Source organism: Microplitis mediator, chromosome 2, assembly GCF_029852145.1.
Source record: "Microplitis mediator isolate UGA2020A chromosome 2, iyMicMedi2.1, whole genome shotgun sequence".
Lineage (NCBI taxonomy): Eukaryota > Metazoa > Arthropoda > Insecta > Hymenoptera > Braconidae > Microplitis > Microplitis mediator.
The window spans coordinates 16,195,671-16,339,849 of NC_079970.1; the positions used below are offsets into that span (position 1 = coordinate 16,195,671).

The 144,179-nt window shown below is 33.0% G+C and overlaps 5 protein-coding genes across 8 annotated transcripts; 2 read left to right on the plus strand and 3 right to left on the minus strand.

Annotated features, from left to right (window-relative positions):
• Window positions 1-261: 261 nt before the first annotated feature.
• LOC130678770 (homeobox protein orthopedia-like) lies at window positions 262-104,971 on the minus strand. 3 transcript variants are annotated; one of them, XM_057486225.1, is made up of 6 exons: window positions 104,781-104,971; window positions 44,471-44,608; window positions 44,203-44,384; window positions 10,798-10,978; window positions 9,742-9,921; window positions 262-2,163 (listed from the first exon to the last, which is right to left on the minus strand). In XM_057486225.1, the coding sequence occupies exons 1-6, from the start codon at window positions 104,827-104,829 to the stop codon at window positions 1,829-1,831; spliced, it is 1,065 nt and encodes a 354-aa protein (XP_057342208.1). In that variant the 5' UTR covers window positions 104,830-104,971; the 3' UTR covers window positions 262-1,828. The 3 variants fall into 3 exon arrangements, with proteins under 3 accessions (XP_057342208.1, XP_057342209.1, XP_057342210.1); XM_057486226.1 differs by lacking the exon at window positions 104,781-104,971 and adding an exon at window positions 63,442-63,635; XM_057486227.1 differs by lacking the exons at window positions 44,203-44,384; window positions 44,471-44,608; window positions 104,781-104,971 and adding an exon at window positions 63,442-63,886.
• On the minus strand, window positions 95,295-97,726 carry LOC130678769 (uncharacterized). 2 transcript variants are annotated; one of them, XM_057486223.1, is made up of 3 exons: window positions 96,161-97,726; window positions 95,868-96,060; window positions 95,295-95,503 (listed from the first exon to the last, which is right to left on the minus strand). In XM_057486223.1, the coding sequence occupies exons 1-2, from the start codon at window positions 97,616-97,618 to the stop codon at window positions 95,995-95,997; spliced, it is 1,524 nt and encodes a 507-aa protein (XP_057342206.1). In that variant the 5' UTR covers window positions 97,619-97,726; the 3' UTR covers window positions 95,295-95,503; window positions 95,868-95,994. The 2 variants fall into 2 exon arrangements, with proteins under 2 accessions (XP_057342206.1, XP_057342207.1); XM_057486224.1 differs by having other exon boundaries at window positions 95,296-95,503; window positions 95,868-96,078.
• Window positions 104,972-124,650: 19,679 nt separating the features above from the next.
• LOC130663190 (uncharacterized) lies at window positions 124,651-125,163 on the plus strand. The gene has a single exon (XM_057462307.1). It carries the CDS (start codon window positions 124,651-124,653, stop codon window positions 125,161-125,163), a length of 513 nt encoding a protein of 170 aa, XP_057318290.1.
• Window positions 125,164-133,712: 8,549 nt separating this feature from the next.
• Window positions 133,713-134,261, minus strand: LOC130663191 (uncharacterized). The gene has a single exon (XM_057462308.1). The coding sequence runs from the start codon at window positions 134,259-134,261 to the stop codon at window positions 133,713-133,715; it is 549 nt and encodes a 182-aa protein (XP_057318291.1).
• Window positions 134,262-142,065: 7,804 nt separating this feature from the next.
• On the plus strand, window positions 142,066-143,765 carry LOC130663345 (uncharacterized). Its single transcript, XM_057462516.1, has 4 exons — window positions 142,066-142,221; window positions 143,112-143,242; window positions 143,317-143,487; window positions 143,554-143,765. The coding sequence occupies exons 1-4, from the start codon at window positions 142,111-142,113 to the stop codon at window positions 143,687-143,689; spliced, it is 549 nt and encodes a 182-aa protein (XP_057318499.1). The 5' UTR covers window positions 142,066-142,110; the 3' UTR covers window positions 143,690-143,765.
• Window positions 143,766-144,179: the final 414 nt, after the last annotated feature.

Below are 144,179 nucleotides of genomic sequence, written 5' to 3' on the forward strand. Positions count from 1 at the left end.
TTAAACACTCATTAAATATACACAAACTCCAATAGGACAATGTCAAAAAATTTAATTGTTAATTATAATATACTTACTTACTAGTACTCTATACACAATATACAACCATAAAAATTATTATTTATTTATTTAATTATCTTCTCAGCAGTTATAAACGAAATGAAAAAAGTATTCATTATATTTTAATAAAAGTTTTTCAAAATTGGATACATTAAAATAAAAATAACAATTATTATTTAATGATTGCACATATCAACAGTGATTTTTTAATTATTAATTTTGAAATACCCTGATGGTGATTGATAAGTACATAAATTATACATTTTACTAAATATAACAAATAATATGATTATTAATTTGGTAAATTAAAAAACATTTCACCTTTCTACCATTCATTTTGTACATTAAAAATCGTATACATTCGTAATGATACATCGACAACCACTTAAATTAATAATAATAATTAAAAAAAAAATAACAACCATAATAATAATAATAATAATAATAATAATAATTGATTATTTTTATGTAAATATATCAGTAAATTCGTAACTAGAATAATCAATCTTCAATGACGGTATCGATTATTAATATCAATCGCTCAATTTATTCGTCTTGTATTACTTGTTTTTTCTTTGTTCACTTTGTTAACTCTTATAAATTGTAATACCGCAACGTAATATTGGCTGATTAAAAAAAAAATATCAGCCCGCCTTTAATATCACAATGTCGAAGTATACTCGCGTTTTTTTTTTTATTTATTATTTTTTATTTTTATTTATATTACTTAATAATTTGTTATTAATGTTGCTTAATAATTAATATTAATATTATGTTTATAAGTAAATGTATATTTTTATTTACAAAATTTATTTGTTTATATCAAACAACAACTGAACATTCTATCCTTAAAGTTATAATACGTGCTTGTGATACTAGAATATATGTAGTTTGATTAAGAATGTAACAGGGAACGAAGGATTCTAACTCTCAGTTAACATTATAATTTTGGTTTTTTTTTCTTATTTATTTTTTTTTTAACTATAAAGCCGCTATCCTTTATATCCGTTATAGTACTCGATAATAGTCGTAATCTCTATTTCTCTGTGATAATTACTCTCGATTTACAACATTACTTTCAAGACGAATAAAGAAATGAAAAAAAAAAAATAATAGTAAATAAATTAAACGATTAAAATACAATTTATTTGAAATAGTAATGAAAATAATATTTAAAAATAGCTAATTTAAAAAATAATATATAATATCTATCAATATAATAAATGCGATATTGTCGCATTGACGTTTGACTATTTATTTACATGATTTCTCTTAATACAAATATGTATAGCACTAATATAACTTTTTCGTATACAACAGTGAAAATAAAATTGCTTTAGTATTTCGCGATTAAATTTTATTTTTTTTTCTCTATTTTTATTGGTGTTAAAAATTTTATAACCATCAATTTTGATATAAAACATAAAATTTCGCAGAAATAAATGATAAGTACATATTTGAAATTATTAAACTATAATTGAAATAAAAAATTTTTCATTGGTAATATATAGTATTCGAATTGCGTATCCCATTGCGTCAAGAGTTATTGTAATAAATTGAATTTAAAAATGGATAAAATAAATTTAATAACAAGAGACGAAGAATTTGAGTGCATTTAAATGAAATATTCAGTTGTAAATTGCAAGTAAATTGAGTCTATTTATTATTTATTTATTTTTTCTCTCCGTAGCACATAGTTAGCTTGAGAATAAATTTAAAGTGGTCTTTCTTCGGTTGTCTGCAAGTCTTGCAGAAATAATATATATCATTAATACACTGAACTGTATTCGAGATCGTGAGATGAGTATTGTGGTGGACCAGAGGGTGGTGGAGGCTGCGGGCTGTATTGCTGGGAGGCGTCGGAAGCACGACGCCTGAGCGCCGCGATGCTGTGTGCGCCTCTCCAATCGGTAGTCTCACCGGCACTCCCATCCGCACTTCCAACACAGGAAACACCACCACCACTACCGGATGCAGCTCCAGGCGAACCCTGTCCACAATTCATTCCACTCCCAAGACCACCACCGCTACCCTGGCCACCGCCCGTGCCCACAGACGAAGCACCCGGTGGTGAACCGCGGGACGCTGTCACGTGAACTCCACCTGGAAAAAAAAACCTTTTCAATTTTTCATATACAATGATCTTCTTTTTGTCTATTATAAGCTCGAGAAAAAAAAATTGAATAAGAAGTATTGAGCTTTTCACTGCAGTCTTTTTTAGGTTCTTTTTAATGTGGATTTTTTTTTTTTTTTTACAAGCATTTAATTTTTTATTATCTCCAATAAAATACTTGAAAAAGGACATAAATTTCAGAGGGTTCAACTTCCTCAATAGGTAAATTTAAATCGTGTTAATTAACAGTTCATAGAGTTTTGTTCAGTAGCCATCGGGTATGTGAGTACATAAAGTACTTATGATGGTCTTGGCATATGATCTCGCGCCTCTCAAGTGCTAATCATTATTGAAAACCGAAAACGAGAAAAAAAAAATAGAGCTTCTTTGTAAAAGCTATTTACTTAAATCATTATCAGTTTTGAAATATTTTACGATGACAGTTGACGGGTGCTACTACATTCAATATTGAAAATTATTATTACTTCCTTTTTTTTTATTTTATATTTATACTCACAAAAATCTTTTTGGCGAAAATCACTCGAAAATTTTAGATAATGGTAAGACAATATTTTATTTTTAAAAAATATTACTTGATTAAGTAATTTTTAATAGAATAAATTTGAACTTTACTCTAAAAGGTAAGTATTTTCATTATACTGCATCGTAATATTCAGGTTAGTTCAAAAAATCTATTAATTCATTTTAAGGACATTCTCAGACAGCGTTCCCCACTTTTTAAAGATTTTCAATGACTTTCAATTGTGATAAGTGTACCGAAATTTCATTAATTAATTAAAAAAAGAATTAAAGCATTCATTGAAAAAAGGGCAACGTAGAAGTAACTTCGCCGAGATATAGAATTAAAAAAAAAAATTACTTGCAGTTGTTATCAATTAGAAGTTAAACAAAATTTATAAAATAAATTTCAGTAAAATCTTCATGTCAATTTTATAATTCGAATTTTCAAATTTTGTAGGCTAAAATTTGCTCAACAAATTTCGTTCAACTCCTACTTGATAACAAAACTGTGAGTGATTTTTTTTTAAATTCTATATCTCGGCGAAATTACTTCTACGTTGTCATTTTTTCAATGAAAGCTTTAAGGTAGTTCACTCGGTTCTGTAACAGTTCAACCGCGGACAGTTCAACCGCGACAGTTCAACCGTAGACAATTCAACCTTACCAAATACAGTGTATAAATGATTGCACAGTAACGGAAAAAATTATTTACTCAAAAATAAGCCGATACATAAGCTTGTTATCGTGTTGTGCCCTTTTTTCATGGGTTTTGTGTGTGTTGAGTCATAAGGTTGAATTGTCTACGGTTGAACTGTCGCGGTTGAACTGTCCGCGGTTGAGTGGTCGTGGCACCGTTCACACTCGCAAACCGACTTTTGATAGGAATTTCGTGCAATTGAAATATGATATCAAGGTAGATGTCCTGCATGTAATTTAAAAAAATCAGAATTTTTGACCGTTTGTAAAGCGAGATATTGATAATCAAAGTGCACACAGTTAACATGTATTAGCTCAGACAAATCTAAAAAAAAATCATATTTTCACGTATATTTCAAATTATTTTGCTGAAGAATCTTTCCAAAAACTAACAGATTATAGAAAAAAAAATTAAAAATTTAAAAATATATAAAAATGATTATACTACCGATTAGTAAAAAGGTTATAAACATTCAATGAAGTCTGTCTCACAATTTCAAATGAGAAAAAGCGAGTAAGCGATATCAAGTAAAAGAGGAAGCAATAGCGAGTAAGAGTAAGCAATAGCACACACTCCCGACTAGAAATTTTTAGGTGCGACCACTTGGGCCCACGTTGGGATTCCCAATTGGGGCCGTACATAGGGACGTCACGCAAAGACCTATTGGGCCCCAATGGGGAAATCCCATTTTTGCCCCAACAGGGAAATCCCACTTGTGCCCCAATAGGGAAATCCCACTTGTACCCCAATGGGGAAATCCTACTTGTGCCCCAATGGGGAAATCCCCAAGAGATCCCACTAGGGCATCCCTGTTGGAAAAAATATTAAAATGCAAAAAAAGAAAGATAATTGTAATTAAATCCGAATTGTAATTTAATGTACTAGGAGCATTATTTAGAAGAAGTGTACATGATTTAAATTAATGAAAAAATCCCGGCGACTGTTGGGCTCGAACCTGCTTCCTTCCGATTCAAAGTCTTTGATGTTATCCACTGCGCTGACCCACGTATGTGATCGCGTGAGTGTGAATAGTATATTTATTATGATACCAAAGAATAACCGACGAAAAAACCAAAAAATGGTATTCGGAGTGTATAGAAGAGTTTTCAGCTGCCGTTAAAAAAAATATTTTTATTTTAAACGGCCAAAATGGGATATCCCCTAAAAAAGGTGAAAAAAATTTTTTTATTTTAACGTTGGGATTTCCCACCTGGGTCCCACACAGAACCCAATTGGGAAAAATGACAATATTTTTTCAAATTTTACGTTGGTATATCCCATTTGGGTCCCACACAGAACCCAATAGGGAAAAATTACATTAATTTTTTTTATTTTCACGTTGGGATTTCTCACTTGGGTCCCACACAGAACCCAATTGGGAAAAATTACAATATTTTTTTAAAGTTTCCGTTGGGATTTCCCACTTAGGTCCCGCTCAGGCCTCAATTGGGAAATGTCGACCATAAATTATTTTTTGTTTGTTTGGGATTTCCCGATTGGGTTCTGATTGGGCCCCAATTGGGGCCAGATACATACAGTGGGCATTCCCACAGTAATTTCTAATCGGAATATAGGTCCCGAGTGAACTACCTTAATATTTTCTCTTAGTTAATAAAATTTTGATACACTTATGACAATTGAAAGTCACTGAAAATTTTTTAAAAATAGAGGGCACTGTCTGAGAATTGCCTTAATAACAATCCCTGATTGAGAAATCCAATTTAAAACGATTTGAGATTATGTAACTCTTAATCATTTTGAATCATTCCAAATTGTCTGAATTATTTTGCTTTCGAGTATAAATTTTAGAATGAATCATTTTGAATCATATTGAATTAAAAAATAACAAAATATTATTTTATGATTTAAAATTATTTGAAATGATTTAAACTCGAATCATTTCAAATTAAATTGGATTAGAAAATGATATCGCAATTTCTGGTTCCTCAGACAATTCAGAACTATTTAAAACATTTTGAACGTTCGAATCAGAATTTGTGAAAAAAAGAAAAAAGGAAGGTTCATAAAATATATTAATCATGGGATGAAATATATCAATCAAATTTTAAAATTTTTAAAAATCAATTAAAAATTCTTAAAATAAGATCGATTCTTAATCGCTAGCTGCTAAAGAAAAAATCGCTAGCACCTAGCGAAATAATCGCTTGCAGCTAACGATTAAAAATCGCTAGCTGCTAAAGAAAAAAATCGCTAGCAGCTAGCGATTATTTTTTCAGTGTACTAATCTTAAAATATCCTGAAATTTTCAAGAGGGTGTTTTTTTTTTTCAAAGACATAAGTTTTTGAATTTTTGAAAATAAATTTTTTTTTTTTTTTAAACTTCGGATGGTGTTAAATTAAATAATTATTCAATTTTGTTATTCTTAATAATAAAAAATAAAAATCACGATGTGATAATGAAAAAATAATTACAAAATTGAAATTGCTTTTTTATTGTTCGTAGTAAATTTCAAAATGGTGTTATTGAGAAAGTTAATTGTAACTTTAGGTTTCACTATATTTAAAAATTGGTGTATTACTGTACGATAGACGGTGTGGCTTGATAAGTTATAGATCAAATTATACGGAATATAGTATAGGACTAGATAGCTCAACTGGTAGAGCACTCGGCGCGATACCGATATGGTCTGGGTTCGATTCCCAGTTCGGACTATCTATATTTTTCTCAATTTATCTATAAATTGTCTTATTGAGAAGGTTAATACCCAATATAACAGGGTATTTTAAACCTTGCCAAGTTTGGCCCCTTTATTAATTGTTGTTAATATGGGCGCCACTGGAAAATAAGAGTCGGCCTTCCAGAACCGGAGATGTTAAATAAAATTTTAGGGTCGTTGAATTTTATCATAGTGAGGAAAGTTGAAGAGTTAAATTTATTTACACACAAGATTTAATTAATATATTTATCAAATTTTATTTATCGAATAACAATTTTTTTAAATATACTGAAACCTAAACTTACAATTAACTTTCTCAATAAGACAATTTAATAGATAAATTGAAAAAAATATAGATAGCCCGCACTGGAAATCAAACCCAGACCATGTCGGTATCGCGCCGAGTGCTCCCACCATCATCCGAAGTTTAAAAATAAAAAAAAAAATTTATTTTCCAAAATTCAAAAATTTATATCTTCGAAAAAAAAAAAAAACACCCTCTTGAAAATTTCAGGATATTTAAAGATTAGTAAGAGGTACTCTGTAAAAAAAAATGAACCAAAAATTTCACAGCGGGCTTTGATTTTTACGATTTTTTAAATTTAAAAATTTTCCCACTTTTTGATTTTGCAAAAATTTTACCCGAATAAAAATTCTTTTTATAGTCCTAAGTATCCCCTTAAAAATGAACTTTGGTCCATATTTGTAACTATAATAGTTTTCGAGATATTACAAAAATAAATTTGAAAAACATGAAAATTGTGAAATTTCGAATTTTCCATAACTTTTCGAAAAAAAATTTTTTAATTTTTCCTTTGACACAACTTTATTTTATGATAAAAACATATGAAAAAAACTTGTGACCAAATTTCATCCAAATCGGAAGGGGTCGATTCCAACTATTGGTCGATTTGACATGGACTGACCCATATATGTATATGGGATATAACCCGGCTTGTGGACGCGATGTCTACAATTCCAAACGTATTTGAATGAAATCCCGAGTCGAAATTTCAGGCCTGTTTTGATCGTAATTTTTTTCTATACATTTCAGACACATATTTGACTATTAAAACGGATCTCTACTGTATTAGTATCTATACGATAGCACGCCTAGTTCTATCGTAAGTAGTGGAGTTTTCTCCACTTTTGACTGTTTTACGATCAAACCAGGCTTGAAATAATAATAATAATAATAATAATAATAATAATAATAATAATAATAATAATAATAATAATAATAATAATAATAATAATAATAATAATAATAATAATAATAATAATAATAATAATAATAATAATAATAATAATAATAATAATAATAATAATAATAATAATAATAATAATAATAACCATCTTTAAAAGTATCTAGCAAGCGTGGGTTCGAATCCCACATAGATTTAAAAATTTTTTTTGTTTCTTTCATTTTATAACAACCCGAGGAAAAAATATTTTATAATTCAAGATTTCATAACTTCCAAAGAAATTTCATAGAATTCCCTAAAATTTTACGGACAGTAATTATTTTTGAAATTAATTTTAAATCGCAAAAAAAAAATTTCATTTAGACAATTGCACGACTCATGATCGACCTACGTGCGTGATCGCAATGAAGTAAATGGTATATTTATTGAAATTTAAAAAAATAACTTATAAAAAAACTTTAGGATCATGATATCATGGTCGACTCCATAATTCATACTCGGAGTAAAATATATTATTTAATAAACTACTTTTAGGGAGATTTATAAATAGAATAAATTAAAAATATTTTTTAAGTTCAAATGTTGTTATCATAATTGATATGATTTTTTAATAGTTGAGCAAATTTTATAAAATTTCATACTTATGGATAAAAGTTTGATTTTCACAACGATTTTTTTTGCTGGCCGTTCAAAATTTTCGAAAATTTCGTACTATTTAGGGAACTATTATGAAAATCAATCAAATTTTACGCTTAAATGAAATTGAGATCACCATGAAAAAAATAGTATGAAGTTTATTAAAAAAAAAAAACAAAAAAATGTAAAATTCGCGGATAAAAAATAGCATTAATTTTAATAAAGAAAACAAAAATGTAAAATGTGGATAAGAAATGTCATAAAATTTTTAAATATTTTATGACATTGTGTAAAAATTTATAAAAAAATTAAAATTCTCTGAAATTTTATTTAATTTTAGAAGTTCATTTTCTTAAAGATTATTAAAGAGATATTTTAAAACGAATAAAAAATTAAAAAAAAAAAAAGAATTAATCTAAGTGGGATTCGTACCCATGCTCGCTAGGTACTTTTAAAGATAGTTTTTACTATTATTATTATTTCAGGCCTGGTTTGATCGTACTTATTCTTATGTTTTATCTTGCACGGTCAAAACAGGCGTCTTTTTAGGCGATAAATGAAACATCAAAGTGATTGGAAACTGTTACGATTAAATCGGTTCTTGAATTTCTACTTGGGCGAAGAGTTGACAAGATCTATGGATAAATTTAAAGAGATCTGCACAATTTTGAATGAAATTTTTTTTCAGATGTGACGACATTTATCCCGATCTGACGTTGAATGCCGAGAAATAATTATATTTTTTCATATCTGTTTCGATACATTGAAATCTGATCAGATAAAATTATATATGATTATTCTCTTCAAATGAATCAGTGAAAAGTATTGCAAATCAGTAAATATTTACTAGACACTTAAAAACATGAAACTTGAAGCTACAATGTGCTGTTTTTGTTTTTACTGTAAGACCATTTCCCTCCGAGTTACAGCATGTTGAAAATCACTTAAAAGTTGGGAAGTTTTTTAATATCCCCTAACTTTTGTGACTAGTGCATAAAAAATTTTTATGATTGGTAATTTTCATCATTATTCAATATTCCTATGTGTAGTTAATGTGAGTGTAGTTAATACCATAATATCCCGATGACTGTAATTACTATGGTCATAATAGTTTGAGGACCGATTTTTTGAGTAACGTGTTGCTTCCTTCTGGCGATAAATTGTGATAATTGACACTTGGTTACGTATATCACACCGATATATATACATACATTTGTATAGTAGAAGATAAGAAATTATTTAAGAAATTTAAATTTTTTACTTGATAAATTTAAATGACTTAAAAAAAAAATTACGTTAAAAAATATTTTTTTTAAATATTTCACAGGAATGAAAAATAAAAAAGTCAAAAAAAAAAAAAAAAAAAAGAAATGTGTGATAAAAACTTTAGTAAGAATTCTTAAGAATTGTGAATAATTTTGGAAAGTTCATCAACTTTAAAACATGTCTTTCGGTGAATAATTTTTTTTTTAGAAGTATAATAATATGAAATGGTTATTTATACTGTTTGAACGGTATACAAATATATATAGATGTTTAAAGCAAAAACAGGTTGCATCGGGATGTTATGGTAAACATATAGCGAAAGATCTCACACCTAGGTGCGACCACCTTGAAGTCTTACTGTGCAAACACAACTCGATGGACTTTATGTTTCTGTCTCAAATTCTTTACGCGCAGCCCCATTTCGCAGATGATTTCTGGAATTTATATTTCCAACGCTCGTATTAAAATTATAACTAAATAATAATAATATTAGTTATATAAAAATAGAAGTAAATAATTAAATTCATTGAATAAATTTGATGATTAAATTAATAAAACAATTACCAAGAGAATTAAGTCCATAGGTCGCTTGGTAAACTGTTTGCGACGGGCTACTGATTGGTAGGGTAGAATTACCAAGTCCTAAACTTGAACCAAGACTCCCAGAAGTCTGTTGACTTAATTGGCCTAAACTTTGGCCAAAACTAGCCATTCCCATGCTACTTTGACTCAATTGTCCTAATCCTGAAAAAAATAACCGACAACTTTAATTAATTAAATTTAGTATAAAATACACATACATCATCATAAAATGTATGTGACGATCTGATGATATTCTTTAAGGGGAGGGTAGCGTTAATTCGTATAAAAAAAGACATCTTTTTGAGAATTTTTTGTAACGACACCGTTAAAATCGCTTTATTCGAACCAACGGTACATTAAAGTATGGTGTTCGATGAATATTTTGTGAAATTTTCACGAAGAAATATTGAAAAATACGGCAATGGCAGCAATTACTCGGACGCGCCTCAGAAAAAAGTAGGATCGCGATAACCATCATCTTATAGTGCTGGATCATCCGAAATCAAGGGTTCAAAGTTTTTTCATTAGATAATAGTTTTCCCCAGGTAACGCTGGGAGGGTTTTTCAAAATTGAAATTTTTCACTTTTTTGGAACACTTAAGGGGAAAAACACGATTTTTTAGGGAAAAAGTTGACTTATTTTGTTATTAAAAAATACGAATTATTAATAAATTTTAAAAAAGCTCTCCAGCGTTACCTCGTAAATTATGTACAGAAATAGTGTTCAAAATTTCAAAAGGATCGGTGCCGTAGTTTTTAAGTTATGATGGTCACCGGACTTTGAAAACTTGAGTTGTGGGAAAATCGCCACTTAACAAGCTTGCCGCTAGCGGTCGAGTCGGGTCGGTATAAAAATCCGACAGGTATAAAAATACTGATAACTTCGTCAATTTTGCTCCAATCAACTTGAAATTTTGACACAATATTCTTGAGATATTATACATTCAGTTAAAAAAATTTAAAAAAAAAACCAAAATAAACAAAATTTAATACTGTACCCCCCCCCCCCCCGCCCCCTTAAATTCAATGATTACAAACCTGGACCCATTGCCCACCGATCTGTCGGAGTGTGAAACATCCCAGCAGCTCCACAAAGATCCGAACCCATTGCTCCAAAGGGCGGAAGCCCATGAGATGGTAGTAAAGCTCCTGGTGTTCTGAACACATTTGTTGTCTTCTTACGTTTCTTCCATTTCGCTCGACGATTTTGAAACCACACCTGTCACATACGTAGTATTCAAAATAGTAAACACCAATAATTTAAACATTTTATTTAATAATTACGTACTAATCTTTTTGATTATTCAAAATTATACATCTATTATTGAACTTCATGTAAGTAAAAAATATATAAAGCAGAAAAAAAAGAATAAATTTTAGAGACAATAAATGTTTTTTTTTTGAGATTTGTAGAAGCGATCTACACATTAATATCGTGTCTTAAAAAGAGTAGGGGAATATTATTACATAGCATTCTTGATGGTTAGTACATAAGGTATCACGTGGAACGATAAGGTGTCCCTCGACGTTACTACAATATCTTCAACCCCCACACCCGCCGCTAGCTATTAGCCGACGTTATGAGCTGTTGATTCTGGCCACGTAGTGGCTCCCTAAGCTGCCGGGGTCCCGGAAACTTGATTTATTGATATCGCATGCAAAGCCCTTCTCTCTCTCTCTCTCTCTCTCTTCCTCCAATCTCTACCCTCTTTCTCACTATAGTCTCAACAATATACCCTATTGCCAGTGCATTGTTTGTAATATATATATATATATATAATTCTCCAACACTCGGACACTGGCGTTCCCTTTCCGGGTTTAGCTTTACTTGCTATATGTACACTCGACACTATACTCACAGAGCCATTTCATATGTGCGCTGTACCTATAAATTAGTACTTTGGCATTAGCACGCGAACAGATTCGCAGTCAAGAGCTGTGTAGGTAAACATTATAATGTACTATCGTGTACGGATTATTTCAGTCTAATTGGATTTATACGATTTATCTTTGGTATACTCTGAGTGCCAGTTTCATTTACAAGAAAAATAATCAGATCGTTTTCAAAGTTAACTTTTATTCAATTAATAACATTTATTATTATATATTTATAAATCATTGAGATAATGGGCGGTACAAATTTTGAAATTTGTACAGAACGTTAATTAAAAGAAGAAAAAAAGATAGAACCCTCTAAAAACAAATTGAAAAAAATCACTATTTTGCAGTGAATATTCACTTATTGCTGATGAAAAGTATACCACTATTTGAATTAGTGATATACTTCTCACGAGTAAATAGTGAATAGTCACTACTATTTTCACTATTTTAAATTTAAGAGAGAAGGAGATTATTTTCGGGAGATTTGGTATTTTGTTGACTTGGTAACGTTATATTTTGTATGATTATTTTCTTTTTTCACCCCATGTCTCAGTCTGCTGGGTGCGGTCCTGTTGATTTCACGCTAGAGCAAAGGTTTAAAAGCCCATAGATAATTCGAAGCTGCTGCTGCACGACGCTGTTTATGATTCGCTTCGAAGAAGATGTAGTTTGAGGGTGTGGAACAATTTACACCCTCACTTCGTACTTTTTTATCACGATTTTTATTACTTTATTTTTAGGTATTAGTTTTCCTACGAAAATTTATTTAACATTTTATGTTTTACTTTTATCTATTAATTTTAAATTTATTAATTATACTGTGAATAAATTTTACCTATTTGATAGTCTTAAGTGGATACATTAAAAAATTGGTTCACATTCATCATTTCATGACTAATAAGTTGATGATGCGCTAGTTAAATGCTTGTTAAAAATTACTTAATGACTTATTGGCAGATGTTTTACAATTCGAACACCTGGATTCCATTAAATCTCGGAGATTAACTATAAACTTTAAATAACCATAATCATTGTCGATTGAATGAGTCATAAGTTTTTTTTACTAAAATTTCACTTTAAACAAAGTACAAGCTGTTATAAAAAACAGCTGGTTGATTTTTTCTTTTTTTTTTTTACTTTTTCATATTCTAGGTGAATGGAAAGCCTCGTAAAAGGGGTTCAGTCTACTCTCTGTGATATAAATTGAGCTCACTATCAAAGTAAACGGCAGGATCTTCAAAATGCTTGAAGATATATCGTAGAAGATTTCACCTTACTATTGAACGATTGTCGAATTTACTTGAAAAAACAAAAAAGTAATAGCATTTGAACATAAAAATCCCGGCTAGAATTTTTTCTTGATTTGCCTGAAGTACCATAAGGATCTTGTCAGGTTAATATAAGGTTTGCCTTATCAAGACCTCGTCAGGATATCCTTATTAAAAAAAAAGTTATAGGCTATTAAGTCAACCTGACGTGTTCCTTATCAGGACCACATTTGGATATCCTTATTCAAAAAAAAGTTATTTGTCATCGGGTCGACCTGACAAGTTCCTTGTCAGGACCTCATCAGGATATCCTTATTAATAAAAAAAGTTATCCAATCCCTTTAAATATTTTATTTACAGGCTAAAAATTGAACAAAGTACACAACAATATTATATAAAAATCACGTCAATCATTGCAGCACGGATTTTTTACTTCTTCATCAGTTATTCTTTGATATCATAATGAATATAATATTTACACTTACAAGATCACATATTTGTGTCAGCGCAGTGGATAGCATCAAGGACTTTGAATCGGAAGGATGCAGGTTCGAGCCCAGCAGTCATCGGGCTCTTTTTTTATCAATAAAAAATATGTTCACTTCCTCTAATTAATGCTCTTAATACAAAAGATAACATTCCGGATCGAATTAAAATTTTCTTATTTTTTTACGCAATTTAATATTTTTTTTTCAATAATTACTAATAAGGCAACCCTGATAAGGGTTTGATAAGGATATCCTGGTAAGGTCCTGATAAGGTAATCCTGATAATAACCTCATGGGTCTTAAGCTTTACATCCATATCAGTTCCTCGTCAGGATATCCTGAACTGGACCTTATTTGAAATAAGGTTAACCTGATAAGGACCTCGTCAGGCCCTTATGAAAAATTCTAGTCGGGATGTCACGAAAATTCATGAGACTTTATTAAATAGTTTAAATAAAATGTGAAAACAATTGCAATGATCGCACATCACATTGATAAAATAAAATATTTATACAGATTAAGATATAGAAAAGATAAAGATAAATAATTAAAAGTGTAAAACTTGTCCACAGTTTTTGTTATGTTTGGTAGACGACGTGGTGAAGTTAATGAGAATAAATATTGTATAAACTTAGTAGGAGGAGAAGGGGAGAGAAAAGGATGACATCTGATTGATGATAGCGGTCGTAGAATCTCGTTGGAGGGTGGCAAGACGCATTACTTCTTAGACCACCTACTGCTCTCTTATTTCATCTCTTTTCCTCAACATCTCCTGAAGTTACTTTTGTCTCTTTTATACGTTATCCAGGTTGTAGACAAAAAAAAATAGTGGTGGAGCCATTAGCGCATGGACAACCCCCGATAATCGATTAGACTACGTAGAAAATAAGAGATAGAGTATTACATAAAATGTATATATAGAAAATGTGAGATAAAGATGACAAATGTTTATGAATTAATGGATTTTAAAATGACTACATCCAGTGAATATATGCAGGGATTATATGATGCAAGTTATGACTTATAAAGTAACATCTCTTTTAGGATCAATAGAATATCTTGAACAACACAGTAATATTTTTTTAAAAATAATCTCTTAAACAAATACTAAATAAAATAGCCCCATTTGATGTTTACAGTGAAAATGCATTGCAGCTAAAAAGATGAAGGAAAAAAAGTTATAGAAGATCGTAAATGTAAACTATAAAAAACTATAGTCAAGTTGTAGTTACGCGTGCAATGTCTATCGTAAAGTTGATCCATTTATATTTTATTATTATTTCACAACCGGCAATATCGTTGTCTATATCTATTATAAGCCCATCGTTAAATTAACTAAAATTACAACCAGATAAAACTGTCATACATATTTTTTTTAACGATTTTGTATGGAAAGATTTTAACTAAATATCAAATTAATATAAATTTATTTATTATTAAGATTTTTATATTATTTCTATCGTATTTTTAGTCAATGAAAAAATTTTGCAGTGCTTTAGTTGGAATTTTTAAGTAAAAAAAAATTTTCGAATCGGAAAAAAAACAATTATAAATAATCCCTTAATTTCGAAATATTTAAAGTTCCACAATATTTGAGCTCCTAATCACGACGAAAAAGTTAGTGTCAAAAAATTTAAGGATTGATTATTGAAAAAATTTAACAATTTATTTTAATCTTGTATTAATTATATCTGAAGTTTATATAATAATGTAATTAATGTTGTACAATTCCATTGCGAAGCAGTGGCATGCGTTATGCTAACGCTGATTCGGTCCCTGGTGATTTCTCGGATAAAAAACAAACTTTTTTTTAACAATCATACACGGCTCAATCATTTTTGTACAATTCGGAGGGTCCCAAAATTTACTTTATTTTTTTCCAGAAATTTCTCATTGGACTCAATGTATAGTTTGCCACAAAAAATATGTACGGTGTTTTCTTTGCTATATTTAAAGTTGTTAAATTTTACTAAAGTTATTTATCTTCAATAATTTTGTTTTCGCGGCATCTTTATTTTTATTACTTGGCATCTTCATTATTTATTAATAGTATTGCAAATCTCTTTTTTCACTTACAATAGATATAAAAATTTGAAATTTTCTTTTTTTCGTTTTTGCAAACAGAATACACGTGTCGATAATTTATAAAACTAAGTTGATTACTCAAAATCTTACATGAGCGTTTAAAGTGTACACCTTTAGATTTTCCAAGCATTTGTAATGAATATTATTGGAACGAATTTTGTATTGGGAATAAACCCAACTAAAAAGTACTGTGGAATCGCCCAGAATATACATGTGGACCTCATTGGGATCCAATAAGGCATGCCCAATAGGGAAATCTATATGAGGACCCAATAAAAACCCAATTGGGAAATCCGAATCGAAAAGAAATTAAATTATTGTAAGTTCTATCCTATTGGGGCTTATGGGGGGCCTTAATGGGAAAACCCAACGTGAAAATAAAAAAATTATTATCATTTTTTTTCATTGGGTTCTGTGTGGGATCAACGTGGGAAAACCCAATGTGAAAATAAAAAATAATAGTCATTTTTTACCAGTAGGTTTTGTATAGGACCTAAGTGGGAAAACCCAACTTAAAAAAAAATTATATATATATAGGACCCAATAGGTCTCACATAAAAATTTCTAGTCGGGAAATAAATTTTATTTTCTAATCCAATTTAAATTTAGAACGTTTTAAAATAATTAAATAAACTATAAATATACTATTAGATGATTATAATTATAAGGCTAATATTTTTTATTGGTGCTTATAAACGTGATTTCTTATCTGGTGGCTTTGAACTAGGGGATAGATATGTGATTTAATGTAGGGGAGTAGGTGCGACATCATAACCAAATGGGCGTCGAATGACGTTCCCTTGGGTGACCGCGACGACACAGTTTATCCATTGAGAAGCTTCATATCGTATACAACCCTCTGTACCATTTTCATACCACACATTTCTATCTCTATTTATCTTTCACCTCTTTTTATTTCTCACTTTCTTTTATACATTTTGAGTATATTATTCCCCTGTCTGGGGCAACCCTATATATACATTATACACGTTATATTTTTCAAGCGTCGAAACGTAAGAGCTAATATCACGACCTATGCATATTTATACCGCATTAAAAGTCATCCTCCCTTAAAATGCATGGGACATTGTATATCCAAGACGTTTTTATACTTTTTTTTTTGCTTCGTCCTTAGTCATACATATATTTTTTATGTGTATGAATACGTGATATACTAAGTAAAATAAATTATTCTTAATAAATTTCTAATAAAATCTTAAATTTTTCGTAAAATATTTATAAATTTGTTTAAAGCTAATGATTTAATATTGTTAAGTCAAAATAAATGATGATCATAAACTGAAAGTATCCTAATGATATTTTTCTGGTTGAATTCGTAATAACAAAACACACATTTGATTTTGCAATGAAATAGTAGCTTTTCCCTGAGGAATTTGGAATGACACTACCATCAACTCAGTTCTCTAGGGAATACTTTAAGAGCAATAATGCATACCTACCACCCCATATGTGACTATAGATTAATCCCTATCCCAGATATTTACTCTCTAGTGCAAAAGTCAAGTTTTATTTTTATTCGTAAACCACCAGCTTTATTTTACTTTTCTCTCTTTTATCTATATTAATAGGTATTACATTTAGTTAGGAAAATTGTGAATAAAAAATAATCAAAAATAGTTATTTAATAGGTAAATGAGCACAATAAGCATTGAAGAGGATAAGAGAAGACCGGTGGCGGATTGAGGATGTGAGATCGTATGCTATAAAATTGGAGGCAGTAGTAATCGAAAGAGAACCCTTCAGCCTAGAAACGACGCAGTTAGTAGCTCTCGGAGCAGTTAACTTAAATGCCCTGTTAGCAGACGTTAACTGCCAAGCGCTACAAGTTCTATTTCGCTGGACGATTGCAATTTTAATCGACACTTCATTGCGATTAAATTTAAATCGGGTGCATGCAGTTGTAATAAAGTTTTGCCGGGCAGTTGTACCTCGTGAAGCATCTTTTTTTTTATGTATTGGAAGTATACATGTCTCTATATCATATACATACACATTAGGGTGATCCAAAAAATAACAAATTTTTTTTAATCTTAGAAACAGGTTCAAATGTTTCATTTAGATAAAAAAAGACGCCTGTGAAAATTAGAGCTCCTAATATTAACATTAAGAGGTTTCTCATCGCACTTTTCTATTTTCCATAAGAATAACATGGAAAAAATTTTTTTTGCGTCTTCTGATTTTTATAAGTAGCTAACAATGCGTCATAGGAATGATTGGCAGACATATTTTTGTAGGTAATTGAATGTTCTACAAAAAAAGTTTCTTATTATTTTTTTATAAATCGATTTGTTCAAAAGTTATTTGAGGTTGAAGTCGAATTTATATTAAATTTTGAGATCTTTTTACTTTTCCGGCGAAGCTATCAGACCTATTACAAAATATCATGGGACCTTTTTTGTAGACAATTTTATTTCCTAGACGTTTTTTTAAATAAAGTTTTTTCAAATTCCGCATTGCTTTCTAGTTATTTTCATTTTAATGTCATGCTCATGAAAAAAAATAGTCTTCTGATCGATTTTAAGAGCTTGACATTAAAATAAAAATAACTAGAAAGCAATGTGGAATTCAAAAAAACTTTATTGGGGATAACTTCTAGGGAATAAAATTGTCTACAAAAAAGGTCTCATAATATTTTGTAATAGGTCCGATAGTTTCGTCGGAAAAGTAAAAAGATAAGTAAACCTCAAATAACTTTTGAACGAATCGATTTTTAAAAAAATGATAAGAAACTGTTTTCATAGAACATTCATTTTCCTACAAAATTATGCTCGCTAATTATTCCTATGACGCATCGTTAGCTACTTATAAAAATTAGAAGACGTAAAAAAATTTTTTCAATGTTATTCTTATGGAAAATAGAAAAGTGCGATGAGAAACCTCTTAATGTTAATATTAGGAGCTCTAATTTTCACAGGCGTCTTTTCTTATCTAAATGAAACTTTTGAACCTGTTTCTGAGAAAAAAAAAAAAATTGTTTTTTTTTAGATCACCCTAATATACATACACGTTCACCCACAGACACACACACACTCACTTATATATTAGGGGGACCCAAAAAAGCCAACCATTATTTTTTCGAGTCTCATATGAAAATTTATTAGTTTAATATGTTTGAAGAACCTTCTCCAACAATCAGTCCGATAAAAAATTTTTAAGGGATCGGTCAAGAATTTCGAATGTTTCCAAGTATTGTCTTTTGGACGTTTTCGAGCGACCCTGAAATATCAATGTTAAGGCTTCTCGATTTTTTTTACCATCAATTTGTCTCATATACTGAATGAAAACACGATCCGAGACATAGAAAAATTTAGTTATTCACTCATTTTCCCTTTTTTAATTCAATTATTTGAATTTCCTTTCAGTTATCATTGTGATACATATTGTTATTCAGTATCATTGGTATGTTAGCTCGAGATGACATATCGGAGAATAGTCTGGATTAAAAAGTACTAAATTTATTACAAAGAAAATTGATGAATTAAAATCTAATAAATAATAAGATGTAACGAAGAAATATGTTTAAATATGAAATTTAATAAAATTTTGGAGATACTCGTTTTGTTTTCTTCATTATTTGCAGATAATATTTCCAATTTCATTGGGGAAGGAGAGAAGGAGTCCATTCCTAATCTTTCAAGGAGAAGAGGAAGGAGTTCCTGTTCCCTTTCCCATTAAAGATCCATTTAATCAAGAGGAGGGTTACACTTTTAATTTTATTTATTTTGATTCGATAAATAGCAAATAGAGTCACGTACAATAATTAACTTCTTAGCAAAATATTTTTTTTTATCAATTATTAGCTCAATTATCCCGACTAAAAACGTTGTTGAGGCTTGCCGAAAAATTAGTTTGGCCCGAACTAGGCTTGCCTAACTACGGCAAGCCTAATTCGTATCTTATCAGATCTTTATGAGGCAAAGCGAACATTGGCATGCCGAAAAAATTCCAGATTCGATTGTGATCACGAAACCCTGTGGCATTGCCGAAGTACAGCATACTATTAGAATTCCTGAGTGGTAGGTAGCAATAGCTATCTAAGGTTTTCTAAAGTTTGGTATCCCAAAATTAGATGAAACTAGGAAGGTCTATAGCAAGTTGCACTCAGGATTAACATTGGAATTCTTGACTCGTAGGTAGCAATGGTAACCTAAGGTTTGCCGATGTTTGGTATGCCAAAGTCAGGCGAAACTAGGAACGTCTGTGGCGAGGTCGCACTCAGTCCTAATATTGGAATTCCTGACTGGTAGGCAGCAATGATAACTATACTATATATATATATACCCGACTGGAATTCCAGTGCGGCATGCCGAAATACCGATTCGGGAAGAATAAGGCTTTCCGAAATACGGCAAGCCTAATTTGAACCTTGTTCGGTCCTTATGAGAACAATCTAAACTTGATATACCAACACTTTTCAAAACTTGTTCCTTTAATTGTTTTGTAAAACTTTGAGCAATCGACCCGGACAAACGGTTCAATGGATCAATCTGAAAATTTTCAGGGTTTTTGAGGGTACATTAAGCTGTAAAATCACCTGGCAACATTAACCTTTCCATCAATATTTGCAAAGTAGTAATGAATTGACTAAAAAACCATAAAATGTCGATTTTTTGTGGGTTTTTCAAATTGATATTAAGGATGAAAAAAAATTTTTTTTTTTAAATCGAAAATCGAGCTTGTGGGGAGTTTATTCAAGTTTCTTAAACTGCCCTTTAAATTACTGTGCGACCATTAGTTGCTGAGATATCGATAATCAAAGACAAAAGAATCCTTTTTCATTTGAAGGCTGATATCTCAGCAGCAAATTGTCGTACAGAGAAACCCCCCATGGAAATAAAATATATAACAAATATATTTCACGATGTATGTGAAATATATGTGGCATATAAATAAAGTATATAAAATATATAATTAAAATATATGTGAAATATATGCACATATATTTTACATATAAAATAAATATATTTCAAATACATAACTTTTGGCCGTTTTTCGTATATAAAAAATGTATTTTTTATATAGTCAAAATGTATATCACCTATATTTTTTTTGTACAGCAAATATATATGATGAAATGTAATCGACATACATGTAGAAAATTAAGGGGGAAGGGGAGGTTGGAGCCAAAAAATTATAACTATATAATCCAACCGGTTCAGGCTGGAGTACCAATAGGTCTAGCTATCAAATTGTTCGATGATGGACAAGCTCAAATGTCTTTTTGCTCCGTCCCTCTCCCCCTCACTCACAAAAATATCTGAGAACTTCCATCACCGAACAGTCTGACAGATAGAGTCCTTGGTACTCCAGCGTGAACCAGTTGGATTTTATGGCCTTTTTTTTGCTCCCCCTTTACCCTATCAAAAGATCTGTGGCCTTCCATCATCGAACAATCTGACAGCTAGATCCCTCGGTACTCCAGCCTGAACCATTTGGATTTTTTAGTCATTATTTGTTTGCTCCAATCCCCCCCCCCCCCCCCTCGCCCCAAAAATATCTGAGCCCTTCCATCATCGAACAATCTGAAATCCCTCGGTACTTCAGTCTGAACCATTTGGATTTTTCAGTCATTATTTGTTTGTTCCGACCCCCCCCCCCCCCCCCCAACACCAAAGATCTGCCTAAATAACGAAAATATATTTAATATTTATTCTACATATATGTCGATTACATTTCATCATATATATTTGCTGTACAAAAAAAATATATATGATATACATTTTAACGGCCAAAACTAATGTATTTGAAATATATTTATTTTATATGTAAAATATATGTGCATATATTTCACATATATTTCAATTATATATTTCATATACTTTATTTATATGCCTCATATATTTCCCATACATCATGAACTATATTTTTTATCGGCTCTTAAACCAAAATCGATTTATTTCACCGTGTAATTCAACTTTACTTGACGATCAAATACGTCTAACTTTCATAGGTGCCCAATCTCTATGAAAAACTTAAATAGATAATAGAAAGTCGTATCTTGATACACTTACTGATGAAGCTGAAAAAGCATTTCATCTATTTAAAACTCGTTTTCATCGTTAATTTATAAATTCGACTCTTATGTCACGACTAACTCCAAACAAAAAAAGCCTAACCAGACTCTTGTCAAGGAAGGTGATATTCTTCATTTTGTTTTTTAAATTAACAAATAATCACAAAAATTATATTTATATGCATGGAAAAAAAGGAACTGTAATAAATAAAGTTTGATGTATAATAATTATAATATATTTAGCAATTGATACTCATTCAAATAGTAATATCGTGATTTCAATATTTAATAAATAATAATTATACATCGAATGATAAAATATACAGTTCATTTAGATAAAATTATTATTTAAAACGATAAAAAGACAAAGTAAATACAAAAAAAATTAAACTTGAAAGATTAACAGCCAAAACATAAATTTCTATCGTTTGTAAAATAAGAAATTAAAGTCTCAAAGAATGAAAATATAATGGATACAAAATAATAAATTTAGTTAGAACGTTATTTTGTAAAGTCCTTTAACTAAGAAACTTTACTAGGAGTTGTTTTTCAATTTTAATATTAGTCAACAGTCAAATTTAATGATATAAACGGGAATAAATAAATTTTTACGGATATTTATTATTAAAGCAAATATCAAATATTCCTACTGATATCAATGGAAATTGACTATGTGAATTTGAATATTATACTTCGTCAATTTGTCAAAGGTACGTGTTAGCCTCAGCAAATTTTATTGTTTGATGCAGAAAAATTTCATGCGCTACCGTCATCCATTTAAGTACGACAATAACTTTCGATTCTTTTTTTTTTTTTTTAAAGAAGTTTATTTGCCTTATTTAAATACATGTATTAGAATAAAAGAAAAATATATTGTTTAATTGGCTGCAAATAACTTAAGAAGTAGCCATTATTTGTATCTATGAAATATATGCGGGTTGTTGGGCTCTTTGAGAGCAGCTGACATTTCTTGAAATCGTGTTAAAGATGTTTCTTCGATGGTTTTTTTTTGTCTCTAGGTGCTAGTGTCATTTAAGCTGATGATGTCGTTTTCGCTTTGTTTTAGTGCCATGATGTAAAAATATAATAAATTTTACAGAAACTCATCTGAGATTTTGGTCTTATTATTAATTTATATTACTCTTATTCACAATATTTACATTATGTACAGTGATGAGAAACCTAGTTGGTTTCCCAACTTGCGGTCCAGCCATTAGCTTTTCTTTTTCTCAGAGCTTTTCTGTGTGGTGTTTCTTGTGAGAGCCACCAATATTTACCGCTCAGTCTGTGAAAATCTAGTTGATCTTTTTGGGGGAGTAAAGTTGAGTAGCTGAAGTTGAAATTTTCTATTTGAAAGCTATTAGAATTATAGTTTATTTTGTTATTGTGTCTGGAGCGTTGAAAATGGTAAATTACTGGAATATTCTTGCTATTTTGGATGAGATCTTTTGTATCAAAGTATGTGAACATGTGAGGTAGAATGTATCCTATTGAGTTGTATTTCTCAGCTATCTCGTCTTCGATTTTGCTAATATTGTTTATTTCTTCATTATTGATTTTAGTAGTTTTCTGAAAGTAATCTCTGTTTAATTTAGTGATAAAGTTGTCAATTCTCGGTATATTGGTTCGGTTGTAGATCTCCGTGTTGCTAATGCAATGTTTGTAATTTGTGTATGAAGATCTATAGCTCCTTAAACAAGTACGTAGGCATTTGCGTTCAAATGCTCTAAGTTTCTCTATTATGGCTGCACAGGTGTTCCACCAGAGAGGTGAGGCATATGTCATGATGGGCATAATCAATAGCTGGTAGCATATTACTATGGCTTTTAGGTATAAGTGTTTGCAGTAAAAAAGTTTTTTATTCGCATAAAAGGCTTTTTTAGCTTTTTCTAGCTGATATTCTACGTGGTTGTTTAGTTTCATCATTTGGTCTAGGTATATTCCTAAATATTTTACTACACTTTTATGAGGTATTGCAATGATTGTTTTGGTGTCTGGGTGCTCTGTGCTTAACTTGAAATTTTGAATTAGTTCTCTGCGGTTTAGGTTGTAATGAGACAGTGGTTTTCTAAAGAGTATTGTTTCGCATTTCTTAGGATTAATTCGCAGATTCCATTGCTGGTATAATTTATTTATATTGTTTATTAGTTTATTTAGTTTTTCTCTTAGCAGGCGGACATTGCTACCAGACACGTAGACAGTAAGGTCGTCAGCGAATGCAGCACTGTATACGTCAAATTCAGAGTTCATACCATATAATCTTAGTAGTTTACTAGTGAAAATGTTAAAAAGTATTGGTGAGTTCAACGTCTCTTGTTGCAGTCCTTCGTATATGTTAAAGGTTGAGGATGAGAAATTCAGCCCGTCCCAGATCTTGAAAGTTTTTCCCTGGATCATGTCATATGTTAATAGAATAAGCCAAAAGTTAAAGTCGCATTTTATCATAGTGAATATAAGCCCTGCGAGCCATACAGAGTCGAAGGCTTTTTCTAGATCTATGAGGACAGCAGCTGTGAAGTCATCAAAATGTAGTCCTTTTAGTATATCCGTGATAACCTTCTGTGCAGCATGACAAGTTGAGTGTTGTCTTTCGAACCCGTATTGTTGGTCTGGGATAATTTTTTTTTCTTCGCAGACCGCAACTATCAGTTTGTTTATTACAATTTCATATACCTTGCTGAGATTGGAGGTTAAGCTAATGGGTCGATAGCTTGCTGGTTTAGAAGCGTCTTTTTTTTCTTGAGTATTGGGAGTACCTTCGCTTCTTTCCAGCAACGTGGGTAGTAGCAATTATTTAAAGCGTTGTTAATGACTATTGTTAGTGCTAGTATCATGGAGACCGGTAGATGCTTTAACACAATAGCTGGTATCTCGTCTGAGCCACTCGACAGCTTGTTTGGTAGACATTTTAGTATTTTTGTGAGTGAGTAAAAGTTGCAGAATTTGAGTTGATGTTCATCGTCATTTGAAGGTGAAGATGCTTTATTGTTGAGATCAAATGTTGTGAACGTAGTGTTGCTATTTCGCTTTTGTTCTAGCTTTGCTTTGATTTTTTCAGCTGCTGCATTGACTATTTTTTGTAAAGGAGTTCCAGTATTTAGATACCGTGGGGAGTTGATGGCTTGGTAATGTTCGCCGATAATGTTGAGTTTATCAGCAGGCTCTGTTATTAATATTTTGTTGTTTGTTATAACTGCTCTTGTCAAATCAATTGGATTATTCGTTAATAGCTTTGAGTTAGGCTCGATTTCTTGAGTTTCTATTTCTAGAGTTCCTCTAGGATGTAGGAGTTTGTTTATTTTGGGAAAGAATTCGCTTGATTTTCGATGGTTAATTTGCTTTAGTAAGTTTTCCCAGTGGCTGGTTACCGCTTTGCTAAACTCTTTTTTAATTTCTTCTTTGACAAGCTTGATGGCCTCTTTAGTGTAGTTAATCTGCCGTTGATTGTTAGCTGTATGTTTTAGCTTATGTAGACATTTAATTAACTCCGATTTATTTTTATGTAACTTTTTGATTCTTGAGTTTACGTATTTGTGTACGCTGTCTTGTTTTTGAAAAGTTGGTACTGTTTGGGATATCGCTGTTTTTATCGTAGTGGTGATATTGGTGATGTTTTGCTCGATTTCACTTATGCTGAGGTTTTTGTCGTCCGGTGGGATGTCTTGGGAATTGTTGTCAAGAACTTTTGTGAACTTACTCCATTTGGTTGCTTTATAATTGTATTTTTTGAGTATTTTATCTTGGGTTACTGTATTGGCTAGTATTGAGAATGTAAGGGCTTGGTGATCGCTATCGTAGTCCATAGTAGTTATTTTGTTATTGTCTAGGTTGATTAGATTTTGATCTGTAATGCAACAATCTAAGTATGACTGTCCTGGAGTATACGTTGGATTGTTGGCGCTGTATATTTTGGCTCTGTAGAGTAATGACGAGCTTTTTTCCCAGTCACTTAAGTGTTGTCCACGCACATTATCTTGAGTCACCCCAGATTTGTCTTTTTGCATTGATATCTCCTGCAATAACATAACTGTGGTTTTGATTATTTAGGCCTAGACTGTTGCAAAGCTCATTAAGTTCATTGGTGAAGTGGCTTTTGTTGTTTCCTTGGGTTGCGTAAATGCTAATTATGTAGAACTTTTTCAGGGAATTATTGTCGCTATTAATATTAATAATTGTGTATTCTATTGATTTATTTTTAGAAGATGATGGGTGAGTTACCTTATGGTATTTTATGCAATTTTTTATTATAATTGCTGTACCACCTCCTTGCTTGTGAGGACGGTCTGTTCTAATGATATCATAGTTTTTAAGAGAGAACATATGAGATTTTCTAAGCTTGGTTTCACTAATTAACACCAGATCAGGATTGTGCTGCGTAATTTTTGTTGTTAATTCATGTCTTTTGTTGTTCGAAATTAGAGAGTTAACGTTTATTGATATAATTTTAAGTAGTTGTTGAATTTGGTTGCTATCTTGAGTGATGTTTGTGTCTTGACATTTGGTATTATTGCTTTGTTGTGCCATTATGGAAGGCCGAGGAATTGATATAGAAAGTCTAGTCGCTGTGAATTAAATTCAATATTTTACATTCTCAAATTGATGTTCCGCATTTCTTAGGTAAGGGATGCGAATTCGTGAAACCAGTCTTTAGCCCATTGAGGTGGCTCTAATAGGATTGGTTCAGTATTATAATAATTTGGTTGGTTTTGATTTTGGAGTGGTTGGGTCTTGGAGTTATGTTGTTTAGCTTGATAGGACGTGGTGTGGTCACTTGTTGCTTGGCTGTAAGAAATATTTGGTTGTGTTAGGCGGTTCAGCACTTCATCCCTTCTTTGTAATCTTGTCCTTATAGACTCCTGTTTTTCAACGATTAATTTTTTTCTGAGCTCATTGGCTTGTTTTAAATACGGGCATCCAAGGTAGGATGCTGGGTGTCCTGATTGCTTGCAGTTGGCGCATGTGAGCTTGGCTTTATCATCATTTTCAGTAATTGTGCAGGAATCTTTTGGAAGATTTAACCCACATTTTACGCATCTGTATAGCATATTACAGGTACACGGAGAAAAAAATATTGTTCTCAGAAGTATACTGCATAGTTACAGTAACAATACGCAATAGTTATCTACTAGATTGTTACTGCAACGATCTACTGTATAGTTCTGACAACAATACGGTAGATAGCTCTGAGACCTATATCGTGTCGTTCTGAGAGCTAAACCGTATCGTTCTGAGCCCTATCTGACGTCGCGCGCGTGGCAAATGATATGAGACGTTTAAAAATCTTTACCATTAATAAATGAATGATAAATAAATAATTTTGATTAAATAAAATAATTTATTTATTAAGCGTCTGCTAGCAACAATTATACCCGATACACAAAATAGGCGTGAAAATGGATGTTTAAATAGGTTAGAATGTGGCGTGTGAGGCGACGACTACGGAAAGTCGTATGGGGCTTACAGCTATCTAATAAACAGTTACAGGAACGATACGGTATTGTTACCATAAGTATACATATTGTTGTGGTAACGATCTACGAGTTGCTATACTTTAGATCGTTCGAGGAACAATATTTTTTTTCCGTGTAGATGCAGAGTGACCAACACGTTGGCATCTTTTGCACTGTAACATTTTATTTTTATGGAGTTTCTCCCACTTTATTTTTTGATATGCTAGAGTCTTGATTTGAATTAGGTTATTTTTTCTCCTGTTGTGTGAGATTGGACTATTAAATGTTTTTTGGTATTGTTTTTATTTTTAATCGGGAGAGCTTTGACTTTAATAATTTCGACGTCTTGTACATTTAATTCAACTAGCTCTTTTTGAATTTCGTTTTCAGTAAAGTCACCACAAATGTTTTTGACTAGCAGCGAATGAGGATTATTGTCTTTTCGAGTTTATGAGTAGAATTCAACCTCATCTTGAAGGCCCTTTATAATTTGGTCATATGTATCGTGCTCAGTGGTAGTAATTGTTTGTTTTTTATTACTGATTTGTATAGAGAATAGATTTTTGTCAACGTTTAATTTATTCAGCTTGCTAATCGTGTCATTGATATTTTGTCCTGGTATAAAGATTGGTGGAGGTTTATGTTTATAATTTCTTTTTTGGTGCTGACTTGATGGGTCTACATCCTGGGTATTGTTGTTCATTTGGTTACTCTGGTTGTCAGAGCCCATGTCTTCTAGTGCATTGAACTGGTTGTCAGTAACCATAGTATCTTGTGTATCAGCTGGCGTTGGTTGTTTTACCGGATGTTTCGGTAATTGCCATTCCTGGCTTTCAGAGGTAGATGCAGGCTCAGGATTATCGTCTTTGCTGGCAGCGTGAGGTCTAGCTTCCTTTAAATTCGGCATAGGATTGAGTCTGTTGTTTTTTGATGTTGAAAATTTTTTCAAATTCAAAAGTTTCTAGTCTGCTATTTATTCTTACGTTACTTTTGACCGTCACTTTGCCAGGTTTTGAACTACCCGGCTCATCAGCTGCTTTCCGCTTGTTGTTAAGTGCCGCCATCTTTGGCGCTGCACTTTCCTTGTCGGAGGTTAAGCTTGTTAGGCTTAAATTAATTTTTCCTTATTAATAAAGAACTATTCAGCCTTGATTTAGTACACAATCACTGTGTCACTCACACTAGCTCCCTAATAAATGCTTTATGCGCAAATGTTGCTTGCAATAATCTTGTTTTGACTACGAGCGATCTCTACTTCGGCACACGATGTGCATCGTGCGGCGTCAGAACGAGAACTGTGTCTAACTTTCGATTCTCATACGCATGCGGTGGCCAAGCGCTCTAAGTGTCAGAGACTGGACTCTGTTCGCGAAAGGTCGGCGGTTCGAGCCGATGATGATTTTCTTTCATTTTTGCATTAGTTATTCAGTAAATGTAGGGTAAAGAGAAAAAAAAAAAAAAATTTCCGAAAAACGAGATAAAACAAGAAAATTCGAAAAAAATTGATTTCTTTACTTTGGTAATGATTACACAAATTAAGGAACAAAACTTGTTCCTTTAATTGTTTTGTAAAACTTTGAGCAATCGGCCCGGACAAAATATTTTGCTGGAAGATCTTTAAACTAGAGATTTCAAGCTTCAATTTGCTTTTTTCGTTTTTTCGATACGTTTTTTTTTCACGAAAATACAGCCTTCCAAAAATCACTTAAAAATCTATAAAATTTTTTTGTTCCTTTAATTTTTTGGATAAGTGTATTTTAACCTTATACTTTATAATAAACAACAAAATCACACCCGGGCGCCGCATTACTATTAGAAACAATAAAAAGTATTGACAATTCGAGTAAATTTTAACATTTTTTTTTCCGTGTGTACATTATATTATTAAAGTAGAATTTAAATCTACGAGTGTAGGTAAACTACTGATGAGAAAAGAGGTATATTTTATTGAAGGATATAATAAAATTATTATTATTTATTTTATAATTTATTATTATTATCATGAATACTTATATATTACAACATAAACGTATATATCATTGTGAGAACGTGGTGTAATGCTTTCATTTGTAGAGGTTATACTTTTTTCATATATTTAATTATAGATGTCATATTTTATAGAGATATTCAAAAACAGTCGATTTATAGATATTTTATTTATAGAGATGTTCATTTTTTTTACATCATTTTTTTGTATGCATGTTTAGTTTTGCAAATGTTTATTTGTGGAATTTTTTTAACTTCCTGCTAGAAAAATCGATAATTTTCGAAAAATTTGGGAAGTTATTGTTTCCACCCCGATTTTCGAAAATCGAATTTTCATCAGATGTCGACGTTTTGAGGTCCTAGGAAGCTATTTTGACTATTTTCAAAATGATGTCCACGTGTCTGCATGTGCGTGTGTGTGTGTGTATGTGTGTGTGTGTGTGTGTGTGTGTGTGTGTGTGTGTGTGTGTGTGTGTGTGTGTGTGTGTGTGTGTGTGTGTGTGTGTGTGTTTGGATAGGAACGCACTGTAACTTTTTAACTAATGAACCGATTTCGATGGTCAAGGTGGCAATCGAAAGAGCTTGTTGGCCATCAACTTTCCTAAAAATTTCAGATCATTCGATCAAATAGTCTTAAAAATATTTGCGAATTATGAAAAAAAAAAATTTTTTTTTTTTAGCTTTTTTTTTATTTCTTAGAAATGACTTGAACGATCGACATAAAAATCTAATCAGCTCTAGAACTTCATAAAACGCATCGATCGCTGCCTCAACCATCTCAATTTGTTAATGGGCTCGAGCGATATCGTTGGGAAAGGAATGGTAAAAAACGGTTTTTTCGAAATATTTTCGAAACGACTGACCCGATCGATTTCGAATCTCAATGAGCTCTAGAATTCAATCGAACGCGTCGATTGCTACCTCAAACGTCAAAATCGGTTAATTAGTTCTAAAGATATCAGCGTTGAAAAGTAAGAAAAAAACATTTTATGTTATTTTTTCCGGATAAATTATAATATAATGTACTAAAATGTGTCTGAAATCATACAAACTTTTCCTCTTTATGGTCTCTTTTGATCATCATATAATGTTATCTAATTTGTTCTTTAGTTTAAATCATATTACCAACAAAAAAAAATTGAAAAAACAAAGTTTTCAATATTTTTCTCGGATATTTAATTTATTATTGTTCTGACCTAAGTCAAAACTCGTTTAAATCTTGATTTTGGTCACTGAAATTGATTTCTGCCTCAATACATTTATTTTATTAAACATAATCGGGAATTAAAATTTAAAAACCGCTTGTTCATTAATAATTTTCGATTCTTAAATTTTCAAACTTTAGTATAAAACGTAACTTGTTAGAATTAGAAAAGCTCATAAAAAAACAATTGCATGCAATAGGATTTTTGAGCTCGAAAATATATTCACACTAATATTTTCGAGCTCCTTGAAATCGAAAACGGCGGGACGTTTTGGGGCTGGCTCGCAGGGCCAACTGACGCCTAGATTTTTTTAGTGATTCATAAATAAATCTAGAGATTCTTTTATAGGGACTTTTTTGAATCCACTTATTTATAATTTTACATTTTATTAATATACGTAAATTATTAAATATTGAATTTTTATTTTACGATTTTTGATTTTCATATCTTTACGTTTGTAGAAAACTACGTAGACATGTTTTTATTTTGAGAAAAATCTGTTTTCCCGATAATATACTACCGCGCAAGAATTAATGGCCGATATTGTACATGGTAAGTTAGCTTACTCATTATCAATATCTTTTTTTACAAATCTATTGACAGATGTCAACAGATTAGTTTGTGACAGATTCAAATTAACGTAATTAAAATTGTTGGTCAGGTTTGCTGAATATAGATTCTACAATATTTTGGTATTTTTTATATTGGATGAAAGAATAAACTAAATATATATATATCTATATATATATTGATTGCAATTCAGTTTTAGCTTATAATTAATTAGATAGACGAATTAGTTCGTATTTTACTGTCAATCAAAATTTTTCATATAAATAAATAACAATTTCAATCGTCCTGGTAAGTTAATGGCAGTTTATTTTCTCGTCAATTGAACTTTCATTAAGTACTTTCTTGCTATAAATTGAATGGTTTACTGTGTACATGAAAATAAAATTGATTCACATGTATCAATTTAAACAGTTAAAGTGATTAATGCAATAAAAACAATTTTAATCATTTTTGAGACCAACCTAGAGAGGAAAGTACAACGGACCCAGGCTTGGCCCAAGTATGTTAAACCTTGGGCCAAGCTTGTAAGCCAGCCTTGGTAGAAGTCTGGAATGATAAAATAGGGTCAGTCCTGGTTGCTAGACCTGGCCCATGCTTTGTTGCCAGGCCTGGCCCATGTTATGTTGTCCGTCCTGGCCCAGGCTTCGTTGCCAGATCTGGCCCATATATCAACGCAAAAAATATATTTAATCAAAAAAAATTTTGTTCTTATTAACCTCGTAGAGTTCATGATCATTAACGTTCAAACTATCTAAGGAAGGTAAATAATGTGAAAAAAACTCGGTAAAAATTCTGCTGGACTCTGGGAGCGATCTGCCGTCCTTCTGATTTCTGGGTCCAAACGGTAGCTACTGGACGAACCTACTAATATTGAACTGATACATTTATATTGATATTTTATATGATCTACTTATTAAACCATAGGTATAGCCAAACTTGGATAATCCTACCATGATCCATTGGACAGCCAAGGCAGGGGCACCCAGTCTTGGCCTAAGCTCGGGTAATTATTGTAATGGCTAGGACTGAGTACCCAATCTTGAGCCAAGCATGGGCCAATATAGGTGTGCCAAAGCTAGGTTCCCCAGTGCTGGGCCAAGTAGGGCCCATCGTTGAACTTAACCGAGATAATCATTCATAGAATAAGTGTACCAACATCCATTCAGATACGTTTAGAATTGAGGGGCATCCCATGCAGGAGCTGCCAGAGTTGAACGACAGGGTGCTACTTGGCCCAGCACTGGGGAAACTAGCTTCGGCGGACCTATATTAGCCCATGCTTGGCTCAAGATTGGGTACTCAGTCCTAGCCGTTGCAATGATTATCCGGGCTTGGGCCAAGACTGGGTAACCTAGCCTTGACCATTTAATGTCAACCGAGGCTTGGGCCAGGACTGGGTAAGCTAGCTTTTGCCGTTACAAGGATTACCTGAGCTTGGACCAAGACTGGGTGCCCTTGCCTTGGCTGTCCAATGGCAACCCAGACTTGGGCCACGTAGGATTACCCAAGTTTGGCCATACCTATGGTTTAATAAGTAGATCATATAAATGTATCAGTTCAATATTAATAGGTTCGTCCAGTAGCTACCGTTCGGACCCAGAAATCAAAAAGACGGCAGATTGCGCCCAGAGCCCAGCAGAATTTTAACTGAGTTTTTTCACATTGTTTACCTTCCTTAGATAGTTTGAACGTTAATGATCATGAACTCTACGAGGTTGATAATAACAAAAATGTTTTTTGATCAAATATATTTGTTGTGTTGATGTATGGGCCAGATCTGGCAACGACGCCTGGGCCAGGATGGACAACGAAACATGGGCCAGGTCTACAACCAGGACTGGTCGTGTGTTTTCATTCCAGACTTTTACCAAGGCTGGCTTATAAGCCTGGCCCAAGGTTCTACATACTTTGGCCAAGTCTATGCTCGTCGTACTTTCCTCTCTGGGGCTTATATATATGGGACAGTCCACGCCAAATCAGACACCACTCTGCTTTTGCATCCCGGGAAAAAATTATCAGGGCTGATCATGCTTGATCATGCATGAATCATATATGATCGTGCATGATTCAGGTATGATCTTGCATGATCCAGGCATGACTTTGCACGATCATGCAAAGACATGTTCAATCGTGCATGTCCATGCATGACAAGACAAGAATAGTCATGCATGGTCCATGCAATATCATGCATGACCAAGCTTAATCATGAATGATCATGTCAGAATTTGCATGATTCATGCAACGTCATGCACGACCATGTAAAATCATGTTCAATCGTGCATGATCATGCACGACGAGGAAAGAATAGTCACACATCATTTGTGTAACGTCATACATGACCAAGCTTAGTCGTGGATGATCATTCATGACACTGCACGAATTATGCAACGTCATACATGATCATGTAAAATCATGCTCAACTATGCATGACTATATGTAACGGGAACTTAATCATCGTGCATGAGATTGCATGACTGAGTATGACTTTGCATGAGCGTACATGACTATGCCTGATTCATACAACGTGATATTCAATCATGTATGATCATGGATGAGAATGTACAATTCGAAATGTATAATAATAATTATAATTAAAAAATTTTGTTGCTTAAAATTTATTTTTTAATAATTTAAAATCATTACGTATATAATGTCCTACACGCAATACATAGCGCATTGTTTTAATTTGATTTGTTGTTAGAAATAATAGTTTTCCACTTTCGCGGATAGGCATTATATGAGTTATATTCACCTGATATTCAACATTACAGAAAAATTTTGTATGTTCAATAACAAATTCTTCTAAAACAAAACATGTTATTTTCTTTAACTCTACGAAAAATTGTATTGATCCATAAATAATTAAATCATTATCAGCCAAAGTTATCTGTACGGTGAAACTGTTAGTTTTTATTATTTTATAGGCCTTGAGGCTTAGACAAGACTACGCATCGTCATGTATGAATCATGCACGATTAAGCATGGTTCATGCAAAGTCATGTCTGAACATGCAAAAAAATACAATCGAAATCCGATCGAGCTTGAACCAGATTCAATCGAAGTTTTTAATCAGGAATAATCAAATATTTTCGATGAAAAAATTTTAATAATTGAACATTTATTTTTATTTTGAAGTTAGTAGTTAAAATTATTTCGTTATTTTTTTATCGATGATTAAAATAAATTTAATTTATAATTTATAATTCAACTAATAATTAAAATTAATCTTTATTCCAAAAAATAATTACAATAGATTTAATTACAAATTTTTTTTTATTAATTGAAGAATTGAATTAATAAATTCTTGCGAAATTGATAATGATAGTCAATACAATTGCATATTTTTTTTTTTCAATGAATAATTAAGATTAATTTAATTGCTAAATTTGCTTGTAATTTATAACTAAAATTGGTTTCACTCATTATTAAAAAAATATGCAATAACCTAATCAAGATTGGATTCAAATGATATTTAATTATTTACAACCGTAGTTTTTAAAAGATGTTAAGAATCGTGGTAAACTGAACGAGACAAGTCAGCCTAGTGGACAGCGGACGTGCTTTATAACACGACGGTCGTGGGTTCGAAACCCGTCACGGGTTAAATTTCAATGACAATTTTCAGCCAGTAAACATTATCCATACATCAATACTTACAAAATAAGTTAATTAAAAATTGAATTATCATTATTTTTATTTTTTTTTTTAATAATTCTAGGGATTGTGCCTGATCAGGACTGGTCATGCTTGGTCAAACATATTTATGCTTGCTCAAGCATGATCATGCCTGAATATTTGCCAGCCATGAACATGCGTGATCATGCATGAGAGAGCATAATCATGCTTGACCGAGCATGATCACGCATGCTCATGGCTAGCAAATATTCAGACATGATCATGCGTGAGATTAACGCATGATCAGGTTTGATGATTTTTTCCCGGGATCTCCAATGTTCTTGATAATTTTTCATTCTATAGTACCCAGTGAGAAAGGCCTCCATAATTTTTTTCGATTTTGTTTGTCAAGCCGTTATCGAGATATTGATTTTTGAAAGAAATAATTCTTCTCCATTAAAAATTTTTAAAAAACACAAAGTGATCGATTTTCTTGAAGATTTTTTCTAAAAAACTTTCACTTACCCCGCAACTTTTAAGCCTAGTCCCTTGATGGGCATATGATGGAATTTATTTTATTTCAGATTTTTCAATATTTCATGTACACGGAGAGGAATGAAGCTCAACATAAACGAAATAATACTGTCTTAATATCAATTTCTATTAGATTTTTTTTTAAAATCATAAATTATGATAATTTTTATGAAAAATTGGTAAAAAGTAATATTAGGTATGCAAAAAAAAATTATAGAGTAGCATAATGATATTCGAAGTCTTTGATTTTTAATAACCAACAAATATAAAATATGTTATGCTATTAAAGTAATATTAAAATAAACCTTGAAATTTTATGAATTGGGAGTAAAGTTTTGATAAACGATCGCAATTAATTGAAATGTAAACAAAAATTATTATGTGTTTCATATTATAGTTTTTCAATGATGGATTTATATATTTCTTATAATTTTGTTTAAAAAATTAAAGTCAGCATAAAAACAATCATTTTAAACAGTATTAAATTCGAAATAAAATCATTATATTTTAAATTCCTTTGTAAAACTTTTTCTAAAAAAAATGTTTTTTTTTGTTTTATATTATATTGCGTTATTAAAGCCAAAAAAAAACGTATCTAAGAATATATGCCATTTTGGCTCTGTAGAAAAAATAGGCCTATAAAAAAATTTTTTTTTCTCCAATCAACTTGGAAATGTTAAAACAGATATATATTAGGGTGGCCCAAAAAAAACCGTCTATTTTTTATTTTTCGAGTCTCTTATGAAAATTTGTTGGTTTAAGATGTTTTAAGTGGCCTCTTCAAAAATGAGCTCGATAAAAAATTTTCAAGAAGTCGCTCACGAATTTTGAAAATATCACAAATGATTGGAATTCGGATTTTTTGTTTCTAAATTTTTTCTTTCTCGTGGCAGCAGTATTTTCTATCTGTAAAATGATGACTATGCTGAAAATTTCAGCCCAATATTTAAATATTCAAACGGCGCTCAAGAATTTCAATTATTAACTGCCCAGGAAGGAATCGCCAACGATCCTCTGACTCAAATTCTTATTATAAAGTTAAAAAACAAAGATATTTGGAAAATGTAACATCTGACTCTGAGTGGGAGATACAACAAGTAGCAGTAATGTGAGTGAAAAAATAATTGGAAATTATAATAATCTAACAACAATAACAATAATCACAATAATAACAGTGAGCCTGAAATTTCTTTCAGTAAGTTACATCAATTATTAATATTAATATATACTATAATTTAATATTAATAAATGGTTTATAATGGTATATTTTATTTAAGGCAACTCAATTAGTTACGAAATAACGTTTTCGTCAGGTAGTTTCCATGTTGAGCCCTTCAATGAAACGGTAAATAATGAAAATGTGAATGGTGATGTCCAAGAAAAAAATGTTTCAGATTCAAAATTTTGTTACTTAAGTAATTTCTATTTTTATAAGTTTCTATTCAAGATACATAACATTTTTTTAATAATTACTTTACTACTGTAATAATTACTTTACTATAAAAATAAAATTCATAATGGAGCATTGAACGTTTAAAAAATAGTATTAGTAAATCAATATCAAATTTTTTGTACATTTCATAAATATTGTACATCTAGTCTTCATCCATTGTATTTCGAGGATTGATCTGAGCACGTTGTTTGGTTTTCTAAGGCTCGGTTCAGATCTGAATCTGAAGTTTCTGACGACTCGACCCAAGCCTGGTTCTTTTTTTCCCGAGGCTCGGCTCAAGCCTAGATTTTTGGTTTCCCGGGGCTAGGAACATGGCCATCATCCAAGGCTTGAACCAAAGCTCGCCCAACGGTTCGACCCAGGCTCGAGCCAAAGCTTGGTAGCATTGGCTGACGACTGGCCAAGGTCTGGTCCAAGTCTTGCCCAATGGTTCCTTCCTACCAGGAATATTTTAAAATACGCCCTATCGGCATTAGTAACGTGATATAAATTTTATAATCTTTGTTTACACAAAAATTAATTAGAACTAAAAATGATCACTACGATAACAGAATAACGAAATTTACAGATTTTGTCATGATATTTATATTTACTTCAGTTTTTATTATTATTGTCTGGGTATAATCTTTCGAACATTGATTCAATTTGAAAATACTAAAGCTAGCATAATAAAAATTCTTAAATTTTAAAAGTTTTAGTTTTGTGAGTTGATAATTCTCATTATACCCGATAAAAAATGTTTAGATCTACACTGAGAAAAAAAAATACTATTGTCCAAACAAGAATTTCTTGGTTCAAGAAATCCGTTCAAAATATTTATTTTATTATTATTAATTATCAAATTCTTGAGAAAAGAGCATCAAATTTATTTTTGTTATTATATGAATTTGATATAATATTATGAGTAAACAAAAGAATAGCTTTACTTGAATTAAATAAAAATTATTTCCTTCAATTCTACGAATTCTTGAGACAAAATTATGTATTCTTGAAAATTATCAAGAATATATGTTCTTGTATCAAGTAAATGTTCTTGATAGAAGTATTTTTTTTTCTCAGTGTAAGCATATATGATTGGATCCAAACAGTCAGATATGCTTGGATCCAAACAGTCAGATATGCTTGGATCCAAATTTTGGCGCGATCCAAGCGGATCCAAACAGATCTGACAATATCCAAAGAGATCTCACTATATCTAAGTATATCCAAATAGATCTTCAAATATCAAAAGAGATCCAAACAGATCTCGAAATGTCCAAAGAAATCCAAATAGATCTCACTATATCCACGAATACCTAAGTGTATCCAAGCAGATCTGCATAGATGTCGATCTTTAAAGAGATCTACGTAGATTTAAGCACATGTATCTAAAGAAGTTTCACTATATTCTAATGAATGCATGTATAAATATATTATACTTTAGACCATTCTAAAAACAATATCTACTCACATCTTGGATCTTATCGCTATTACCTCTTAATTCTTTTGATGAACCTATGTATAACATATTTCAAAAGTCAATTGATATTTAAGTAAAAAAAATAGATGAATACTTTAGAAACATTGATCAAACCGATTTATTTTATTTATTCATTACAATATCAAGTATATGATTTAAATAACGTATATATCAAAATCAGTAAGAAAAAAAAAGTAGAAAATGTTTGATTTTTGTTTGTTTATTAAATAAAATAAATTAAATAAAATAACTAAATAATTTAAAAAAAAAAATTAAATAAATAAATACACCAATTTAAATATTATTGGATCTGACCAAATATGACTACATATAGACACACATTTTTGGATATAGTCATAAATTCTTAGATATAGGGGAAGGGGGGGGGGGCAAAAGGGGGTAGGGTAGGCAAAACGGGGTACCCCCAAAATTTGATAAAAAAATTTTATATTCTAAATGGTTTTTAAACATTCCAAAATCACTTCTGTAAATATAATTAAGCGTTATTTTGAATTTTTTTTGATAAACTTTTTCGAAAATCAATTGTCAGTTGAAAAATATTAATGACGTTTGTTTTATGATAAAAACTATTAAAAATTTTTTTTCTTCTTTTGTATCCAATAAACATGTAAAATATAATTTTTCTTCATGTAAATTACTTAAAAAAAATTCAACTTAATCAAATTTTTTAGGGGGTACCCCGCTTTGCCCGTAGAAATGAAAAATTTTTTTATTCAACGGTAACTGAAAATTTCTTCTATTTACTTTGAATATCATTAAAAAAAAAAAAGATTTAGCGTATTTGAGTCCTCGAAAACTTGGTATTCCCTTAAGTACCCCCTTTTGCCCCTCCCTCCCCTACGTATATCTGCTTGGATACGAATTATTTTTGCATCTACATACCCACATACATACAGTTGGGTCTGAGCAGATATAACTATATATACTTGTATATGCTTGGATATAAGCATATCTGCATGGATATCAATTTTTATATCTGCTTATATATAGTCGGATCTGAACAGATATACTTGTATATGCTTGGGTATGCGTATATCTACTTGGATATCAATCTTGATACATCTCTATATCTGCTTATATATGATTAGATCTGAGCAGATATAGTTATATATGCTTATATCTCGCAAGATCAAATATTTGGATGCATTTGGATAGAAACATATAACGAGATCCAGACATATCTAGTTGGATCTAAACGTTTTTTATCGGGCAGATCTTGAGCAAGCTATGCGTAAGTATCTGCCATAAGTTACTGGTTTAATTTTAAACTGATCAAATGATAATGTAATGGGTCCCACTTATTTTATTAACAAAACTTGGTCGTAATAAAATAAGGGCCTACACATGTATAGAACTTGAGGTGTTCTATGTACCTTGTCTAGCTAACTCAGTGAACCTCAGAACGAGGATAACCCCGTATTGGACCACACAGTAGAAAATTAGAGAGAGAGAGAGAGAGAGAGAGAGAGATCTTATACATAACTTATCAGAAAGGCTGTTCAATTATTAATTAAATGTGTTAAATTGAAATAAAAAAACTATGGCATTTACTAGAGACGAAGTCGCTTTATAAATAAATAATTAAATGATGAACAATAAAATTGTGTATGACGGATGAAACTGACTTGATTGAATTAATTAAGCTGACTCAACTGAATTAATTAAACTGACTCGACTAGACTGACCTAATCAATCATAATAAAATTTTCACAATTAAATAACCCGACAATAAATAACGACTCAACTTACTCCAACAAATTCACCAGCCTTTCATTCCGGCGAGACTCCTTCCTTAGACCTAAAACCTCCAGTCCTTCCAAATCACACGTCCTCCAAAATTCAACTCCAAAAAAATTCATTCCAGTCCAATATCCACAAGAATTATTTAATTATATTTGAATGTCTAATAAGCTTCCACCTGAAGCGGGCTTATATGTTCTTGGCCCTTAACAAGAATGACAATAGCTAGCAGCACGTGTGTAGATATGAGTAGTTGTAGATGTAGAAATAGTGGTAGTAGTAGTAGTGGCAGAAAAACACGTCCGTCCACGGCGGTTGCTGCGAACCAAGAGAGCGATCACTCGTCGTCTCTGGGCTTCGTACCTCTCTTGACTCAGGCTGGCCAACCCCTAAAACCAAATGTCGACGAATTCGACCACAGTGACCCCGGCGCATAAGTAACTATACTTTCTTCAATATTGGCAGTTGTTGAAGAAAGAGGCCGGATCTTTTGGCGCGAGCCGAAATCAAATTTAAAGGGAGTTCTAAAGCATCCCACCCCGTTACAATAACATTATATAAAAACCTGCCAAGACTATCCCAATTAGACTCCGATGAGACCTTTCTAGTTGTTTTATGTTATAAGTTCTAAGTTTTATAAGTTCCTCCTCAAGCTAATATTTATAAGGCTCACATAGGAGGTAGTGTCCAAGTATATGCAAATCCGATAAGGATCTTATGAAATTTTGTCGTCCGGGCCCTGATCGAAAATTCTGATTGAAAGTCAATCGAAATCAATCGGACCAATAGAAATGCTTATGAAGGGATCTTAAATTCTAATTGTAATCAATCGGAGTTATTGATTAGAGAATTGCAACGAATAAAAAAGTTTTACGACCTGGATTCGACCGAATATTGAGATCGATATGGGTTGAGTGGTTTTTGAGTAATCTAAGCAATTGAATTTCAAAAATATTTCCTTTGTTTATGTTCTGAAACTCATTCAATTTTTGAGCTCGAGAAATATAAAATGTCTTCAAGTATTGTGGAGCTCAAAACTAACGGGATGTTTTGGCATCGGTCTTCAGAGCAAACTTTTCAGATCTTTATTTAACGAATGCTTATTTTTTTACAACACTTTTGCTTAAACCTTTTATATTATTAATTTAAAATACAAATAAAAAATAATGATACAATTATTTCGACTGGTATTTAATCACGGTATAAAAACAACTTTTCTTTTTATAGAATGTATACTGAATACATCGTAGTTAGGTAATGATACATTATTAAATTGTGATGGTTATTCCGGTATAAAATTTTTTAAGTATATTAATTGAATTTAAATTTCAATTACTTGAAGTATCTCTTGTAGACTTTTTTCGGTTATTTTCACTGGATTTAATAAATTTATCAGCGTATTTAAAAATTAGAGGGTCTAAAAAAAAACTTCATAATATCCATAATAAATAATAAAGTATGTAATGTATATATTTACAATATATATGTATTCATCAGATGAATTTTGTTTTATTTTTTTTGTCGTCTGCGTTCATATAAGCTGCAATATAATTTAAAAATGGACTTTCGTTTCATTTAATTGACTTTGACTACTGTCATAAAGAGAACAAAATCAAAATCATTAAAGTTTTATGGATAAGATATGGTTCACTATCCCAGTATATATCATTAAATATGAATTACTCTTGAAGCTGCTGTCTCAGTCACAGAAAATATACAGTATGACCGAGTAATACCAAATGTCATATATTATATTTTATCTGACATCTCAGTTAAATTTTTTATATTATTCTATAAATAAATCATTACTTCAGTACTGTATTAAGGTAAATAATTAAATAAATGAATAATGTTTTTATCACTTATTTTTAAAAACATTTTTCATTCAAATAACTATATCTTTCTAACTCATATCATTATAAATAGAAATGAGTTATTTGCTAGTATCTCTGTACATCTCTTTAAAATATATTTAATTGTACTAAATTTAATTTAAAGAAGTAAAAAGTCACAGTAATTGAATAAGCGAAGCCATATAAAACACTCTATATTGAAAAAAAAATTAAGATAATTTTGTTCTTGTGCTTACTTTAGAAAACATTCTACTCTGAATATTTAAATATTTTGACAATAATTAATCAACCCTTTTGTTTAGTAAAAAATATATTTCACGAATCGCCATAGTAAGTCAAGAAATCTTTGATAGCCGACGCTCAATAGAGCCTCGGTTGTGAGCGCCGGCGCTCTTCCTCGCAGCCGGATTGGTGCCTCCAACCCTCTGTACACGGCAAGTAGAGAATACTCGCGGCACGTTCCCTTGGAAACGTTTCGTTCGCTCTAATATCTAACTCTCTCGCGGATGGAAGGCCTCTTTCAATTACACTCCCTTTACCACTCATCCTTTTCCTCTCTTCTATACCAAGCTCTTCGATCCTCTTGTTGACGACTTCTCTCTATAACTGAACTATGCGACTTTCTTTGTCGGCGTCAAACAACCATCCGTTTCGTCTCGAGGTCTCTTTGTTCTTATAAATTGTTTTCTCAATCGTTTTTATTTTATTTTCACGATTTATTTTTATTCTTACATATATTTTCGTCATTCAATAAAATAATTTCAATGTTTTAATTTTCATATATCCTTGACATTATAAAAAAAAAAAAGGAAAAGATAAAAATGAAAAGAGAAATGTTAATAAAAACCTACCCAGTTGTGAAAACAGTGAAAATGAATCAGTGATTTTATATGTAATATATAGATATGGTAAATAGAAAAAAATTCTATGTAAGCTTTTGTCTCATTATGCGTTCATGGATAAATTTTTCTTTGAAATATATATATATATATATGTATATATATAAACTAAAGTATGTGAATATGTTGAAAAATGTGTGAAAGAGAAACTGCTTGATATGCAGGCAGCGCTTGGCTTGACTGACGCTTCGAGATTTACGAATAAAAATTTCATGAATTTCTATTATCACCACGTTTTCTCGACATACCCTAGAGAGTTAAATAAAAAATAAGGAAAAAAAATCTGTTGATAATAGATGTGCATTTATTTTTGAGATCTTGAATGTAGAGAAAACGAAGAAAAAAACTTTAAATTAATTCCTTTAAATAGGCAGCTTATAATTAATAAACATGCAATTTATTTTATACAAATATATATTATATTTTATCTTCAATTCAAAATTTTAATTGAACCTTGAAATTAATTATAGCTCTTCACATGCATCGTAAAAAAGAGATGTAAGTCCACGCTATTCCAGTGTTAAATTTGAACCCGAAGACCGTGTCAACAAAAAAAGTCGTTATTATTTTTAAGTATCAGAAACGAAGACAAAAAGAAAAAATTTGACATTGTTTCAAAAATTAATGATACGATAGAAAACCAATTTATGGAGAAATCCAAACAATATTTGTCCATAGTGGTATGTTAATGTTATTGTACTAAATGTGGGAGACAGATTTTTATGATTCAAGTCACTTCGGAAACTAATTCAGCGAGAAAAATAAAATTTAATTATCTATGGTTGTATTATCATCTTTAAATCAGTTATTACATCATAAAAATTGTCAGAGCTATAATAAAATTATTTACTTAATTTTTCCTAAACACTTAATTTGATAAGAGATAAAAAATTTATGCAATTAGTTCAGTTGCATAAAATTGCTTATTTTGTTTGTGTTTGAAGTACTATTTTACTACTGATACTCGAAAAATAAACTAAATTTTTTTTTAATACCGTTTTCAGGGTTAAATTGAACACCGATATAACCTTAAAGCCGGGATAGTGTGGACTTACATCGGTTTTTTAACGAAACATTCTTATCATTATCGTTGTTATTATTTTTGTTTTCTGTTTTGTAGATTCTCAAAAACTTATACTCACGTCCTTTTACTCTCTAAATCTGAAACAGTGACTATTCACTCTTTCACAGCTATAAGTATACCAAGTGGTATACTTATAGTTGTGAAATAGTGTATACACACTATTTTTCAGTGGTTTTCACTGTTTCCGATTAAGAGAGTATACTCCGATCAGAGTTAATTTACTACACGTGTACATCGTTTCAAAACCGATTGAATAACACCGCTTCACTGGTGTGAGATCATTTTTACACTGTTTTTTTACTGCGTGTACTTTAAAATAAATTCATTTCAATTTCCGATACTTTGAATAATTATTAAAAATTCACTTTCCAAATACTTGAAATAGGACTAGTATTTAATTTGAATATATTTCGAATGAATTTAATTAATTTTTCATGTAATAATAATTATCGAAGACAGTAAACTGTATCTTTTTTAATTAAATAGTTACATAACGAAAGTAGATACTAAACAATTATCATAAACATGACAAAGATTAAAAATAGAAACTGATGATAGATTTTAATATGGAGCCTATGGTATATAACCAAGAGTAAGATATGAGCTTAACAACTTCAAGTTTCACTTTAATCCACAAAATCTGCGGTAGGCCGTGACAATTGATTCAAAGACTTAGTTACAAAGACATTGAGTTAAGACCCTTACACAAGAATAATTATTACACTTATAAGTACATTATATTTTATCTATTATTAAAGCAAATATTTATTTATAATTAAAAAAGTTGATTAGAAAATAAATAATAAAATTACACAAACCTGAACTCTACTTTCAGTCAGCCCGATTCGCATAGCAATTTCTTCTCTTAAAAAAATGTCTGGGTAATGAGTTTTACCAAAACATCTTTCTAGTTCATTTAATTGGGCTGGAGTAAATCGCGTCCGGTGTCGTTTCTGCTTTGTTGGTTTGTCGTCATTCTGGCCAATACCTCCTGCGCCTCCTGAAAGTAAATATTTCTTTAAATTACTCAAGTTATTGATGATAGAAAATAATAAAAATTAAAAAAAAGTTTAAGTACTCTCTTACCTCCTCCAGGCATGCCCATTATTAATTCTTGATGAAGCGTAAGCCCTCCACCAGCAGACAGACCTCCCCCCAGATTTGTCCCCAGGACACCGTCCAATTTTTCGTGTTTCAGCTCTTGCGCATGAAGATCTTTCGCTCCTACAGTAAAGGCATAATTATTTTATACTCTAGGATTCATTAATTTTTTTTTTTTTTTTTTTTTATTTTCAATTATTTTTTTCTAGACTTTATCGTGTAATTCTTTCTTTTTTTGAATTTCTATATAATATCCCTAGATAATTCTTTCCAGAATGTCGGCAGTCAACGCAACCCCGTTAGGCTTGTATTTAAAATTTGTATAGGAGCAGAAGCCGACCGACCAGTGGCGAGGGACGTACAGGTCACTTAGCACGAAGGTGTGAGAATCGTCACTGGCCTCTGCTTCTAGGCGAACAAATATACGCGGTCACAATATCACTACAGGGCTCACATGTTTCATCTCATAAAAGTAACCGACAGCGAAAAAACTTAAGGAAAGACTGGTGTATAGTAAGTAATACAAGTGTTGAAAGATTGCTCATATAAGAGTTACCATATGTGGTTTGTTTGAGTGTTACTTTTGTGCTTTGTCGGGCGTTATGTTGCGTAATGAACTAGTTTAGTCTTTATTGATTACTATTAATATTTTTAGAAAATTTTTTTTCAAATTATTTTACTCAAATTACACTTGTGGCGAATTTTCTTACATATGAGGAAAACGGGAACAAAATGTAAAAGTATTTTTAAAACTAAAATAAAAAATTTTTTTCAACAAAATATGAATAGTTACAGTTAGTCGTAAAGAGTAGGGACAAGTTAATCAGTGTGTGCAATATATACTTAAAAATATTTATTTTTTGTTTCTAAGTTATCTGGATTATCTGAATTATTTCACGGTAAATTGTAAAAAGCTGCAACTGAGGAAAAATTGGCCACTATTGAAATAAAACATCTAGGCAACGGTTGGCCCGGCGGGCCAGCCCCAAAACTTCCCGCTGTTTTCGAGCTCAACAATACCTTTGCTTCCCTTTTTATATGATCTTTTCAAGCTCAAAAGAGTTACATTTTATGTTATAGTTTGAAATTTTAGAACCGAAGGTAATTAAGGAATGAGCGTTTTTTAAATAGTTATTCACAAGTATGTTTAATAAAAAACTGCTCTGACTCATATCAGAGCATTAATACAGGAAATATCCAAGAAAAATATTGAAAACGATGTTTTTTCAATTTTTTTGTCGATACACTGTAAAACATCGGGAGTAAATCCGGATTTAATTTCAATCCGAATTCACTCCGCATTCACTCCACCACTCGGAGTTCCTGAGTTTAAAAAAAAAATCAGTCCGCATGCGGAGTGAATTGGGAGCTTTTTTTTAGCGGAGTGATCTCGGAGTAAATGCGGCGTGCGTGCGGGTGTCTGTGTGTGCGTGTCTATGGATGAGTGCGCGAGTGTGTGTGTTCGGGTGTGTGTACGTGTGTGTGTGTCCGAATATGTGTGTGTGTATGTGTGCGTATCAGTTGATCAGTAATGTAATACGCGAGTTTTTACTTCGTTTTCATTTAGGTGGAATTATTTTTGATTAATAATATTTTCAAAACTCCTCTTCGGAGTAAATTTCACTCCAGGGAGATTAAATTAATTAAAAATTATCTACTCCGCAAAAACTCCCCTGCGAAGTGAATTTCACTCCGAGGGAGTGAATAATTAAAAATTCATTCACTCCGAATTCACTCCGGATTTAATCCGCATTCACTCCGCGAATTTTTTACAGTGTAACATTATTTAAACTGAAGAATGAGTTACATTATATTACATGGTGGTTAATGGAAACCATACAGTCGAAGAGTTAGTATGATTTCAAATACATTTTAGTACATTATATAGGAGAGCCTAGGGTACGAAAGCCCCTCTGGGGTACGAAGGCCACCCTCAAAATTAGGTAAAATTTTTTTTTTTATTTTCCGTCAAGATTATTTTTTCGTTCCAATTTTTTTTTTTTAGTGGTCCATATTACGCCACAAATCACATATTGGCCTAAAATATGATAAAAACATTGTAGAGGTCATAACTTGATGGAAAATAAAAAAAAAATTTTTTTTATAATTTTTTGGGGAGGGGGCCCTCGTGCCACAAAAAAAAATTTTTCGATTTTTTGCAAAATTTCGACTGATTTTTCCGAAGTAGACGGAAAGTAAACGAATTTGATGGTTAAAAGCCACAAAAAGAAAAAAACCGGCTTAAGGGGACCTTCGTGCCCCAGGCTCCCCTAGTAATTTACTTGGGAAAAATTACATAAAATGTTGCTTTTTTAATTTTTCGACGCCGATATCTTTTGAGCTAATAAATCAATTTTGATGTTCATTGTGACAATCGACGCGTTTCATTGAGTTCTAAAGCTGATTCAAATTTTAAATTGATCGGTTCAACCGTTTCGGAGATATTTGTAAAAACTGTTTGTTAGCATTTCTTTCTCCCACGACATCTCTCGAACGAATCAATCGATTTTAATGGTTGAGGCGGCAATCGACGCATTTTGTTGAGTTCTAGAGCTGATTAGATTTTGGAATCGATCCCCGACTATAACTTTTTATGTGAGATCTATTGGGTCCTTATGGGGTTGCCCTATAGGGACCACACATGGGGATGTAACGCAAAGATCTATTGGGCACTTATTAGGCAGTCCCAGCTATGCCCCCATAGGGGAATCCCCAAGAGATCCCACTAGCGCATTCCTAGTAAAAAAATTCTGGGCGTCGGTTGGCCCTGCAGGCCAGCCCCAAAACTTCCCGCTGTTTTCGAGCTCAAGACATCACTGCAAATATATTTTCGAGCTTTTCGAGCTCGAAAATGCTATCAAATACAATTATTTTTTTTATGAGCTTTTTAAGATCTAACAAGTTACGTTTTATGCTAGAATTTGAAAGGTTAAGAATCGAAAATCATGAATGAAGAAGCGGCTTTTAAATTTTGATTCCCGATTATGTTCTATGAAATAAATGTATTGAGGTAGAAATTAATGTCAGTGATCAAAATCAAGATTTGAGTGAGTTTTGACTTAGGTCAGAACAATAATATATGAAATTTCCGAGAAAAAAATTAAAAACTGGGTTTTTTCAATTTTTTGCTGATAATATGATTTAAACTAAAGAGCAAATTATATGAAATTATATATAATCGAAAGAGACTATAAAGACAAAGAGTTAGGATGATTTCAGACATTTTAGCACATTATATTTTGATTTATCCGGAAAAATAACATTTTATGTTATTTTTTTAACTTTTCAGCGCCGATATCTTTTGAACTAATTATCCGATTCTGACGTTTGAGGTGGCAATCGACGCGTTTTATTAAGTTCTAGAGCTGATTAGATTTTCAAACTGATCGGATAAGTCACTTCAAAGATAATCGAAAAAAACTGTTTTTTTACCATTTCTTTCGCCAACGATATCTCTCGAACAAATTAACCGATTGAGATTGTTGAGGTCACATTCGACGCGGCTTATAAAGTTCTAGACTTAATTAGATTTTGAAGTTGATCGTTCAAGTCGTTTCTGAGAAATCACTAAAAAACTAAAAAAAAAAATGTTTTTTTTTCGTAATTCGCCCATATTTTCGAGTCTACATGCGCAAATAATCTGAAATTTTCAGGAAAGTTGATGGCCAACAAGCTTCTTCGATTGCTGCTTTAACCATCCAAATCGATTCATCAGTTAAAAAGTTACAAAGAGTTTACACACACACACACACACACACACACACACACACACACACACACACACACACACACACACACACACACACACACACATACATACATACACTCGGACATCATTCTAAAAATAGTCAGAATAGCTTCCTCGGACCTTAAAACGTCGACATCTGATGAAAACTCGATTTTCGGAAATCGGGGTGAAAACAATAACTTCCCGAATTTTCGAAAATTTACAATTTTCTTAGCGGGAAGTTAAAAAATATTAATTTGGAAAAGAAACTTTTCAATTTAATCCGAAATGTGATATAATGTATAAGGGACATTACTTAGAGGAAGTATACATGGATATAATTAATGAAAAAATCCTGGTGACTGCTTGGCTCGAACCTGCATCCTTCCGATTCAAAGTCTTTGATGCCATCTACTGTGCTGACCCACGTATGTGATCGCGTTGGTGTAAATAGTATATTTGTCATGCCACCAAAGAATAACTGATGAAGTTAGAAAAAATCCATGATGCAATGATCGACGTACTCTTTGTATAAATATAGGGGGCAAAACGGGGTACTTAAGTAATTACTAAGTTTTTGGGGACTCAAATACGTTGAATCTTTTTTTTTATGATATTCGAAGAGTATAGAAAAAAGTAAAAGCAGCTACACTTAAAATCAAGTAAACGGATCCTTACATACAAAATTGATTATACAACTTCTAATTTCACTGAAATTATGAATCATTCTATCCAGACATTATTTGCAATAAATTGTCATGTAAAATCGTAAATAGAGTGAACACAATCATTTTCTTTTTCAAATTGGATTTTCCCTTTATAGTCCCACATGAAACCCGATGGGGAAAAACTGAGTATATAATTTTTTTTCAAGTCGGGTTTTCCCACTTAAGTCCTATACAAAACCTAATGGGAAAAAATGACATTAGTTTTTTTTTATTATCACGTTGAGTTTTCCTACGTAGGTCCCACATAGAACCCAATGGAAACAAAAGACTATTATTTTTTATTTTCACGTTGGGCTCTCCCACTTTGATCCTACACAGAACCTAATGAAGAAAATTGATAACAATTTTTTATTTTCACGTTGGGGTTTCCCACGTAGGTCCCACACAGAACCTAATGGGAAAAAAGACTATTATTATTTAATTTTCACGGTGGGCTATCTCACTTTGATCCCACACAGAACTCAATGAGGGAAAACGATAGTAATTTTTTTATTTTTACGTTAGGTTTTCCCACTTAGGTCCCATCCAGAACCCAATGGGAAAAAACGGCTATTATTTTTCATTTTCAAGGTGGGTTCTCCTACTAAGATCCCCCACAAGCCTCAATAGGATAAAACTTACAATAAGTTAATTTCTTTTCGATTCGTATTTTCCAATTGGGTTTTTATTGGGTCCTCATCTGGATTTCCCTATTGGGCATGCCTTATTGGAACCGAATGAGGTCCACATGTATTCTCAGGGCGATCCCACAGTACTTTCTAGTCGGGTCGATCATAGGTGTGCCAAAGCTAGGTTCCCCAGTGCTGGACCAAGGAGGGCCCCTTTGTTCAATTTTGGCAATTCCTGCATGAGATGCTCAGCATAATCTTCCCATACAAAGTCGCCGTTAACGGGAAAAATGGCGTAGGTTGGCCGATGTCTGACTGCCATAACTCGGCCAAGCAATGGCAATTCGTAATGGGCCAAACCTGGTTAATTACCAGCAGCCATTTAATTTTTTATCAAGATAGCGTAGTCAAATCGAAATGAATTTTTATTAAAATTTTTTAATGTATATATAATGGCATTGCTGGTTTCATATCAGAATATGACTTCCCGTACTTCCTTTAAAGGAAACGCCAGTCATACGACGCTGCCGATGGCTGGCCAATAAATGTCTACTTATGACTGGTCGATTATCGGTTTGCAACGTTGGGTTACTGTTGGTGAATCAGTGGTCCATGATTGATTCTTGTTAAATGAAAAAATCTACTAATCAATTAATAATTATTCAAATAACTTGTTATTATAGTTTTCTTTAATTAATAATTATTTATTATTAAAGTAAACTAAGTTTTAATCAATAAATATTTTAATTTTTCGATTACAGTTATTTACAACTAACAATTAATGTATTTTTTAGTTCGTTATCATTTGCAATCAACAACCGCAATTTTATAACTTTACTTATAAAAATTAATTTAATTAGAAAATAAAAATAGTAAATTTTTAAATTAAATGCCATTTTTATTAATAAATAATCAATTAAATTTGATAAGTTTTATTTTTAAAAATTATGTAATTATAATCAAAGTAGTACGAAATAATTTTTTTTTTTTTCTAAATAATTGAAAATATTAATTTAATTACTCTGTATATTTTATAAAACCAAGTGGTTGTAGTAGAATGAATAACTAGATCATATAAAAGTATCAGTTCAACATAAGTAGAGGTTCGTTCAGTAGCTACCATTCAGATCCATCAATCAGAAGGACGGCAGTTCACGCCCGGATTCCAGTAGAATTTTCACCGAGTTTTTTTTACATCATTTACCTTACCTAAATAGTTTAAACGTTGATGATCACACAAACTCTATTAGGTTAATAATAACAAATTGTTTTTTTAACTAAATTTATTTGCTTGCTTGGCCGATTGCTGGCTGCCATTAATCGGCCGATAGTCGAGCGCCACTAATGGGCCGAAGTTATCATTCCGGCTATGAGCCGTTTATCGGCCAATAAAAATTGCCATTGCTGAGCCATTATTCGACATTCTTGGCTTAGTAATGGCCCGATCTAGGGCCGATTTCCAAACTTTGCATGGGTTGTCCCAATACATAAATTGGGTCCCAATTGGGAATCGCTCTGGCATGTCCAGTAGGTCTACCCCAGTCGGAACCCGATCGGGAACTTGTTGGGATATCCCAATGTCATAATTAGTTTCCCGACATCGATTTTTTCTGGGTGGGACCTAACTGGGAACTCATTGAGATTGCCCAATGCAAAAATAAATAACTTATATTGGTTTTGCCGCATTGGGATCCAATCAGGAACTTGTTGGGGTAGCCCAATGCAAAAATTAATATTATTTTTATAACTTTTATGATTCTTATACAATCTAAAAAGCTCAGAATTTGTTATTGAAAATTTTTTTTTTCAAAAATTTTATAATAAAACAAATTTGTTTTTTACGCTCGTACACAATATTTATGTTAAAATTACTTTTTTATTTATCTAAATTGTTTATAAACAATTTGAGTTTATCAAATTTATTTAATTTGTAAATCAAATTATTTTTCACTTCTTCTGAACAGGATATTCTGTTTTGTGTCCCACCCTCCTCTCTTTTCTATTTTTTCTAGTATAATTTTGATCGACTAAAATTTTGATTAAAGTAGGGAAGGGAGGGGCAAAAGGGGGTACTTAAAGAAATACCAAGTTTTCGAGGACTCAAATACGCTAAATACTTTTTTTTAATGATATTCAAGGTAATGTTACGTCCAGAAAGTGGGTTGCACTGTGATCTGGACAGTAATTATTATTATTTATTTTCGGCCCTAGTCTTTCGACCAATAGACCGGGATCACACTGAATAATTATCTGGAAGGTTTGTTTGAAATGAAAGATGTTGAATTTACAAATTAAACTACTATATATTATACCATTTACAATTTTGATGATGTGAATACAATAAATCTGATATTTAAAACATTAGGTGGCTAGTCAGCCGACTCTAATTTACAATAAAATGGTTACGATAAAATTTGTTTTAAATACTAGAGAGAGAGCTATAGAATCCTGAATACAATACAGCTTTTACAATATTTCCGTGTGTTGGAAATGTTTTGTTTTAATACAATATAAACTTAAAAATTACAATACCTGAATTTGTAGCAACTTAGTTAGTTGTAATTGTTGATACACTGAATCTGATATATTACTCGCGTTATACAATTTCAATTTACCGTCAAATTTATTTTTAAAAACAATCACTGAATGGACAAAATACTCGTAAAATAATTAAACTATTTAAGCGTGAGGACACTTGTTTAGTAATTAATAAATTTAAGTGTGAGGACACTTGTAAATGAAAACTAGTACGGAACTAGTGTAAGTGTGAGAACACTTGTACTTGAATTTTCTCATCCTTCCTGATCCAGGACTGAGAACTGAGTATTGAGAATTGAGCTGCCGAACTGAGTACTGATAATTGAGAGAGTGATTGATGTGTGACAACACTTTTTATAATTTTCCCTCGGGTCCTATTTGGTGTATATTTTGGGGGAAAACGGTGTCCAATCGGAGCACAGTTCCTATGGGTCCGTTCCCTTTCCCTAGGATTTTCCGCTAGGGAAGTGGTAAAGGGCACACCCCGATGCAGGCCTATGTGCGTGCGCACCCACACATCCATCCACATGTACAATATTTTACTTATAACAATATTTAAATTTAAATGTTTAAATTTATTTATAATTCTTTGTAGCATTATGATTTGTTAACTTAAAATATTAATTTTAATTAACATTATATTTTTTGATTGGCGTTGAGCTTATATTATTTATTTGTCTTTTAAATTTATTTATAATTATCGTTTTTAAATTTGTTTATTATACTTTGTAATAAATTTGTTTCTTATTCTTTGTAATATTATGATTGGTTAACTCTAAAATATCAATTTTAGTTAACATTATATTTTTTTTGATTGGCGTTGAGCCTATATTATTTATTTATTGTTATAAATTTTCTACTATTTTTGTTAGTCAAAATTATTTTAAATAGTAATTTTTTTATTAAATTCCCTTAATGACTATTTCGTCATTTTCGTCTAGACACCTAAATTTGTTTCCTTAATGGCTATTTCGTTATCGATAAAAAAAAATTATTTTGTCTATTTGTTCTATGATCCCGAGATGTCTCGACAAAAGTGCACTCAAAGAGAAAGTGAGGGATTAAGATTATTTTTATTTATAACTAAAAATATATTCCACGTACACTTTTTTGATAAAAATATTTTTGGGTTTCGACGAAAAATGTTTCAGCTGGCCTTTGGGCCTTTATAATTACTTGAGGGGTCATTAAAACTGCATTTGGTTGTTTGCTCTGTTATTTCGACGTGCGTCAGAGCAAACAAATTTACTAATTCTAAAAGCATTTTTACAACTACATTATGTCTTATCAGTATAAATTTGCTTGAATGTAAAATTTGGTCGCCTATTAAATTCTTATAAGAGAAATAAAATTGAATATAATAAAACAAAAAATATAAAGTTCAGCGTCTGAGCTGGACGTAACAGTAAATAGAAGAAATTTTCAGTTACCGTTGAAAAAAAAAATTTTTCATTTCTGCGGGCAAAGTGGGGGACCCCCTAAAATAGGTGAGAAAAAAAAATTTTCTGGATTTTAAACGAATTTGATTAAGTTGAATTTTTTTTTAAGTAATTTACATGAAGAAAAATTATATTTTACATGTTTATTGGATACAAAAGAAGAAAAAAAATTTTTAATAGTTTTTATCATAAAACAAACGTCATTAATATTTTTCAACTGACAATTGATTTTCGAAAAAGTTTATCAAAAAAAATTCAAAATGACGCTTAATTATATTTACAGAAGTGATTTTGGAATGTTTAAAAACGATTTAAAATATAAAATTTTTTTTATAAAATTTTGGGGGTACCCTGTTTTGCCTACCCTACCCCCTTTTGCCCCCCCTTCCCCTAATTTTTTCTTGATTTACTTCAAGTATCCTTAGGTTTTAATTTGGTAATCCATTTGATTGTAAAATTTTTTAACTTTTTTAAATATTTTGTTTACTGGCTACAAATTAAACAAAGTACAGAATAATAATATATTTATACAAAGAGTACGTGGATCATTGCATCACAGATTTTTTATTTCTCCAAGTTATTCTTTGGTATTATGATAAATATACTATTTACATAAGGAAGGATGCAGGTTCGAGCCCAGCAATCATCGGGATTTTTCAATCAATCAAAATCGTATATAAATCCTCTTAGTAATGCTTCTAATGCAATAAATTGCATTTCGGATCTAATTAAAATTATTTTATTTTTTTTTTCGCAATTTAATATTTTTAACTTCCCGCTAAAAAAATCGACGATATTCGAAAAATTGGGAAGTTATTTTTTTCACCCCGATTTGCGAAAATCGAAATTTCATCAGATGTCGACGTTTTGAGGTCCTAGGAAGCTATTCTGACTATTTTCAGAATGATGTCCGAGTATCTGTATGTATGTGTGTATGTGTGTATGTATGTGTGTGACCGGTCTATAACTTTTTAACTAATGAACCGATTTGGATGGTTAAAGCAGCAATCGAAAGAGCTTGTTGGCCATCAAATTTTCTAAAAATTTCAGATCATTTGATCAAGTAGACTCGAAAATATTGGCGAATTACGAAAAAAAAAAATTTTTTTTTTTTAGTTTTCTATTGATTTCTCAGAAACGACTTGAACGATCGACTCCAAAATTTAATCAGCTCTAGAACCCAATAAAACACGTCGATTGCCGCCTCAACCATCAAAATCGGTCAATTTGTTCGTGAGATATCATGGGAGAAAGAAATGCTAAAAAACGGTTTTTTTCGAAAACAATGGGATACAAAAGTATTTTCGAGCTCGAAGAGCTCAAGGAGCTCGAAAACAGCGGGAAGTTTTGGGGCTGGCCCGCAGGGTCAACCGATAGACAGATTTTTTTTAATAGGAATCGTACGTTTGGGAATACGTAGGTTTTACCCAATTGGGAACCTGTAGGGATTGCTCAATCGGGGTCCAAGTTCGTTTCTGCGTTACATCCCAATGTAGGGTCCCCATTGGGCAACCCAATTGGTTCCGAAGAGAGTGCACCAAAAAATGTCTAGTCGGGGGCTGGCTTACAAGCTTGGCCCAGAGTTCTACATAGTTGAACCAAGCCTAGACCCGTCGTACTTTCCTGTAGGATTCGAACAGCGTCGGCTGAGCTCTTTCAAAGTGAATTAGCGAAATCCACTAGCAAATAATACCGGACCAGAAAAAAAAAAAGTGGTCTGTACTTTTGACCGGACCTACCTATATTTATTTGTTTTGACGCGCGGAATCCGATACTGAAGTCAGTTATATTGAGTAAATTGCAAAAAACCATAAAAATCGCCAAAAATTAGCAGTTTTGGTAAAAAAAAAATTTATGAAACTATAGACAAAGTATGATTTCTATGTATTTTGGTCTGCTGAATCAAAATCTGAAGTTAATTCAACCATAAGCCATTTTAAATCTAAGTAAATTGCAAAAAACCCCTGAAAACTGCAAAAAATAGCAAACAATTGAAGAATTGTTGGACAATTACGATACTATGGGTTGCTTAATGAATCATCAATTGCATTTCATACATTCTCATCTTCAACACTTTCCTGGAAATCTTGGCGAATACAGTGAAAAGCGAGGCAAAAGATTCCACCAAGACATAAGTGAAATGGAGAGTCGATATCAGGGAAAGTGGAATGTCAATATGATGGGAAATCATTGCTGGACACTGGAGAGAGATGTACCCAATGAAAACAGAAAACGAAAAAGAAACCTTTAGCGTAGGTCATTCGAAGACAACAGGGTTCGACACAAGCGAAGAACAGCTTGAAATCAGAAAGGTCGTTCCTTATCTTCGTATGGTTTTTAAAAAGATTTTTTGATAGAAATAAATTTAATTAAGTTCAATCAATTTTTTTCATTACTATATGTGCAATTTTCCGCATCAACTTAATTTTTTTGAGGGCTAACGGGCCAAATAAACTTTAAATTTATATTTATTTACAAATTGTTAAAATTTAAAATTAATAAAGAACTACAAGACTGGAAACCCATCAAAATTTGAAAAATAAATTTAAATTTATATTTCGCGAATCAAATAACGTAATATATATTTTGTTTTGATTTAAAAAATGACTTTCATTACAACAACATCAATTTTTTGAAATTTTTTGCTATTCACTTATATTTTTGAAGATATATAAGCCAAATAGGCTCAAGATTTAGATTCAACGGATCGAACTACATAAAAATCATGATTCATCTATTAATATAGCTCTATAGAATTTATTTTATCACAATAACTGTGATTTTTTGTTACTTTTCGCAATTTTCAGGAGTTTTTTTGCAATTTACTTAGATTTTAAATGGCTTATGCTTGAATTAACTTCAGATTTGGATTTAGCGGACCAAAATACATAAAAATCATACGCAGCCTATAGTTCCATAAATTTTTTTTCTTACCAAAACTGCTAATTGTTGGCGATTTTTATGTTTTTTTACAATTTACTTAAAATTTTGAGGGTGTACGGGCAAAACTGACTTCAGATTCGGATTCAGCGCGTCAAAATACATAAAGATAGGTAGGTCCGGTCAAAAGTACAGACCACTTTTTTGTTTTTGTGGGCCGGTATAATTAATATTTATTAATTTAGAGAGATAGTCGTATCAGTTTTCGGAATAAGTGCTACGAATGTCACTCTAAATTAGTTAGTATTTACTAATGGTCACTAATTCAGTTTTAAAGAGTAGACGAGCATCGGTCCAAGTCTTCGATGGTAATAATGGCCCGACCATTGGACATCAAAAAAACAAACCTGGATCAAGCTTTGGGAAACGGATAATCTAAGGCTCACGCAATGCTCGACCCAAAACTTCATTGTTTAAATTAATAAATATAATTAAAAAAAATTTGGATATACCAAATTAAATTGATAAGGTATTGTTGAGGCTTGAACTAAAATTCTTCTGATTACTAGGTCGGAGTACTATCTACTGTGCTGTGAGATATTTAGATATTGATAATTTTTTAAAACTCTAGTTGTTAATCATGTAAGTACCAGTGAATTTAGAAATATTATAAAATAAAGATTTAAATAGGATATAGGCTTATTTAATCAATTTTTTATCACTTAAAGTAGATGATAAATTCAAAGTAATTTCGTATGTAACACTACTAATATCCTGAAATTTTGACCTGACACTAATTAAAACCCTACCCGGTTTTCCTGCTTCGTCGTACCCAACCCGGCGTGTAACGGAGATGAGAATTTTTAGGATCCGATCCGACACTCCTGCTCCTGACACTGTTCGACGTACTTGCAATGAAACTGTTTCGATGTCTGACATAAAATTTTCGAAATTTTTTCGATAAAAACATTATCTCTACACCGAGAAAAAAAATACATTTCCGATCAAATGAATTAATTTATTGTGAATTTCCAATAAAGTCTTTTTTCTGGCCGAAAGAATATACGTATATATTGAAGCATATCAGAATTATAAGTTGATTAAATTTTTGCACATTTGAGCAATTTAATGAAAATCATTCCATTAAGTGATTATTGTTTCAACTTTCCGCTATAAAAATTGAAAATTTCCAAAAAAAAGGAAGCTATTGGTTTCGGTCCGATTTTCGAAAATCGATTTTTTATTAAATCGACGTGTTGAGGTCCTATGACTATTTCCTAAATGAACCATCGAGCCAAACCCAGGTCAAGACGTGATCGTATCTTCAATCACCAAAACTGAGCTTAACAAAAAGCAGACCATTAGGCCAAGCCTCGGCTGAGGTTTGGACAAGCGGCCAGTTGCCGAGCCTCCCTGAGTCAAAATTAAAAAAGTAGTTTGAACCTCAAAAGCCTCAGTTATTTTGATGTTAGACTTGCCACTAAATGTAATATGTTATTTAAGTCCTCGATGTCCTAAAAGTAGCGTATGAAGGAGTAAACCACCTTTTTAAAATAGTATTTTAACCCTCCATGGCCTACCATATATTTTAAAATGCTATTCAAGTCCTCAATGCCCTAAACGAAGCGCATGAAGGACTAAATCACCTTTTTAAAAAGATGTTTTAATTCTCCAAGGCCTACCATGCTTTTAATCTTTAACTCCGAATGAGCTCGATTCTTTAGCATAATATTATAGTTATAATAATAGCTGCGTTTTAAGAAGATAAAGATATTTCCAACTAATCGTGAGCGTCCGAGTAGCAGTGCGGCAGTGGTTATGCTTCATATTCGTTAGGTCTTGGTTTCGAATCCCGGCGGCAGCAGATTATTTTTCAGCAGTTTTTTTCAAATTCTTTAGCAGTTTCCGTTTTCCAATACATCATTTGTATTTATTGTTCATATAAGATAATTGATTAATCATATACTAATAAGTCAAAGGCTCTAATTATTCAATTCAAATTTCGAAAAACTTATAGTACTATTCTATTCGAACGTTTACTCGTATAACTTTTGCTATTATTATCAATATTTTAGATTTCTTTATTCTCATCTTACAACAAAACATTTATTACTAAGAAATTATTTGTGGAATTTTTAAATTTCGAATTTACTTTGATCATGGCGGCCATTTCTAATTAGTGGCCCCTTTTTCACTTTTGGTTCTTTACGAATTGTACGTGATCCGATGACAGTCATTCTTGATCCATAAATTTAGGCTCTGGAGGCTTACTTTACCTTTTTAAAAAGATGATTTGAACCTAAACTTGGTAAAAGTGGACAAAGTTACTACGTTTAGGTTCAAATCACCTTTTTGATGTATGGATCTTCATATTCTAAAAAGATGATTTGAACCTCCTTATCCTCGTGTAGGATTTGGAAGCTTAAATCACCTTTTTAATTTTGACTCGGGGATCGGCAAGTGATGAAAGGGTCAAGGCTCGGCTTATAGTCAGCGTTAACGATTCTTACTAAATATAAACGCTTTAAAAAAAAAAAGTTTTATTATTTTTATTGATAATTCAAAAATTTCTGCCTCAGAAATAATACTGAATTCGTTCTGTCCCGGATACATACAAATAATATAGTGTCTCATTTTCCACAGGTCTTCCTTATATATAAATTACAATCTATAGTAGTTTTATAAAGTCGTCAAATATATACTACGTCAATTGATTTTACTAGTGATTATAAATTTAAATCGTTTTCGGAATGTTTTAGTCAAAATTAAATTATTGATCATATTTTTTTATCCTATTCTCCGAAAAATTTCATAAAATAGAAAATCATTACTGGATAAGACAATTTGCAAAGTTATACAGTCAGCAATAGGTCATCGGACTTTTATAACTCAATAAAATTATAACGATTGATTTCTAGTGAAACTAGTAAAGTTATCTAAAGCGTAACTTTGCGAATCACCTAAAAATTTGATGACTTTAAATAAGTAGACTAATAATTTTAGTGTATAAAATAATTAAAAATAGAAAGAAATATAGAATCCGGTTGACCCTGCGGGCCAGCCCCGGAACTTTCCACTGTTTTTGAGCTCGTGAGCTCGAAAACATTCTTAACAATATATGTTCGAGATTTTGAGTTTGACAATATCTTCGGGTCTTTTTATATTTTCGAGCGCTGAAAACTCGATTTTTGGAAATCGGGGTTAAACCAATAATTTCTCGAATTTTTCGGAAATCGTCGATTTTCTTGACGGGAAATTAAAAATATTATACACAGAAAAAAAATCAACTTGAATCGAGAAGAATTTACTTTAATCAAGAATATCATTATAACGAAAAGTATCTTTCCGTTTAAATATATATTTAACCTCTCGCTAAGAGAATCGAAAAAATTTCAAAAATAGGGAAGTTATTAGTTTCGGTCCGATTTTCGAAAAACGAATTTTTAAATGATCTTGATATTTTGAGGTTCAAAAAGCAATTCTGACTATTTTCAGAATGTCCGAGTATATGTATGTATGTATGTATGTATGTATGTATGTATGTATGTATGTATGTATGTATGTATGTATGTATGTATGCATGTATGTATGCATGAATGCATGTATGTATGAATTAACTCAACGAGCCATCTTGTGACAAAATTTATCATCATATTTTTAAATGATCTTGATATTTTGAGGTTCAAAAAGCAATTCTGACTATTTTCAGAATGTCCGAGTATATGTATGTATGTATGTATGTATGTATGTATGTATGTATGTATGTATGTATGTATGTATGTATGTATGTATGCATGTATGTATGCATGAATGCATGTATGTATGAATTAACTCAACGAGCCATCTTGTGACAAAATTTATCATCATATTAATTAATAGACTTAACGACTTCTCTCTCATTTTCAACAAATAATCAAAACAATCTTACCAAATAAGTAAATGCGGGATATAACCTGCCATTATAGGCACTAAATGTAATACATTTCAAGTATCTGTTACAAAAACTAATGTATTTCTCTAGTACAATCGAGTCTAAGACACGCTTGTGTGTTGGTACCCTCGCTTTCGGCTCGGGCACCAATCTTCACACCTCGCGTCTTAAACACGATCGCACTCGATAGATCAACTACTATTATAGTTATTTCAAATTATTTTTATTATTTTCAACATATAGGATACTCAGCAAAATAACTAGAGTTTTAAGTTAAGATCATATAGTGAATTGAACATTATAATTGAATAAGATGATTTTCTATAGTCTGGCACTTTCCGTTGTTCTAACTGTTCATTGGGTTTTCTGTTGGATCGTTTAGTGACTAATAAACAGTATATATATATATAATATATATGGGTTCCTATAATCAACATTTCAAAAAAACCGGTTACCATGCATTATGGGAACCATTCCCATAATATATTGTAATTATTACCATAAATTTCTCTCCGTGTAATTACATCATTTTTAAAAATGAAATTCCTCGAATTTAATTGATTATTCATCAAGAATCCAGTTAAATTATCTTGCTCTATCACCATTATTAAAAGTAACATTTATTGTGAAAATTTATGAGTTTTTTCTTAATCAAATTAATTTTGATCAGTAAAATTATAAAATTACGGTTGCTGATTGCAAATAATAACGAACTAAAAAATATTATTATTATTAGTTGTAAATAATCTTAATCGGAATTTTAAAATATTCAATAATTAAAACTTATTTCAATTCAAAAATAAATAATTATTAATTTAAAAAAACATAATAATAAGTTAAGTAAATAATTAATAAAACACCTGGGTTAGCCAGTTCTGGCCCAAGGATAGGTAACCATAGGTATAGCCGAACTTGGATAATCCTACCTTGGCCTAAGTCTGAGTTGCCATTGAATAACCAAGACAGGGGAACCCCTGCCCAGAATTTTCACCGAGTTTTTTCACGTCATTTGCCTCACTTAAATAGTTTAAACGTTAATTATCACAAACTCTATTAGGATAATAATAATAAAATTTTTTTTAAATTAAATTTATTTGTTTTGTCGATGCATGGGCCAAGTCTGGCAAGCAAGCATGGGCCAGGTCTGGCAAACAAGCATGGCTCAGATCTGGCCACCACGCATGGGCCAGCCTTGGTAATGATGCCCGGGCCAATGGTAACAACCAAGCCTGGCACCCTGTTATCATCCCAGACTTTTGCTAAAGCTGGGCCAAAGCGGGTTTACAAGCATGGGCCAGAGATCGACAGCATTGCGCCAAGCGTGGCCCAAATCTGGTCCCGTCATATTTTCCTGTATGGGTATGTTGAGCTATAATGAATGTAACTAACCTTTTTTTCAGTTTTCTTTCAATTACAATTATTTTTTTAATTCGTTACTTTTATTTTATACTTTACTAAATACTCTAATTTAGCATAATCAATTACGATGCAGCTAGCAAAAATTTCTAGAATAAAATTGAAGTATATTACGTTGTCAAAACCACAATGCGCATTGTAAATTTTGTTCGATGTATTTGGTAATTTTCCATGTAATCGGTCAATTTCAACGTAATTTCATACTGTCCTCATGCTATTACACTGTAAAAAATCACCAGGGTAAGTCCAAGCGGTGTAGGTGTTAAAATTATCGGTGTTAAATTTACCCCCGAAAGCGGTGTAAAAATGACGCCGCTGCCGGTGTAAATATTCTGTACCGGTGTTAAAAAAAATTCTCCGGTGTTAAAATAACACCGCTGCCGGTGTAAATATTCTAAACCGGTGTTAAAATAACGCCGCCGCCGGTGTAGATATTCTTTACTGATGTTAAAATATTTTACTTTGTGAATATTTTTACTTACTCGATCACTGTACTTGTTAATAAATAATATTCTTTATTAATTTTCATAGAGAACTGTCATTTTTTTGTGTTTTATAATCTTTAAAGTTAATACTCCAAGCGGACGCAGTTTACCCAGCTTTTACACCGGTTACCCCGCTTTTACACCTGTTACCCTGCTTTTACACCGATATTACTCCGTTTTTACGCCGGTTACCCCGTTTTTACACCGATTTTACTCCGCTTTTACACCGGTTACCCTGATTTAACACCGGTATTTTTAACACCGGTGAATTACTCCTCCTACACCGGTGTAATTTTATTTTAACACCGGGCGGAGTTAAAATGAGTTCATTTTTAACACCGCTCTTTTTACAGTGTATAACTATGATAATTTTTTTATAAATTTTTTATATAAAAAATACAGTAACATTCTCTGAGTGTAAAAAAAGGGGAGAATAAAAAAATTTTACATAGAGAACGAAATTTTTGTACTCGGAGCGCGTGTACAAAAATTACAATAAAAGTACAGCTAGTATAAAAATAGAGTTTCACTTATTTTTTAATTAATTCAATGATTGATATGTAATTCTGTCATGCAGTAGCATATAAAATATAAAAGACGAGAGACCACCATGTACGCGAGAATTTAACGTCAATGAAGACATATAATCTGAAAAACTTTTTTAGCATGAATGAACGTTTACGACCGTGGGTTTTACTTCACCTTTTATTTTCCACCAGTTTTTGTGATGGTTTTATTTCGATTTTATTGGCTGTCAGAAGGTTCGGGCTCTGCGAGAAACGTTTTATCTACAAGATACAAGACTAAATTCATCGTTATTATTCTCTTTGATCTACCGTCGCATTTGTACATCTCATACTTGTGTATATATTTTTACATATACAAATATTAAAAAGAATTAGTTTTTTCTATACCCACAATATTTTTATCACAAATTTATCAATAAAACATTGTCCTCATTCACTAAACTCATCAGTTATTATCATTTTTTTTTATCTAAAAGTCCGTTAATTAAATACACCTAAGCTTTCAATAAGCGTATTATAAGTTAGTATTGAGATTTTAAACTTTAAATAAAAAAATAAAAGTGCTATTGTAAAATTGAAACAAATGTAAATTGATTATTAGTTATTAGTAATAGTTTATATTGATTAATATTGATGATGTTATAATTATTGTTGTTAATGTAATATAATAAACTTACCGGTGATGCCATGAATGGAAGTTCCAGCAGAAATATTGTTGAGCATCCCTCCCCAGGAGCAATACTCCTGCACTCCCCGCGGCAATCTTCGTTCAATCGTAACCACTTTATTAACAACAAGATCCGTAAGAAACGAAATCGAGTACCGATTAAATCGAGACCCGATATAATAGACAATACAATGACCGAGCGGCCCGAACCTTCGGAAGGCAAACGACAAACTGCTTGGCTGCCATATCCCAACTCCCCACTTCTCATTCTATCATCCTTGTCTCTTACACCCGCACTCTGTCTGACTTGCAACCGGACTATCTACTCGCGCGCGGATATTCTCTCTCACTTATTCTCATATTAAATCAACCGGGTGTTTCTTTCTATTCAACGAAGGTACTTGTTCGTGGGCGTGATATTAAATCGTAGCTATCCTTCGACTTCGACGCTTTATCAGGAACGTACATAAACCAAATGTACCCTTTACAAATAACAATTATTTATTTATGAAAAAAAATATATATAAATAATAAAATAATTAAAATTTTTAATCAACAATAATTAATTTACTAAACAAATAATTAAATTTATAAACAAAATAAATTTATTTCGAAATATTAATTTTTTTAGTATCAAAAATAAAATTTACTTTATTTTTGTCATTTAATTAGTTGATTAAAAAATTTTTAATTATTATTGAAATAATATATGATTCAAATATATTTTAAAGTAGTTAGGTATACGTTTGATGAAATGTATACCTCTGATTTAATAAAATGAACAAATATAAACAAAAAATTAAAATAAGTGTAAGTGTATTGCGTGGGCGCGAGAAGAAACCAACATAAGCCACGTTTGTTATCTACACCAGCTTTATCAGTCTATACATGTGTACACTGTAGGCGTAACCGTCGCAAACCACCCTCCAATGAGAAGGCAGCCCGCCCTCCAGATGCCCCACTGGGTTCGCAAAGCAGAGATTTATTGAAATTTTATTTTTATGGACGGCGAGCGTACCGCGCGTGAATTCACCGACGGTACACACAGCGTGTACTGTACCAAAGTGTCAGATAAAGAGAGACAACTCAACTGTATATACATATAGAGATACAGCCCATTCCATCAGGGGATGGTAGTAGGGGATGAATAGCCCAGCCAAAGAAGAGATTGCTCCTCTACCATGCCTTTGTTTTCTCTCATTTTTTTATTACTATTATTATTCTTTTTTTGTTACTTCTTGGTACACTATATCTTTGTTTCTATCTTTCTTCTTTTATTTATTGTATATATACTCTTTCTTAGCTTTCGCTCCTTTTGTTTTATTGCAAACTACTTAGCTTTTCACTATATATTGTAAATTTATAAACAATTTTTTTTTTTTTTTTGCGTTCTAACAGTATAAGTATATTTATATTATCTTATTGCATTCAGTGTTTTCGGTACACAGTTTGAAGAGTAATAAAAGAAAATATTTATAGACACATGTGAATCGTTTATTTGAGAAACCCCATAAGTCAAGAAAACAAAATTTTTCAGGAAACACAAAAAACATCTTTTTGGAAAAACTTGACATTAAAATAATAAATAAATAATTAAATACAATAATATCAGCGTCTCTGAAAAAGATTCTAACAAGAAAAATTTAATTTTTTAACTGAAACTACTTAAAAAAATTATTTAAAGTACTTATTGAAAGTACTAATTCAACCAGTGGTATACTTACAGCTAATTCCCAGTGAATATTCACTTACTCGAAGTGAATTTCACTGATTCATTTTTCGAGAGCATATATTTATTTTTTGAGTATAAATACAACACACGATAGACGAGTTAGTAGTCTTTTTAAAAAGGGAGTGGATAAGAAAACAAAAATATATTAAGCGACTGTGTCTGTATGTGATCGATTTTAAACAAACGACTGGGACGAGCAATACCGAATTGACAATGTGTCTAACACAGTTTGTATATATGTTATCGCCTCTAGTCAAAAGCTACCCTTTTGAACCAAATGAAAATTTTTTAAATTTTGATCTATTTATTAATTAAAAATTATTTTACAATTAAATTATTTATTTATTTATTTTTTTTTTTCTATAAAAAATCAAATTATTTTGATAAATTATTATGTGTAATTGCATTATATTATTTGTGATAATTTACGCTGTAAAGGGTATCAAAGGATTGATCGAAATGTACAGGTCATGATAATACTTGAATAGTAACGAATACTCTATTTACTAAAGAGAATATGGATGCATTTATAAACACATATAGACATGGAAAATATTAAATGTATAGCTATATATATATGTTGCTGTTGGAATACATTGCAAAGGCATACCGTTTTCAATGGTAGACGAGTGTGTACAACTGAAACTTCGTGGAATCACAACGAGCAACACAGGTAGGAATTTCTGATATTACATACCTGAATCTGGAATGCTCTCTCTCGTTCGAAACAACCCCCACAGTATACGAGCTGTTCTCTCCACCACATGTATATAAATATATACATGGATACTATATATATTTACCCTCGACTATGTATTATTTCACTAGTAGTTGCTTCGTATGCCAATTTATTCCTCGTCTCTTCTGGATTGCTTCCAAGTTATTTTTCATTTCGTTGAATTTTTTTTTTATTAATTTATTAATTTTTTTATAAATAATATGATACATTTTCATTTAAGTATTTTCAATGCTGAAGGAACTTTTTTTAAAAAAATATCGGAATTTGCAAAAAATAAGTCACAACATAATTGACATTGTTTGTCAAGTTCTTGTCATGGAAAATAGACTTAATGTTGAGATAGGTCGTTTCACAAGGATTTAGTGCCTTCGTTAAGCTTCGAGCTTCATTCAATTTTCTTCAATTTACGGCAATTTGTGCTTACAGCAACCACATACTCTGACGCGTTTTCTATATAAACTCTTCAGTATAAAGCACTTGTGTTGAAACAATTTATTAACTTTTTACTTTTAATTGTAAGTATACTTTATACTTCATTTCATAATAATAATAACTTAATACACAAGAGTAATCTTTAAAATTTCTATTTATTTGATGTCTAACTTTCTTATACTTTTTTAATGAAACTAAATTATTATAAAAATTGGAAGTTTTATTTTTAATAAACAAAAGCTCAAGTGTTAATATAGCTAATTAAATAGTAAAACAAAATATAATAGTAACTATTATTGTATTATTATTACTATTATTATTAGACATATTTAATTAATCTGCACTAAGAGAAAAAATTTTAGCAAGCATATTAAAAAATTTTTGGTAAATACAGTGGATATGATTGAGTATACACTGTAAAATATTTGAGAATGAACGCGTTGTAAGCCCGGAAAAAACTTGGAGCGAATGATTTTTATTATTTATTAACCCAACTAGAAATTTTTATGCGAGACCTATTGGGTCCTTATTAGGCAGTTCCAGCTATGCCCTAATAGGGTAATCCCCAAGAGATCCCACTATAGGGCATCTCTATTAAAAAAATCGGTCTGTCAGTTGACCCTGCGGGCCAGCCCCAAAACTTCCCGCTGTTTTCGAGCTCGTTGAGCTCGAAAACATTATTGTGAATAAATTTTCGAGCTCTTCGAGCTCGCAAATACTTTTGTATGCCATTGTTTTGTAAGAAACCATTTTTTAGCATTTCCTTCTCCCACGATATCTCGCGAACGAATGAACCGATTTTGATGGTTGAGGTGGCAATCGACGCGTTTTATCAAGTTCTGAAGCTGATCAAATTTTGAAATTGATTTATTTAGCCGTTTTTAAGAAATTTCAAAAAAACCAAGAAAAAAAATTTTTTTTGAATTCTTTCGTCAACGGTTTCTCTTGAACGAATGAACCGATTTTGATGGTTGAGGTGGCATTCGACGCGGCTTATAGAGTTTTAGAGCTGATTAGATTTTGGAATCAATCCATCGAGCAAATTAAAAGTTATCCAAATAAAACATTTTCGAAAAAATTTTATTTTTGAAATATCTCTGAACGCACCCTACCGATTAAGTTCAAATTTTTACGGCTCCAAGACATTAACAAGCCGCGTCGAATGACACCTCAACGATCAAAATCGGTTCACCCGTTCAAGAGTTATGAATATTTACATACATACATACGTACGTACGTACACACATACATACACTCGGACATCATCGTGAAATTAGTCAGGATAGCTTCCTAGGACCTCGAAACGTCGACATCTGATGGAAATTCGATTTTCGTAAATCGGACCGAAACCAATAACTTCCCGAATTTTTGAAAATTTACAATTTTCTTAGCGGGAAGTTAAAAATCTGTCTATCGGTTGACCCTGCGGGCCAGCCCTAAAACTTCCCGCTGTTTTTGAGCTCGAGGAGCTCACAAACATTGTTGTGGTAACATTTTCGAGCTCGAAGAGCTCGAAAATACTTTTGTATGCTATTGTTTTCGCAAAAAACCGTTTTTTAGTATTTTTTCCTCCCGTGATATCTCGCAAACGAATTAACAGATTTTGATGGTTGAGGCGGCAATCAACGCGTTTTAATCAATTCTGAAGCTGATCAGATTTATGAGTTGTTTAGTTAAGTTGTTTTGAAGATATTCGCAAAAAACCGTTTTTTAGCATTTCTTTATCCCACGATAACTCTCGAACGAATTATCCGATTTGGATGGTTGAGGTGGCAATCGACGTGATTTATTAAGTTCCAGAGCTGATTAGATTTTTGAATTGATCGATTCGATAGTTTCCGAAATATTCACGAAAAACGAAAAAAAAAGATTTTTTTTCATTCTTTCGTTGACGATATCTCTTGAACGGATTATCCGATTGAGTCGGTTAAGGTGGCAATCAGCGCGTTTTATTGAGTTCTAGAGCTGATAGAATTTTGAGAATGATTGGTTTAGTCGTTTCGACGATATTTGCAAAAAACCGTTTTCTACTGTTTCTTTCGTCGACGATATCTTTTGATCGGATTATCTGATTGAGACGTTCTTGGTGGCAATCGAAAGCTTTTATCGAGTTCTAGAGCTGATTAGATTTTGAAATTGATCGATCCAATAGTTTTCACAATATCCAAAAAAAACGAATAAAAATTTGTTTTTTTTTTCGTATTTCTGAAATATCTCAGAGTTTATTTGAGTAAATGGACTAAAATTTTTTTGAAAATCTAAGTTCAGAAGATATCTTTCGAATGCTGCAAGAACCATCTAAATCGGTTCATTCATCTAAAAGATATGAGAGGTTTACATCCACACACACACACACACACACACACACACACACACACACACACACACACACACACACACACACACACACACACACACACACACACACACACACACACACACACACACACACACACATACACACACACACACACACACATACACAAACACACACACACACACACACACACACACACACACACACACACACACACACACACACACAAACACACACACACACACACACACACACACACACACACACACATACATACATACATACATACATACATACAGACATCGCTCTGAAAATGTCAGAATAGCATCCTAGCACCTTTAAATGTCGACATATGATGAAAACCCGGTTTTTGAAAATCGGGGTGAAACCAATAACTTCCCGAATTTTTTGAAAATCGTCGATTTTCTCAGCGGGAAGTTAAAAAAATATTAAATTGCGAAAAAAAAATAAGACAATTTTAATTTGATCCGAAATGTGATCTAATGTATTAGGAGCATTACTTAGAGGAAGTATACATGATTTTAATTGATCAAAAAATCCCGATGGCTGTTGGGCTCGAACCTGTGTCCTTCCGATTCAAAGTCTTTGATGCTATCCCATGCAGGAGCTGCCAGAGTTGAACGACGGGGCCCTACTTGTCCCAGCACTGGGGAACCTAGCTTTGGCACACCTATATTGGCCCATGCTTGGCTCAAGATTGGGTTCTCAGTTCTGGCCATCCCAATTATTACCCGAGCTTGGGCTAAGACTAGGTTCCCCTGTATTGGCCATTCAATGCCCATACAAAAAATGAGGATCGGCCCATTAATGGACCAAGCGAGGCAGCCGATTTAAAAGTATCGGCCAAGTATCCGAATATGTCGTCGGCCCAAGACTTGGCGAGTATCGGATTGTAACGCCATCCCGATATCGGATCCTGTGATCGGCCGAGCATAGGCTCCAAGCAGTGGCCGAGCATAGGATCCAAGCATCGGCTGAGCGTAATATTAATGTCGGCCAAGCATTGCATACAAACCTCTGTCGAACGTATTATTATTATGATTAATTATTTTTAATTTAGTAATAAAAAAAAATTTTATTTAGAAACATTTATATTTATTTGATAAATACATTAATTTATAATATTAAATTGTTTTATCTTAAGTATTTTAAAAGAATATTGCACCGCAATAATAAGTATAAATAATGCAAAAGTAATTAAGTTTTTAAAAACGAAAATAAGTAATTTTAATATAATAATTAATTATTGGTTGTTATTGTTGTCCTTGTTATTATTATTATTATTATTATTATTATTATTATTATTATTATTATTATTATTATTATTATTATTATTATTATTATTATTATTATTATTATTATTATTATTATTATTATTATTATTATTATTATTATTATTATTATTATTATTATTATTATTATTATTATTATTATTATTATTATTATTATTATTATTATTATTATTATTATTATTATTATTATTATTATTATTATTATTATTATCATTATTATTTTTATTAGGTAGATTTTATAAAAATCTAGGTATTGTATTTGTCCTCATGGTCGATTTTTCAAGGAATTTTGTCACAACCTATCATAATTAGTTGAGTAGAGTTCGAAAATACCATTCGTTGAAAAATTTATATATGTATGTATATATATATATATATATATATATATATATATATATATATATATATATATATATATATATATATATATATATGTAATAGAACCAAGTTTTGAGAACACGATTGCGCCTAGAATCCTTATCGGATCCTAATGAAAATTTTTACACTTATTCTATGGGCGATTACCACGGTTAAGTTCGAAGATGGGCTAAATCGTTCGATTAGTTTAGAAGATATGGCTGTTTCAAATTCCCACGATTTTTCAAAAAAAAAAAATTTTATCCACTTTCAAGTTCATATAACTTTAAAACTAAAACTCATAGATAATCTCCGTAAAAAGTATTTGAAAGCTTGTCTAATAAGCTTTAATTTATGACCTTAAACTTGATGTTTTGACCATTTCTTCAAATAATTTGATAGCCTTGAAAATTTTAATGGAATCAAAAAATGTTGAAAATATGGTTTTCATTCAACATCATTTATGCATTTCCCATTATAATCAAATTTCGTCAGTTGTATTTTATTGTGCACAAAATAACCTGTAAATTTCACAGCTATTTTATATTTTAAAAGTATTTCTTTTATTACTTATGATGTATCAAATGTACCTCTACGACGTATGATTATAGCTGGTCTTGTCATTACGATAGCACCTACAGTTCTTATCGGATCTTAATGAAATTTTCCACACTTATTCTATAGGCGATTATCTTGATCAAGTTCAAAGATGGGCTGAATCGTTCAAATAGTTGTGAAGTTATGGCTGTTTGAAATTTCCACGAGTTTTCGAAAAAATCAGTTTTTATTCACTGTTGAAGTTCATATAACATTAAAACTAAAACTGATAGACAATTCCAGTAAAAAGTATTTAAAAGCTTTTCTAATAAGCTTTAATTAAAGACCTTCAACTTAATGTTTTGACCATTTCTTCCAATAATTTGATAGCCTTAAAAATTTTAATGGAATCAAAAAATGTTGAAAATATGGTTTTCATTTCACATAACTTATGCATTTCCCATTATAATACAATTTTGTCAGTTGTATTATAGTCTGAACAAAATAACCTGTAAATTTCACTGCTATTTTATATTTTAAAAGTATTTTTTTTATTATTAATGCTGTTTCAATCGTACCTGTACGTCCTATAATTATAACTGATCTTGCCGTCGTAATAGTAATTACAATTATGATCTCATACTAATTAAAATTTCTATACTTTGTTTACGTGAAGGTTAGTTTAGTACATTACCTATATAATGTTTTGTCAAATCAACTATCTGAAGTTCTCTATCGAAAATAGTCGTTGTCTTTTTTTACTCTCACTCTTAGAAAACGAGCCTAATTTCATATCATGACTATACACTAACATGTATCACAAGATATGTATGTATGAAACTTTTTATACAGATTAATTGGAAAATCTACCTTCCATTTCGGCTGCCGAATGGCCTTTTATTATTATTATTATTAATATTGTTGTCATTGTTGATAGCTCGTTGACGGCGACCTCCATCTCTGTCCCCTGCATTGGCAAGAAATCTGCCGAGCTTTACTCTTAATGATTTAGACTGATCAGAGTCCCCAAACTTTTCTTCAACAACCTCTGAAATTAAAAATATTTTTGGTTGAAACATAAATTTATTCAAATCTAAATTTTAAACATATACATCATACCTTTTGAATAATTGTAAGTGTGAGTAGCACTAACATTTTGTTTGCCAATGCCATATGTACTTTTCTCCTAGTGCCAGAATAATTTAATGTCTTACACTTTTTCACAAAATCTGACAGATATTGTTTAACATTGGCGGGTTTAGAATCACCACCATCAATTGCCGCAACAATTGGATGCGTTGTGTAATTGGGATTGAAAACTTTAACAGAGATGGGCCACAATTGTACTTGTGAATTTTTATAAACTTGTATTCCGTCAATATGTATCAGGACTTCAATAGTGTCCTCAAGAAATATTTTTGGTAAAATCATCTTTTGCAGACCTTCAGCTACGCCGAGATATTTATAATCACTGTCTGTTTCTCTTAAGGATAGTATAGACTCTACGACTTGTTGAAGTTTAGTTTTTAATCATGTTTGTGCCGTTTTAGGGAGGGTTGGATGAACTTCTTCCTCCAATAAAACAAGTAATTCTGAAATGGTATTTGATTGAAGGCTAGCTCTATTATTCAAAGCCCATTGACGAAGTCTTTTTTGCAGTCTGTCTGAATTTTCACCGTTTTTCAGAGTCACATTTTCATTTTCACAAGAGTCATCATCGGTTTTTTCCATTTCACCAGTCACTATAACCTCACTTTCCAACGCATTTTCAGATGCGACATCGTTCTCAACAAAAATATCACTTGATGAACTATTTCCATCAGTAACATCATTATGAACTATACAATAATTATTTTCACTGTTCAGAGAAGTATCAACTGTTTTTTTATTATTTACACTATTATCACTGTCACCATGACTCACGTTATTTACAATTCTCATATAAGATAAAATTCTACTTTTTAATTGATTTTTCAAAAAATTTTCAAAAAATGCCGATGCTTGGCCGAGCGTTAGTAGCCGTACTTTGGACGATCATCGGAGAATAGTAGACCATCGGCAATTTGGTATGGGTGGCAAGCCCAACTTGGGCCAAGACTGGGTGTCCCTGCCTTTTCCGTTACAATGATTACCCGAGCTTGGGTCAAGGTCGGATAACCCAAGTTTGGCTATACCTATGGTTTAATAAGTAGATCATATAAATGTATCAGTTCAACATTAGTAGGTTCGTCCAGTAGCTACCGTTCAGACCCAGCAATCAGAAGGACGGCAGTTCACGCCCAGAGCCCAGCGGAATTTTCACCGGGTTTTTTTCACATCATTTACCTTCTTTAGATAGTTTGAACCTTAATGATCATGAACTCTACGAAGTTAATAATAATAAAATTTTTTTTTAATTAAATTTATTTGTTCCGTCGACGTATGAGCCAGGCTGGGCAACGAAGCATGGGCCAGATCTGGTAACGAAGCATGGGTCAGGTCTAGCAACCAGGACTGGCCCACTGTTATCATTCCAGACTTCTAACAAGGCTGGGCCAAGGCTGGCTGACAAGCTTGGCCCAAGGTTCTACATACTTGGGCCAAGCCTGGGCCCGTCGTACTTTCCTCTCCGGGATTTACTGCGCTGACCCACGTATTTTATCGCGTGAGTGTAAATAGTATATTTATTATTGTTGGTGTATTACAACGATACACATACATTATACACTCACACTATATACAGACACCCACACAGTTACATGTATATATACAGTTTCCGAAAAAGTGTGTACCTAGAAAAGGGAAACTTTACAGCCCTTGGGTACTCTCTGTACCTCTTTTGTGAATAGATTCAGTGTCCATCTAAGCCTCGTATCGGTCAGTTCAGGTCATACTTACAGTGTACCGTATACATATAGACATTCATAAGGACATTAAGTTTTGTCATTATTCAAGTTCATTTTGCTCTTAAAGTGTATTCATTTATTATTAGTTTCTGTATCAATAAGGTATCAGTATTGTATTTATTATCAACCTTATTTAAACAATTCCAGTATACTGTACATTCTCTATATAAGCCTATTCCATAGCATCCTTCTCCAATCCCAACAATTATGATACCAAAGAATAACTGATGAAGAAATAAAAAATCCGTGATGCAATGATCGACGTATTCTTTGTTTAATTTTATTAGAGGGAGGGGGGGGGGCAAGCAGGATAATTAAGGAAATACTAAATTTTTGGAGACACAAATACGTTGATACTTTTCAGGTGGATTTTTTTAAAAATCTAGGTATTGTATTTGTCCTCATGGTCGATTTTTCAAAGAATTTTGTCAAAACCTATCATAATTGGTTGAGTAGAGTTCGGAAATATCATTCGTTGAAAAATTTATACATGTATGTATGTATGTATTATAACTCAAAAATCACCTCTGATTTGTGGTTATAACTTCGTTCTCTGTTTTTAATCTTCCAGTCTTAATAATAGTTGGACGCCAGGTAATTTTTATCACTGGAATCACCAAACCAGTAAAATCGAAGTTAGATCATTTTTGATCTGTGGCATTATCTGAAACCCATGCATATCTTATAACTTGATGAGTTTTGATCAGTGGACTCATCACTAAAACCACCTAAAATTATACTTAATACGTAAACAAAAATGTTCAAAACTCATAAGCAAAAATAAAACAGGGACTGGAAAACCAAAAACAGAGTTACGGTATGCCATGGTGTCGCTCAGTGTGTAGGTTTATGAGAGAGGGAGTGTTCCGGGTCAAATCATCCCAAACTCGTGTAAACTATCAGCAGATTTGCAATTTTTATTTAACAACAATAAGATATGTAGCATAATACAAATAATCTTACTCTATAACAAAATACTGAATCGAAAAATACAACAAATAGATAAATTTTGACGGAAGGCAACTTGGCATCTATATGATGCGCGTCAAGACCTTATAAATAAATTAATTAAATTAATTAGGTAACTGGAGCCAACCGATACTCAAATAGTATTCGGTGAGCTAGAACAATAATCATAAAGTCGATATTCTAGATATTTTCTTTAGCAAAACCGTACGACTAACGTACGTGGGTCTCATTTTGACGTTAATTAGGCAATAATTAGCTCAACATATTCCTTATAATTATTTATAAAAAAAAAATAATATAAACAAACAATCGTGAACGTAATTCTAAACTGTAACTATTTTCTCATAATTCTCACAGATCTTCAATTTTTTCTTTAACTAAAACCGTAGCATCATACCTTAAGACTCTAACTCGAACCCGATTAATTATTGATAATAATAATAATGATTTCATACCTGATTACTGATGAATAAATGATCAAGTAACGATTTACACTGTTTAAATAATACTTCTGTAACCATAATTCCACCCTGTAGCTTTCTGCAACGTCAAGAACTGTAGCGTCACTCCTGAACACGTCTGCTTGCTTCGAGCGACCAGAGTCGAATCTCCACCATACTTCCCAAACTAAAAACATTATCGCCATTTATACCGGCTCTATACTCTACTCCATAACTCCAACTCGATATCAAAGACTCAATGGCAATAATTAAGTCACATCCTATTGATTATGGATATCCCAATGTGTTTACTCTCCTGGAATTGGCTTCGGTTGGAATCGCAGACCAAATTCCTAAATTTCAGTGACCTGCGGTTACCCTCAGCAGCACACTGGTCAAAGCTGTCCACTGATGCCTACCAACAAAACCTAAAACTCCAAAAATGACCAGAAATAGAGGCTTCCACAGCGATAGTGGTCACTAAATTATCGCTGAATCCTGCCAATCATAATACAAAAAATCAGTCAATCGGTTGACCCTGCGGGCCAGCCCCAAAACATCCCGCGTATTGATTGTTTTCGAAAAAAACCGTTTTTTAGCATTTATTTCTCCCACGATATCTCGCGAACGAATTAACCGATTGAGATGGCTAAGGCGTAGAGATGCGGAATGACCGTCATTTTTATTTTCGGTCAGGAAACGGTCATAGGGACCGTCTTGAGACCGTCACATAATTTGAAAAAAATTCGGTGATGCTAGAATGACCGTCACGTTTCAAATGGTCACAAATGTCATCATTTGCATCTATATAGACGTTTTTGACAGAATTTTTTAATAAAGCATTTTTGGAGAATTGATGCAAAATTTACGGTCACATTAAAAACCGTCATGAATTTAGTCATTTGCATCTATATAAGCGTTTGTGGCGAAAATTTTCTATTATAATTTATTCTCAAATAAAAACTATAGAAGAAATCGATCATTGTATCACCGAAATTTACCGAGATGTTTCAGTTGTAGATAGTACAGGTAATCATTTTAAAGTCGGATAAAAATAATTTTTCCATGTACCATTTTAAAATTGTCTTTTAAAATAACTTTCAACCATTAAATGATGCAATAAATATGAAATGAAATAAATTATATTATTATTATCACAAAAGTTTCTTTATTTAATAGTTATTATTACATCTTTATCTTTAAGATTTCCTATAGCTTCATATTTAAAGTTAATAACGATACCTTTTTTTTTAAATAAATAATATTTTGTATCTTTTAGAGAATATTCATATTAATTTTAATTATTTAAACCATTGCATAAAATATATTTTAATTCATAGCTTTTAAGCATTAAATATTAGTATTTATATGCTAAGATATCTGTGAGATATATGCTGAGACATATGCTGAGATAAGTTGTTAGAAATTCACTAGATGGCAGCATTGTCGCTTGCTTGGTCCGTCATTTAACAAACGATCATGTGACGGTCCTGTGACCGTCCGGTGACCAAAAAAAATGTCAATGACCGGACCACTTGCATCTCTAGGCTTGCCCCATCAATACCCAATGGGGTCCCAATGTATGCTTGGGGATCATTTCTAGTCGTTGAGCCGTCGAGCTCTTGTGTTGTTAAGCCGTCGAGCTCTGGTGGTGTGGTCCAACAGCTGAACGCTCGCCCTTACCGAGGAACCGGGCCTTCAAGGCTCGTCCTGTTCAAGGGAGGATTCAAGGGAGAAGCCGGCCTTCTGGACCGGCATCAGCAAGGGTCGGCAGTTGTTTCCGGTGGACGTCCCACCCGTCCATCGACCTAGTGGGAGCATCCCGTTCCAAGATCCTCGTTACGGGTACTACTCAGAAGCCTACTTCAAGGCCACCGGCAGAGACGAGTACGCACCAGCGGAGGCGAAGAAGCTGCGTAAGAAAGGGATTATTTGAGCCGACTTATGGGGCCCATAATCTCCACCATGGTAAGTAAATAAATTTTTTTGCATAAAATAAAAGAAGGTCAACAGCTGATGCACCTGGGGTCTGTCGACACCCTAACGACGTCAACCTGGTCAATTTAAAAATATTCTATCTAATAAATGGAGAAGCCAGAATGTAACAATACTATAAAATTCTCTGCGTGTAAAGAACAAGTTAGATGTCATTATATGATGTTCGAAAGAGACTATAAAGAGGAAGAGTTGGTATGATTTCACACACATTTTAGTACGTCATATTTTGTTTTATCTGGAAAAAATAACAAAAAAAGTAATTTTTCAACGCCGATATCTTTTGAAATAATTAACCGATTTTGACGTTTGAGGAGGCAATCGGCAAGTTTTAACGAATTCTAGAGCTGATTAAAATTTGAAATCGATCGGTTTAGCCGTTTCGAAAATATTTGGAAAAACCCGTTTTTTACCATTTCTTTCTCTAACGATATCTCTCGAATGCATTAACCGATGGCGATGGTTGAAGCGGCGATTGACGCGTTTTGTTACCCAGGAAGGAATCGCTAATGCTATCAATTGGCCGAGTCTTGAGAAGTGACCATAGGGCCAGATCAGGTCCGAGCCTAGGCCCTATGGTTTGATTTTATTACTCCCAAGCCTTGCGGGTAACCATAGGGCCAGACCAGGTCCGTGCCTAGGTCTTATGGTTTGATTTTACTACAAAAAGGGTCCTCTAATAAAATTATGTAAAGTTAATAGTTACCGAGATAATTGCAATTTTGCTGTAAAAAATGAAATTTTCCAAGATATTATCACTTTTTCGGGGTAACATATGAATTTTATCATAAAAATTTCATAGGAAATTCAATTTTCTACAAAACAGACCTGATAAAAATTTATTTAAAGTTGATAGTTACAAAGATAATAGTGATTCTTGGTGAAAGCCACCAAATAACGAGAAATGCGACTATCTAAACATAAAACTGCCAGTTTCTGAATAACTATAAATTTCAAGTTTTTACCAGTAGGCTAACTTTGTATGAAATTTAATTTCCCATGAAATTTATATGACAAAATTCATATTTTACCATGAAAAAATGATAATATCTTGAAAAATTTCATTTTTTAGAACAAAATTGCAATTATCTCAGTAACTATCAACTTCCCGTAATTTTATTATAGGACTTTTTTTTGTAGAGAATTAAATTTTCGATCAAAATAAGTTGGAAAAAAAATTTTAAACAACTTCTAACTTTAGCGGGATTTGGCGAGCCTAAGATATCGACCTAAAATTTTTTTGTTTTTCGAAAAATATTTTTTTTGTACAAAGAAAAATATTTTTGGTATTAATAATGAAAATTCAAAAAAAGCGGATTTTCGGCCCACCCTAGTTACCATGGGGCCAGACCAGGTCCGTGCCTAGGCCTTATGGCTTGATTTTATTACTTTCAAGCCTCGGGGGTAACCATGGGGCCAAAGCTGGTCCGAGCCTTGGTCTACTCGTTTCATTACTTTACACCAAGCTTCAGGAATAATCCGCCAGAGCGTGTACTGTCTACTTCGATAAACGGTAAACATAACCTGCAAAAATATTTTAATTTATCACCATGTCTCGTAAACGTTCCTCTGACTCAAAGTCTTATTATAAAGTTAAAAAACAAAGATATTTGGAAAATGTAACATCTGACTCTGAGTGGGAGATACAACAAGTAGCAGTAATGTGAGTGAAAAAATAATTGGAAATTATAATAATCTAACAACAATAACAATAATCACAATAATAACAGTGGGCCTGAAATTTCTTACAGTAAGTTACGTCAATTATTAATATTAATATACACTATAATTTAATATTAATAAATGGTTTATGATGGTATATTTTATTTTAGGCAACTCAATCAGTTACAAAATAACGTTTTCGTCGGGTAGTTTCCATGTTGAGCCCTTCAATGAAACAGTAAATAATGAAAATGTGAATGGTGATGTCCAAGAAAAAAATGTTTCAGATTCAAAATTTTGTTGCTTAAGTTATTTCTATTTTTATAAGTTTCTATTTAAGATACATGATGTTTTTTTAATAATTACTTTACTACTGTAATAATTACTATACTATAAAAATAAAATTCATAATGGAAAATTAAACGTTTAAAAAATAGTATTAGTCAATCAACAACAAATTTTTTGTACATTTCATAAATATTGTATATCTAGTCTTCATCCATTGAATATCGAGGATTGATCCGAGCACTTTTGACTTTTCTGAAGACTTGACCCAAGCCTGATTTTTTTGTTTCCCGAGACTGGGAACATGGCCATCATTCAAGGCTCGCCTAACGGTTCGACTCAGGCTCGAGCCAAAGCTTGGTAGCATTGGCTGACGACTGGCCGAGATCTGGTCCAAGTCTTCCCAGTGGTTCCTTCCTACCAGGGTAAGTTCTAGAGCTGATTAGATTTTGAAGTCGATTGTTCGAGCCGTTTCTGAGAAATAAAAAAAAACTAAAAAAAAATTATTTTTTTTCATAATTCGCAAATATTTTCGAGTCTACTTGATCAAATAATCTAAAATTTTCAGGAAAGTTGATGACCAAGAAGTTCTTTCGATTGTCACCTTAACCATTCAAATCGGTTCATTACCCAGTGAACACATGACCTTATATTGACGTCATACATAGGTCATAGAAATGTCACGGCATCTTATGTAAATTTGCTGTCAATCTAACGTTCTACACGACTTTAATGTGAAGTAAAAACTTGTGAAATCATATTAATGTAAGCATGACTCTTGTATGACGTCACAATTATGTATTACGTACTTTTGACATAAAATCTATATCACATTGTTACGTAGTAATTAAGTCATTATCGTATATCATAATGACGTAATTTTAAAATCATGCATTTATGTCAGTAGCAAAGTCACGGTTGTACGTAATATGGATGTCACTCTAAAATCATATATTTACATCAGTGGCAAGTCAGTATTTCACGCAATGCTGATGTTATTTCCGAATTATAGTTTTTTTATCATCTATTTATTAAAATAAAACAATCATAGAATGAATTCTGAAAAATGTGAAAATGTGCAAAAATAACAACTAAACATCGAACATTTTTAGGGCTAAAGTAATCGATAAACTCAATAATAGATTATTCAGAAGTTTTAGATTAAAACATTAGGGTGAGCTTAAAAAAACGAGAGCGTGTATCAGTGTGTACACGCGGAAGAAGTGAAACTTCTTCGGCTCATATTTATTAAATACTATACTAAAGTTTTATTTTAAATTGATTTTGTGGTAATCTTCAGGTAACACATTTATTATTATTATTACTATGATTTTGAACAGTATATTAAAATGTTATTAGAATGGAAAAAGTATCAGTACACTGTAAAAAATTTGCAGAGTGAACGCGGAGTGAATCCAGAGTAAACGCGGGATAAATGACTTTTTATCTATTCACTCCTCTTTGGAGTGAATTATACTCCAAAGGAGGTTTTCGGAAAATATTAATTATGAAAAAAAATAACTAATACATAGTGAGCTTAGGTCTTTGAGATTTTGACATTTATATTGAGTACTGAAATAATTACGAGCTCCCTTTCTATACATTCACGTGAAATGATTTTTCAAAATTATAAGCAGCTGATACTAAAACTTGCACAAATATAATTCCACTGAGTCACAAACTGTTGTATGATTTACATGACCATACCATGAGATAACATTTCATATCCCGATGAACAAAGATTTTTTCTAATCATATATGATTATATATGTTCATATATATGATCATATATGATTATAAATAATCATACATGAAGTTATATATAATCATGCATGATTATATATGGGGTCATATATAATTATACATGACCCCATACATAATTAGATCTGATCATACCTGGCTGTTATAAGCCCATATATAAGTCTATATATGATCAGATCTGATTATTTATAAGTCTATATTTAATTAGATATGATCATACCTGGCTGTTTTAACTCCATATATAATCATATATAAGTCTATGTATGATCAGGTCTGATCATATATGAGTTTATATATAATTAGATATAATCATGCCTAGCTGTTATAACCCCATATATAATCACATATATATATATATATATATATATATATATATATATATATATATATATTAAATAATTTGACAATGATCAGACCTGGCCAATTTTTGGATCTGATCATATATAGACAATTATGCATGATCATATATGATTAGACAAAATCTTTTTTCATCGGGCCTACCTTAAGTTTCACGTATACGAGTTACAAGATTCACGTTACAAAATGAGATTAACGTTATAAGATAAGGAGTTACAAAAATTTTTCCCTACCGTACCTTAAGAAGTTTCACTTCAAAAATTAACTTTATTTTGTTAAATGATATACTGAAAATATCATTTAGGATGACAAAGACAATTTAACGACAGTTTGGACTCTTTTGATATCAAGATAAAGTTTAGTATCGCAATTTTTCAATCGATTAAATTTCATACGATTTTGTGGAATTATTTAATGTTTCGCAAAATATAAGATTTTTTAACTTTCACATCACGACAAAAAATTAAAAAATTAGAAGAAACTTAATAAAAATATCATCGAGGCCGACAAATATTGTTTTTATGAAATTTCATATAAGTTCATAGAGTTTTTTTAAATTTTGTAAAAAGCCATCACGAAAACTTAAGAACTCTGTCTTTTCCGGAATTTCACTTCAAATACATCAATTAAGCACAAGACTTGAACTCTCGTGATGTGGACCAGTGAGCAACGTTCAGGACTACCAGCTAAGAGGAGCCGTATTCGAACCCAGCAGACACCCAAGATTTTATCATCATTTAATGTTATCAAATCTTGTTTCTGAATTCGTAATGCGTTCGCGCGGTAATAATCAAATCAAAAATTCGGTACTTAATTTTTTTTTTCTTTGCAAAAGTATTTTTTCTGGATTGATAATTTTGACATCACTCATATGTCATATCGACGTCATAGAATGTCACACAGACATCACATTTACGTCATGTATACGTCATTAGTTTTACATCATAATCTTACGTAAAAAAGTGCGAAATAGTGAGTCAAACCTGACTCATTCATGACTAATATCTTATGTAAATGACGATATAGCGTCAGGCCTAGGACCTCAACACGTCAACATCTGATGAAAACTCGATTTTCGAAAATCGGGGTGAAAACAATAACTTCCCGAATTTTTTGAAAATCATCGATTTTCTTAGTAGGAAGTTAGAAATCGGCCTATCGGTTGACCCTGCGGGCCAGCCCCAAAACTTCCCGCTGTTTTCGAGCTTTTTGAGCCCGAACAAACTGTTGTGAATACATTTTCGAGCTCGTCGAGCTCGAAAATACTTTTGTATGCCGTTCTTTTCGAAAATAAACGTTTTTTTATCATTTTTCTTCCAACGATATCTCTCAAACGAATTGATCGATTGAGGTGGCAATCGACGTGTTTTATTGCGTTCTAAAGCTGATCAGATTTCAGAATTGATTTATTTAGTCATGTAACCGGGTGGAATACTCCCACATTACAATTTATATTTAATTTCGACTCGCGCCAAAAGATCCACCCTCCTTCTTCAACAACTGTCAACAATTGGGGAAATACAGTCACTGATGCGCCGGGGTCGCTACGGTCGAGTCCCGACATTTGGTTTTAGGGGTTGGCCAGCCTGAGTGGAGAGGTACGAGGGTCAGAGACGACGAGCGATCGGTCTCTTGGCTCGCAGCAACCGCCGTGGACGGACGTGCCTTACTACAACTACCACTAACATCTTGGTTTTCTACTACAAACTTCTATCTACTACTATTACTACTACTACACGTGCTGCTAGTCATCATAAAAATGGGCCAAGAGCATATAAGCCCACGGCTCGTGGAAGCTTATTCCTTTTATTAAGTTATTTAAACGGGTTAATTATATAATATTTATTGTGGAACGGACCTGGTTGATTTGGAAAGGATTGGAATGGTTTGGTGGACTTGAAAGGAAGGACTGGTTATGGTTTTGGTCTTGGAGGAAAAGGATCGGTGTAAAGAAGGACTGGTTAAGGTTGGAGATTGCTGGAGTAAGTGAACTCGTTTTGTCTATTGTCGGGTTAACTATTTGTTTGTAAAATAATATTTAATATTGGAGTCGTTTACTAAATTAGAGTCAGTAGAGTCACATTGTTGTTAACAAAAGTAGTCGAGTCAGTTTTGTTAATTTAGTCGAGTCAGTGTCATCAGGCATTTTGGTTATTGTTCATCTCATCAATTATTTGTAAAGCGGCTTCGTTAAATAAATGCCATTGTTTTTATATTTAAATTTGACATATAAAATTAATTTATCACAACCTTCCTGATAAGTTAGGTATAAGACTTCTCTCCTAATGTTAATACTGTGTGGTCCAGCACGGGGTTTACCCTCACCTGAAGATACTGAGACAGTCAGACAGGTTCGCAGAACACCTTAAGTTTTGCATATGTGTGGGACACTTATTGTATTGAGACCACAAATCTAAATTAATATAATAAGTGCACTCATTACAGTCGTTTTTGAGAAATTTCAAAAAAACTAAAAAAAATTTTTTTTTTAATTCTTTTGTTAACGGTTTCTCTTTACGGAATGAACCGATTTTGATGGTTGAGGTGGCATTCGACGTGGCTTATAAAGTTTTAGAGTTGATTAGATTGTGGAATTAATCCATCGAAAAAGTTTAAAGTTATCCAAAAAAAAACATTTTTGAAAAAATTTAATTTTTGAAGTATCTCCGAACGCACCCTACCGATCAATTAAAATTTTTTACAGATTTTAGATATTGACAAGCCACTTCGAATGCTACCTTAACGATCAAAATCCGTTTATCCGTTCAAAAGTTACAGATATTTACATATGTACGTACACACACACATATATATATACACTCGGACATCATCTTGAAATTAGTCAGAATAGCTTCTTAAAACCTCGAAACGTCAAGATCTCATAGAAATTTGATTTTCGAAAATCGGACCGAAACCAATATCTTCCCGAACGTTTGAAAATTTCTAATTTTCTTAGCGGGAAGTTAAAAATTCGTTCAATTTTAAAGTAACATTTGATAATCTTTCTGTAATTGAAGTTTTATTAACCGACCAAAGTCAAAGATAACTTATACACATTAATGACATTGTAAAAGTAAAAGAATTTTCCTACAAGAGCATTAATTGTTTAGCATTGTTCGATGTATTTCATTTCAAATTTCGATGATGAATATCAATGTAATATTTGTAAGAAGCCAGAAAATATAATTTCTCTCCATGCGGATTCAACTAAATGATTTGAAGTTCAAAAGGATAATAATAAAAAAATGTGAATAATTATTGTTGAAGGTTGTTAAACTTCGTCGATAATATAGAACAACTATACTAGTATATACAGTTCATTGAAGCACCATTCTAACTGAAATTATAACATTCTAGTGGAGAAAAGGGGTACCGATATTAGCTTGTGCACGTATGCTTTCATTAGACGTTATACCTTCAAGCGTTTCAATTTAACGTGGAACTACACTCAAGCCTTGTTTACAACTCTATAATATATCCATTCGCAGTACTTGCTATTTGTAGCGTACTTCATTTATAAGAGGATTGAGTTCCTATCATATCTCACATTCCTACTGTTGTTAACAATTTTATCATCTATATTATTCTTTATACACATTTCATTTTACAATAAAAACTTATTTTTAAAAAAATCTCTATAACGGCATAATAAAATACCGTTGAAAATTATTTATGAACATTATAGTACCTTTTTTTGAACGATATACATATATCAAATTGAAAGATTTATTTTATTTTATCCACAGGACCATGGGTGTCTAAAGTTTAATTAGTTTTCAGAACGGATGGAAACGCCTAACGAAAGTTAAGTTTTAGTACCAAGTTGTAGTTGAGGGACAATTTTCTCCAGAGTTTAAGTTTTTCAATTTCACAGACATGAAAAGAAAACTAAGAAGATATTCATTACCTGAAAAGAATTTTCTATTTGTTTTTTTGACCTTTTTTATTTTGATACACTGTGAGAAAAAAATGGTTTTCTGAACTACAGAAAACATAGTTGAATGAGACCTCCACTATTAACTGCAGTTTCATTAACTGATATGACATTAGTTAAAAGTAACAGAAAAGTATAGTTAAGGTGACTATTTAGTAGTAAATTTAACAGTTTCTTATTTAGCATGTCCAGAAGAAAATTGTTATGACAACCATACATCTATAGTTAGCAAGCCTAATTCGATATAATTATCATCACGATATAAATATAGTAACCACTATTAAGAATTTATAGTTTCAGCTACTATATTAGTTTAGTGCCTTCAATTATTTCAACAATGATAAGTTCAAAAAATTTTTTTATTTTCAACTTCCCGCTGAGAAAATCGACGATTTTCAAAAAATTCGGGAAGTTATTGGTTTCACCCCGATTTTCAAAAACCGGGTTTTCATCATATGTCGACATTTGAAGGTGCTAGAATGCTATTCTGACATTTTCAGAGCGATGTCTGTATGTATGTATGTATGTATGTGTGTGTGTGTGTGTGTGTGTGTGTGTGTGTGTGTGTGTGTGTGTCGATCAATTCCAAAATCTAATCAGCTCTAGAACTCGATAAAAGCTTTCGATTGCCACTAAGAACGTCTCAATCGGTTAATTCGTTCGCGGGATATCGTGAGGAAAGAATTGGTAAAAAACGGTTTATTCGAAAACAATGGAATACAAACGTATTTTCGAGCTCGAGGAGCTCGAAAATGTATTCACAACAATGTTTACGAGCTCAAGGAGCTCGAAAACAACGGGAAGTTTTAGGGCTGTCCCGCGGGGTCAACCGATAGACAGATTATTTTTTTTTATTCTCAATTCAAGTGAAGCACAAGGGTAATTACGTTTGTACTGCATTAACATATTTATATCATACCTACATGCTCTCGCTCTTCTCTCTGAGAATTGGATTTTAGCCACTACCCTACGGATGATTCGAACATAGCACCTAACACACTAGACGCGCGAGAGACTAACGATAATACCGCTACGCTACGGAACCAGTTGAAAAATTACAGTTCGACTGTGCTTCTAATGCTTTGTTCCCATATTGAATTTTTTTATCCTATTAGTTTAAAAATATTTTACAAATATTTCCGAACGGAAATATTCTTAAAGTATGTCAATATCCGTGAAAAAAAATAATTCAAATATTTCTCAGAAATATTTCTAAATGAAATAATCAAAATAATGAAAAAAAAAAAAATCTATAGAATGTTTGTAACATATTTTTTTTTTAATTATTTAAAATTTATTTTTTAGCAATACTTTTGAGGAAATATTTGTAAATTCTTTTTGCCACCTTTTTGACATTGGCATATTATAAAATTATGTAAAAAATATTGACAATATATCCTGGAAATATTCTTAAAATAGTTTGGTGTTATAAAATACACGTGAACGATAAAATACACAATTTATTTTGTCCACGATAATTTTTTTTAATAACTTTTACAAATGAAAATAGTCTAATGTAAATAATTAATTTGGATATGACATATGCAACACGGCGAATAAAATCTAAAAATATTTGTTATTTTTCAAATTAAATTAATATTTCACCGAGACAAACTTGAAACGGTCAAAAAACACAGAAAATTTTTTAAAGAAGTAAAAATTATGATCGCTTGATCCTGTATACTGCAGTATAATAATTTTATCTTAGTGTTCTTAACTACACGTTTGTCTTTAAACGTTTGACAATCGAAAATACATTAGGCGAATTATTTACTAATGGTTTTATTAATCACCATTTTAATGTTAATTAAAGTAACGTATCATAGTTAAATCAATCTACCTATTAGTAGTTGGAGAAACTATTTATGCGTAGTGAAAAACGGTGACTACATTATCAGAGTAGTTGCGTTGACTATTAAAAGTAGTTACAGGAACTATTGGATAAACAAACTAAAATAGTCACTGGTACATTATTTCTTTGTAGGGGTGAACTAAAAAAGTTTCGCTATTATTATTGCTAAAGTATAATGAATTTTTTCATGATGTTCAACAAAAATACAGTATATTGATTTAAGAGTTTGAAAAATTTCAGCATTTTTTAAACTCCAACTACATCCTATATTTCTTTCCGAGAGATTGTCATCGTTTAATTGCCCATTTATTAAATACTCGTAATGCTCCTCCCTGTTCTGCTGGGAAATGCCGTAGAATGGAGTGAATAATTAGTATTTAAAAGACATTAAAAAACAAGGCGTCTATTTCTCAAGAAATTTTCCAGTTTTTCTAATCTTATGATATCAGTTTTCAATTCGGTAGGAAATAGAATGAAGAAACTTTCTCTCACAAGGAAAAAAATCATCTACAATGGATCGTGGCGTGCCTCTCGTGAAGGAATAGCGATCTGGGTATAGCTTCAGTTATGATTTGGATAGCTACTGTCACGATCCATATTCTTCCCACTTACACTATGATCTCTGCCATCAATATACGTATCACTAACCTAACTAACCTCCAAATAGCTAAACGAGTATTGTAACATTCTGGAATCCGTATACAACATATCGTGCTTATCATAAAATTGTTTTTTTTTTCCGTGTATTTATTAGTATAAACTTTTTGTAACAAATCATTAAAAGTATATTACCTGCGTCGAAAGCTTAAATTATATCCCTAGAATTCGAGTGCGGCATGTCGTAAGACCGATTTGGGCCATCAAATGAGGCTTTTCGAAATAAGCTATTCTGAAATATAGCAAGCTTGACTCGTACCAAATTTCGTCTTTACGAGGAAAATCGAAACTTGACACACCAAAAAATTTCCGAATTCGGTTGTTATTAGGAAAGTCTTCAGCATGGCCTAAGTTCGGCGTACATTCGAAATTCCTGATTTAAACCGGGATTGAGATAACCGAAGGCTTGTCGAAGTTAGGGACGCCAAATTTGGCTATTATCAAATTCTTCGTTATTGACTAAGTTTGGCGTACCTTGGAAATTCTTTGCTGGTACCGAATAATATTTTAATAGCATAACTCATAACCCAGGAGCCACAATTGGTAGTGTACCGTAGTAAGTGTCGGTCTTTCGAGCGTAGGGTCCTGGGTTCGAATCCCACAACAGTGGTCCTCGATAAGTTTCGCGTTTTTCCTTGAATTGAAAATTTCAAATTCAATCGGAACTTAAATTATTAGCATATCTGATGATGACTGCCCCACAAAAATAATTTTAATAAAACATAAAAAAAAATTTTTTTAATGTAAGGTAACAGATCTAGCACCCGATCAGGGAACTAGTACCCGATCACTCCATGTATTTGTATAATGATATTTAGTAAATTTTAGTATGTGTAGATACAAAAATATATGAGTGATCGGGTACTAGTTCCCTGATCAGGGACTGGGTCTCTTACCTTAGTTAAACAAAAGTGTATGATCATTACAGCCATACATGACCATTAGGGTGTCCCTTAGCAGGGATGTTTTCGAATTTCTTTGCTCCCAGGGGCTCAAATAGTTCCAAATTGATCGAAAAAAGTTCTCTGGAAATTTGAGCTCTTAATTAACTCTAAGATAGTCCGCATCCCAACCAAAGTTTCTTATGGAAATAACATGGAAAAATTTTCTTTCGTTCTTTAGAATTACATAACTCGAGGGCAGCTAATTCTAAAACAATGAGTTATACATGTTGTTACAGAGAATTTAACACTTTACAAAAAAGGTCTCTTATGGTTTTTCGCTAAGGCTATTGGTTCAAAAGTATAATTTTTGTACCATTGTCAATATTATTAAGTATTTCTGTAAGATATTCACTTGTGTTATAAAATATATAACATTTTTTTGTAAGTTATTTTATTTATTATCAATTTATGTAAATATAATTTTTTTTTTTTTGTAACTGTTACCAATACGCATGTTTTGTCGATTAAAAAACTGAAAGTTTGTAAATATTTAAGAATACAAAATTAAGGTACAGATGAATTTTGATACCATTTGCATACTTAACATTAATCGATTTTCTTATTTTCGACAGTTGAATTTTTTTAATATCAGCATAATATGGCTTATACTCTGTAAAAAAATGAACTATAATTTACTGCTGCTCTAGATTCTTACTTAGTATACCACTGTAATCTTCAATAAGTTCAACTGCACGCTTGGCTATATCATTAATAGCTTTCAAACTTCTCACCAATAGTAAAACCTTTTTAAAATCTTCATTTCTACATCACTCAGACTGATTTAGGCTTAAAAAATCTGTACTCATTCGAAACCGTTTGAGAAACTGGAGTGACCTTGACGATATGAATAAAATTATGTTCAAGCTATATAACTCGCTTATAATTTTTATTTGTTTCAGGTGGTGATTATGTTTAACATTTTTGACAAAGGTTCAATAAATTGAAACGCTTAGAAATTTAAAAAAAATATAAGAAAATTTTATAACACAAACGTTTCTTTTATAAATATGCTTGATAATACTGATAATTGTATATAAAGTAAACTTTGCGTTAACTATCTTAGAGTTTATATTAAGAGCTCAAATTTTCAGGGAGTTTTTTTTTTTTTAATTTGGAAGCATTCGAGCCCCTGGAAGCAAAGAAATTCGAAAACATCCCTGCTAAGGGAAACCCTAATGACCACATATTCCCGATTCCTATGGGTAATCATTTTTCACGGATAGATCACAGTTCTTCGGTGTGAGTTCAGTTTCCGCATTTGTGCTGCACTCGGCTTTCCTAGTTAGGCAGAAATTCCAGTTGCCTCATTCGGTTACCTAATATGGCGCACGTACGGAATTTGGTATACGTAATTTGGAACGAATGAAAATCGAACTGGAATTTCTAGTCGGGATATATTGCCCTGTTTTTTTCTTTTTTTCACAGATCTCATGAAAAATTGTATATATACAACGGAGAAAGGTAGAACGTCCCAATCTGCATGCTTGCCACCCTCGCTCTTAGCTCAGGTAGGTAATTGTACACGTGGATTGCAATGGCCTACTTTCGTCCCTTGGTGTGTAATATACTATTATGTATATATGATTGAAATAGCGAGAAGCATCCAAATTTTTTTATTCAGAATGAATCATACTTGAATTACATTCCCCCACTAATTTGATCATAATTGAAAAGGTTATTGCAGAAAAACTTTATGTAACAAACAATAGACATATTCAGATTCAACAAATATAAGACTGGTGTAGAGTTATGCTATATTGTCGATACAAGGTTTTTCTAAATAAACTGTCTATATAAACGGCAATACGTATTGCTACATTTTAACAATGTATATGGATATTTTTACAATTCACATTGCAATATTAATCATTTGGATTGCTGTAGGGAATGGGACCAAATAATATAATTAAATTAACAATACTCCTATTTGCAATTGAAGATCATAAATGCAGCAATCTATCATTGACAATTGGAAACCTTTTGTTATGACAACTATCTATCACTAACAATACTTTAGATGGTTATGATAACCACACTTTTTTTTCAATGTTAAAAGAAATTGACTATAAAATATCAGGTAAACTATCTCCAAAGTCCGACGAATTTTATAAGTATAACTTTTCTGTTGATATGTCTTTGATGTTACTCCTCTTAAATTTGAAATAGGGAAAATAGTGAGAATTTGCTATCAACTTTTTGGGGTTAGTGCGAACACAAAAAACGTTTCTGTATATCTTAATATAGATTAGTACCATGTAAAAATGGTGGTGTAATCTTCAAATTGGATACAATGTAATAATTTATATACAATTTAATAATTTTTACCTATATTTTTGTACAATTTAAAACTTGGTTAAGTAGATTTGAACTAATAAAGATCGTTGAAAGAATTTACAGGATGCTATAGTTAGTAGCACATGGCTCTCATCTTGATCTAACGCCACCAGAGTCTGCACCTCTTGATCCCTGAGGATGAGTAGGTGGACTTACTGCTAAAACGTGGCAAGATTTACACCAGAAGTTGAGACCAAAGTAGAGATTTATAGCTACTTGCTTTACTCTTTTTTTTTCTCTCCTTACACTATTCTCTTGTATTTTTAGGTGATAAGATATTTCAAAAGACATTCTACCGCATAAGCTACTGTTACACTGATACTTTTAGTCTTTTCACGCCTTTATTCTTTTGTTTGTCTGGACATTAAAAGTCATACGTGAAGGGATGATGTTGGTTTTATGCTCGTGTATATTCATGGGTGTGAACAAACAATAGAGAGGGTGCGTCCTTCCACTGACGATGCATTACAGAAAGAAAAGGAAGAAAGTGATAAACTATATAAGAGACACTAGACTGCCAAACTTATGTCCAGTCAATAGTGAAACTGATTCTAATATATCAGGTCTACTGATTTACGACCTGATTTCTCGGTCATTCTCAATAATTGGGGTCTACCGTCGGTGTGAAACCGTTCCAAGTCAGCAGAAGATATGCGTGATGCCAACAGGAAACACGCATTAAATAATTGACTTCGTAAACTTACAAATTGAGCAAAATCAAACCATTTTATCGACTTTTCTTTTATTATATACGACTATTATACACACACATAATTAATAAAAGTACAAAACTTTAATCACCTAAAATATCATAGAAAGTTAATATTTTTATGTGGGTTGTGCGTTATATGTGTACGTTAAAAGTTAAAATCAAATTGTTAAGACGTGTTCTTAATTTTTCTTGAATGGATTTTCGTTACTTCGTTGTTCTGATATGGATGTATAGTTACCCTATGTTAGTATCACCCTCTTTGCTGGATTAGCAGACCCCATAAAGGGAAAAATGTAATATAAAAGGCTTAGAGACTAAGCTGTTAATATGTTGTACTGCGATGCGCCCGAGAAAAGCTATGTATATGTTACTAACTTAGAAACATATGTTCTGGTGATTATATACGTACGGTCTAAAAACACCCTTACGTGAATACCTTTCAAATATTTCTTTAGATTAACTTACCTATACGTTTCCAAAGAGTATTTTAATTTTCATTCATTGCAATAAAGACATTTCATTATTTTACATAACGGTAAAATGAATCGAGACACTGATTAATTTTTGAGCTTTTGAGACAACACGTACTTTTATTCTAAGCAAAGCGTTATTTTGAAATCATCTGAAAAATATACGGTGAAAAAATTAATTTTTTTTGTTAGGGGGTAGGGTAGGCAAAACGGGGTACCCCCAAAATTTGATAAAAAAAAATTTTATATTTTAAATGGTTTTTAAACATTCCAAAATCACTTCTGTAAATATAATTAAACGTTACTTTGAATTTTTTTTGGTAAACTTTTTCAAAAATCAATTGTCAGTTGAAAAATATTAATGACGTCGTTTTATGATGAAAACTATTAAAAATTTTTATTCTTCTTTTGTATCCAATAAACATGTAAAATATAATTTTTCTTCATGTAAATTACTTAAAAAAAATTTAACTTAATCAAATTCGTTTAAAATCCAGAATTTTTTTTTTTTACCTTTTTTAGGGGGTACCCCACTTTGCCCGCAGAAATGAAATTTTTTTTTTTTCAACGGTAACTGAAAATTTATTCTATTTACTTTGAATATCATTAAAAAAAAAGATTTAGCGTATTTGAGTCCTCGAAAACTTGGCATTTGCTTAAGTACCCCCTTTTGCCCCGCCCTCCCCTATATATTAATATTCGAAGAAAGCTGACAAAGATTTCAAAGACGACACCGAAGATTCTGACTGCCAAATTGGAGATAGTGATAATGATAAGAATTAAAATTTGAAAATCAGTTGAACCTGTGGAACAACCCCAAAGCTTCCCGCTGTTTTCAGGCTCAGGGAACTCGGTATTGTTATTATTGAAAAACGTTTGAGCTCTTCAAGCTTAAAAAATGGTTGAACTGAAAAAACTTCAATTCGATCAAAAATAGTATATTGCATAGTTAGGATACTAAGATAGTCTTTATGTGGCGAGGGCAATGTTTTCAACACGAGTCGTAGAGTTATATACACGGGCCGAAGGCCCGTGTACGTGGCCCGGAGACGTGTGCTGAAATCATTGTGCTTGCCGGATAAATGCTCCTACTATGCACTATATTTGATTCAACAATAGCCCGATTTATGCGATTAATGACAATCTGCGAAGCGAAGTCTGTGGCTGTTTAGCGGCACGGTGCACCCACAAAATTACAACAAACCATTGCTTTAAAATTCAGAATTCATATTTAATTGATTTAAAATTTACTCGGATGTTTTAATTATTAATTTCAGTATTTATTAACAAAATAAATACAACACAACCACGCGGTATAATCCACTCCCCATATGATGCATTGAAGTAACCATATTTAGTGTACTAGCCGTTCAACATGGATTTTGACAAAAAATTTTAAGTCGCTCAACGATTTCTTACGATGTTTATTAAATGAAGCTCATTTAAAAATTGTGAGACGCGTGGTGAAATGTTATTTCACCACTCACTTTTCACAACGCCAGTGAAAGTCGAAGACATCTATTTTGATTTTACTCAACTTCTTTGCACTGGTCGGTAAACAGCCGTTTAGGGTTCGCAACGCAGACGTCATGAAGCGCGCAAATCAGGCCTGCGTTGAATAAAATTAATTTTTGTCCGACGATATATTTTAAACAAATAGAAGGATTTGCACGTTCTTTGTGTCAATCGAAAGAATGAGACGAGACTTTGATTAGACGAAATTAAGAAACAGTTTAGTTAAGCGATTTACGAGTTATGCCACAAAAGTCTAAAAATAATTTTTACTTTTTCGTATTACTCGTAAACTACTCGATTGATCGACTTCAAAACATAATTAGTTTTAAGTCTTGGTGTGCCCTTTCGATTGGTGCCAAGTTCATTCAAAAAAAAACTTACACAAGCGCACGCACGAACACATGGGTGGACCCACGGACCTCTATCTGAAAATGGTCAAAATAGCTTCGAAGGACCTCAAAACGTCGAGATCTGTTCAAAATTCGGTTTTCGAAAATAGGAACGAAACTAATAACTTTCTTTTTTTGTTTTTTTTGAAAACTTCCAATTTTCTCAGCGGGAGATGAAAAAAATAACTGTGAAAAAGAGGTGAAAAAAAAAATCAAATAATTCTCCGCAAAAACCGAAATCATACAAGTATTTGTGATCAAGATCTAAGAATATACAAATCATATATAAAAATAGCTAAACAGAGTTATGCGTAAGTCTAAATAACATTGGGGCTCACCAAGAATTAATTTAAATAAATATTCATTCTATGATAAAGATCATAACATACATTGAGTGTACTTGTTTTCAAATCATAATAATCACCCCGCATGGAAAAGCTATATATTGTTAAAAATGTATAAAAATACAATGGTGAATATCTGATAAAGATATGGCGGCAAAAATATACACTTATCCAAAAAATTAAAGGAACAAGAAAATTTTATAAATTTTTTAGTGATTTTTGGAAGGCTGTATTTTCGTGAAAAATGATCGCATCGAAAAAATAAAAAAAGCAAATTGAAGCTTGAAATCTCTAGTTTGAAGATCTTCCAGCAAAATATTTTTTTGAGCCACGGTTTTTGCAGAATCATAAGAAAAAAGTCGAGACAAAATTTTTCTAAATTTTTTAGTTTTGTTTTTTAGGTCTACGGGGCCGGGAAAAATTTTTTCAAAAAAACGAATTCATGGCTTGTTTAGGAAATTTATTCAGGTACAATTTGCCTTTTTTGTTTCTCTGTACGACAATTTGCTGCTGAGATATCAGCCTTCAAATAAAAAAGGATCCTTTTGTCTTTGATTATTGATATCTCAGCAAGAAATGGTCACACAGTAATTTAAAGGGCAGTTTAATAAACTTGAATAAATCCCCTACAAGCTCCATTTTTGATTTAAAAAAAAAAAAAATTTTTTTCATCCTTGATATCCATTTGAAAAACCTTTAAAAAATGGCCATTTTCTGGTTTTTTAGTCGACTCATCGCTACTCTGCAAATATTGATAAAAAAAATAATGTTGCCAGGTAATTTTACAGCTTAATGGACCCCCAAAAACCCTGGAAATTTTCAGATTGATCCATTGAACCGTTTGTCCGGTCCGATTGCTCAAAGTTTTACAAAACAATTAAAAGAACAAGTTTTGTTCCTTAAGGGGTTAGGGGTACTCAGGGGTATGAAAAAATGATGATTTTCAATAATTTTTTTTTTGTAGTTAATTACTTTATTTGACAAAAATAAAAACATAGCTTTATTAGAACACGTTTCGATTTGACTTCACGAAAATTTCAAAAAAAAAAATTAATAATTCAAAAAGTTATCGCTGTTTTTGTAGAGCCCGTTCCTCCCGAAGTCCTTTGCGGTGATCATCATAAGTCCTTGGAGATTCATCTAAAATCAATCGGACAAGAAAAATTAGTTTTATTAATAGATAATCTTGTGCCTGATCGAAGCTTTTTTTTTTTTTTTCGAAATTAACAAAATGGCGGCCTCAGGAAATTTTTTTCAAATTTTCGAGAAAAAAACCGACAGTTTATTGTTAAAAAAAAATCGAAATTTTGAAAAAAAAAAAAAATCCTTCGATCAGGCACGAGTTTTTAATGTATTTCAAAAGTACAATAAATTTTATTGAAATCTACCGAGCAGTTTTTAAGTTACAGTGATCACCAGTTCAGAAAACATAGTTTTGAGAAAAACGCATTTAAAGTTTTGCTATGGATTTATGTCGAATTATAAGAATTATTTAATAACTTACACTGAGTCATCTATTCCTGGACCATATAATAGCTCTTCAGCCGACATAGCAGCTTCCAAAATATCGATTTGCTGGTGCCTACGTTGCAATCGACCTTCTCGGGTGTTATCATTAGCGCGCTTATCTGCTACTTTGATACGTGCAGCATCCATTCTTTCTGCATACCGATGAGAATTAGGCCCACAATTAAGTCCTAGTGTATTCATCAAGACTAATAATGAATTTATACCCTCATTAAATATACACATAGCAACGTATGCAGCTATTTGTACGATGGTAAAACTAGTATTTACCGTTTTTGGGCATATTTTCCATACTAGTTGGTTAAAGCTTTCATTATTATTCTGATTGAATCCACCTACACATCTTGAAAGTAAATTTTCATTACTAAGATCTTCGTATATAGGCTTGATAGCTTTTAAAACATCAGAAGGTAAAGGAGAATAATCGTGAGAAAAGGTATCAAGCTCTCCTCTTGCTTCAGCGCGCTGGTAAGAGCACCAAGATTCTTCGCCTTTTGGACACATATCATGATTCGGTTTTTCATCACTCGAGCCGTAGTGATAAAAGGTTGCCATTATAGCAGATTTCATATTTTCAATAGAATCACAATGCCGGCGTATTGCTAAACCATAGTACACAGTTAGTTTGTCTATTAATTTTCCTGTGAGCTTACCTCGACCACCAAGACCTTTTTGTTTACTCTTCAGCGTACGTAATCGACTCCCCATCCGCTTTTGGACATGCCCTATACATTCCTTTTTATTTACAGTTGTATTTTCGTAAGGATCTGATTTTATAATTCCTGAATAGGTCTTGGAGTCACCATCACCAATATAGTTGGCATACTTAACTCCATATTTAGTTTCAGAATACGAAAACATTTCGACCATCGCATCCACCTCCATTTTCCCAGAAGACCCTTGATGATTAGCAGAACACACATCTTCATGCGATTGATACCATTCCTCGAACTCAACAGTATTTGTTTTTTTTTTCCAATACTCACATAGCTTACAATATGCACTTTTAATGTTTATGTCAAGAATCTTTCCAGTAAAATAGCCAATTATAGAAGAAACTCCAAATGACGATGTATATCCCCGTTTTTGCCAGGTTCCATCTCCCGATACAGTTAGATGATTTATATCTTCATTTTCAGTTGTTGGCATTGCTTGCTTTTCTTCATTCACAGCTTTCGTCATGAAGGTTTCTGCGACGGCTTTACTACAATTCAAAATCTGTTTCAGTAAAATTGTATGCGTAGATTTATCTAAAAAAGACGGCATGTCCATCAGGCCGCAAAACTTGCACAATCCTTCGTATCCTATTCCTAGTATTCTCATTACAAAAATGAAACGTCTGTTTATTTCATAAGAATGCCCAACGAAAGAACAGGAAGGAATATATTCATTTCCACAGTTATTACATGCAACTACAATTTTGAATCCCAGCCCACGTGTACTTGCTGTTTGAAACACTACATTTCCATCACATTTTTTACATTTTATAAGAGCAGAAATTGCAGTGAATACCTGAATAAAATTTATTATTCGAAATTCAGTACTGCTGTCTTCAGGTACATCATCTTCAGTGTTTTGTTTTAATTTTTTAGAAGATGTACTCTGAATACTTTCATCACGTTCGGCTGTTTTCGGATTAAAAACATTCTTTCTTTTGACTGAACGCGACTTATTAATTTTTTCAGAACTCCGAAGTTCTCTTGAAACCTTTCTAGAATCACGTCCCATGGTTAATAATTTAATTCACTTGAGAAATAATTTATCACAAAACTATCGACTGATCAGTGCAACGACTACAGGTATACTGGCAACCAAAAATTATTTTTCAGTTCTTGTACTACCTACAAATTGTGAATATATGTAGAAGGATATATATATATATATATATATATATATATATATATATATATATATATATATATATATATATATATAATTATAAATACATTAAAATGGGGAGATATTCATGACAATGAAACCCGAAAGGTCGGTTGCTTGCAGCTGTTTCTAGCTACCTGCTCTCGAATGCCACGTAGCACCCGAGCGTCCTTTGGTCATTGTTAAATAACTCGAAAAGAATTTGTCGGATTCACTTCAAATTTTCACACAATATTTTTAAAATATTATACTTTAAGAAAATGCAAAAAAAAAAAAATCGATTTTTTGAAAATTCTGACTACCCCTAACCCCTTAATCTGTGTAATCGTTATCAAAATGAAAAAATCAATTTTTTTTGGATTTTCTTTCATTTTTGCGTTAGTTATTCGATAAATGTAAGCTAAAGAGGAAAAAAAAAAATTTTTTTTCAAAAAACGAGACCAAACAAGAATTTTTTCCAATCTTTTTTTTTATGTTTTATTCGGGGGGTTATTTTTTTTTTTCGTTTTTCGGAAAAAAAAATTTTTTTTTCTTTACCTTACATTTACTGAATAACTACCCGGGAAAAAATGTTTTTATAAAATTTTGTAAAATTTTATAAAATTTTACAAAATTTTAGTACTAACATTTTATAAAATTTTATAAAATTTTATACTGAAAATGGCCTGGTAAAATTTTATCAAATTTTATAAAGTTTTATCAAATTTTATGAAGTTTTATAAAAATTTATAAAATTTTATAAAACTTTGTAAAATTTCATAAAATTTTACCAGGCCATTTTCAGTATAAAGTTTTATAAAATTTTGTAAAATGATTTTTTTTTTCCGGGACGGGTCACCCATCCAATTAATGGCCACCTTCGATGCTGCTTAACTTTTGTTATTGAAGAATCGTAGTCTGCTCCGCTCGTCTATTGGTTACTTGTAGCTAAGAAATATTCATGGCTGTATTTATGATTACTCATGAATACTTATCAGCCATATTTCATAGTTTAATTTATAATTATATATAAAAAAAAGATTTGGATAATTCAACTATCGACTGTTTAATGGACATAAAATTTTAAAATTAATTAAATTTATTGATTTTTATTTTTGAATTAATGGCGAAACCTTCGAACTTTTTCTTGAGTAACGACGATTTAATTTGAATTGCTAGTTGACAAAATAAAAATTTAAAAACATTAAATTCAAAATTATCACATTATGTAATATATTTATAAATATGTAAGAGAAAGGGGTGGCGGGGGTAGGCAAAACGAGGTACTTCAAAAATTTTATAAAAAAAAATTTTTTTTTTTAAATCTATTATAACCATCCCAAAATTACTTTTGTAAATATAATTGAGCATTATTTCGAATTTTTTTCGTTAAACTTTTTCAAGAATCTAGTGCCGGTCGAAAAATGTTAAAGACTTTTGTATTATGATAAAAACTATTAAAAACTTTTTTATCTTCCTTTGCATCCAATAATTGTGTAAAATATAATTTTTCTTAATGTAAATAACTTACAAAAAATTTTAATAAAATCAAACTTATTCAATATTCAGAATTTTTTTTTTTTTTTACATTTTTCTAGGGGTACCCTGCATACATTTAGGTAATCAATTATATTTTTTATAATATAATTTTCATATTTGTTTATCACCATATTTTGCCCGCAAAAATGGAATTTTTTTTTTTTTATGGCCATTGAAAATTTTATTTATTTACTTTGAATTTCTAACAATTTTTATAATAATTTGTAATAAACGTTATAAAATTGTGTGACATTTTATCAAATTTTACAAAATGCTACCCTACACTAGATGCAATAGTGGCATCAAGTTCTCTAAAGTTTTATGAAATATTATATAATTTTATAAAATTTCATACAATTATATAAAATTTTATCTAATTATTACTCCCCTTTTGAGATCTTACTTCATAAAATTGTATAAATTTGTATAAGATTTTATAAGATCGCATATAATTTTATGAAATCGTATACAACTTTATAAAATTTTATAAAATTTCATCTAAATATTACTTCTCTTCTAAGAACTTACTTCATAAAATTATATAAAATTGTATAAGATTGTATAAAATTTTATATAATTTTATGAAATCGTATAAAACTTTATAAAATTTCATACAATTATATCAAATTCCATTTAATTATTATTTCCCTCACTAAGATCTTACTTTATAAAATTTTATAAGATTGTATAAAAATTTATATAATTTTATGAAATCGTATAAAAGTTTATACAATTTCATAAAATCTTATAAAATTTCGTACAATTATATAAAATTTTATCTAATTATGACTTCCCTTTTAAGATCTTACCATATAAAATTTTATAAAATTTTATAAAATTCTATGAAATTTGATAAAATTATATAAAATTATATGAAATTCTATAAAATTTCGCTGTACAGTCTTATAAAATTATATAAAATTTTATATAATTTTATACAATTGTATAAAACTTTATAAAATTTTGTTATATTTTATACAATTTTATAAAATGTCATACAATTTTATAAAATTACATTTATTTATTACGTTCCTTACTCAGATCTTACTTTATAAAATTTTAGAAGATTTTATAAAATTTTTGAAGATTTTATAAAATTGTATAAAATATTATAAAATTTTATAAAATTGTATGAATTTTTATAAAATTTTGCTGTAAAATCTTATAAAATATTACAAAATTTTATAAAATTGTATAAAATTTTATATTATTTTATAAAATTTTATAAAAACATTTTTTCCCGGGTAACGCAAAAATGAAAGAAAATCCAAAAAAAATTGATTTTTTCATTTTGATAACGATTACACAGATTAAGGAACAAAACTTGTTCTTTTAATTGTTTTGTAAAACTTTGAGCAATCGGACCGGAGAAACGGTTCAATGGATCAATCTGAAAATTTCCAGGGTTTTTGGGGGTCCATTAAGCTGTAAAATTACCTGGCAACATTATTTTTTTTATCAATATTTGCAGAGTAGCGATGAGTCGACTAAAAAACCAGAAAATGGCCATTTTTTAAAGGTTTTTCAAATGGATATCAAGGATGAAAAAAATTTTTTTTTTTTTTAAATCAAAAATGGAGCTTGTAGGGGATTTACTCAAGTTTATTAAACTGCCCTTTAAATTACTGTGTGACCATTTCTTGCTGAGATATCAATAATCAAGGACAAAAGGATCCTTTTTCATTTGAAGGCTGATCTCTCAGCAGCAAATTGTCGTACAGAGAAACAAAAAAGGCAAATTGTACCTGAATAAATTTCCTAAACAAGCCATGAATTCGTTTTTTTGAAAAAATTTTTCCCGGCCCCGTAGACCTAAAAAACGAAACCAAAAAATTTAGAAAAATTTTGTCTCGACCTTTTTCTTCTGATTCCGCAAAAACCGTGGCTCAAAAAAATATTTTGCTGAAAGATCTTCAAACTAGAGATTTCAAGTTTCAATTTGCTTTTTTTATTTTTTCGATACGATCATTTTTCACGAAAATACAGCCTTCCAAAAATCACTAAAAAATTTATAAAATTTTCTTGTTCCTTTAATTTTTTGGATAAGTGTATATATTTATGAATATATGTTTTTTACATATATTGAATTATGTATTTTTTTAAATATATTTCTTTTTACATAACGTTTTATATTTCTTTATATATATTATCTCATATAATGCTCAATATATTTTTGTCATATATGGATGGTATATATGTCATTCATAAAGTATAATATAATAAAATTTATGTATATTTTGACTCATATAATTAGTGATATACTGTCTGTATATAATTGATCATACATGGAAGAACTTATATGTTTAAATCTATGGTTTGCGGTATATTGGAGTTATATTTTTTCAATGTATTAAAAATTATATTCTTCTCGATATGTTGAAAACTATAGTCTTTATATACCTATATTTTTTGAGAAGCTGCCCGATAGCATAGAAATGAAAATTACAAACTAAAATGCATGGTTTTTATTATGTATCATACCATAGTACGAAAAATATGCATAGTACCACATACATCATACTGTATATTAATAAACATACTACTTTAAATTCAATATATCAATATATGATAAAATATACCAAGATATTAATGCTAAACATACATAAAAAAAGTTATATTGATGAATATATAATTAATAATATATATTGTAGCAATATATTTCTTTTCAATATATTATCATATATTAATACGGCAAAAAAATAAATATTATTTTATATGTTGTGCAATGTATCACATCATAATATTCATATATTTTGAAGTATATTTTTTCACATATAAAGTTTTTTCATGCGGGACGAAAAATTTCATAACAACACTGAAACAAGTTCTAAAAAAGATAAAATTGTTAAAGATAAAGAATTTACAAAAAAAAAATAATTGAAAAAAAGCAGAAATAGAAAGAGTAAAGAAAACGAACGTCAACTGGAAGAATACATTATTAAAAATAAGAGTGTATCTGGTGTAATTAACAATAAAACTAACAATCGTAGAGTAAATAAATTAGCTCTAATGAAAATTAATCAACGGAAAATTGGGGTTGATCGTGAAAATACAGAATATTGTTGGAGCTCTGAAGAATAAAGAACGACCGGATAAACTCTGCAAAAAAGGAAAGAAGAAGAAAGAGATCCAAAGATATATAAGAAAACCCATAATTCTATGCTGATCGACGTATACAGATCAAGAGTGAAGTTGATGTTATTAATCAGGTCATTGCTAAAAAAATAAGATATTTTTTCAAGGGCTGCATAAAAACATTTACAAATAAATCATATTTTTTCATTTAATGTAATTATGATTACATCAGTATCATACTCCCGAAGCTTAGAAGTTGATTATAAAAAAGTGAGAGCAGATTCAGACGGTTTATTATGATTGGCATCATAAAAAAAATGTAATTTGGTAATGGACCGCAATGAAAATGATGCTAAAAATATCTCATTGGCAAATGTAACATGGAAGAATATATTGTTTGAACATCAGTGCAAGAACGACTAGCGTCATAGTCAAAGAGTATCCTGTACGAAGTGAAAAAGAAGTAGTAATATCTCCCATCTTAACGAAGTAATAATTTCCATCTTAGTTTTGAAAGATGCACATTCTTTGAAATTAATTTCTCCTATCGGAGATAATAAGCATTTTTATTCGAGCTGATAATTACAACCATCTCAGATGGTAAAATTTACAATTTTTTCAGATAAAAGAAATATTACTATCTAAATAATAACTATTACTATCGACAATAGTAAATATTACTAATACTACACGAGAAAAGAATGGTTAATATATGAGCATGATAATGATTATCACATACAATATGATAATCATATTCCCTATTGCAAGATGATAAATAGTTGTCATTTTTTTTTTTTTCAGCGTGTATAGATACAGACTTATAATGTCAACAGTTATAATTCTGTTCTTAATATTATTGTTATAAATACTATTTTTAATATATCTATTTTTGAGTTCTGTATAAAATTGAGTGTTTACTACCCCACATATTTACTTGGAGAAATTATTCTCGTTTGAAATGCTATGGTGTCATAGTAAAATCAGACCATGTCGGCCACCCGACAGAAATTGGAATAAACATTTACAAAAATTACTATGGCCATGACAAAATTGACAACGATTAATGTCATAAATTACTATAATCTCCAAAACGAATTAGTGAAAATCACGTGACTATCACTATTTATCAGTGAATAGTCACTCACTGCCAGTGAAAAGTATAACACTATTTGAATTAGTGACATACTTTTCACTAGTGAACAGTGAAAAGTCACTATTTTCACTATTTCAAACTTAAGAGAGTAACCATTTTCAACTTTACTCTAGTCGTGGTAATTTTTGCATGTGCACATGCTTTACTTTAAACATGTTTACTTCAATTTTCGTCAGGTGGCCAACATGGTCCAGTTTTACCATGACAGCATAACATTTCAAATAAAAATAATTCCTCCGTGTAGAAATATATCAATTAATATAAAATTTATAGAACAATACATATTTCAAGATCACCAAACGAATGAATTTAATACCATTATTGATCAGATAGTATTTTCGAATTTAATTAATTATTTAAATTAATAAAAGTTCTATTTAAAAAATTATGACTTGATACATCTCTGAGTCAAAAAATTAAATTTATATAAATGAAAAAATGCGAATGATTAATCAACGGAAAGAAGAAAACTTTTGGTGTCAATTAGTAAAAACAAGCTTTTTTGTCTAAAAAGCCTGTTTTTATTATCCACACAATAATTTCTCAAGTTTTCTTGTTATTAGATTATAATTTGATAAGGATTGAGGTTCTTAAAAAAATATTCTGTATTTATCCCATGTAAAAATTTCATTACACACTTTGTTTATTTAAGACATTGTATACTCAATTTGTATACGATATTAGTTAACAACATTCATAAAAATTATATCATTAAAGGTATAGTTTTAAAATTGATAAAATCTCCAAAATATAAAAGAAACAACAAAATTTTATGAAGCAAAAATGTTAAAAATTTCATAACTGTCACTTTCAAGCCTGGTTGGATACAAGAGTGAAAAAGATGTTTATCGAAAGATAAAATAAAAGCGTATATATATATTAGCCACACACGACAACAAGAAACATGCACAATGCTTAATACATTTGCGTTTGAATTACATTCCCTGCAGAGGGTGTTTTTAGGGTAGTACGAGATGCGCAATAGCTGGCACGTGTCGGCGCGTGTACGAAAACTAATTGAGATATAAAATTTACTTGCCACCATACAGTTATCGTCCCACATGATTTAATAAATTCTGCATTATTTATTAATAAAAATAAAAAGACGTATACACATCTACGTACTATCATGATTGTATAACAACAAATAATAATAATAATTACAAAATTTAATGTGATTTATGACGAATAAACAAATATTAATAAACATAATGTGATTATTTTTAAGCAGAGTATTGTTTATATAATAGACATCAAAAATTTTACCTCGAAATAGCAAGTGTTCCCGACAGTCTGCAGCTAATTTAGAAGCCATATCCTCTGTAAATAGCCAATAAAAGCGCGAAGCGGCGTGCGAGAGCGGTAACACGAGACACGAAGCAATATTATAAAATTTAATGTCTTAGTTTACGGTCCACAGAGCCCAGCTATAACCTCGGCCCGATATTTACGGGGCAATCGCGGGCAATATTGCTTTGCTACCAATATGTGTGTGTTTTGACTCACGCAAAAGGTGCAAATTTTCGATCGGACTTTTCATTAACTTTCGTCGTGGGCAACATTTACGTTTGTCAATGATTGCACTCATTTGACAAAAAATCCAAGCGACTAAATGAAAAAAATTTAAAAAAATTAGCCGATACATGAAAAATTCTTTCAATGCCTATTAAAAAATAATCCAACTCTCATACATGAGCTCTCCTGATGTGAGTATTAATAAAAAAAAAAAAAAAAAAAAAAAAAGAAAATCGAATTTCTTTTATTTTTTTAAAATCATAAACATTGTTTATAGCTGATATAATAGTTGTGAATGTATTTTTTTAATGTTTCTCTATATATCTATAAACGACAAGAATTTTAGATAAAGGTGAAAGACTAAAAGAGGAAAAGATTGAAAGAATAAGAGAGAATAAGAGGCAAAGAACATGTGGGCTGAAAGTTGTCGTAGAGATATGTATACTGTATGCTATACACCCAGAGAAAGCAGAGCACAGTGAGGATCTATTTCCTAGATAGCCCATGAGCACTGCTGGCACACGTACATTCTCGTGGCATTTGCACGTATACAAGCACACTGATACAAAACATAGAGAAACGGAAAATACAAGACATGGGGTAGCAAGGTAGCAACGTCACCGCGGAAATCAAGAGTAATGCCAACACGAAACTGCACTACCCCGCTGGCACCCGTTCTCTCTAGCCGACCAGCTCCCTTTATACGTGGCTAGCGCATCCCACCTCAATGTTTCTCTCCACCACCTACCGAACTCACCAACCTCCTGGGAATATAACCCCCGAGCTACACTACCAATGTACAGAACCAAGAGCCAAGATAGAAGACTTTCAATACACTTCTCTTGACTTCTATTCTGTACTCGAAGATACGTTTCAACCTCATGTTATTAAAGAGAATATTTTTATTTTACTTTTTTTTTTTTTAGATTTTATTTCATTATTTCTTCTTCAGCTTTCCTTTCCTTTATATATATATATACATATATATATATATATATATATATATGTATATATATATATCTGATCACTTGACGTACCTGAAGACGAGCTGGATCCAATTGTTTTTCATTTTACTATGCACTTACAATAATAATACGGCTTACGATTTTTTCATTTTGTACTTTGTGACTTGTAAGTTCAGTGATTCGTGTCCTTGATTAAGGGAAAGAATTTGATAGAATTGAAAAGAATTAAAATTTTGATACTTTCAAATTCTGCTGAATACTATAAATCCTTTTTCAAAATTCACGATTAATCATATTAAATACTTTTTAATACTAAAATGATCGAAAGGAGTAGTAGGATATGACAGAATTAAACTAGCATTCAAAATTTCTGATTCTATTGAATACTTTTTAATCCTGAAATAATGTTTTCATTTCATTATCTTTTTAGGATGAAAAAGGATGCAACCAGTATTTTAAATTTCTGTTTCTACTAAATACTTTTTAATCCTGAAATATTTTTAGAATTAAATGGTATTTAACAGAATTAAAGAATTTGAATCATGTTGAATCCTTCTGAATCATATTTTCAGGATTGGATAGCATTCGTGAGGATATAAATTTTTAACTTCCCGCTAAGAAAATTGCAAATTTTCAAAAAAAGGGAAGTTATTGGTTTTGGTCCGGTTTTCATCAGATGTCTACGTTTTGAGGTCCTAGGAAGCTATTCTGACTTTTCCCGGATGGACGTCCGTGTGTATGTGTGTGTGTGTGTCTATGTCTGTGTGTGATTTCTTTTTTGTCCGACGATATCTTTGGAACATATCAACCGATTTGAACGTAGTTGGTGGCAATCGAAAGAGCTCACCAGAACTTAGAATTGATCAGATTTTAGTGTAGATCGGTCATGTAGTTTACAAGTTATAGGAAGAATAAAAATTAAAAAAATTTTTGGTTTTTGGTTTTTTCCATATAACTCATATACCACTGCCGGATTTACCTCAAAATATAATCAGTTCTAACTCTTGGTGAGTCCTTTTGATTGCCACCAATAGCTCGAAGAGCTCAAAAATTTACAAGTACTAATGTTTCCGAGCTCCCTGAGCTCGAAAACAGCGGGAAGTTTTGGGGCTGGCCCTCAGGGTCAGGCGGTTTTCAGATTTTTTTAACTCTATCAAATTCTTTTTTTAAATCAGGGATTTCACTTGTAACATGACTTATTTAAAAAAAAAATTTCAATTTCATTTTTTTAAACTAGTAATAATAAATTATTAATTTTTCATGAAATTGATTTTTCTGCCCTCCGGCCGGAAAGTGGCAACTTTCAGGTCGCTGCCCTGAACGAAGTTGCAACTTTCCGGTTTCGTCGAGCAGAAAAATAGTAAACGCACCTTGGCCAGTAAAAAAGAAAGCCTCAGACCACATGTTTGTCAACCTCGGCTTCGCCTCGGCCAACAATTACATGTTCTCTGAGACTTTTCTTGTTTTACTGGCCTAGGTATGTAATATACTAATTTGAACTCTTTTATATGATTTACAGTAGCACTCAAAAATATTTTAACAAAGATATTTATTTTATTTATTAAGAGTTAACAAAGAACACAAACATCTTTAAGTCATATTCAACGTTTTACAGAATAGTGATGAAATAACCTTGGTTTGCAGCAAAATAAAGTTTAACTTTTAAAAAATAAAAAAAATAGTGGATGATGAGTATTTTGACATTATTGAAAACAAATTTTTCTAACATAGAATAAGCACTTCTAGTCATGAGAAATTGAATATTTAGTCGCATATCCCGTAGCTTTTATGACAGCTTCACATCGCGCCGGCATCGAGTCAACCAACTTCTCTAATCGGTTCAGCGGAATTTTCTCTCACTCATTTTTGAAAGCTTTATATAAATCATCCTTATCCGAATAATTTTGTGTTCTTCTTCTACGATCCAACTCCTCTCACAAATGTTCTATAGTATTCAAATCTAGGCTTTGGCTTGGCCACTCTAAAACTTTGGTTTTTCCGCAGTCTATAGAAACACACATGTACTTGGATCTACGTATGGGATCATTATCATGTTGAAAATATTACCCAGCTGGCATATGTTGCTTAACAAATAGCAGCATTTGAGTTCTCAAAATATTTTTTTACGCAAACTGTTCCATATTTCCTTTAATTCACACTAATGGTGCAACGCCAGAGCGTGGAAAACACTCCAAAACCATCCCATTTTCACCTCCATATTTAACGATGGGTAATTAATAACGGAAATCATATTTTTTATTTTTAAGACGTCGAACATACTTAACACTGACATTAAATTTAATTTGCTTTTATCATTTTACAAAACTCTAGAACAGACTAAGCTTGACCGCGATTTATATTGTTTTAGGAATGCAAGTCGAGACTTTTTATTTATTTTTTTAATATTAAAGGTTGTTTTGTCGGCCTTCGACCATGCAACCCGAAGAGTTTTAAGCATCATTTTACAGTAGAAATGTGAATATACATATTGTATTTTTCATTCAATTCATTTTTCATCATCACAGCTGACTTTCGTCAATAGCTAGTTGATCACTTTTTTAACTACCCGCTAAGAAAATCGATGGTTTTCAAAACTTCGGGAAGTTATTGTTTTCACCCCGATTTGCGGAAATCGAAATTTCATCAGATGTCGACTTTCTGAGGTCCTAAGAAGCTGTTCTGACTATTTTTAAAATGATGTCCGAGTGTCTGTTTGTATATATATATGTGTGTGTGTGTGTGTGTGTGTGTGTGTGTGTGTGTGTGTGTGTGTGTGTGTGTGTGTGTGTTGTATGTGTCTGTGTGTGTATGTGACCGGTCTATAACTTTTTAACTAATGAACCGATTGGGATGGTTAAGGTGGCAATCGAAAGAGCTTGTTGGCCATCAACTTTTCTTAAAATTTTAGATCATTTGATCAAGCAGACTCGAAAATATTGGTGAATTACGAGAAAAAAAATTTTTTTTTTTAGTTTTTTATTGATTTCTCAGAAACGAGTTAAACAATCGATTTCAAAATCTATTCAGCTCTATAACTTTATAAGCCGCGTCGAATGTGACCTCAACCATCACAATCGATTAATTTGTTCGAGAGATATCGTTGGAGAAAGAAATGGTAAAAAACGGTTTTTTTCGATTATCTTTGAAGTGACTCATCCGATCAATTGCAAAATCTAATCAGCTTTAGAATTTATTAAAACGCATCGATTGCCACCTCAACCATCAAAATTGAGCCATTTGTCTAAGAGATATCGCAGAAGAAAGATACGATGAAAAACAGTTTTTTGTTAATATCTTTGAAACAACTGAACTAAACAATTCCAAAATCAGCTCTAGAACTCAATAAAATACGTTGATTGCCGCCACAACTATCAAAATCGGTTAGTTCGTTCACGAGATATCGTGGGAGAAAGAAATGCAAGAAAACAGTTTTTTTCAAAAACTATGGCACACAAAAGTATTTTCGAGCTCGAAAACAGCGGAAAGTTTTAGGGCTGGCCCTCAGGGTCAACCGATAGACAGATTTTTTATAATGTTGTCGACTCTAGGAGATGTTCTTTTTAGACGGCCACGTTGTGGCTTATTTTTGAAAGTCTTCGGGTTTGATACACTTTGCTCAATATACTAATGAGATGTCGAGACACTTTGAAAATGCGTGCTTTTTTTTTGTTTCAACCCTTATTTTAATGCATTTATAACGGTTTTTTAAAGTCACTAGAATATTGCTTAGATTATAGTGTTGAAATAACTACAACACCGAGAAAAGAATTTATCAAATATTAATCAAATTTATCAATATTTGATAAACAGCTTACTTAGATTGTTCCCAAGTCGGTCATTATAAAAATATTAATACAGTTTATTAAATATTAATAAACAGCTTATTAAATATTAGTAAACGTGTTTATTAAATATAAATAAACAGTTTATCAATTATTGATCGGTGGTTTATCAAATATTAACTAATACAAACTGATCTATAGTTTACGTTTCTATATATATTATATACTATCGTGATATGTAAGCAGTTTGTTTAGTTAATATAGGTTAGGTGGAATTTAGCAAGCCCCACTTTTTTAATCATTTTTCTATAACACTGTTTTATTTTTTTTTTCATTATTTCAACAAGCATAAAAACAATTTGTTAGTTGTAACGCATGTATAAGGCAATATGTTAGGTTAGAGGGTACAACGCCACCACACTCATTAATACCATATAAAAATCTCACATATCAATAGTTGATAAAAGTTTATTAAATATTAATAAACTTCTATTAAATATTGATCAGCGACCTATTAAATGTTAATATCAATTTATTAATATTTAGTCGATGGAAAGATCGATATTTGATAAATTAATTTATCAAATATTAGTAAATTTTTCTCTCAGTGAAGTAAATATAAACAAAAATAAAAGCTCAGAATTATCTAACATCCGTGAAATTTCGCAGCTAACTGCGTGTCAAAATATTTTTGAGCTCACAATCAATTTTTTTCTTTCAATGGCGTGTAATGTAAACAAACAAGTTGAAACCTGACGGTTTCAAATGATTGCAGTTAGACTGCTCCCTACTTTATTCCAGGATTTTTTTGATATAGTTTTATTTTTAAGAACATGATAAGAAATTTCATGTTGTCAAAATAGTTTTGAACGATACTGTACATGAGATATAGAATGTTATTTGCAAATACTTGATATAGATGCCATATAAAAAACTGAGCTTTTGGTTACTTTCTAAATCCTGAAGACGTAAATGTGGTCATTCGTATGATCGGCTATATCTAAGACGACTCCCAAGGCAGCTTCCGAAACGTCTTTTAATATACACTATATCTCTCACGACTCACTGGAATTTCATCCTCGTGCGCACCTTCGACACCTTACTACCTAAGAGAAAAAAAAATAATGACAATATTACCTTAAATCCATCGTTTTACTTATATATTTTATTTATAAGAAATCACATTTTTTTCTTTTAATTTTTTTTTATTAATTACAAAATCGAAATTTATTGTAGAACCTAGAATAAAATAAGATATCATTTTTAAGAGATGAAAAATTGTTGTTTCCTTAAAATTGGTTAGCTATGATTTGTAGGAAATGATGGGCCAAGTGAATTAATCAGGACAATGCAAGCATTTCAAATTTTTCAGAAAAATAATTTTTTTTCCCCCACAGTTTAATTTCTAAATTATTTGATTGGCAACTGAAAAAATGACTCTGGAGTAAATGGGTCATGATTGTACGAAGAAAATTTTTCTTTTCGCTTAAAATTTCAACTTGGCCATCACTGTTTTCGAGCTGACGAACTATCGTCCCGTCATTTTCTATTGACTATACCTAACCAGTTTTAAACACGAAAAAGTTTTTTTACTGTCTAAAAAATGGTGTCTCATTTCACCCTATGTTTTCCGAAATTGGTAATTTCATCGATAAAAATTATTTTGAATCAACATTGTGAAAATTTTACGATGTTAAAGAAATAAAATGAAAGTTTTTAATAGAGATCACATAACAAAGCTGTTTATACTGTGGTAAATTAAATTAATTTCGGTAAATTAATTGGTAGTTAAGACGTTTAGCGTTAAATGAGAGAGTAAATGTATATAGTTTTCTTCTCTCGCTTATTCTAAGCACTATCCTTCTCTACTTACTATCTATCTTTTTCTATTTGTAAATAGTTTCGTATAAGACTTCTCTTTCTCTCTCTCTCTCTCTCTCTGTAAGTAAGTGTGATCATACGTGTTTTTATTTGCTCTGTGTTTGTGGCTCTGTTTCTGCGTAATCTGCCTTCGGGCTTTTCTGTTGCAGGTTACTGCTAGCTAATAAAAAGCAGGCCTATTTTGTGTGATATAAATCATCGTTATCTAGGCTTGCATTATTGTGTTTTAATTAATTTTCTCATCGGTTTTGGAAATCTGAGGTTAGTTGCTGCTGTGTCACTGCCTACCAGGACGCCACCACGGTGTATATTTAGTACTATCTAGTGTTACCATCATCTCAGTCGGTAACTGAGCCATCTGCTATTGCAATTAAGTCTATCTGGTGTCATCTACTGCCACTATTGTGTACCACCATGGATGATCGGGATGACTTACATGCGCCATCACCTACCGACTGATTCGTCTATTAGATCGAACAGCTCTATAAAGCGTACTCGCCAGCAGACGTATTATAAGGAAGGTAATCCGCCTAAGAAAGTTGCTGCTCGCCAACCAACCTTAACCTCTGTTCTAGCGGGATCCAATCCATCAAGGACGTTCTTGTTGAGCATAGTACCATTCTCAAGGAAGTTCCTTGCATCAAGGCACAGCTTGAGAAATACACCGGTGATATTAATGAGCTGAAGCAGACGACCTCTCAACTCCAGTCTGAAAGTCTTGACATCAAGCAATCTATTACGGATGTTATCGCTCGCCTTGACAAGTTAGAGAGTCGCCCGGTGGCTGGCCCTTCGACAGCATCAGATTCTAACCTATCGTTACTAACGAATCTAACCAATGCCAACACCTTCAACATTCAAAGAGCCCTCGCTAAAAATTCTAACAATGCAGAACTGGTCTTGTCAGGATTTCCGGATGTCGACACTATTACCGATCATCGCAAACTGGTTCAATTCGTTATCAATTCTCTGGAGCTGCAGATACCTGTAGATGAATTTATAAACATTCGTCGACTGGGGAAAAACTTGCCTATGAACGTTGAGCCTGCCTCTAGTCAATCCTCCAATCGCCGGCGATTCAGGCTGACATTTACGTCAGCCAAGAAGAAACTAGGAGTACTTTAGTGGACCGATGTTATGCACTGTCCTGCCAATGAACCCCTTGGGCAGCAAGGCTTCTACAAAGACGACTTCAACATCTACATCAATGAGCTTATGTCTAATCGTACGTTCAAACTCCTCAGCTTGGCTAAGAAGATGTTGAAACCCGCTGGTTTAAAATATGTCTGGGCCAATCACGACTCAGTTTTTGCTAAGGTTGATGACAACGCCTTAATTGATGTCATCTCCACTCAAGAGGACATTGAGGAGCTCAAGAAACTTGAGTCAAAAAACTGTTAACAAATAAGGTATCAAGTCAAGTCTCAGTTCCTGTGAATACTGCCAAAAAGTTCCTGCTGCGTGCCTGCTGTCTCAATATAAATTCGCTTAGAGCAAACATTGGTGTACTTCAACAATACCTTGATGGTGAGCCTTTGTACCACGTTATAGCGCTGACTGAAACCTGGCTCAGTGACTCCATTGCCAACATCAACATTCCGGATTACTGTGTCATTAGAAACGACCGGAACTCGCGTGGGGGTGGTGTAGCTTTATACTATCACCAATCTTTACACTTATCAATCATCCTCAAGCCACTGATAGTCTGGAACAGTCGACCAGGTACCTCAGAATACTTGCTAGCAAAGCTGCACATAAAAGGGACTCAACCAGTATTTGTCGCGGTTGTGTATCGGCCACCTCATGCTCCCTTCACTTTACCCAACGATCTGGCGACTACCAAGCGTTCTCAGACCTGGTTGGATCTTTGCATGGTAGATGAGTCTGACCTCATTGATTCCTGGGGCAAATCTGAGTGCCTTCTGGGTGCTAGGCATCATCTTATATCAGTGGTAGTGCAGCTTGACGCTATTGTGCCATTGGCTAAAACGATCTTGACTCGAAAGCTCGATAACCTGTCTTCAACTAACGCCATTTTCTCACTAAAGAATATGGACTGGTCATGGAGTCAATCGCCTGGGCTTACTGTCGACCACTTCGCAGCACAACTTACTAACCAGCTTATCTCACATGTGGACACACACGCTCCTGTTCGCGCTATTACTGTAAATTCACTCGTATTTGCTCTCTGGCTTAAAAGTGAGCTAAGAGACTCTGAATACCATATCCGTGTGCTGTAAAAACACTATCAGCGGAATAGAAGATTCTCTGACTTGCTGAAATATCGCTTTGAAAGGAATCTGCATCGCAACAATCTTAACCTAGCCAGGAATAAGTATTACTCCTCTAGACTTAAAAGACTTACATGTGGTGCCATGTGGCGTGAGCTGCAGAAACTTGGCCTATTGAAGGATGGTGGTACTCGGGCACTGGCTGTGGATGCGGCACTGCTCAACAAAGCGTTTGTGGCTGTCTCGCAAACTACTGCGCAACACCTTTACTTGTCCCCAGCCGTCAAATTGGGTACGCAAACCGAGTTTCGCTTTAGTGAAATATCTACCGCCGATCTACTCAGGGCTTTCTTTTGTCAGTTTTTTTCAAATTTTTCGGAAATGGCGCAATCGATCAATTCCTAAATCTAATCAGCACTAGAATTTAATATAACGCGTCGATTGCCGCCCCAGCCATCTCAATCGGTTTATTCGTTCGAGAGAAATCAATCGAGAAAGAAATGGTGAAAAACGGTTTTCTTCAATTATCTTCAAAGGGACTCATCCGATCAATTCTAAAATTTGATCAACTCTAGAACTCAACAAAACGCGTTGACTGCCACCTCAACCATCAAAATCGGTTCATTCTTTCAAGAGAAACCGTTAACGGAAGAATTAAAAAATTTTTTTTTTTTTAGTTTTTTTGAAATTTCTCAAAAAACGATTCAATAAATCAATTTCAAAATTTGATCAGCTTGAGAACGTGCTAAAACGCGTCGATCGCCACCCCAACCGTCTCAATCGGTCAATTCGATTGAGAGATATCGTTGGAGAAAAAATGGTTAGAAATGGTTTTTTTTCGAAAACAACGGCATACAAAAGTATTTTCGAGCTCAAAAATGTATTCAGATCGATGTTTTCGAGCTCAAGGAATTCGAAAATAGCGGAAAGTTTTAGAGCTGACCCGCAGGGTCAACCGATAGACCGATTTTAGTATGACACAAATCGATATTGCATAAAATTTTATTTTTATATTTGACAGATATACGACCACACATATATGCATATAAATAGCAACAACAACAATATAGCGCTAGTAAGTCATAGAGCTGCCAACTACACGGTATTAATTTTGAAAAGTTTCACTTTGTCAAGTTGACGAACTAAACCTTACCGGCTCTGACAAAATTGGGTATGGTGGGGGTCAGAAGTGCTCGCCGCCTGCTTCTGTCAGCGTCAGTGACTACCGACCAATTGCTTGAATTCCAGTGTTGGGAAAATTACTCGAGAGAATTGTGTGAAATCAAATAACGGCTTATTTAGACGACCATAACCTGCTAGATCCATTGCAGTGTGGATTTCACGCTGGACATAGCACGTAGACTGCCTTACTTAAGCTGCTAAATGATGTGAGATTCAGTATGGACAGGCGGATGATTACCGTCCTTGTTCTCTTTGACTTCTCTAAAGCGTTCGATACAGTTGATCCTGTGTTGCTGGTGCGTAAACTCATGGAAGTCGGGTTCTCTGGGTCTGCTGCTGACTGGATGACATCGTACCTGACTGGAAGGTCACAGGTTGTCAATGATCCTGATGGAAATCTCACGGACTGGCTTCACACCAATCTTGGTGTCCCTCAAGGGTCTATTCTGGGCCCTCTGCTCGTTTCACTCTATATCAATGATATTGGTGTGAGTATTCGGTACTGCAAGAGATTACTCTATCCTGATAACTTGCAAATCTACACGGCCTGTTACCCGCATGAAATTGAGGAGTGTACAAGGAGAATTAATGAGGACATAACTCGCATTAAGCAGTGGGCTGACTCGAACAAATTGCAACTAAACCTAAGTAAGACCAAGGCCATTATCTTGGGGTCCAAGCCTTTTGTCAATGCAATCAACACCTCTGAGCTGATACTGGGTTGTGATGGTATCAGCATCTCGTTCGTCTCCTCCGTCCGTAACCTTGGTGTCCTCATTGACTCGAAGTTAACTTTCGAAGAACATGTGAAACATACTACTGCGAAGGTAAACTCTGCTCTCTACAGTTTATATAGTCTACGCCGTTTCACAGATCTCAGCATGCGTAAAACTCTAGTCAATGCCTTCATATTTCCGCACGTCAGCTATTGCTCAGCTGTGTTACTAGGTCTGGGTACTGTCTTGGACACCAAACTACAAAGGCTGATCAACAAAGGAGTGAGATATGTGCTTGGCTTGCCATGGGACTCGCCAATCTCACAAGCTAGAGTTGATGTGGGGTGGTTGACGGTCAGTCAGGTCAGGGATCATGCAGTCATCATTGCAACACGTAACGCTCTGCTCCATCATTGTCCAGCCTATTTAGCTGAGCTAATCTCGTTACATACGACTACTAGGCCACTTCAAAGTACCAGCTCAGCAGCATTACTTGCGGTACCGAACCATCGCACAATAGCCTACAAAGTGGCATTTGCCGTTGCTGGCCCTTACCTGTGAAATAGCTTGCCAGATGACTTGAGGCTCACTCGCAACTCTGTAGTGTTCAAAGCTGAGCTTAACTCTTGGCTTCTGCGTTCCAGCACTCCAGGATGACTTGACTGATGACCACTGCGTTTTAGTTAATCTTATTGTCTGTTACCTATCTATTATTATTATTACTTTATACTTATCACATTTACAGAATAATCTTTGCTATTTACTTGCTGTATAATTATTTGCTATTAATTTCATTGATGTTAACCAATATGTTTTTGTTTAACTTACTCTGAACAATAAAAATTATTATCTAATCTAATCTAATCTAATCTCTAAGTAAGTACATAAACACATTGCTCTTTTCGCTCTGTTTTTAGAATATATTTCTGCTGTATTCTACCTCCGGGAATTTTCTGTTTCAGAATCATTGCAAGCCTAAAATTGCAATCTACAAGTTGATGAATAAATCTCATTTATTAGTATCTTTTGGATTGCTGAATAATTAATTAAAAAAATTTTCAACGTTGATGAGGTTCGGTTGCTCAATGTTTTATGTCATTGATGTTTAATTTACTTGAGATTTACCTTGTAGCATCATTCCATTTACTACTCCGTCAGTAACTTACCATTGAAATAAATACAAGGAACATCAATTTCTTGTCATTGGATTAGTAGTCAAGACATAAAGTGTGTGTTATGTAAAGTCACATTGATGTTCTAAGTGACGCCGTCAACTGGTTATTTGTTTTGTATTAGACTTGCTATCTGCCTGTTATGCCATTAGTGTCTGATACATGTGTTAAATGCAAGAGACCTGTCAAGTCATCTGTTGTTTGCAGCACGTGTCGTCAGCATTTTCATCCAGGTTGTGCACGAGACTATATTAAAAATAGACCGTTTACTGATTGCTGCAGGAAACTACTTGATCATCTCTTACAAAATCTGGACGGAAAAACAACTACAACCACAAAGAGATTAACTTCGCTGAAATCAGTCAGCTCTAATACCTCTTCGGTTTCAAGTTTCAAATCAGTCAGCTCTTCTCCGTTGGTTCGTTCGTCCATAGCTCATGTGTCAACTTCGTCGTTGAAGTCACCAGTCTCGCTGAATATGCCGTCATTTTGCAGTACTGACTCAGTGTTTCAGTCACCTGTTACATCACCAATGATGGCCCAGTTGCCTTCGAACTGGTCGGAAAAATCCCTCGATGACAAGATGATAGCCATCATGGAGTGATTTCTTTCATCAAATATGTTGGTGAATAAGAAACTTGAAGAACTTGGTACCCAGATTGCTGATTTTGAAGAATCGCATGCTATTACTGTGGCTGACTTTTCGGAAGTCAAAGTCAATGTGAAAATTAATGCTGAGTCAATTTCGAAACTAAACTTGAACAATGACAACTTCAAAGAAGAAAATAAAACGGTTATAAGTTCTATGCATAAAAAACTAGCAGATCTCAGTAAATCAGTGACCCTTTAAAGCAGAGCAACTTCATCTACATTAAGAAGTACGTCTGAGTTGCTGATCTCAGGTGTTCCGGACTCGGTTGCTGATAAATTGTCGCCTTCTGAAATCCCGTCCGTTGTATTAACTGCTCTAGAGTTGCCAAATTTGGTAAATGACGTGCTAGGCGTCCGAAAATTTGAGAACAAAAATAAACCTAGAAATAATCAAGATAAGCCTATCTCTTACTCTTATCTAGTTGATCTGAAGTCTTCTCGAGTACGTGATTTTATGATCGGTTCGAAGCGCTAGTTGAAAAATCTTCTGGTCAAAACTGTGTTTCCGACTTATGTTGATCACAATTACAAGAGTTTTATTTATACCTCCGTACATCTTTGGCGCGCGAGCGCGCGCGAGTCATTTTTCATATATTATTTTAATGTATATTTTTGTGTCGTTCGCATATATTTTTTCACTTTCGACCAATCACGTTACGAATAGTTTGGCTTCACAGATATTTCATCTAAATTTTATTATAGGATTAACGAGTTTCTACTACCTGAGACCCATGAACTACTACTACGAACCAAAGAGAAGTCTAAGCTCAGAAATTTCAAGTATGTTTAAGTTACAAGCAGACAAATTTTTGTTAAAAGAAATGATGGCTCTGAAAAAATTAATGTATGCTGTGATTCTAATCTTGATAAACTAAATTATTAAACTGATTTAACTAACTGCTCAACTAAGAATATGTCCTTATCTCTAAATGTACTTAGTCTACATAGAAATAGTTTCATTGGTCAAACTGCTCAGTTTATTAATTTGGTTAATTATATTAAGCCTGGCATTATTATCCTCGAGGAAACTTGGTTGAAACCTTCACTGGATAACAGTATTTTCTCATTGAATGATTACACTGCTGTTAGAAGGGATCGAACTCTAAAACATGAAGATACTGGTCATTTTATCCAGGGAGGTGGAGTGGCCTGTCTTATCCACAATTTTCTAAAACTCAAGGTTCTACATATTTCCACTTCTGATTACTTAAACCAGCCGGAGTACTTTGATAGTTGATGTCATTTTGTCCTCTGGATCTAACCTAATATTGTCGTGCATTTATAGAAGACCAAAACGACTTTTTTTGAATGAAATTTTTGACATTTACTCAAAACTTGCTCCAAATTTCAACAACGTTATCATAGCTGGCGATTTATATGGTAGTGTGTGCACTACTGCAAACCACTTAAAAGACTATATTTGAATCGTCTCTGTTCTGTGTGCTTTATGATGCTACTTTTCATAAAAATAATTGTGATTCTTGGCTAGATGTTATTTTACTAGATAGTGAGCGTAAATTGGTGTTCTTTACAAAATCTGATGCTCCATCCATTGATGGTCATGATTATCTACTCTGTGAGTATCTGCTTAAAAATTCTAAGCAAACAGGTAAAACAATTGAATTCAGGAACATGAAAAGCTGTGATCGGGCATCATTGGGAAATTTATTTTTGGACTTACTTAAATTAGATACTGAATTGATTAACACTTCTGATCCTAATAAACTGCTTGATACTTTGATAACTCAAGTTTTATCTGCACTGGATCTTCATGCACCTGTACAAATAAGAACAATTGCTCGAAACAGCAACCCCTGGTTTACCAAGGAGTTGAAAATTGAATGCGAGCAGCGGGATGCAATTTACAAGAGAGCCAAAAGAAGTCGAGACCTTAATTTACTTGCCTTGTAAAAATCAAGAAGAAAGGAGTTGAAGCATCAGTTGAATTATGCCCGTGAAGAATATTTAAAAACTGCCTTATCAAATCTACCTTATGGTTCAAGTGTTTGAAGTAAGTTGAAACATCTTGGGTTGATAAAATCAAATTCATCTTCACCACTAAACTTCTTTGATCCTTTGGAACTAAATCAGTACCATGCTAACATAGAAGCATCCACCTTGCGATGCTAATTTTGTTGATCTATTATCTATGGAATACACAAGGCAAGTTGAATGCTCATTCAAATGGACTCCGATTAATATTGTCGATGTTACCTATGCATAGCAACTTACTCTATCTAAATCTACAGGGAAAAGTCTTGACGGGTTGGATCTAAGATGGTTAAGAGATCATCTTTCTAAAATTTCACTCTTTCTCACTGCTTTATTGAACCCTTCGTTAGTCGTGCTATGAGCGCAGCGCCGCCTAACAACTATTCAACCTATAGAGACTCGCTACAGTGCGAGCGAGAAACTAAAAAAGACGCGACCGACGAAGGGTTAATAGATCTCTTGATACTTGTATTTTCCCTGACATCTGGAAGATCATCAACATCATTCCTTTAAACAAGGTTACTTCCCCCAGATCTTTGTCTGATACTCGACCAGTTGCGAACCTGTCGCACTTAGCCAAAGTATTCGAAAGGATTATTGCAAATCAGGTGGCATCGTACTTAGCAGATAACGAGCTACTCGACCCTTTCCAATCGAGGTTCAGAAAAAATCACAGCACCCAGACAGCCTTATTAAAACTCACTGATGATATTCGGCAGGCGATGGATAATAATCAGCTCACCATATTGGTCTTATTTGATTTATCTAAAGCTTTTGATTTTGTTGATCCTAAGACCATTATGATTGCTCTTTTTGAGCTGGGTTTTTCAATGAATACAATCACGTGGTTCTCTTCTAACCTCTCAAATCGGTCACAATCGATAATTAATGATCTTGGACTTCCTATACACCCGGGAAAAAATGATCAGGCCTGACCATGCCTGTTCATGTATGATCAGGCCTGAAATTAGACCTGATCATGCCTGTTCATGTATGATCAGGCTTGAAATTAGACATGATCAGGCCTGATCATACCTGTCCATGCCTGTTCATGTCTGAGGCGTTAAATACACTCAGGCCTGTTCATGTCTGTTCATGCTTGACCATGTCTATTCATGTCTGAAGCGTTATATGCGTTCAGGCCTGATCATACCTGTCCATGCCTATCCATGTCTGTTCATGCATGTTCATGTCTGAAGTGTTAAATATGCTCAGGCCTGATCATACCTGTCCATGCCTGTTCATGTCTGAAGCTTTAAATACGTTCAGGCTTAATCATGTCTGTTCATGCATGTTCAGGCCTGATCATGTCTGTTCATGTCTGTTCATGTCTGAAGCGTTGAATAAGCTCAGGCCTGATCAGGCCTGTTCATGCCTGGTTATGTCTGTTCATAGATATAAAATTTTTTTGACCAAGATTCTATCACGTATAACCCGGGAAAAAAGGATCAGACCTGATCAGACATGAACAGGCATGAGTCTTAAGACTTTCAGTACTTGAAGTTCGTACGAGACCTACTTTTCAACTCAATCTCTTAGGTCAACAGGTAACGAGGCGAACTTTCAAGCGTAAGGTCCACGGTTCGAATCCTAGACACTCCCACATTTTTTATTTTTTTTCATTTTTATAGAAATAATTACACCGGCACACAAAAAAAAATAAGTTCTCTGTACTTTTGACGGGACCGATTTATTCCCATGTATTTTGACCCGCTAAATCCGAATCCGAGGTCCGTTTAACCCGTACACCCTCAGATTTTTAGAAAACTTTAAAAAACCTCAAAAATACACAAAAATCAACCGTTTTTTAAATTTATAAATTTTTTTAACCCTAACTAAGCATGATTTTCATGTATTTCGGTCCTCTACATACTAACTTGAAGTTTATTTAAAACATTAGCCATTTAAAGTCTGAGTAAATTCCAAAAAACCCCAAAAAATTGCAAAAAAGCAAAAAAATTCTTAGTATTGTGATGAAAAAAATTTTATAGGGCTAAATAAATAATTATTTTCATGTATGTTTATCTGTCACATATAATTCTCGAACATCCATGGCTCAGACATCTCTAAAATTTTAAATAAATGGCAAAAATTCCCAAAAAATCGAAAAAAATAAAATTTGGTATATCAAAAATCATTTTTTAAATCGAAATAAATAAAAAAAATCATATTGTTCGATCTGTGATATATATATATAAAAAATATTTTGGCCTAAAACATAAAAAAATTTTAATATGCTTCAAAAAATTTTTTTCATCACAACACTAAGAATTTTTTTGCTTTTTTGCAATTTTTTGGGGTTTTTTGGAATTTACTCAGACTTTAAATGGCTAATGTTTTAAATAAACTTCAGGTCAGTATGTGGAGGACCGAAATACATAAAAATCAAGCTTAGTTAGGGTTAAAAAAATTTATAAATTTAAAAAACGGTCGATTTTTGTGTATTTTTGAGGTTTTTTAAAGTTTTCTAAAAATCTGAGGGTGTACGAGTTAAACGGACCTTGGATTCGGATTCAGCGGGTCAAAATACATGGGAATAAATCGGTCCCGTCAAAAGTACAGAGAACTTTTTTTTTGTGTGCCGGTGTTATATATAATTGTATATAGTTATGCATAATTATAGATAATTATATAGGACCATTTTTTATATATAATTGTTTTACCAGAATGGGCATGAACAGGCATGAACAGGCATGAACAGACCTGATCAGACCTGAACATGCCTGACCAGGCCTGGTCAGGCATGGTCATTTTTCATGTCTGATCAGGCCTGAACATTTTTTCCCGGGCAGTTATTAAAAACTACATCTGGTGTTTTTCAAGGGTCAGTACTTGGACCGATCTTATTTCTGATTGTCATGAATTCGGTAGTTAAATGGCTAGCATCTTGTAGACACGGATTATTTGCTGATGACAAATACATGTATCTGCATTTCTTTATGTATCAGCTGCATGGAGCTGTTGGGCAAGTAAATACTGATGCTCAATCAGTAGCTCACTGGGCAAGAGAGCGTGGGTTGGAGATAAATTTGTCAAAATCTAAGGCTATGATTCTAGGGTAAAATAGCAAGTTGAGTCAGCTAAAAGATATAGATCTACCTTCGATTGTAGTCGATGGTGTTATCATACCTTATGTGAACTCAGATAAGTGCTTGGGAGTGCATGTAAGTAAAAATTTGTCTTGGAAATGTCATGTTTCACAAAAAATTAATAAAGTAAATTCAGTTTTGCACTGCCTTAAGATCCGTAAAAATATCTTTTCAACTAATGTAAGAAGATTATTGGTGTTAGCAACCATTCTATCATTAATTGATTACTGTACAGTAGTACTCATTGATTCTAATTGTGAAGATGACCTGAAACTACAACGAGCTGTGAATAGCACAATAAGATTTATTTATGGCCTTAAAAAACATGAACATACTACTCCGTATCGCCGTGAACTGGGATGGTTGTCCATCAAATGCCGTAGATTATATTACATGGCACGATACTTTTATAAATTACTGGAGGTAGGCAAACCTAGGTATTTACGAGACTTATTTATGGAGGATACTGATGTTCAGCACTCGAGCAGATTGGCATCAAAAAAGCATTCCTGCTTCAAAATGCTCCATTTTACAACTACCTACTTTAAAAAGTCCTTCTTGGTGATGGTAATAAGATTCTGGGATGGGCTACCTGGTGACATAGTTAATTCTAGCAGCTTAAAAGTGTTCAAAAATAAAATCATTGATTGTCTTCTGGATCTTGATAAATAACATGACTCTTGATGAAGGATAATTTGATCTCAAATATTATTTAGTGTTATGAAGTTATTCAGAGCTCGATTTACTTTTATTCTCATTTTCACTAAGTTTCACCGAAAAATATAATTTTTTAAGTTAGCCTTAGTATACATTAGAGCTTCAATAGAAATAAGTGTTAAAAGTGAAGTTGTTACTTTAATCAAAGTTTATATAAATTTTTCTTTTTCTTTTTTTTTTTTTTTTATTATATATTGTTACTAAATAACCTCAAGTTTATGTTATAGTGTTATGTACTTGCATTTACTTTTTAAACTGGTACTATTATGTATTCATCGTGTATTTAAAATTGGCATTTGGCCTATTGCCTTGGCATAACAAAAACGAATCAATTAATCAATCAATCTCTCTCTCGATTATTGTTCCTGTTAACAAGGTGTCCAATCCCACGAGTGTGCAGAATTACAGGCCTATCGCGCTACTTCAAGTCTTGAGCAAAGTTTTGGAGACATTGGTGTTTGACCAGATCGAGAAGTACCTAGCTGAACATGATCTTCTTGATCCCCTACAATGTGGATTTAGAACTAGGCACAGTACCCAGACGGCTCTTATCAAGTTGGTCAATGACATCTGGTTCAACATGGATAAACGCATGGTCACTCTTTTGATCCTGTTTGACTTCTCCAAGGCTTTTGATACAGTTGATCCTGATTTCTTAATCCGAAAGCTTGTGATAATAGGATTCTCAGAGTCAGCTACCAACCGGATAGCTTCATATCTAACTGGTTGATCCATAGCTGTTAAAACCACTGATGGAAATATCACTGACTGAATCCATACCAATGTTGGTGTCCCCCAAGGTTCAATTTTGGGACCGCTACTGTTTTCACTCTTCATTAACGACATTGGAATGTGCATCAGGTCCTGCGAATGTCTTCTGTATGCAGATGATCTTCAAATCTATTTGGGATGTCTACCGCATGAATTGGATGGGTTTGTCCAGCTAATAAATGATGATATTGCTAGTATACATACTTGGGCTATTGCAAATCGCCTGAAACTTAATTTCAGCAAGACCAAGGCTATTCTGTTTGGATCTGCTTCTTACATCAATATGATTGATCAGTCGACCATCAAACTTGGTTGCAACGGTGCAGAGATCCCCATTGAATCATCTATCAGAAACCTTGGTGTCTAGATGGACTCCAAGTTAACCTTTGAAAATCATGTGAAGCATATCTCGGCCAAAGTTAACTCCACTCTTTACCAACTGTGTGGGCTACGCAATTACACTGATGTCAGCATGCGTAAAACTTTGGTAAATGCTCTTTTGCTACCTCATATCAATTACTGTGCAGCTGTTTATCGTGGCATTGGCTCTGGTGATGACCTTAAACTTCAGAGGTTGGTAAATAAAGAAGTCAGGTATATTCTGGGTCTGCCCTGGGACTCACCTATCACCCAAGCCAGAGTAAGTCTAGTTTGGCTCTTTGTTAGCATGGCCAGAGCACTTGCGGTCTTAATAATTGTACGTATGGCTCTTATCGAACGTGCACCTTCCTACCTAACTAAACGGTTGGCAGTATACTCTGCATCCAGGTTGTTGAGGAATCAGGCAGACTCTAATAGATTGATCATACCTAATCATCGCACTCAGGCTTACAAATTCGCATTTGCTGTTGCAGCTCCATATCTTTGGAACGGCTTGCCAGAAGCCCTGAGGTCGATACGCAATGCCTCGACGTTTAAAACTGGGTTGACATCCTGGCTGCGGACGACTGACGAGTCATGCGCGACAAAATTCATTTCAACGTGATCATACTCACAGATATAGCATACTCTTTTTTTCTTCTGTATGTAAATAATTTGCTTATAATTTTTTATTATTCTATTAATCAATTGTATTTTTGTTCAACCACTCTAGGCAATAAAGCTATTATCTAATCTAATCGAATCTCTTTTTCTCTCTTTCTATTTGTCCGTCTCCCATTTGCTCAAGTTTCTTTTTAGCTTATACTGAACCGATTCATGCAAGTATTTATAAATTATTCATTTGTATTATAAATTAAGTAATATTTTTTGTATAAATCATCTGTATTTGATAAATCAAGTTTTTAAATCGTTAGAAAACTTTTTGTCACAATTCTTAGAACAGGTCCCAGGTAAAAAAATAACTTTATTTTGACTTTTTTGACTTGAAAAATCACGCTAAACGTAAGTCAAAACTGAGATTTAATTTTCAAAGAATACTTACTTTTTCTAAAATTATTTGAATTATATTTCAAAATTTAGATAAATTATCATTTAATGGTTTTTGTTATAAATTTCATTTTTAATTACAGAAATATAAAATATTAAATTAATTACTATGAGTACTACATCAATTTTATATGTTAGGGTGATTCAAAAAACAAACAAATTTTTGTTTTCTTCCAAACAGGTTCAAAAGTTTCGTTTAGATGAAAAAAGATGCCTGTGAAAATTAGAGCTCTTAATATTAATATTAACATTGTCCGCATTGCACTTTTCTATTTCCCATAAGAATAACAAGGAAAAAATTTTTTTTACGTCTTCTGATTTTTATAAGTAGCTAACGATGCGTCATAGGAATAAATGGCAGGCATATTTTTGTAAGGAATTAAATGCTCTACAAAAAAAGATTCTAATCATTTTTTGAGGAATCTATTTGTTCAAAAGTTATTTGAGGTTGAAGTCGAATTCATATTAAATTTTGAGATTTTCTTACTTTTCCGGCGAAACTATCAGACTGATTACAAAATATCATCAAACCTTTTTTGTAGACAATTTTATTCCCTAAAAGTTATTCCGAATAAAGTTTTTTCGAATTCCGCATTGTTTTCTAGTTATTTTTATTTTAATATCATGCTCATAAAAAAATAGTCTTCTGATCGATTTTAAGAGCTCGACATTAAAATAAAAATAACTAGAAAACAATGCGGAATTCGAAAAAACTTTATTAGAAATAACTTTTAGGGAATAAAATTGTCTACAAAAATGGTCCAATAATATTTTGTAATAAGTCTGATAGTTTCGCCGGAAAAGTAGAAAATCTCAAAATTTAATATGAATTCGACTTCAACCTCAAATAACTTTTGAACAAATAGATTCCTCAAAAAATGATAAGAATCTTTTTTTGTAGAGCATTTAATTCCTTACAAAAATATGCCTGCCATTTATTCCTATGACGCATCGTTAGCTACTTATAAAAATCAGAAGACGTAAAAAAAATTTTTCCCATGTTATTCTCATGGGAAATAGAAAAGTGCGATGAGGAACCTCTTAATGTTAATATTAAGAGCTCTAATTTTTACAGGCGTCTTTTTCTATCTAAATGAAACTTTTGAATCTGTTTGGAAGAAATAAAAAAAATTTGTTATTTTTTGGATCACCCTTATATATATATATATATATATATATATATATATATATATATATATATATATATATATATATATATATATATATATTGTAAAATAAAAACTAGACGCTAATTTCTGCGTTACAACTTCGTTCTCTGCCTTTAACCTCCAGTCTCAATACGAATAGGGCGCCAGGTAATTTTTATCACTGGAATCACCGAACCAGTAAATCATGAAATTTGGATGATTTTTGACCTGTGGAATTATCAGCGAAACCACGCATAAGCAAAACTAAAACTAAAACTTAACAAAATGCTCAGAACTTATAAGCAAAACGAAACGGAGACTGGAAAACTAAAAACAGAGTAACGGTATGCCATGGTGTCGCTCAGTGTGTAGGTTTATGGAGAGAGGGAGTAGTCCGGGTTACATCATTCCAAAGTCATGTAGATTCATATTGAATTCGCAACTTTTATTGAACAACAATAATCTCAAAACTCTATTTAACAATAAACAAAATACGGTAGCTCAGCACAAATAATATTTTTCTCTATAACGAATGTTGAATATAATGAAATTAATCTTAACAGAAAGTAAATTGACATCTAGATGATACGTATCGATATTTTATAAATAAATCAATTAATTAACTAGAACTAAATGATAGTCAAATAATATTTGGTAAACTAGAACAATAATTATGGATTCGATACTCTAGAACGTTTTCTTTAGCAAAATCGTAAAACTAATGTACATGGGTCTCATTTCGATGTTAATTAGACAATAATTGGTTCAACAATCAATCATGTTTCTTATAAATCTTTTATAAAATAATACTAACAATAAAACGTGATCGGGACTCTAAAAATGTAACACTATCCTCATAATTCTCTCAGATATTAAATCTTTTCTTTAATTAAAACAGGAGCATAATACCTCAAGACTTTTGACTCGATTTCGATTAATTATTTATAATAATTACTTCATACCTGATGTCTGGTGAATAAATATCAAGTAACATCTTACACTGTTTTTCAATAATACTTCTGTAGCAATTATCTCAATCTATAGCTTTCCACAATGCCTTGAACTGTAGCGCCATTACTGCACGCGTCTACTCGCTTCAAGCGACTAGAGTCGAATGCTCACGTCCGTACTCCTCGAAGGTCTCCCTCCGACTTCTTTCTCTCAATTCTCAATTCTAAAACCCCAAACTCATTCCTATCGTTATCAATAACTGACCTCTATATTCTAAATTCTTAAATCCAACTCAATCTTTACTATAACGGTAACTGGAGGCTTAAGTCTTCACCAAACGTACTCACTAAACCCATTCTGAGTATGGATATCCTTAGCAGTTGCTCTCCTTGAACAGACTTCAGCCGGGATCATAAAACTTATAAACTAAGTGACCTACGACTTCCTCAGCGGTACAAGTGATTACTTGTCCTCTGAGACCTGTCAGACTAATACTTTAAAAATGACCAAACGGCTTCCACAACAGCAACGGTCACAAAATTACTGTTGAGGCCTGCCAAACCAAAACTCCAAAACTGATCCCATTCTACATCCGTCAAATTCCTTATATACTGGAGCACTAGCATCTCAGCTAGACCTCTGCAATCAACCAAGAATTCTCAGAGAGATAGAACTAGGTTCTATCATCAGATGATACCGGGTGACTAATTTGTCCCGCTCCACGGTAACACTGACTCGTCCACATACTGAAAATACCAAAACTTGAAATCCAAAACTCAAACTTAATCATTTCCCAAACTTTAATCTCAAACCATGTCCCATAATAATTTTCCATAATTCTACTTCTAATTCTTATTTTCTTTATCCAAAAATCCATAACTGTCGCCAAACGTTACTCCATATTTAATTCTTAAACTATAACTTAATCAAAAATCTGTATCAAAATCGTAAATTACTGTAAGCTAAATTATAAGTCTTGAGTTACCATGCTCGTAAATACAATGAAATTCGTTGGTGTTTGTGACGTTCACTTTGATTTGACCCCCATACGAAAAATAACGTCACAACTCCCGTCCTCCTGGGGAAGATTTTACGGTACGGTGATTGTTGTCCTGATTATACGTTGTCTTGAACTCTATCCCTGATGTCTGAAGCTGATGTCGTCTGTTTGCGTTGTATTACTGACTCTGGAACTGTACTGCTGGTACCATGGTGATTCTTTCTTTACCATGATCGTGATTCGAACTCTCTCATCCTAGAAACTTTTAATACTGTTTTCTCGAACCCACGACCTGAAACATTAACTGTAGCAGTATTGCGTATGTCCTGGAGCGGACAGCCGATGTCTCTGGGGTGGCTCATACGAACAGCCACTTTCCCCAGTGCCTTTAGCAGACCAGGTTTAAAGTGGTCAAGCCATCTCAGATGCTTGACGTATGGGCGGATAAGGTCCCAGAGCGTGTTTTCATCAAGCCTCATCAGCAGCTCTCCTGGTAGACCCTCGTACAGGCTGTCGGTCTCTGTACCTGTATCGCTGGCACACTCCTCCTGATTGGCCTCCCCCTGCTTTTGACTGTAGCCCGATGGTTCCTGATCTCCTAGCATCTCTCCCTGCTCTTGATTGTACCCCGATGCTTCCTGAACTCCTAGCATCTCTCCCTGCTCTTGACTGTAGCCCGATGCTTCCTGATCTCCTAGCATCTCATTCCGGGAGGGATTGCTCACTTCGTCGTCTCCCAAATTAATCTCCGGCATTGTTGTGGCCGTTGATATGTCATCATCGTCGACGGACAGGTCGATAAACAAGACCTCTTCGAGGCCCTCCATCTCCTTCTCCAAACTCCTAGTATCCTGTCCCGACATACTGTAGCCTTATCGAAGATCTGAAACATACATCTTATTAAGCTCTGTAACTTTTTACATACTATAGCTGTAGCAAAAAGAAAAAGGAAAGAAAGTTAGATAGCAGGTATACAAGGTTTCAAGTGTTGGATAGAAAACGTTCCGATTACTCGGCCTGCTAAATCACTCAGCTCATATGTTGTTCGTGATATTTTCTTGGATACCGTGAATGGACCACTGAACTTATCACTCAGCTTGGCTGACACGTGTTTAGAACCACTAGACAGTGAAAAGTGTCTTTTCCACACTAGGTCTCCTTCCTGATACTCACGATCTCGATGTCGTTGATTATAATAATGAGCTTGCCTCTGAAATGCTGTATCGAACGCGTGGACAATACTTTTTCGCAAGTTGTTTAGTTGTTGCATCCTTGCTTGCCACTCCTGGAGAGGACCATGTATTAATTCTGGTTCTCCTTCCACCTCCTGTCGAAGTGAACCTGTAGATGACAATTCTCTTCCCGTGTTCAGGAAAGCTGGGCTTGTGTGAATAGAACTGTGATGTGCTGTGTTATGGGCAAATCGAAATTGTGGTAGATATTTGTCCCACTCTCGATGATTTTCATTGATGAATGCCGTCATCTTAGTCTTGAGCACTCGATTAACTCGTTCAACTGGATCTGCTTGTGAGTGATATGGTGGTGTTATCATATGCCGAAATCCCACTCGCTCTGCTAGGGACCTGATGTCCCTATTTACGAACTCGGTACCGTTGTCTGTCAAAAGGACTTGGGATTTACCCCACCTCCAAATGACTAGATCTTCTAGAGCTTCACTTATCGCTATACCCGTAGCTCGCCTAAGTGATCGTAGTTCAATCCATTGAGTATACAAGTCCTGTATTACCAGTAGATAGGCGTGTCCTTTCATACTCTTTGGCAATGGGCCCATAATGTCTGTAGCAATAATTGACCGTGGCTCCTCCACTTCCTTTTTACCCATGAAGCCTGCAGGTGGTGCTTGTTCCACTTTAGTGCGCTGGCAAATTTCGCAGCGTCGAACATATTTCACCACGTCTTGGAACATATTTGGCCAATAATAATTGACTGCTACTCGCCTGTAAGTCTTGTCGACTCCTAAGTGTCCTGCTTCGGGTGTAACATGACACTCGGTGATCACTCGTTGGTGTGATGCCCGTCTCACGACTAATTTCCATACGTTGAGATCTTCTAACTCAGCTTCTATCAAGTTTGATGGCTTGTGGTAGTATAGATTTTCCCTATCTACTCGCCAACCTGGAAATTTATCGGGTCTTCGTGTACATCTCTCAACCATCGGTTATACCAACGGTCCACGTCATCTGCGATGACAACTAGAACTTCTCCTTGATCTTCTGGAATCGTGACGGTGTACTTACGCTCGGCGTCAGCTAATGATCGGCTTGCATACGCGATGACACGTTCTTGACCATCTATGACTTGTGTCAAGGCAGCACCGAGTCCTACTGAACTAGCATCGGTCTGTAACGTAAACGGTAGCTTAAAATCTGGGCATGCTAGTACTGGAGCGGAAGTAAGATGCTCCTTCAAAGTTGTCATAGCCATGTCCTGCTCTGTACCCCACTCCCAAAGTTGATTTTTTTTCAGTAACTTTGTGAGAGGTGACGCGATGGTTGCAAATTCAGGAATGAATCGTCGGTACCATGACGCCATTCCAAAAAATCTTCTCATCTGTTTGATGTTACGACACGGTGTCAAGCGATAAGCGTAGTTGAGTGACTAGAGCAATTCCTTCAGGTCCTAAAAATGATTTTGAGGCCCCTGAGTCTATCAAAGTTTTCAGCGGATATCCTAATATCCGAAGTGTGATAAAGAAAGCTGTGGGTGACTTCTTAATGTTACTCTCGAAGTCATTCTGTAACTGACTACTACAATACATCTCCTTTGGCAACGGTGGCCTGTTACCTTCTTTCTCGATTGAGTAAGCGAAGTCCATCACGTCCTGTCCAACTTCTTCAGTATTATAAATACCTGTAACGGTGCCGGTCATACCTTGACAAGCCCTATCCGACTCTGTACGATCACCTAGTGAGTCTCGAGTCGGTGAATGACTCGCTTCTTTTCGTTTCCCGGATTACAGAAAGGACAACTTGACGTTGTCACTCTGGAAACTCGACACTTGAAGCAAAAACGTCGTCGAGGGTCAGGACAATTTCTGTGACGGTGTCCTGTCTTGTCGCAGTTCCAGCATCGGAACTCGTTAGCTGGTAATGCAAAAACTGGAGCTAAAATCTCCGTTTTTTGGCTTTTCGTGATCTGTAACAATACTAGATGCTAAGGGCTCTGGTAAAGCTTTTGTAGCCCTAGTATCGTTTGCTTTAGCTGGCCGTTTTGTTCTCTCTGAAAACTTCTAGTAATTATTATTAGCTTGACGGCCATGTTTCCTCATCTGGAGCGCGTCGAGGTGTTCAGCGAGGGTCTCATCTTCTGAGTAGTCGTCATCCTCGTCTTCTTCTCTATCATCTTGAACTGCTCTCAATTGAACGACTCGTCGAGCTCTTGAAATCGATCAGAACCACTTTTTTAAAAGCTTGAAATTAAAATGAAAATAACTAGAACATAATGCGGAATTTGAAAAAACTTTACTTATAATAATATGTAGAGAATAAAATTTTTAACAAAAATGATCCTATAACATTTTGTGATAAGTCTGATAGTTTCACCGGAAAAGTAAAAAGATCTCCAACTTTACTTTGAGCTCTAATAACTTTCGAATAGATGGATTTATCAAAAAATGATAAGAGACCTTTTTTGTAGAGCGTTCAATTTCCTACAAAAATATGTATTAGTTCATCCGATCTATTGATTTGTTAACGACGTTAAAAATACTTAAAGCTGAAAAAAAAAAATTTTCCCATGTTATTTAAATGGGAAAATCGAATTTTGCAATAAGCTAGGTCTGTATTCGACAGAGAATTTTTTTTCTTGCGCGAAATTTTTTTTTTTGTGTTGAACTATGGTTTTTTCCATATGCACTTGAAAAAAAAAAATGTTGCTTCGAAATGAAGCACCCTAATATATATGTAGGATTTATTGTTATAGGAATATATTAAATCACTACTTAAATTATAAATAAAAGTCCAGATCAAACATAACGTGATATTCATTACGAGAGATCACAAAGGTACAACGCAATAGAGTGTAGTCGACACTTAACAACGTGGTGTCTCTCTAGTTATATGTGTGCGTGAGGCTCGCAGCTGACGACAGTACTCGAGTCTCACCGAAATCGCCCGAGCGGGGACTTAAAGTTAAGGTAGCTATCGCTACAATACTTTCCTTCTTAAAAAAAATATAACATACTAATAGAATATTAAAAAAGCTATTTACAAACAAAAACAAAAAAAATAATTGTTGTAATAATAATTAAATAAAGACATGCCAGGACTGGTTGGTGGTTGGGATGTTTGAAAAATACGCATATTTAAAAATATAACAATATTTTTATTTGTCACAGCACAAAATATCACTGGGTTGCAAATTAAATAGTTTCTTTAATTTATAAATACTGTTAAATGTCTGAGCTCATGAATACGTGAATGATTGAATACAAATTATTGAGTTGAGCTCGAGTAAATAAATGAATTAAAAATACTAAAACTGAGTCTTTTAAATTAATTGAGCACTGATAGCAAGTAAATGTTTAATAAAAAATGCACCTGTTGCTTTCTCGATGATATAACCTCGTGAGGAACAGGTTGTAGAACGCTGGATTTCTTGATGTTGTTTTATGTTTATTTTTTGAGCTCTGAGCTCGCAATTATAAAAATAATTATATTTTTATATAGAGTTATGAACCCTTAACGTAGTTTATTGATTACTTTTAATGATTTACTCGAGATGAACGCAATTTTAATAGATTATACAAAACACGTGGTGACACTTGAGATTGTATAAAACGAATAGATAATGGCGTCGGTCTTCTTGCCACGAGGCAGTAAAAATCCATGCGCATGCGTCGCACAGCGCAAGTCAAGCTTGAATAGATAGACACTAGGCCCCAGTAGGTGCTGCCTCTATTTGCCGGAAGTTCAACTACATTCAAATTTGAATGTAGTTGTGATTACGCAACAATAATACTGATTGACAAATCGATTAAAAAGAAAATTATTTAACGTCGTTGACGAAGTAAACTGGTTTCATACGATCTATTAAGATCGCCGTGTTAGCACGCTTGTGATTTACGATAAAGTATTTATCGTGTCTAGCGATGACTTCGAATGGACCTTCGTAGGGTGCTAAGGAGGATGGTCCGATCTGGTTATTGCGCACCAAAACTTGGGTACAGGTTTTCAGGTCACTGAAACAAAAAACAAAACGTATTCCCTGACGCGATGTTTCGGCCGGTGCCAGGTTATTAAAATGTGCTTTTAGGTCTCGTGAAACACCTGGTGCATCCGCGTGTTTATTTGAGGGAGCCAATAGTTCTCCTGGTGTGTGAATTGGCTCACCGTATACAAGCTCAGCGGGTGTGGCTTGTAGATCTTCTTTCCAGGCTGCTCTAAGCCCGAGCAAGACGGCAGGCAAGGCGTCGAACCAGGTGTCATTGTGACATAGCAGTGCGGCTTTGAGTTGTCTGCGTAGAAACTCTACCAAACCGTTGGAAGCTGGGTGATATGGCGTCGTGCGAAGGTGTTTGACTCCTAGGATTCGCATCAGTGCTTGAAACAAGGCTGCTGTGAATTGAGTTCCTTGATCAGAGGTAATTCGCAATGGTACTCCATATCTAGATATCCATTGTCTAACTAATGCCACTGCTACCGTGTCAGCGTCTGCATTCTTGAGTGGTATAGCCTCGGGAAAACGCGTGAACCGGTCGATGATTGTCAGTCATTTTGTGTATCCTCGTGACATTGGCTAAGTGACCAGGTCGATGTGGATGTGTTCGAATCTCTGCGTAGGTAGGTCGAAACGAGCTAGTGGTACAGAGACGTGTCGGTGTATTTTGTTAAGCTGGCATTCGAGACAAGCTTTTGCCCATTCTCGGCAGTCTTTCCTCATCGATGGCCAAATGTATCTTTCTGCCACTAGCTTTATGGATGCTTTGGCTCCAGGCTGGGCTAGGGAGTGCAGCGAGTCGAAAACTTGTTTCCTTAGAGGACCGGGAATGTATGGTCTTGGTTTCCCTGATGAAACATCACAGTGAACCGTGATTAGATAGTTCTCAAAGGTTATTGCTAGCCATTGGACCGCTAGGTTCGGGTCGTTGGGACGATTCTGAAGTTCCTGGTCTCTTGTTTGCGCGAATACCAACTCCTGAGCAGTGATAGGGGTTGAAATAGCTTCGACGCGCGACAGCATGTCGGCAACAATGTTTTGTTGACCGGAGACGTGGCGGATGTCGCTCGTGAACTGTCTGATAAAGTCTAAGCGCCGGAACTGCCATGGCGAGGCTTTTTCTGGGCGCTGCTGAAAAGCGTACAACAGTGGTTTATGGTCAGTAAATACAGTAACCAGCTTACCTTCGAAGATGTATCGAAAATGACGTACTGCCTCATAGATAGCGTGAAGCTCGCGGTCGTATGTGGACAGTTTAGTGATAGAAGGTTGTAGTTTCTTGCTGAAAAATGCAAGTGGTTGCCACTGGTTGTCAACACGCTGTTAAAATACTACGCCAATAGCGTTATCTGATGCGTCGGTGAAGATTGCCCAAGGAACGTTGTCATCAGGGTGAAATAGCAAGGTTATGTCTGCTAGAGCTTGCTTGGCCTCGTCGAATGCTTGCCGGAGCTCTGGTGTTTCGACAATCGGTGTTGATCTTGTGATTTTAGGATCCTCGAGGAGTTTGTTCAGCGGTGCCAGGATTCTCGCTGCGTCTTTGAACTTCCTGTAAAAATTAATTGTACCTAGAAAATTGCGCAGGACGGAAATCGTACTCGGGAATTTGAGGTTAGTAATTGCGACCACCTTGTCAGGTAACGGCTTGATACTTTTTTGGTTGATGATATGACCCAAGTATTTTACCTCTCGCTGGCCCAAAACGCACTTGGCGACGTTGATTATGATGCCGTACTTTTCAAAACGCTTGGTGAGTATGTCTAGGTGTTGGCTTTGTTGTTCTTCGTCTTCTGATGCTACTAGGGAGTCGTCTATGTACGGGAAAACGAAATCCAGATCCCTGGTGACTTCATCAATGAAGCTCTGGAAGGTTTGACCGGCATTCCTCATGCCAAAGGTCATGAAGGCAAACTCGAATAGCCTAAATGGTGTGATAGTGGCGATTTTTTCGATGTCTTCCTTAGCGACTGGAATCTGATTGCAGGCCTTAACCCAATCCAAACAGAGAATATTTTCTTACCGTTCAATGCTGCTAGGAAGTCGTCCATACGTCTAATTGGATAGCTGTTGTAGATCGTGCGTGTGTTGAGTTGCCGGTAATCACCACAGGGACGCCAATCTCCCGACTTCTTGGGGACAAGGTGTAGTGGGAAAGCCCATGGACTGGTTGACGGGCGTGCGACGCCGTTTTACCATTTGGCGGAATTCTTCCTGGGCAATTTTGAGCTTATTTGGCGCTAGTCGTCTTTCTTTGCATGCTATTGGTGGTCCCGGAGTAGTTTTATTGTGATGAACTACAGAGTGTTTTATCTTGGCTGTGATTCCCTCTGGGCGAGTGATTGTTGGGTACTTTCTTAGCAGTTCGCGATACTTTGTTTCACCTTCTACCAATTTGATGTAATTGGCATCCTCTCGGGTTGGGTGGACTTGGGAGTTGAGACTAGTGGTGCCGTCACGCAATTGTTTGTTCTTGAGGTCGACTAGTAAGTTAAAATAACTCAACAAGTCAACTAAAATAGTCAGCTTGGTGACGTCGGCTAGTCTGAATTTTCAGGTGAAGTCTCTGCGCAGACCTAAGTTCAGAGATAACGTGATGCATCCGTATGTTTCGATTAGAGAAGCGTTTGCGGCACGTAGTTGATAACCCACTGACGCTGGCTTGTATTTTAGCTGTCCATATGGATATACGGATAGATCTGAGCCAGAATCCACGAGGTTAGGTGTATTGGTGGCTAAGTCTGTGATCAACAGGCGATTTGAGGATGCCAAGGAGTCGCAGTTCGCCTCCACTGGCTCCCGCTGGAGTTTCCTGGGTATTTGTAGCCTGGAATGCAGCGGTAGGCTTTGGCTCCGTATTTTTCGTGGAAACGACAGAGACCGGATTTTTTAAGTCGAGGTTTCGACTGACTGCGATGTGAGCTCTCAGAACGAAAACCTTGTCCACGGAATTACTTCCTTCCCCGCTCCTGTTGGAGGTTTGCTGTTAAAGTCGCGACCTGTTGGCACAACGCAGCAACTACTTTCTCCAGTGACGAGGTTTCCGTCGGCGTTTGTGCAGGAGTTAATTCTGAAACGGCAGCAACCGACTGCCTATCGGGGTAGACTTCGTGGATTTTGTCGGCGGTTTTGGTGAGTTGGTCTAATGTCGCGTCATCTGGCGACACAAAAAGCAACTCCTGGGTCTTCTTGGGAAGATTTGCAAGCCATTTTGTTTGGATTATGTCCTCACTGACTTTAGGTGCGTACGCCCGTAGTTGACGTAGAAATTGAGAAGGAGTACGGTCCCCGATAGCTTCACCGTCCAAGAGTTTCTTCAACTTGGACGCCTCAGAGGCAAAGTAGCACTTAACAAGTGTTTCTTTGAACTGAGTGTACGGTGTGTCCGCTGGTGGGGTAATTATCATGGCTTCGACTTCCAGGGCAGCATCGGAATCGAGGAGAGCGACGGCGAAACTGAACTTCTTTTTCTCATCGATGACGTTGTACGTCTCGAAACGCGCTTCCAGTTGCGCGAACCACAGCGCAACCGTTTTCGGGTTAAACGGAGGTAGTGGAGCAGTAAACATTGGCGCGGGGTTGACTGCAGCAGGAGCAGTGGTAGCAGCGCCGAGCTCTTTGTCTTTCTTTGTCATTGTCTGTCTCGTACGCACTAACACGACACTATGATATCATTCACACGACACGCGGAAATCACGTGACTACGAGGGAGAAAGAAAGAAAAGAAAGGAAAAAAAATGCACGAGATTTCTGTGCGAATTACGCACTAACAAAGTAATTCTTTTTACCAATTTAATTTACACTAATGGTCCCTGAAATTATTTACCGGCGCGGCAAAATGTCCAAAAGTTGCCCAGCAATGCGCCGGGGGTGACGAATTAATTTATTTTACTTATTTTCCGATTTTCGTGTGTTGCTGAGCCGTCGAGCTCAAGTGTTGTTAAGCCGTCGAACTCAGGTGTTGTTAAGCCATCAGGCTCTGGTGGTTTGGTCGATCAATTGCAATCCCTCGCACTTGTGGAGGAACCAGGCCTTCAAGGCTTGTCCTGTTCAAAGGAAAATTCAAGGGAGAGCCTGGCCTTCTGGACCAGCATCAGCAAGGGTTAGCAGTTGGCTCCTGTGGAGGTTTCATCCGTTGATCCACCTAGCGGAAGTATCTCGTTCCATGACCCTCGTTACGGGTAGTATTCCGAGACATATTTCAAGGCCGTCGGTAGGGACGCATACGCACCGGCGGAGGCAAAGAAGTTACGGAAAAAATAGGTTATTTGGGCTGACTTATGGGGCCCATAATCTCCACCATGGTAAGTAGAAAACTTTTTTTTGCATAAAACAAAAGAAGGTCAACAGCTGACGCACCTGGGGTTTATTGACACCCTGACGACGTCAACCTGGTCAATTTAAAAATATTCTGTCTGATAAATAGATAAGCTAGAATATAACACAATGATAAATCATTGCGGATATAACGAAAAAAAAATTTTTGAACAAAAAATTTTTTTCAACATTTTTTTTTTCAGTTTTTATCAATAATCAATCTTTTTGATTAAAGAAATTAAGATTATCGGTGAAAAAAACATTTTGAAACCGAAAAAATGAACAAAAACCGAGAAACTAACAATTATGGTGATTTTTGGCAAAATCGATAAATTTATAGCTTTAAGACACTAAGAAAGAAAACTCGCAGCGCTTTGAAATTTTCAGGGTTTTTTTAGGACACTTTGAGGTTGGAAAAAAAATGACAACATTTTTGTTCATTCGTTATATTTAAAGTTGTACCAAGATTTCCGAATATCCTTAAATATGCGAATTTTTACCTGTTTTTGAATAAACATGATCGCTTCAAAAAAAATGTTACTATCATAAGCTACTAATTATGCCATATAGAGAATGTTTTGCAGTTTTCAAAACCCTACTTCCATTCTCTGTACGACCAATACATCCGGAGTTATTAATTATCAAAGCCAAAATGGACTTTTTTGCTTTCACCAATGATAAATCGGCGCCAAATCGTTGGAGGAACTATTTGAGGCCAGCAAATAAAAGGGCATAAAATTTCCTAAACGAGTCATAAGGTCAGAATATCCAAAAAAATTTAATTCGATAATATTCACGCCCATAGACTTGTTGGAAGACGAGCAAAAATTTTGAAAATTATTTTTTCGTCGGTTTTCTGAGGATTACTCCGGAACCATGCATGATAAAAAAATTTGGAGTCCAGATCTGAAAACTAGAAACTTGAGGCTACAATTGGCTTTTTTTTCTACGACCATTTTTTACCGAGTTACAGCATGTTGAAAATAACTCAAAAATTTAGAATTTTTTTTCTATCCCTTAATTTTTGGGACCAGGGTATTTATATGTAATTACATAAATTATATATAATTTTATATAATTATCTGTGATTATTAGGGTGGCCCAAAAAAAAAAATCGGTCTATCAGTTGACCCTGCGGGCCAGCCCCAAAACTTCCCGCTGTTTTCGAGCTCGTTGAGCTCGAAAACACTATTGTGAATACATTTTCGAGCTCTACGAGCTCGCAAATACTTTTGTATGCCATTGTTTTGTAAAAAACCATTTTTTAGCATTTCTTTCTCCCACGATATCTCGCGAACGAATTAACCGATTTTGATGGTTGAGGCGGCAATCGACGCGTTTTGTCAAGTTCTAAAGCTGATAAAATTTTGGATTCGATTTATCGAGTCGTTTTTGAGATATTTCAGGAAAAATAAAAAAAATTTTTTTTTTTAATTCTTTCGACAACGGTTTCTCTTGAACGAATGAACTGATTTTGATGGTTGAGGTGACATTCGACGTGGCTTATAAAGCTCTAGAGCCCAGTCCATTTTGGAATGAATCCATCGAGCACATTAAAAGTTATCCAAAAAAAACATTTTTGAAAAAACTTTATTTTTGGAATATCTCTGAACGAGCCCTACCGATCAAGCTCAATTTTCTCTCGGCTTCAAGATATTGACAATCCGCGTCGAATGGCACCTTAAAGTTCAAAATCGGTTCATCCGTTCAAAAGATACAGGTATTTACATACGTACGTACGTACGTACGTACGTACATACGTACGTACGTACGTACATACATACATACATACACTCGGACATCATCTTGAAATTAGTCAGAATAGCTTCCTAGGACCTCAAAACGTCGACATCTGATGGAAATTCGATTTTCGTAAATCGGACCGAAACCAATAACTTCCCGAATTTTTGAAAATTTACAATTTTCTTAGCGGGAAGTTAAAAACCGATCTTTTTTTAACTTCCCTCTAAGAAAATTGAAAATTTTCAAAAATTCGGGAAGTTATAGGTTTTGGTCCGATTTACGAAAATCGAATTTTCATCAGATGTCAACGTTTTGAGGTCCTAAGAAGCTATTGTGACTAATTTCAAGATGATGTCCAAGTGTATGTATGTATGTATGTATGTACGTAAAAAACAACGTAAAAAACAACGTAAAAAACGTTTTTTTTTTAAAACAACAACGCGCTCGAAGAGCTCGAAAATGTTTTCACAATAATGTTTTCGAAGTTCTTGAGCTCGAAAACAGCGGGAAGTTTTAGGGCTGGCCCGCAGGGTCAACTGAGAGACCGATTTTTTTTTCGAGTCTCTTATGAAAATTTGTTGATTTAAGATGTTTTATGAAGCCTCTCCGAAAATCAGCTTGATAACAAATTTTCAACAGGTCGCTCCCGAATTTTGAAAATATCAAAAATAATCGAAATTTGGATTTTTTTTTCTAAATTTCTTCTTTCTCATGTCAGCTATAGTTTATACTGCACACCTCAAGCGCAAAAGCGCTGAGGGTGCTTTATGGACGGGTTTTTTTTATTCGACTATTTTACTCACATAAAAATCTTTCTACTTTATTTTTAATGAAATCATGACTACGCTGAAAATTTCAGCCCAGTATTTCAATGTCGCTCAAGAATTTTGTATGTTGCCGAGTACTGTCTCTTGGACGTTTTCGAGCGACCCTTGAATTTTATTAAGAAAGCCTCTCAATTTTCTCATTACTAATTTGTATTATAATGAATGACATTATACCTCGAGAAATCGAAATAATAAGTTATTTACACTGTAAAAAATCCGGAGTGAATTCGGAGTTAAATTATATCCGAATTCACTCCGCATACACTTCGCCACTCGGAGTTCCGGAGTTTTAAAAAAAATCACTCCACATGCGGAGTGAATTGGGAGTTTTTTTTTAGCGGAGTGATCTCGGAGTGACGCGGATTTTATTTCACTCCCAATTCACTTCGGTCCGGAGTTTGAATACTTAAATAAATTTATATTAATTTATATTAAATTGCTAAACAATGTGTGTGCGAGTGTGTGTTTGCGTGCATGTATGTTTTTAGGTGTGTGCAGGTGTTTGTGAGCGTGTGTGCGAATGTGTGCTTGTGTGTGTTCAGATGTGTGCAAATATTTGCGTGTGTGTCCGCGTGTATTCAAATGTGTACATGTGTGCAAATGTGTGCGTGTGTGCAAATGTGTTCGTGTGTACGTGTGTTCGAATGTGTGCAAGTGTGTATGTGCGAGTGCGCGTGTGTGTCTAAATATGTGTGTGCGTATGTGTGTGCGTATCAGCTGATCAATTATGTAATACGCGAGTTTTTACTTCGACTTTTTTGAGTGGAGTTATTTTTTATTAATAATATTTACAAAACTCCGCTCCGGAGTGAATTTCACTCCGGGGGGATTAAATTAATAAAAAATTATCTACTCCGCGAAAACTCCCCTGCGGAGTGAATTTCACTCCGAGGGGAGTGAATAATTAAAAATTCATTCACTCCGCTCCCTCCGGATTTAATCCGCATTCACTCCGCAAATTTTTTACAGTGTACATACTTTTTTATTTTGTAATTAAATTTCTAGGTTTTTTTGCTTATTCAAAACGTACCCAATTGTGTAGTTTAAGACTGATCTGTATATTTTCGGTTATGCAAAAGTTATATTTATGTTATATTTTTTTTTTTTTTTTCATTAAAAAATATTTAAACTTGATTTATATTAAAAATAATATTTCTTGACGAAGTTGTAAAAAAAAATATTTATAGTCTACAATGCGTTAAATTTTTTTCCTTATAATAAATTTCCGGGTTTTTTTTGACGGAAAAAATATTTTGACAAGTGAACAAAAGAAATAAACTTGTATATATAAAGTCAAATGATTTAATGAAAATTAATTATTCGAAAAGATATTGTCAAGCACTATGTTGCGTCTTTCAATTATTTTTTTCTTAACTGCTGTTGGAGCATCTATTGTGTTATCAGAACGGGGTACCTGTCCCAGGATTACTGGTATTCCAGTTAGTTTACAAAGGGTATGTATTATTTTTGTCACCTCAAATTATTCAAGGAAAAAAATAATCGCTTATTACCACAGAAAATAATCTGTAGCTGTTCGCGAAATAATCGTTTGCAACTACACACAGAGATTTTTTAACAAAAATTACCCATAAAGGTTAGTATTGTGAGAACACCTAGCCAGTAACTTAATTTTTGCCATTATGTTAGTAGAAATGGAATTTTATATATTCTATCGAGTACTATATTTTACAATTTGCTGGGTGAAATTATAGATTTTTATTCAACACATGTCTGATTATCGCGACTTATCATATCTGCAAAGCAAACCCTAAATGACCGTTTACCGATCGGTAGTTAATAATTCGTCAAAAAGCAAATGGCGTCCCATGTTCCTTAACAGCGTCTGTTTATGGGGTCATAACCAACCGAATTTGAAGCCATAATCACATTCCTCAAAAGTCATTATCGACCGTTCTCAACAACAAACTCTACCTTTATCAGTATCATATAGATCCTCAGCTGATTTAGAGTTTACTTTGCTGACATAATAATTCGCAAAAATCAGACAATCGTTGAATAAAGTATAGTGCATTGTACGTGGGTTAAATCTTCGTCCGTCAAACACAATGTTCTTAGCACTCGTCTCCAGTGCACACTAAGCAATCATTGGCGCTCGTGCGTGTGCACCTACGACTCGTGTTAAACACATTGTGCTTCCCGGATAAAGACTCACCTAACCTACTCGCTATTCAATGTACTAGTACTAGATGCTCAATCAATACTAAACTATTTCATTATAATTTTTACTAAAAACATATCTGTGCATAGCAATTATTTCTTAGTGTTTAAATAATGGCTGTCATTTTGGATAAACTTCCAACAATAGTATAATATTTTGCTTTAGCTACGTGGAAGATGGTTTGAATTCGCACGCAACCAAAATCATTGGGACAATGGACAGAAATGTGTAGAACAAGTGTGGTCTCTACCAAGACATGGTGTATCAACCGTTATTCACAACAGTCTTTCACCAATGTAATATAAAATTTTCAATTATTATCTATTATTGACTTCTCCGTACGTAACTTCAAAATTTTTTTTGAAATTAGGACCAATGATTACTTAACAGCTGTTGCCGATGTAATCTTGAAAAAAGATGTGCTACAGTTTGATATTCACGCACCATTTTCAGGAATTTTCAATCGAGAATTCAAGGTTCTTGATACAGATTACAATAATTATTTAATAATGTGGGGTTGTAAATATTACGGATCCAATCAGTAAGTTTATAATAAATAAGCGAATAACTTAATTTTTTTAACTGATAATTTAATAATTTTTTTTAGTACCGAGAACATCTCAATATTTACGCGACACTCAGATCCAGTTGTAGATATCGATTATATAATGTGGAATGTAGCTACTAAATACAATCTCATTGTCAACCAATTGGCTATCATTGACAACCACAATTGTCGTTAAAATTTTTTTATTACTCAAGTTGCATTATGAAGTGTATGAATTTAGAAATGAATAAATATTATTCTATATCTTAAAATGTTTGGTTATTAATTGCGATTTTATTGTTCTTCATAATTTCCAGTTATGAAAATTAAAAATGTTAAAAATTTAAGGCGGTTGATAATTTAAGTTTTTCGTTTTTTTAATTGAGACTTTTTTAGGTACTACATTTTTTAACCAGATGGATCGATCCACATAACTCACAGCATTCAGGCGTATTTATCACAATTCAGATTTTATAAGAATTTAAGGCAAATTAGGCAAGCAAATATTAAATTTTCCTGAAAATTGAATTTGGAAGTAAAGGGTTTTTTTTTCTGGATAACTGTAAAACTGATTGACTAATGAAGTCTAAAATAAAATGAGCTTCAAAGATCATAGAATTCTGTCGATGTTTCTTATCTTAGCAATTCAACACCAATAACTTTGTCAAAATACGATTACCGACTCA

Excerpts from the sequence above, each read along its gene's own strand:
- LOC130678769 (XM_057486223.1), bottom strand. The coding sequence starts at position 97,618 with ATGGGACGTGATTCTAGAAAGGTTTCAAGAGAACTTCGGAGTTCTGAA. Across the intron at positions 96,061-96,160 it reads GGAAAATATGCCCAAAAACG|GACTTAATTGTGGGCCTAAT; the intron begins GTAAATACTAGT and ends TGAATACACTAG.
- LOC130678770 (XM_057486225.1), bottom strand. The coding sequence starts at position 104,829 with ATGGCTTCTAAATTAGCTGCAGACTGTCGGGAACACTTGCTATTTCGA. Across the intron at positions 44,609-104,780 it reads GGAACACTTGCTATTTCGAG|GAGCGAAAGATCTTCATGCG; the intron begins GTAAAATTTTTG and ends CCTTTACTGTAG. Across the intron at positions 2,164-9,741 it reads CTATGGACTTAATTCTCTTG|GTGGAGTTCACGTGACAGCG; the intron begins GTAATTGTTTTA and ends TTTTTTTTCCAG.
- LOC130663190 (XM_057462307.1), top strand. The coding sequence starts at position 124,651 with ATGCGTAAAACTTTGGTAAATGCTCTTTTGCTACCTCATATCAATTAC.
- LOC130663191 (XM_057462308.1), bottom strand. The coding sequence starts at position 134,261 with ATGCGAATCCTAGGAGTCAAACACCTTCGCACGACGCCATATCACCCA.
- LOC130663345 (XM_057462516.1), top strand. The coding sequence starts at position 142,111 with ATGTTGCGTCTTTCAATTATTTTTTTCTTAACTGCTGTTGGAGCATCT. Across the intron at positions 142,222-143,111 it reads TTCCAGTTAGTTTACAAAGG|CTACGTGGAAGATGGTTTGA; the intron begins GTATGTATTATT and ends ATTTTGCTTTAG. Across the intron at positions 143,488-143,553 it reads AAATATTACGGATCCAATCA|TACCGAGAACATCTCAATAT; the intron begins GTAAGTTTATAA and ends AATTTTTTTTAG.